This window comes from Monodelphis domestica, chromosome 4, assembly GCF_027887165.1.
Source record: "Monodelphis domestica isolate mMonDom1 chromosome 4, mMonDom1.pri, whole genome shotgun sequence".
Classification (NCBI taxonomy): Eukaryota; Metazoa; Chordata; class Mammalia; order Didelphimorphia; family Didelphidae; genus Monodelphis; species Monodelphis domestica.
Genome location: NC_077230.1, coordinates 272,446,943 through 272,571,156, shown reverse-complemented (window position 1 = coordinate 272,571,156; position 124,214 = coordinate 272,446,943). Strand labels below are relative to the sequence as shown.

At 39.9% G+C, this 124,214-nt stretch overlaps 4 protein-coding genes across 21 annotated transcripts; 3 read left to right on the top strand and 1 right to left on the bottom strand.

Annotated features, from left to right (window-relative positions):
- Positions 1-27,453: 27,453 nt before the first annotated feature.
- On the top strand, positions 27,454-54,501 carry MSANTD2 (Myb/SANT DNA binding domain containing 2). 17 transcript variants are annotated; one of them, XR_008911341.1, is made up of 6 exons: positions 27,485-28,062; positions 46,970-47,014; positions 47,531-47,786; positions 49,302-49,362; positions 50,723-51,038; positions 52,976-53,114. XR_008911341.1 is itself a non-coding variant. In XM_007495062.3 (5 exons), exons 1-5 carry the CDS (start codon positions 27,550-27,552, stop codon positions 53,826-53,828), a joined length of 1,728 nt encoding a protein of 575 aa, XP_007495124.1. In that variant the 5' UTR covers positions 27,508-27,549; the 3' UTR covers positions 53,829-54,501. The 17 variants fall into 17 exon arrangements, 10 of the variants coding, with proteins under 10 accessions (XP_016289431.1, XP_016289430.1, XP_016289435.1 ...); XM_007495062.3 differs by lacking the exon at positions 50,723-51,038 and having other exon boundaries at positions 27,508-28,062; positions 52,976-54,501; XM_056794554.1 differs by lacking the exons at positions 27,485-28,062; positions 50,723-51,038 and adding an exon at positions 40,165-40,215 and having other exon boundaries at positions 43,404-47,014; positions 52,976-54,501.
- Positions 54,502-61,267: 6,766 nt separating this feature from the next.
- On the top strand, positions 61,268-71,258 carry ESAM (endothelial cell adhesion molecule). Its single transcript, XM_007495065.3, has 7 exons — positions 61,268-61,495; positions 67,355-67,536; positions 68,043-68,238; positions 68,497-68,652; positions 69,361-69,483; positions 69,800-69,926; positions 70,197-71,258. Exons 1-7 carry the CDS (start codon positions 61,426-61,428, stop codon positions 70,510-70,512), a joined length of 1,170 nt encoding a protein of 389 aa, XP_007495127.1. The 5' UTR covers positions 61,268-61,425; the 3' UTR covers positions 70,513-71,258.
- A 612-nt stretch (positions 71,259-71,870) lies between these two features.
- On the top strand, positions 71,871-77,789 carry VSIG2 (V-set and immunoglobulin domain containing 2). Its single transcript, XM_056794558.1, has 7 exons — positions 71,871-73,441; positions 74,186-74,349; positions 75,379-75,586; positions 76,415-76,573; positions 76,769-76,888; positions 77,043-77,187; positions 77,587-77,789. The coding sequence occupies exons 1-7, from the start codon at positions 73,381-73,383 to the stop codon at positions 77,717-77,719; spliced, it is 990 nt and encodes a 329-aa protein (XP_056650536.1). The 5' UTR covers positions 71,871-73,380; the 3' UTR covers positions 77,720-77,789.
- A 386-nt stretch (positions 77,790-78,175) lies between these two features.
- NRGN (neurogranin) lies at positions 78,176-86,568 on the bottom strand. 2 transcript variants are annotated; one of them, XM_007495057.3, is made up of 4 exons: positions 86,368-86,561; positions 80,150-80,376; positions 79,797-79,817; positions 78,176-79,201 (listed from the first exon to the last, which is right to left on the bottom strand). In XM_007495057.3, exons 1-2 carry the CDS (start codon positions 86,380-86,382, stop codon positions 80,155-80,157), a joined length of 237 nt encoding a protein of 78 aa, XP_007495119.1. In that variant the 5' UTR covers positions 86,383-86,561; the 3' UTR covers positions 78,176-79,201; positions 79,797-79,817; positions 80,150-80,154. The 2 variants fall into 2 exon arrangements, with proteins under 2 accessions (XP_007495119.1, XP_001364718.1); XM_001364681.3 differs by lacking the exon at positions 79,797-79,817 and having other exon boundaries at positions 86,368-86,568.
- Between the last annotated feature and the right edge of the window lie 37,646 nt (positions 86,569-124,214).

The following is a 124,214-nucleotide window of genomic DNA, read 5'->3' as shown; positions in this document are numbered from 1 at the left end:
AGGGGGATGACGGAGTCAAATTAGAGATATGAGGTGGTCAGAATGAGTCTTTATTAATTATCAATGAGCCACAGCCAAGCTCTGATCAAAGGACCATTCCGAAGGCTTTTACCAGTCCAGAGATCCATATTTAATACCACACAGGTCAGAGAGATGAATAGAGAAAGATTAAAGATGGAGCTTGGCCAGAGGCCAAGCTCCTGCAAGGACAGCCATCAGCTAGCCTGAAAGAAGGAGAGAGAGAGGGACGAGGCGGAGCTTGCTGGGCCATAAATACCCTTTGCTACGTAGTACATAGGGATGACCCTCATTGGTCAATGACAAGGCATAGGTGTGGTTTCTCTTAACCAAGTGAGAACAAAGAAACCTGTTTTCCCGCCTAACCTGGGAGAAGCTGGGGTCAAGGGTCAGAGACCTTCCCAGCCATGAGCAATACCGAGCATGCTCAAGACTAAACATGCTCTCTTCTAAGGCAATCTGACTGCTACAATGAACAAAGTTTTCCTTTTGGCTGTTCATTTTAGTTCATGTAGTTCTTTTTGCTGGTTTCAAAAGTTTTTTCTCTTCAATTTATGATCTTCTCATTGATTTTTTTCTCATCTGTTCTGCATGCATACTTGACTGACGTCTATTCTTGACTGAAGATGCATCTGATTCTCTCCTGCTCTGGCACGTGTGTATGTGTGTGTGTGTGTGTGTGTGTGTGTGTATGTGTATGTGTGTGTGTAAGATTTGTGTTCAATCAAGTGAGTGAGAGTGGGTGTAGCATTTTTTATTCTGTGTGTTAGTTTTCTTGTTAGATAGAGAGTAATGGGTTTTCATTTTTGTCAGTTCTCTTTATTGGTTTCTGAGTTCTCAGCATCACTTTGATCTGTTTCATTATGTTATGGGTCCTGATTAGTTTCTGAGGTTGTTTCTTCCCAGTTGGTCATGGCAATTTGGGGTTTTACATTTGACACATGATACCAAGGGTCTTTCCCTAAGATTTTTATTGCAGATGGGGTTGTACATATTACTTGATGTGGTCCATTCCATTTTGGGTCTGCTATTGCTTTTCTGGTAAAGTTTTTTACATACACCATAACCCATTGGGGTTAATACTATAAAGTGGATAGTCCAATGGTACCCCTTGGAAAACTAAGCCAAGATCATGTAATTCCTTTAGTCTATTTTGTAGGGTTTGTAAATAGGTGTGTAGATGACATTCACCCCCCAGCATTGATACATAAGCTGGTTTGATTGTTCTTCCTTGCCAAAGAGGCTGTTCATAGGGCATTTGATATGTGCAAATCTCCTCAAGGCATTGTTCTTAGATGGAATAATGCAAGTGGGAGAACTGTCCACTTGAGATGCATTTGTGCACATAATTTTCCCACTGCAGTTTTGACCTCTCTATTTAGCTGTTTAACTTGGCCAGCACTTCTGGGGTGATAGATGCTATGTAAACTCCCTTTTATTCCCAAATTTTTGTATATTTCCTGTAAAATTTTAGAGGAAAAATGGCTTCTACAGTCCAAATCTATGTTGTCTGGTATATCAAATCTGGGGATGATTTCTTTTAAAAGGGTCTTTACTACAAAGGCTGTGTTGTTTTTCTTGGCTGGAAAGACTTAAGGCTACCTGATCAGCCTGTCTACTATTACTAGGACATATTTGAATCCTTTGTCACTGGGCATGTTAATAAAATCAATTTGCAAGCATTCAAAGGGTGTGAAAGCTAAAGGTCTACCCCCTAACGTCTTGCTTCTAAAATTCCCTTGGTTTAATTTCTTGCAGAGTGCAATCCTCTGATTGCATATGTTAATATCCCAGGTGTGGTCCAAAATCTTCAAATGGAATTTATCAGAGGGAGAGTGCCATAACTGCCCTTTTGAGTATATGTCATTACACAGACAGTAGTATAATGTTCTGGGCAAAATGGGTTTTCCTGGTTCTGATATCCAAATTCCATGCACAAATCTGGCCCCCAATTGTTGTTTTCATGACTGAACCTCTCTTTCATTGTAAGCTTACTAGAGAGAAATTCAGCACATGTATGGAACCAAACTTTGCAGCAAATTTTGTAGTTACATCTGCCCTGTTGTTCCCCTGGGATATCTTGTCTTTACAGCAGGAGTGACCCTTACAATGGATTACAACTACTTCCTTTGGCAACTGGACTGCCCCTAACAGCTGTGATATGAGGTCCCCATATGCAATCTTCCTCCCAGCTGATGTGACAAAACCTCTGTGGTTCCACATATCTGCTGTACAATTCAGAACTGAAAAAGCATAAAATGAGTCACTGAAAGTTTTGATTCTTGGGGGCAGCTGGGTAGCTCAGTGGATTGAGAGCCAGGCCTAGAGACAGGAGATCCTAGGTTCAAATCTGGCCTGAGACACTTCTCAGCTGTGTGACCCTGGGCAAGTCACTTTATCCCCATTGCCTAGCCCTTACCGCTCTTCTGCCTTGGAACCAATGCACAGTATTGATTCCAAGATGAAAGGTAAGGGTTAAAAAAAAAAGAAAATGTTGATTCTTTTGTCTCTGCCAAAGGTGAGTGCCATAGCAAGAGCTTTCAGCACTGCTACCTGTGCACTGACATGACTGGGCAGAGATACATGCCATAAAGTGCCTATTTGTGTGACCACAGATGTGCCAGTATATTTTGTACTGTACTGCACAAATGAAGACCCATCAGTAAACATTTCCAAATCAGGATTTATCAATGGCATGTCTTTTAAGTCCTGTCTGGATTTCTGCACTAGCTCGATAGTTTGTACGCAGTCATTTAGTGGTTCTCCTGACAGAGCTAATTCTGGAATCAATGTGGCTGGATTTAATGGTGAGCAAGTGGTGTAGGATCAAGTTTTCATTGCTTAACAAGATGACTTCATACTGGGATAATCTGGCAGATGTAAAGGCTTGCAATTTACTCTTTTTTAGTATTTTTTCTATTTGATGGACCGAGTATACATTCAGTTTATATCCCAGGACTAGATCACTTGCTTTTGGTACCATCAGGGCTTCTGCTGCTATACATCTTAAACAGTGTACCATCTCTTGTGCCACGGGATCTAATTTGATGCTATAATATGCTATGGGTCTCATTTGCTGTCCTAGAGTTTGAGTCAAGACTCTTGAAGTTATCCCCTTTGCTTCATACAAGTGGAACTCTTTATTGTCATCAGGAATTCCAAGGACTGGGACTATTAGAACAACTTGCTTTAATTGTGCCAAAAGCATTTAGGTGTTCTTTGTTAAGTTTTAGTGGTTCTTTTACTTCATTTTTTGTTAGATCAGTCAAGCATTTCAAGATATGGCTATATCCAACAATCCAATGTCTGGAAAACCCACAGACACCCAGATAAGCTCTCAGTTGCTTTTTTGTCTTTGGCACCTCCAGTTTCTGAATATCTGCTATCCTTTTGCTTGAGATTTTTTCTTGTGCCATTCTCAAGGATGAAACCCAGGTATTCTACTTTGGGCATAACCCACTGTAATTTTTTCTTTGACACTTTATATGTCCCCTCTTATATAATTCAATCAGCAGTGCTTTAGAGTCCTGTATGCATATTTTTGCAGTTGCTGATGAGATCAAAGTATCATCCACATACTGCACTATTTTGCTATGTTAAAATTTGATTGATTCCAGATCCTTTTTCAGTAATTGGCAAAATATAGATGCACTTTCAGAGAATCATTGAACTTGTCTAGCAGTACTGTGTTTTTTACCACATGTATGCAAAGATGTTTTGACTTTCCTTTTTAAGGGGCACTATAAAATATGCATTTGCTAACACCATGGTAAACCATCTGGCTGAGCTTGGAATCTCAGATATTATAGCGCTAGGAGATGGAGTGACCTCATGGGTTTGTTTTTTTTTTCCACGAAATTGTTGATTGCCCTAAGATCTTGCACAAATCTCCAGGCTACTTTGCCATCAGCAGATGATTTTTCTTTCTTGATTGGCATTATGGGACTATTGTATTCAGAGACTGTAGCCCTTAGTATCCCTTGTTCTAGTAAGCTTTCAATTATTGGGGTAATGCTTTCCACAGTTTCTTTTCTTAGCTTATCCTAGAGGATTCTAGGTGGTGTGCCCTCTTTCACTTCAATCTTTACTGGTGAAGCTGATTTGATTACACCCACATCATCGGGATGCTTTGCTCATACGCAGTCTGGTATATCTTTGGGGATTTCAAAGATAGGTTTATCTATGTCAGGGGTCCCCAAACTATGGCCCACAGGCCACATGTGGCCCCCTGAGGCCATTTATCCAGCCCCCACTACACTTCCAAAAGGGGCACCTCTTTTATTGGTGGTCAGTGAGAGGAGCATTGTATGTGGCAGCACTGCAAAGCATGGCATTGCTTACCTACAGTACTACTTCCAGTGACATAATCCTTTGTGTGGTGCTTTGTTCTGAGAGTAACTGAATGAGAACAAGGAGCTGGGCAAAGGATTATGTGGCTGCACAATGGAAGACATCAGCATGGTGAGCAGCAATCTAGGGGAGGGGATTCTGTACTGTGTTTATCGCTGCCTGCTATAGTGGTGGTGGTGATGGGCCTGTGCAAGGTGTGACGGGCCCATCACAGCCAGTGCTGCAGCCTCCGCTATCCCAGACAATGGTATACAGATTTGTTCATAGTTATTGATTTTTTAATAGTCTGGCCCTCCAAAGGCCTAAGGGACAGTGAACTGGCCCCCTGTGTAAAAATTTGGGGACCCCTGGACTATGTGCAACTGATTAGGTGTTTCATCTAATTGCCCCAGGAATAACAGTGGATAATGTTTCAATGACTGCTTGGGGATATGTAAATAGTCACCCCTACCTTACATAAAAAATCTCTACCCAAAAGATTGTCTGGGCACCCACGTATTAGTAAGAAGGTATGGTCAAGTGTTAAAGGTCCTAGCTTGACCATTTTTGACTTTAGCTTGGGAAACCTTTATATCTTCTGGGTAGCTGCAGTGGTTTTTACAGACCCGTCTATGCTACTGTTCTTGGGGGACAACTTGAGAATGGACCTCATTGTCCCAGTATCAATAAGGGCTTTGTAGTTTCATTCCCCAATCTTGATCCATACATAAGGCTCTGGATTGTCTTTGCTCTGAATGACAGGTATCATGGCATTCAGTGCCTCAGTGATTTCCAAGCCTTGTTCTTATTCTTTCCCAATGATTTCCTGCTCTGGACCCATGATCTCAGGTTGTAAATATGTTTCCCCTTGTGATAGATGTTGATTCTCTAAACTGTTTTGTATGATGCCATGACTTGGTTATCAGTTGTCTTTGTTTGATTATTGTTATAGAGTGATGTTATGTTAGGTGATATGACTGCAGATGTGCAATCTTTTGCAATCATGTTTGTACCCATCATTAAATTATTCATGTGCAACTCGTCCAGTGTTAGTTTTTCTCTTTCTCTTCCTTGAGTGCTTCTGGAAGAGCATCTATTTCTCTATGGATTTCTGATGCAGAGTGTATTTCTGTGTGATTTGCATTCTGTTTTAATCTGCATTTTGTGTTAAAGCCATGATTACAAGGAAAAACTGTTTAATCTTGATTCCTATGTCCCCCAGACATGTCCCTTAAATTTAAAGAAAATACTGGTTCATGAAAAGACATACAGTTGTAGTTTGAAATTGGAATAGTGCCTTCCAAATCCCAGTTCTTTTCCCCTGTTATCTCCTGTTGGAGTTTGGGAATCATTGTCTATTTGTTGCTATTTGAGGGATGTACATTAGATTTTGTTTTGGGATAAGTTTTTTGCATCTGGGTTTAACCATGATTTTTGTTCCCAGTCATTTGTTTTCCCTTGTGCAGGAACCTGCCTCAGCCCTCCAGAATGTATATATTCTGGGGTATACATTCCTGGATGCTAGGATCCATTCCCTGTTTGACTCTGGATTCTACTAGAGCTGTCTCTTGCTTTCTGCTTGTCTCCAGCTTTTTGAGGTTTGCAGAATATATGAAAGATTTGGTTTTCCTAGTTGTTCTGTTGCCATGCTGAATGTGGCTCGAGGACTTGTGAGGAAAAACTATGTTACATGCTCCACACCTTACATTAAAATTTTTTTTCTAAGTATCTCTTGATTTGGTTTTTTATCAATCTCATCACTTTCTTTTATGCTCCTATATGTTTCAAAGATTTTATTTTTTAAGTCAAACATATCTTTTTCCATCTCTCTCTCCTCTTTCTCTTTTATTCACTGCTCTAAGTTTTTCCCTTTGAGTTCTGCATCCCAAATTCCATTTCCTCCACTATGAACTTTGCCAATAATTTTTTTGCGTAACTATGTGTTTTGTACCCCTTTTTAGTTTTTGAACTAGGCAAGGCTTTTTTTTCTGGCTTCATAAGGTGTACTCTTTATTCCCACTTGCTAAAATTATAGAATACTTTGGCTTAGTTCTCTGCTTTATCATTCTTTGCATTATCTCTAAATTGGGAGTATTTTGTGTCCTTAGTTCACAATGGTCACAACATTTTGTTTTATAATTGCTATAGTTGTTTCCCCTGTAGTTATTCCTATTACCCATGAATGATTGTAATTATTATTGTTATAGCTCGATCTCATCCCATTTCCCTATTCATATTGTGCTTTTTGAGGGCAGAATTTGACTATGTGACCCAGCCTTTGACACAAAAAGCACCTTTTGGGAGCTGCCTTACTATTTGGTTTGTATTGAGCCCTTGTCTGTTTGAATGTCCTCAGAGTAGCTAAATTTTTGACCTCCTCTATTTCTTTCTGTTTGATTGTTTCTTTTGTCTCATTCAATTTCTGCTTTAAGTCTTTTATCTGGTCACCTTTCTCTTTCTGTTGTTCTGTGTTTGTTTCATGTAAGTAAGTAGCTAATTCCCTTAATTCTTGCAATGTCATGGAATCATATGTAGGGCATAAATTCTTTTAAAAATCCCTGATTGTGTTGGAACATCCCTTTAGGAATTGTCTCTTAATATGTTGTGATATTTGTTCACTATCCTGAGGGAATCCTAATATGGTTTCCACACTTTCCAGGAGTCTGTCTAGCTAGATGGAGGGATTCTCTTTGGATTCTTGATGAATCCTCTCAAATTTACCCCATGAGTTGGGATGGACACAGAATGATTTTATAGCTTCTAAAAGACCTTCTCTAGCCCTGGGGATTAGAAAATTCCACATTCCCATGGAATTCTGGCCAGCTGATAAGTTTTGAGTCATCCCTCTTTTTTTTTTTTAATAAATTGGGCTTGCTCTGCAGGGGTAAATAATTCCTGCAAAAGAATCTCAATATCTGCAAAACTTGGCTCATACAGACTAAAAGCATGTTTTAGCTCCTTAACACAGCAAAACAGCTCAATATAGAATCTGGGTGTTCTTTTACATAGTGCTTCTAAGACCATTGCTGAGAAGGATTTGTGGATTTTCATATGCACCACCCCTGCGTCTGCATTTAACTTTGCATAATCTTGTAAAGATAGAATATTTTGTACCCCTTCAGCATCCCCAGCATGTGTAGGTTCTGTATTTGTTTCATTGTCTGCAGTTACTGTCAGTGCAGACTCCTATGGTTAGAGTAGGCATAGTGTCCTTGCCCTTGTCACAGTCATCGTCAGTGCCCTTATCTGTATTAGTGTCATTGTTCATTCCCATCTTGTCTAGTTTAGTTATCAGCCCCTGGTACAATTCATTCATGGTGTTCATTTGATTGAGCATCATCATTAATGTGGTGTCTCCATTGCTGTTTTGTTTGCCCATAACTATTTTTGATTCCCTTCTTTAAGGTGCTAAAGGTTTGCCATGCCATCATTGTTGTTCCATATATGGCAGGGAACATTGGCCACAGACTCTTGATTTCAAATGTCATTTGTCTCAGAATTGTGTCGATTGGATCACTGGCCAGATAAAATAAAAAAATGACATTGGAAATCATGCTATACAACCAATAATATAGCTGTGCCAGCATGATGAGAGCTGCACAGATTATGATCTTTTGGTACATGTTTGGTTTGTTGTACCTTGATTCTCTACCCTTTTATATCCCCCCCTTCCCCCCCCCCCAGTAAAAGAGTTGCTTTTAAAACTGTCCTAATCATCTGGAGTGCCAATTGTAAAAGAGGAAAGAAGAGAGAGAAAGTAGAAGGGGATTATTCTCTTCTCTTACTGGTGGAAAGGGGTAACAAGGTTTTTCTCCCTGAATGAAGGTGTCTCTTCAGTATGGAGTTGAAAGGAAATATGGAGGTAAAAGGGGTGTGAGGAATCTGAAGGGTCTGTAGTGAAATGGCTATGTCTTTCCTTCCCCAAAGCTGACTGTCTTTAGGGCTATGGATCTATCAGGGAGCAAGAGAAGGAATCTGTCTTTATCTCTTGCTTTGAATGGGGGTTCAACTGCTGGGAGGATATGATATCCCAGCCAGTCCCTTTCTGGGGTAAGGGTCTTTGTTGTGTGACTCTTCCCTATAATACCAAAGACAAGCTGACTTCTTGCTTTTCTCAGATGAAACAAAGGTTTCATTCTTTGGTCTTGTGCCCACACACTCAACTTCTATTCTTTAAGAAACCTCTGACCAATCTCTGACAGTAACTGACAATTTATTTTAAAAGGGATGGGGAATGAAGGCAGAAGGGATCAGGAAGCAGGATGGAGGGATTGAGGGAGCCCTAACAATTAATACCAATGGATGGTGGAACCCAAGGTCCTTAGCCTGAGGGTTGATGCCTCACAGCCTTTGGCCCCAAACAACCTGATCCTGATCTCCTACCTTTATTATAGCTTAAACTAAATCTTTGCTATCCTATCTGGGAATGATGTAAAGGGAAGAGACCAAAGGGAAAGGGTGGATGGCCCCTGCCTCAGAGTCCCACTGACACTGGGTCAGTCTTGAACACCAGGAGTTTAATGGTGAGGGAGTTGTAGAGGATTTCAAGTTGGAGATGGGTATGTGGCGAGATGAAGTCACCTTCCTTGTGTCCTCCTGGCATCAGGAATCTCTCTCTGACTCTCAGAAAATGCTCCTCTCTCTCTGCTTCCAAAGCTGGAAGTCCATCCAGTCAGTTGGTTTAGAACTCTCTCGGCTCCTCTTCTCCCAGCATCCTCAGCTCCTCTTCCCTGTCCTCCAGGCCATTCTCTCTTTCAGCTTACAAGATTCTCTTTCAGGGTCTCTCCTCAATTCTTTTAGTTGCTTTATAAAACTTGCCTGATCTTGTTTCTACTAAGACATTCTTTTTGAACCTTAAGTGTCCTTAGTGTTTAATAAAAGTGAGCATACCTGAGATACTTCTTTAAGTTATAAGAAATGTGTAAAGAGGAACAGAATTTGGCTTGGGGAATCTCTAAGGCTTTGTTGTAGGGAATTTCAATTAAATCCCGGCTCATGACTGATACAATTTTGGAGTTCTAGCTAAGTATATTGGTGGGGAGTCTTTAAGGTCTCTGTTCTATTATTGTCTGTGTAATGTAGGGCAAGTAATTTAATTCCCATTGACTTTAGGAGGTTGGGTTAGATTATATTTGAAATTGTTGTTTAACTTTAAAATTCTATACATTTTATAAGAATAGCAGAATTAGTGATTGTCTACTATGAGACACAAAAAAATCAATGCTGTTTTATATGTATGTCTAGTTACTGAGTGATGTACAGGAGATAACAAAGAAAGGCAAAAAATAGTCCCTGCTCTGAAGAAGCTCATGCTATAATGGGAGTAACAACATGGAAACCAAGTACAAACAAAATATATTCAGGATAAATTATAAATAATCAAAAGAGTGAAAGCACTGTTATTAAAGGAGTTGGGGAAAGGCTTTCTGTATACATTAGGATTTTAGCTGGGACCTATATCCTTGACTCCTCTGTGAGTTCAGACAAAGGAGTCAACAATGTAGGTTTTGAGCCTGGGTAACTGTGAGTCCTCTAAGCAAAGTCAAGAAGAAGAAAGGGTTTAAGGGAAAAGATAATTAGTTCATTTTTTGATGTGTTGAATTTAAGATGTCTATTGGACATTGAGTTTGTACTGTCTAAAAGATAGTTATCCATGTGAGTTTGGAGGCTAGGATTAGAATAATATATGTAAGAATCATTAGCACAGAAATGATAATTGAATCTATAGGAGCTGATCAAGTGGAGAAGATGATCAAGTGAAATATTAAAAGAGATAACAAGAAACAAAAACCTCTGACAAATGTCTAATAACTCAAATTTATAAGGAGCTAAATCAATTGTACAAAAAATCAAGCCATTCCCCAATTGATAAATGTCTATGGGACATGAATAGGCAATTTTCAGATAAAGAAATCAAAACTATTAATAAGCACATGGAAAAGCATTCTAAATCTCTTATAATCTAGAGAGATGCAAATCAAAACAACTCTGAGGGATCACCTTACACCTAGCAGATTGGTTAACATGACAGAAAAGGAACATAATGAATGTTGGAGGGGATGTGGCAAAAATTGGGACATTAATACATTGCTGGTCGAGTTGTGAATTGATCCAACCATTCTGGAAGGTAATTTGGAACTATGCCCAAAGGGTGCTAAAAAGACTGTCTGTCCTTTGATCCAGCCATAGCACTGCTGGGTTTGTACCCCAGTGAGATAATAAGGAAAAAGACTTGTACAAGAATATTCATAGCTGTCTCTTTGTGGTGGCAAAAAATTGGAAAATGAGGGGATGCCCTTCAATTGGGGAATGGCTGAACAAATTGTGGTATATGTTGATAGTGGAATGCTATTGTGCTCAAAGGAATAATGGACTGGAGGAATTCCATGGGAACTGGAACAAACTCCAGGAATTGATGCAGAGTGAAAGGAGCAGAACCAGGAGAACAATATACACAAAGACTGATACACTGTGGTATAGTCAAATGTAATGAACTTCTCTACTAGGAGCAATACAATGATCCAGAATAGTTCTGAGGGACTTATGAGAAATAACACTATCCACATTCAGAGGAAGAACTGTGTGAATAGAAACACAGAAGAAAAACAACTGCTTGATTACATGGTGGGGATATGATTGGGGATGTAGACTCTAAATAATCAATCTAGTGCAAACATTAATAATATGGAAATAGGTTTTGATCAATGACACATGTAAAACCCAGTGGAATTGGGTCAGCTGTGGGAGGGAGTAAGGGGGGAGGGGAGGGAAAGAACATGAATCTTGTAACCATGGAAAGATATTCTAAATCAACTAATTAAACTTTCCCCCCAAAATTAAATTAAATTTAAAAAATTTTTAAAAAGAGCGATAACAAGAGGGCCCAAGAACAGAGCCAGAGTTAGTAGACCTCAACTAAACAAAGATTCAACAAAGGAGACTGATAATGAGTAATCAGATCTGTAGGACAAAGATAAAATAATGTCATAGAACCTTGAGGGTAGAAGGTATCAAGGAGAAGAAAATGATTGAAAGTATCAAAAGTTGAAAGAGGTCAAAAAAAGGGTAAGGATTGAAAAGGTCATTAGATTTGTCAGTCAAGAGATTATTTTGAGCTATGTGGCTCAAGGGACAGAAAGTCAGACCTAGAGATGAGAGGTCCTGGGTTCAAATCTGGTCTCAGATACTGCCTAGCCATATGATCCTGGCCAAGTCCTTTGCCTAGCCTTTATCATTCTTTTGCCTTGGAATCAATATACAGCATTGATTCTATGATGGAAAATAAAGTTTTTTAAAAAAGAGAAAGATCATTGATGTAAAAAATAAATTTGGAGAGTTATAAAAATAAAATATGTAGATGGAAAAACTGTTCAATATAGGTTCAAAACTGTTCAGATACTTTTGATAGATGTAACCAAAAGTATCCTCAGTGATGAAGTGAAGCTCAAATGTGAACTGCCCTTCAGGGCCAGGAGCAAGGATGCTAAAGAGACTCATTATAAACATAAAATATTTATTGAAATATATAAGGATAAAGGATTTCTAATTCTAAGGGATTCTAAATCCATCCAAATAAACTCCCAGGTTCTGCAAGGAATTGCTTCTCCTGTGTTTCACAGGCTACACTACACCTCCCTGATCTGACTAACTCAAATTTATACTATCTAAATAAAAACTACCACTATTATTCTTATAATTTTTAACTTCACCTTTAAATTATAAAATAGCAAAGGCTAGCTGGTTGAGTCTCAATGAGAATCAAGTTAGGACTTTGAGTCTTAATAGACTCAGAGTCCAAACCAAAGACCAGGTTTTTCTTTGGTCTCCTCAGAGCTAAACAATCTATAAAAACCACAATAGATATTCAATAGTGTTTCCCAAGTTGGGAAAGGAAAACACTGAGCTCCTTCAGATCTTTCCCTCAGACAGAAAGAGAGGCAAAGATGCCTCCTCCAGCCCTGAGAGAGAGTCCCTGAGTACGTGTCTCTGCCACCTGCCAGAGAAAACACAGAAAAACGGTTATAACTGTCACATCTGAAATTAACATGCTCTCTCAGCTCTGCTTCAAACTCCACTTCTTTCTCAAGCCAGTCACTCTACTTTATATACCTAAACTAATAAAACAATACTTATTTTCTAATATCTTCCTTACATTGGTCATTTTGGACACAATTTCAGTAGAATGATAGAATCAAAAGCCAGATTACAAGAGGTTAAGAAACGAGTGAGAGAAAGTGAAAGTATCTATTTTATAAATGGCCTTTTCAAAGAGTTTATTTAGAAAGGAAAAAGAGAAGTGGGATGATAGCTAGTGAGAATGGACAGATCAAATGAGGGTTTTTTGAGGATGGGTGAGACATGGGCATATTTGTAGGCAGTAGAAGAATGCCAATAGACAGAAAGTGGGGGAGGCTATCTTCTAGAGAAGTGGGAATAGCATTTTTGCATGTAGAGGGGTTTACCTTGGAAAGAACAGGGCAACCTCTTTCTTAGAGTAAGGAATGAAGGAAGAGATAGCCAGCAAAGGTAATTAGGTGATATGATGTGAAGGAGAGCTTTTGTTAAATAACCTCAATTTTACCCCCCCCCCCAGTAAAATATGTGGCAAGATTCTCAGCTGAGAGAGCAGTAACTGGGGTAACCATGAGAGATTTTAAAGGACAGGTAAAAAAGTCTGGAAATTCATTATGATGAATGGCATAGTGAGTTTAATAGATAGGCATAAAGTATTGCCTTGACACAGTGAGCACCCAGCTGGATGGTGTACCATAAACTTATAATAGACCCATTTAGCATGAGTTCATGATTTTCTCCAGTTCCATTCAGTAGCATGTGAGAAGGAACAAAGGCAGTGAATGTTAGGAAGACTCCAAGAATGAGGCTTGGCAGGGCCAGATCAATAAGAAGATAAAGTACAAGGTACTCAAGGGATGAAGACAGTGTAGAGTTAAACTGGTTCAGTAAGGGGTCAAGATGGGCAAGGGAAGAGAGTGTAATCACTGTAGGAATGATGACCTGGAAAAGAACTTAGGGGTTCAAGGTCATGGCGAAAATGGAGAATAGCGTATGGGGGTGCAAGGCAGAGGGAGAGATGGAGCAACAGACAACAGATTGTGATCAATTAACAGAATTTCAGTGTTCATAGATATGAAAATGGAATATTTGTAGGTGATGTCAAGATCAAGGATATGACCATTTCTATATAAAGCTGAGATAGAGTGTAGGAGTAGATCATGGAAATTTACAAAGTTATAAACTGGGGTATAAGGAAGTAGCAATATAAATGCTGAAATCCCCTAATATAAGAGCAAGAATTGAGGAGAAAAGAAAGACTGACCCAGGCACTGAATTCAAAGGAAAGAATGGGAGGTGTAAAAGGGGATTCTAAAGCACACTGGGAAAAGGGAGTTAAACACCTTAAACTTAAAGTTAAACACCTAGCTGTTGGCTAGGGTTTTACATAACCTAGCTGGGTTAAGGTGTCCTCCCCAGAGACAGAGTGCTAACTTGAGAGAGGAAGGTTAAATGATGGTGGACTGGGAATTGGCTCAATCCATTTGAAGCAAATCTCTCTCCAGGATAAACCCAAAAAGCTGCTTCTCCCCTTTATGGTTTTGCTTGATGAATGTGAGAGCTTTTCAGTGAATCATAAATTTATTTGTATGCAGTGAACAAGGATAGGGTCAGGAAAGAGGATGTAGGTTTCCCTAAACTAAAGAAGCAAGTAACCATGTCAGGTCTTGTCAGTACTCAGCTAAAGCCAGGGCCAATTTGATTCTCCTCTCTACCTAGAGGTTTTCTATGCTAATACTAGGCTATTCCATGAAAGAAATGTCTCTGGATATTAGGTGAAGCAGGTGATAAATCAGGAACTGGGAGCAATTCTGTCTACCTCAGGGAAGTAACCCCTGAAGGTAAACTAAGCAGTTCAGATCTGCTCCCTTGTTGGTCTTGTTCTTATTCACGTGACAGGAAAGATTTCTAGATTCTGCAGATCTCAGGTTCAAATGGGAAATCCTTGGCAGGAGTGGGTTTCACTTCCAAGGACTGGAATAAGGGTCTCAGAGTTGCCTCTCTCCTCAGAGTTCAAGAGCAACTCCCCTCAAGCTGGTAGTTGAATTTTCAGACTAATCCTCTTCTCCAAGATTCTAATAATCTAAGAAGGTTCTCTCCTGTCAACCTCTGCTCTACTGCATTCCATGGCATTTCCTTGCAAACACATTTCTTCTGCCAAAATACCCTCTCTCAGAGGAGAAAGGGGAGTGGGGAGATGGTCTGGAAACCAGTAGATAACATCTATAGAATCTTGATTGAGTAGTGAATATGGATTGAGTGAAATTCAAAGGAGGGAAGGTTACAGAATGATGGTGGAAGAGGGAGAGCCTAGAAGTGGCAATGGAAAGCAGTAAGTATTCCAAATTCCTCAACTCAGCAGGGGGTGAGGGAAGTATGAGTGAAAATGCAGGCAAGGGTGGAAGGGTAGCCAGGGAGGCTGTGTCATTAAGAGAGAGCCAGGTGTCAGTGAAAACCAGAAAATGGAAAGAATGAAGTATAGTGACCAATATACAGAAAGTACTTAATAATAAATGCTTATTGACATAGGAAAAGGTGTAAGATGAAAGTATTTTGACTCTGGAACTGGAATTCCAGAGAACACAATAGAATTGTTTGGGATAGGAGGAAAATAGTTTTATAATGGAACATCAGGGGAAGGAATATTGGGATGAAGGGGATGGGAATAATGGTTAAGAGAGCAGGGGATAGAGAATGAATTTTGAATAATGACCATCAAGATTCAGAATCACTGGTATGGGGAGGGTATGACAGATTAGAGTATTGTTAATTCCTAAGGAAAGAATTCAGGTACGTTGTCAACATCACCCTACTCCCAAAGCCCTAGAAATCTAATCATCAAACCTCAGTTCCCTGAACTGTTAGTTGTGGGCCAGAGAACTGAGGAACAGAGGAAGCAGGACAAGAAACTCTGTGTATATGTGTGTGTGAGAGAGAGAGACAGACACAGAGACTGACAGACAGACAGAGACTCTGTAGAGTAAACACCCTACTGAGTCTAAGAGAAATAACCCAATATTCATCTGGGATTGATTGTATTCCCCAACAAAAGTCACTCAAAGAAGAGACCTAGACTGCTGAACCATGAATTGCAATAAATGGAGTAGACTTAAAACACTACAGATTTCTTTTCTGGTCTTTGAAGGAAACTACCTCCAGAAGAGAATGAGTCAGAGAAAATAGGAGTCATAGGAGAAACTGGGGGAGTGAGGGGAGGATACCGAAGTTACCAAGGATCTCAAGAAGATAAAAACTCAAAGATCTTGAATATCTAGATAAATCAACAGGAAATATAATAATTATATTAGGAAATACCACCTCCAGATCTAGTAAATGACTTCAGGAATCTATGAATAAATACTGCAAAATCAATGAAAATGAGCCAAGACTGGATGAGACAGAGGACCCTGCAGAATATGAGGGGAACAAAGAACCACAATATAGTGTTCTTGAGTAGTTTAAAAAAGAAATGAGAATTGCAAGAACAGAATTTATGGCCTGCATTGCAAAAAATAAAGAGAATAGAAAAAATTAAAACTGCAAAGGGAAATCTTGCAAAAGAGAGAACAATATTTTGGGAATTCAAATTCAGAGAAGTGAAAGATAATATAAAAGAAGAGAAACAAAAAACAATATTATAAAAAACCATTTATAGCTCACTTTGTTGTGTGTGGCAAAGAATTAGAAATAAAAAAATAGATGAATAATTTAGAGTAAGAGAAACCCTCTCTGGAAAGAGGCACACAAAAAAGAAATTTTAAAAAACTAATGAAAAGGACTAGTTGAAGGGGAGAAGAAAGGGAAATCTATTTGATTATCTGAGAGGGAATAAAAGGGGGAAAGAATTAAATAACTAGATAAAGGCAGGATGGAAGGAACTAATGATAAGTAAAATCCCAAAGGAAAGGGGTAACATATAGTAAGCAGGGACCAGGGATGAGAGGGAAGCCAGTGAGAATAGAGCCACTTCAAAAAAACAAAGCAAATGAAGAAACATACTACTATATTTACAGCAGAAGAAAGGGAGGTAGGGAGCCATAATTTGGAGAAAAAAAAACCTTTACTAGAGACAGAGGAAAATATAAGTCTACTTTTTAAAACTTTAAATATGAATATATAAAACAATACAAAAAAAAACAAAAAGGGTAACAGGTTGGATGAGAAAACAAAACCCCACAATCTATTGTGTTCAAGGAACACATTTAAAAAACAAAGACATGCACAAAATTAAATTGAAGAGATGGAAAAAAATTTACTATGCAGCAAGTGAACAAAAAAAAAAGTTGAAAACATGCTATTTCCTCAGAGGAAAAAATAAGAATTCAATAAATGAGAAAAGATAAACAAGGAAACTACATTATGCAGAAAGGAATCAGCACCAAACCAATATTGATAATAAACTTATATGCTCCAAATGCCTTAACATTCAAATTCTTTTTTTGTTGTTGTTGGAAATTTTATTTAGTCAATTTAGAACATTATTCCTTGATTACAAGAATCATAGTCTTTCCCTCCCTCCTGTCCCCCCACTCCTTCCCACAGCCGAGTGCAATTCCACTGGGTTTTACATGTATCCTTGATCAGAACCTATTTCCATGTTGTTGATGTTTGCACTAGGATGATCATTTAGAGTCTACATCCCCAATCATATCCCCCTTGACTCATATTATCAAGCAGTTGTTTTTCTTCAGTGTTTCTGCTCCCACAGTTCTTCCTCTGGATGTGGATAGTGTTCTTTCTCATAAGTCCCTCAAAACTATTCTGGATCATTGCATTGCTCCTAGTAGAGAAGTCCATTACATTTGATTATACCACAGTGTATCAGTCTCTGTGTATATTGGTCTCCTGGTTCTTCTCCTCTCACTCTGCATCAATTCCTGGAGTTCGTTCCAGTTCCCATGGAATTCTTCCAGTTCATTATTCCTTTGAGTGCAATAGTATCCCATTACCAACATATACCACAATTTGTTCAGCCATTCCTCAATTGAAGGGCATCCCCTCATTTTCCAATTTTTTGCCACCACAAAGAGCACAGCTATGAATATTCTTGTACAGAATATTCTTTTTCCTTATTATCTCATTGGGGTACAAACCCAGCAATGCTATGACTGGATCAAAGGGCAGAGTGTCTTTTTAGCACCCTTTGGGCATAGTTCCAAATTGCCCTCCAGAATGATTGGATCAATTCACAACTCGACCAGCAGTGCATTAATGTCCCAACTTTGCCTCATCCCCTCCAACATTCATTATGTTCCTTTTCTGTCATGTTAACCAATTTGCTAGGTGTAAGGTGATACCTCAGGGTTGTTTTGATTTGCATCTCTCTGATTATAAGAGATTTAGAACACTTTTTCATGTGCTTATTAACATTCAAATTCTTATAGGAAACATTAACAGAACTGAGGGACAACACAGTCAGTAATGCAGTTGTAATAAATGAAAAGTAAAATTATTAAATGTAATATTAATAAAACATTGTGGTCACCATTATAATTACTCTCAAATTAGAAGTCTGTTAGTAGCTCTCAACAATGTAATTTTAATAAAAATGGAGATATATGAAAAAGGGAAATGAAGGGAGGGGACAGAAACTCTCACCTCTCTAGAAAAATACCTAAGCTGAAATCCTAAGCCTGCTAAATCACTTAACCCACAAGCCCTCGAGCACCAACCTCTAGAGAGAGAGCATGCTCTGCTCTGTGCCCCTACGTCCCACAACATGTACAAGCAAAAAATGGGGTGTGGGGTAGGACAAATTTAGGGTCAAACTTCAATATCCCTTTCTCCATTTTGGATAAATCTAAAAGAAAGATAAACAAAAGAGAAAAAGTGGAATTTAATAAATTGCTGATAAAACTAGTTTAAGAAGACTTGTGGCATCTTCTAAATGGAACTACAAAAGAATATGCATATTTTTCAGCACCAAATGGAACTTTTACAAAAATTGATCATATATTAAGGAACAGAGATATTGCCAAAAAGAAAGGGTAAAAAACCAGAAATAGTTAATACATTCTTTACAGATCATGATGCTGTAGGGGGTAAAATTTATGGTTGGACTGGATATTTGAGAGTTGGTCACCAGGGATTTAATTACTAAATCCCAATGGATTACTCAAGTCAGAATAGCTTTTATGGTAGTTTATTTATAAATAGAGGGAAGAAATTAAGGAAATGATAGAGAGAGAAAGAGAGAGAGAGAAAGAGAAAGAGAGAGAAAGAGAGAGAGAGATGATGGCTAAAATTCTAAAGAATAAGTAGGGTGGAATTAATCTAAATTTCACAATGCAATAAAAATAGTAATTGACTCAAGAAACACAATCAAAAGATACTATGAGGAAGAGATTATAAGACCAGTGGGATTGGCAAACAAATGCAAAGAAATGGAATGTTGAATGAACTGTCAATCAAGGAGAGAGAAGAAAAATTCCAAAAAGAATCTGAGGAGAAAGTTGGAAAGCCAGCAGCTGAAGAAAATCACTTCTGCCCTGGGAGACTGGGGAAGAAGGCAGATAGATAGGCTTGCTCTGGATTCCTGACTATTCACTGACTCAATATTGAAAGAGTGGAGTTTAGCTCTGAAGAACAGCTTAGCTCTGAAGAGTCTTTTCAGTTCATCAATGATATCCCCTCTTAGACAATTAATTTCATTTCCTCTGTATTGAACTTCATAGGAGGTTAGAGAGACCTGATATTCCCTCTTTCCTTCTCCCTAAATTCCTTTATTTAAGAATAAACCCTTTTTTCAGAAAAGAGGTATAGTGTGAGACTAGTCTTTTGAAACTGATAATAACTTACCATCTGAGGAGAGCTGTTAGGACCAACTGTGAGAGGAACAGCAAGTGAAGTGGGATGGAAGGAGTCCAGATCCTGGCCTTTCCTCTATCTTATTTCCTGGTGCTATTGTTCCAACTCATATCTACTGCCACAAATATCTTAAAGGGAGTGTTTATTACAATACAGACTCAAATGGAGACTTACCAATGAAATCTTAAATAATGAGTTGTCAAACGGGAAATCAGAAACAATAATTATATGAAAAAAATGACAATGAGAAATAACATCAAAATTTCTGGAATGCCACCAAATTACTCTTGGGGGGGGGGAAATCATACCCTTCAAACATACATTAACAAAAGAGAAAAATCAGAGGATTAATGAACTGAAATGCATTTTAAAATTAGAAAGACAACAAATAAAGTAAATACATTACTTTCGTGTTAGAGACACAGTTGGGTAAATTGATCAGAAAAAACCTCAGATGGGAAGTTGTACTTGAACAGGAGACCAAGCAGAAGTTTATTTGGACATCAAATCTTCTATAAGTCTGGTCTTTTCTTCAGGAAAGCTTAGAAATCTGTTTTATTAAGCTACCATGCTTTTTCTCTGAAAGATATAGTCACTTTTGATGGGTAGATGATTCTTGATTATAAACCTAGATCCCTTGCCTTCCAGAATATTATATTATTCTAAACCCTCAGGTTCTTCAAGGTGGCAGTTGCCAGATCCAGCAGAATCCTGATTGGATTTCTTTTTGTCTTCCTATAGTATTTTTTCCTTGTCCTGGGAGCTCTAGAACTTAACTATAATATTCCTGGGAGTTGTCATGTGAGGATTTATTGTAGGAGTTAATCTGCAGGTTCTTTCAATTTCTATTTTACTCTCTTGTTCAAGAATATCAAAGCAAATTTCTTGGACAATTTCTTGTAATATGATGCCTAGGCTTTTTTTTTTTATCATAGATTTCATGTAGTCCAATAATTCTTAAACTGTCTCTTCTGGATCTATTTCCCAGGTCACTTGTGTTTTTCAGTAGGAGATTTCTTATTTCCTTTTATGTTTTTTTCATTCTTTCGATTTTGTTTCATTGTTTCTTGATGTCTTGTAAAGTCATTAGCTTCTATTTGCCAAGTCTAATTTTTAAAGATGAATTTCTTTCATGACCTTTTGATTCTGTTTCTACTTGAACCACTCTATTTTACATGGAATTCTTTTCTTTGTTGGATATTTTTGCCTTTTTTTCCCAGTGACCAATTTTGCTTTTTGTTATTTTCTTTTTCCATTATTTTCATTTCTTTTTCCCATTTTTCTTTGACCTGTCTTATTTGAATTTTGAATTCCTTAGGTGATCTAGCACCAAAGATCAAATCTAAGTATTCTTTGAAGTTTTGCATTTAGTTATTTGGATCTCACCATCCCCTCTTGACTCTATCCTTTGCTCTTTGTTGCCACAGAAATTTTCTAGGGTTAGGTGGTGGTTTTTTTCCTGTTTGCTCATTTTCCCAATTTTTTTTTTTCCCCTGTGGACTGGGAGTTATGAAATCTGCTCATTCTGTCTCCTGTGCTGATGGCTTTTACTTCTCCCTTATTTTGTGAAAATTGGCTATCTTTGCCTGACTTTCAAGTTGTATTCAGCAGGAGAGCCCCCTAACTCCATCTTACTATTGGTTTTGACTCCTATCATTTTGAGGTGCTTTTTATTTTATTTTATTTTTTGAGGTGCTTTTTAAAAATTAATTTGGAAGGATTGTCAGAGTGGTTTCAGCTTTCACTGCTACTAAGCCACTATCTTGGCTCTGCCTCTCAAGGAAAAGTTTTAAAGTGTATTTTAAAATGTTTTATTATCTACTTCTATACACTCTACTGATTTCTCTGTACTACTTATTTCACAGGGATATTTGATCAAATGATATGAGGTATGCAAAATGCTTAGAGAACCTTAAAATAACAAATCATTGAAATTGAATCAGAAAGGGATCCTAAAGATCATCTAGGCAAGAAATACTTAATCTTTTTTTACTATAATACTTCCCTTTAGTAGTGTGGTGAATCCTATGGATACTTCAGAATTTCATTCTTAAGTGCATAAAATAAATAATTACATAGGGTTGCAAATTGCATAGGAAATTGATTATACTGAAATAGGTATAAAAAAATTTTTTTTTTGCAAAGTTAACTGACTCCAGGTAAAGAATTCTCCTGATCTAGTTTTGAGGAGAAAGCAACTGCAACTCAGAAAAGTGGAGTGACTTTTATAAGGTCTCATAGGTAGTAATTAGCAAAGATATTTCCATTAAATAGTTTAGTTTTTAAAAAACCAAAATGTATTGATTTTTACATGAATTTAGAATCCATCCTTCCCTTCTCCAATTAGACAAAAGAAAATAATATTATTCTATTTCTTCTCAGTTCACTCTGAATCACTTCATAGGTATTGTCTCATTTCCTTTGAAACTGTACATTTCATTATTTCTTCTAGTACATAAATATTTACTTACATTCATGCAATGTATTTAGTCATTCCCCAATAGAGTACCCCCTTAATTACCAATTTTTCCACAAAAAGAGTTGCTATAAATATTTTGGCATGTATAGGCCCTTTCCTCTTTGTTCTCTTTAAGATATCAGTCTTAATAGTGGTATAGGTATTTATAAGGGTATTCACAGTTTAGTAACCTTTTGACCATAGTTCCAAATTACTTTCTAGAATGACTGGGCCAATTCATATGAACAAATGCACTAGTAAGCCTATTTCCCTATAGTCCTTCCAACATTTGACATTTCCTTCTTTTGTCATCTTTATCACTTTTAAATCTCAAAGTTACTTTAATTTGTTCTTTTTTAGTTATTAGTAACAGAACATTTTCTCATATGGTTGTTGACAGCTTGAATTTCTTTGGAAAACCCATTTTCTCATATCCTTTGACTATTTACGGTAGAATTGTTATTTAGTCTTATAAATTGGAATCAGATTCTTAACATATATTGGATTTGAGACCTTTATCAGATAAACTTGCTGTAAAAAATTTTCCTCATTCTTGTTTCTTTTCCAATTTTGACAACCTTATATTTGTTTGTACAAACTCTTTTAAATTATATATAATCAAATTGTCAATTTTATCTGGAATATACTATTTTGTAATGTCAGCAATTATTATCATTATTATATTCTTTTGAATGTTGCTCTATATTGGTCTTGGGTCCTTTCATGTCTATGTTTGTCTCCCCAACTAGATTTTATGTTTTTTGAGTTCAGAGCTTATAGTCATATCTCTATTGTATTTTCAGTAGTACCTAGTACTAAATTCTGTACAGCAAACGATCAGCAACCTCTTGTATATTAAGTTATCTGCAGTGAACTGTTATACTAAGGTAGCATAATAAACATTATACAATTATATCACTGTATCTCATATAATACAGTAACAGCTATTACTTCTTAAGGTTCATTTTTGCATCTGATTTTTGTTTTAGCTTTCTTTTCTGTTTTTCTTATTTAGTAGATTCAGTGTTGTGGAGGTGGTGTTGGAGATGAGGTGGAGGTAACAGCTAGAAACAGAAGTTTGCTAAAGGAAAGGATTTTCAACCAACCCACCTAATCTGGGATGGCTTCCTGCATGAGTCAGGGTAGGTCTGGAGAAGATTTTGAATTAGGCAACAGAAATGGAAGCTATTATTATTTCAGGCATATGGGGCAGTGTGGAAAGGTGTTGAATAGCAATCTCCAAACTTCCTGGAGTCTCCCTATCCTCTTTTTTTTTTTATTTTGATACACTTCCCCCTTCCACACCCACTCAAAAGTGCTTAATTGTATTTGTTTTTGATATTATAATTGTGAATGAAAAGAAATGTTGCTTTGAAACTTGTTCTAGGATCTACAAAATTGTTTTAGATAGTTGGAAAACAGTATGGCCAAAAACTAGTTTTATTGGATAAAATCTGAAATTTGGGAAATGAAAAAAAAAAGAGTACTAAGATCAAATTCAATGACCATAGGAAAATAGTAACAGGAAACAAGATGAATTCTAGAAGTTTCCTTTAGTCCTAGGTATCTAGAAGGAAGATATTTAAAATTAATTTCTTGATAATTATCATAGGATTTTAATATAAAATTTTATATGAGCAAATATATATTATGGTATACTTAAATATACATACTTTATATGAGCAAATATATATTATGGTATACTTAAGTATACACACATACAGAACAAATATTTCAAACCAATTGAATTCAGCAAGCATTTATTTAAAACCTACTGGGCAAAGTACTATATTGGATACTGGGAATAAAGGTAAATATGAAAGTGTTCCAGTTCAAGATCTTTACATTGTTCTTGGAGAAAGGAACATGCACGCAGATAAATAAATACAAGATAGAGAGAAAGTCCTTTCAGAGAGGAGGAGACTAACAACTGGAAGGATTACTCAAGGTCTCCTTATAGGAAGTAACTTGAGCTGAGCCTTGAAGGGAGATAGACTTCAGGAGGCAGAGAGGATTCCTGATAGGTGTTAGGAGAGATTTTGGAAAGGAAATAAGATAACATTGTGGACAGGCAGAGTTGAATGGAATGCTGTGAACCAGGAGAGGCAGGAGACACCTTTAGAACCTGGGGGGGTGAGAATCCTGGGAAAATAAGGAGTTGGGTGAGGACTGAGGAGCTAAAAAGCATCTACAGATCCCAGCTCAGACCTCCTGTGGACTTCCAACTTTTTCTGATGAAAAATCCAGCTACACCTTGAAGATCAATTAAATCTTTGACTCTGCTGCTACTTTGAGGAAGCTAAATTTCAGGAAGGGTTGGCCAGTTTGCCTTTGGGAAGGCTTTGGTTTCATCGCAGTGGACTTGGCCAAATACAACATCTGTCTCCATCACTATTTTGTTCTTATGCTAAAGACTATTACCTTTGTGGGCTTAGCCTAGGATTAGGTCAGTCAGAAGGGGACATTGAGGCAGAGAGGTCAGTCAATGTAGCCCCAGCTCAGCTAGAGACTGAAGAGATCCTGTGAAGGGTCAGATTGAGGGGAAAAAGATAGTTTTATTAACGTTAGGGTGTTTCCTTAGCCCATATTTCTAACCCAATCCTCCTACAACTTTTAATAAACCTTTGTTACCTTGACTAGTGCAGTTAGATTTTGTTAACTACTGGCACGAGTCAGTGAACAGCCATTTTTGCTTTTTGATCCTGAGAGGATCATCTTGCCTGACCATGTTTAGCAAAACCCCAGTCAACCGTTTATATTCACTTCTTTCATAGGTCAGGGGAAAAGAGGAAGGAGGTAAAATGTTCAGTCTAAAGAATAGCATAGTAGGTCAGTTGTCTGGGTGTTAAGGTACGTGAGATGGAGTAATGTGAAATCAGTCCAGTTCAGAGGTTCTTATCCTTTTCTGTGTCACCACACTACTTTGGCAGTTTGATGAAGCTTATGGACCCCTTCTCAGACTGTTTTAAAATGCATTAACTACATAGACTTAAAAAGAAGCCAATTACATTGAAATTTAGTTCTTCTCCTAGGTTAAGAGCTTGTGGTCTAGAAAAATAGGTTCTATTTCTATTTTAGTTTCCATGTCAGGAATATATTGGGATTAAGACTAAATGAAAGGAGGCCCATTAGAAGGCTACTGGAGAAAGAAGAGTGGTAAAGTTATAAAAGCCTTGACTAGAATGGTTACCATGTGAAGGAAGAGAGAGAGAGACAGATTTATGGAGGTAAAATTGACAAGATTTGATAATTTATTGGCTATGGTACAAGGGAACACTAGGAAAATGAAGAGTCAAGGATGATGCCAAGGTTGCTAAACTTGATGACTACAAATATGGTAGGAACTTTGAGAGAAGTATTAGATGTTGTAGAAAGATAATGAATTCTCTTTTGGATATGTTGAATTTGAGGTAGCAATAGGGCATTCAGGTGGAAATCTCTAATTAGTAACATGGGACTGGAGTTCAGGAAGGAGATGCAGTTTGAAAATGTAAATTTGGGAGTCATCTGTAGAGAGGTGATAATTCAAATACATTGGAGCAAATAAGATCACTAAAATTACAGTAATTTTTAAAACTGGAATGATATAGCTGTAAGGATTGATATAGTGGCAAGAAAATATTTGTCTAATTAATGAAAAGTTTAGAGGAGATAAAATATATTAGTTGTATTATAATAGCTTCTGCACAAAAATGTATTAATTATATTATAATAGCTTCTGCACAACAAAAATTCATATAGAATAAAAAGAAACAAATTGAGAAAAAGCAATCATATAAAGATTTCTTTTAAAAATTATAATCCAAGAGCAATTAGAGACAATTTAATGATTATCATCCAATAGAGAAATGGTCAAAGGAAATGAATAGTGGTTTCTTCTCAATTTAGTTTCATCAGTAATGTTTTTTATATCAATCAGTAAATTGGCTGGCTAAAAAAAAAAGTTAAACTTTTGCATGAATCTAGAAAAAGTTAACTTCTGGTGTCTGACCATTATAGGATAAAACAATAATCTTTCTACATTCATCCATCATTTCCCTACTGAACTTATTGCCCACTTCCCTCTTTTCTTTCCCTGATCTTTCTCTCTCATTTACTTTACTTAATCCTTCCCCTACTATATATTTCTTCATCCAACCATGAGCATTGCTCACTTCCAGGGGTGACATTTAGGATTTAATTACTTGTTCACTCTCACCTTTCTCATTTACCTGATTGTTGAATTGATTCTTGTATCTATACCCATTTGGCAACATCATTTTTAACTTCAAGTCAGCTTTCTTGGTTATATCCTAACCTTAAAAAACAAAAAAACTATGTAAAGAATCAGAAGCAACAGGTGAGAGCTGCAGAGGCAAATTTAGGAATGATGTAAGGAAAGACTGCTTGGCAAGAATAGGTGGTAACCTTGGGAGGTAGTGGGGTTCCCCCTCACTAGCCTAATTCTGAAAAAGACAAATGGATGACCATTTGCCACATGTGCTGCTGTTGCCTTTTATTATTCTCCTCTCTGCCTTTCCAAAAAGAAGGAAAATAATAGCTTAGAAAAGTAGTTGTTTTTATGGTTGGTGATATAGTGGAAAGAGCACCAGAATGGAAGTCAGATACCTGGTTTTAAGTCTTGACTCTATAAATTTATTAGGCTTGTGACCAAGAATAAAATCAGTTAATTTATTTGATCTTTTCCTATAAAATGGAGCTTCTACTTATTTTATAGGATTTTTGTAAGAAAAGCAAAAGTATTAATTTGAATTAATAGTTAGAATGTTACTGAAAGTTAGAAATAGATTCTACTTACTTCTCCCTTAGATTAGCTGTGTGACATTAGGCAAGTCACTTCATTTCTCTGGGTCTATTTTCTGTAAAATGTGGCAGCTGAACTGGATAATGGTCTCTAAGGACTCTTCTAGCTATTATTAAAAGTTCATAACATTCCAGCAAACTGAGATGTGTTCAGGGGTTATATGCTAATTTTTTGCCAAAGGTCATAAAATTGGTATTCTCTCTTTTAGTCACCACATATAGATATGAAAAAATATTGTTATACAATTTCTTCCAGAAACGAGGATGGTTTTTGCAAACAATGTACTGGAAAAGGTTTGTCAGCAGTGAAGAACCCTGTTGGACTCAATGCACACAGTCTCCAAGATCAATTAACTAATCAAAAATGTATTAAACTCCTGCCAGGTACTAGGTATTGTACTGTGCTGTGCTGGGAGATGGCGTTTATTAAATATTGGTTGTTGGTTGGACACAAACCAAACTCGAAACTGTTCCGATATCTAAACCCACTTTCTGCGGAGACCCGCCATTCATTCTCTTTCCGCTCTTCAACAGAGATGCTCTTCCCCGGGGCTCAGCCTTTGCACCCTAGGGCCAGCGTGAAGGAGGGGGCTCAGATTGGGAGGACATAAAATGTCTCGGAAAGGGGTGGGGATGGTTGGGGGAGATTCTTGACACCTCCTTCCCCTCGCTTAGGGCTGAGGCCCTTAGTGTTAGGGGAGGGGATGAAGTCGGATTTTGCTCCCTGGTCGCCACCTTAGCCCACAGCCTCTACTCTAGGTTTCAGCCTCTACTCTAGGTTTCTGCCCCTTCACTGCCCCTTCACTGCCCTTTCACTCTCTCCTTCTCCCTCCGCCCACCGTTCAGGGAAACGAGTTCACTAGACAAGTCTAGCTAGATCGGAAGGTGTGTCCGCCCCTTGCCCCCCGCCCCAGTCCCCGCAGTAAGCGTACGTGCAAGAGAGACCAACCCGCTCACCAGCCCGCTAGCTCTAAAGAGAACAGCGAGTAGCTCCTGAAACCGCGGCGGCCGGATGTGGGGGTGCGTCACTTCCGGGCGGTGCAGCAGCGGCCGCTCGGAAGATGGCTGCGCCCTGTGGCTCGGAGCTGCCCACCGACTCGCCGCTGAAGATCCCCAAGATGGAGGTGCTATCCCCGGCCTCTCCGGGCGGTCTGAGCGACGGGAACCCATCCCTGTCCGACCCTTCCACGCCCAGCGGCGCATCCCCGCTCGGGCCCGGCAGCGCGGCTGGTTCGGGGGCAGCGGCGGCGGGGGCTGGGGCCGGGGGACTGGGACTGGGGGCCCGCAGCGCCGCCTCGTCCTCGGTCTCCTTCTCCCCCGGCGGCGGCGGTGGGGCCGCGGCTGCGGCCGCCGCCGCCTGCCGGGGCATGTCGTGGACCCCAGCCGAGACCAACGCGCTGATCGCTGTGTGGGGCAACGAGCGGCTGGTGGAGGCGCGGTACCAGCAGCTGGAGGGAGCCGGCACGGTGTTCGGCAGCAAGGCCCCCGGGCCAGCCATGTACGAGCGCGTGTCCCGGGCCCTGGCCGAGCTGGGCTACGAACGGACCCCCTCCCAGTGCCGGGAGCGCATCAAGGTAACCAGCCGCCCGGCCCAGGGCAGCGAACCAGATACACTGAGAGAAGGCGGGGAAGCCGGCCTCGGGGGGGCGGGGGCTGGGGCTGGGCTGTCCGCGGAGCTTCCCTCCGGGGCCAGGGGGCGGTTCGGATCTCCTCTGCCTTTTCTCTTCTCCCTTGGGGAGGGGATTTTTACAGGGGGCCCTCCAGGCCTCGGGTCTTTGGGTGTCTTATACGTCCCTATCGCCGCCGCCGCCCCCTTTTTCTAGCCAATTTGGATGCTCCTGCTCTCCGAAGTTGGTGGTTTTCATTGTGTGCTGGGCGGCTGTCCTCGAGCTGCAGGCGCCTCTCTCCCCCCTAGCACCGGGGCCCCTCGCTTTGTTCCACACTGAGGGGCTCCCAGGATCGGAGGCGGGGTTAGGGAAAGGGAGAGGAGGGGAGCTATGAGCTTCCATTCTAGGTTTTCCAATGAGTGATGGAGCCACACTCACAAAAAGCTCTGTAGTACTACTGGCCTTTGTGTCAGTTGCAGTACCTCCAACTTGAGCTGCCAGCGGGGCTAGTAAGATTCCAGATGCCTTGGAAAGAGCTGCTGGCAGCCCAACCTTGTATTGTTACCGTAGCAAGTTAGAGAGCACAGAGACACTCAGACTTGGAATTTGGCCGGAATGTGGAATAAGAACATTGTTTCCTTGGCAAAATATTTCTGATCAGGTCCCTTCATGAAACACATCCTTTTTTTCCCTACTGTCGGTAAATATCGAACTATATAATAACAGGCAGAAAGCCCCTTGGGTCTTAAGATTTCTCTTCATGCAGGCATTTTAACTTTTTATATCGGTTAGAAGTTTTTCAAAAAATGGTTCTTTACTAATTTACAGTTTTTAAACGTCCAGCTTTTTTGATAAATACTGAGTTGTATTTTAGTTGAATCAGTTCGTGATTGCAAACCTGTTGTGCTCATCAGAGTTAAGATTCGGACTAGGACTCATCTTTCCAAACTTCACTGATTGAAGGCTTTCTATTAATTTAGGGATGGTACCTACTCCGATTTCAGGTTCATTACAACTCTTAAAATTTGTGATCATACTAATGCTATTTTTCTCTTGTATTATTTATATGGCTTTTAAAGACAGTGGAAGAACTTTGTGAATTAGGGTTTAGGACCCAAATGCATCTAGAAAAAATATGATTTAGAAAATTTTGACTATGACCAAAACCAAAGATACTGCAAATCTGTTAGATGCCGGGACCCTGCCAACTTTTTCTGTTATTCTAAGTTGATTTTATTAGTAGTGTCTTTTACATTTGTTCAATAAAGCATTTACAGTGTTCAAGGCATTGTGCTAGCTGCTAGTAATATAGAGATACAATTTAATTGCTCCTCAGCCCTCAAGGGATTTACATTTTTATTTGCCCCAGGCATGCCTAAATAAGTAGACGGGGTGTGTGAGGTAAGGGGTAGAGGAGGCAAAGGACTGTTATAAGATATAGTACTGTACAAGAAGATTTGAGGAGAGATTATTTCTGTTGTTTTGTGAGAAATTTGAACTAGTTACCAAAAATAATGAACAAATAATAAGCCATATCCGTATTTGATAAAGGCAGTTAATAGTCATTGAAGTTAGAAATTTTGGGAGATCTCTATCTTTAATATATTTAGGGAATTAATTACTGTCAATGATGTGAAATACATCATCATTATCCGTTTAGGCTCCCCATTAGAGATATATCCAGACCTTGAAGTCTGATTACCTGAATTAGTTTGTAGGGAAATTTCAAGACTGATGGAAATTGTTGAGCATGCTGTGTCATCTTTGAATCTATTGAATAGGGACAATTGTGCTCTAAATCTACCTTTCTGAAATAGCAGAACGCTATTCTTTCAGTTTACTCCACTGTCCCAGTTTGAGAGAGATGAGCTAGTAAAGGAAATTCCATAATTGAAAAGAAAGTATCTTTACTTATCTATGCAAATGAAAATCACCAAAGTGTCCTCTCAAGTCTTTCATCTTTAAGGTCATTAAAAAAAAAAAAGACTTTTGTATCCTTTAGTTCTAACATAATATCTCTCCTCTTCTATTAAGTTCTACTCCTGTGTTTCTGGGCTGTGGAAATGACTCTTAAAGTCTAGAAAGTCCAGGCTAGAGGAACACAAGTTCTTGTAGGTTCTACCTCACTTGCTACGCTTTGGAATGTGAGGTGCTTGACAGACTATATGTATTATCCTAGAACTAGTCTAGCTTCAGATTCATTACTCTTTTGGTTACAGAATGATTAATTTTTTCAGTCTCAGCAACTTTTGAAGACCATCTCCTAAATAGAGGGTTTGGAAACTATGGAGAGAATTACACCTAAGGAATTCATAAATCCTTGAAGTATTGAAGTAATGCTACTCCACTTGCAACAATTCCTAAGTCAGGCAAGTGTTGCTAAGCTGCCTTTGTTAATTAATTTGTTTAATAGTAAGGGAGAATAAAAAGCTCTACTTCTTTTGTACTTTAATCAAAGCAATCCATACTTTACTAACAAATGACTAGACAGAAAATTTTGATAGGATGTTGAAAACATATTGAATTGTACTACTGAAAATACATTCAGAAATACATTTATCTTCATAAACATCTTTTAAGGGAAGTAATAGATTCAACAAACTTGAGGTTTTTAATTTTGATACAAGCAAATGACTAACCAAATGTGGAAACTAAGGGACTCTTTCCATAGATTAGAGTGGTTGATTTAACTTGTTATCTATTAAAAATTCACTGAAAAAGAAATTTGTGTAAGGCAGAAATGAAAATATACTTAATATAGTATGTCAAATTAGTGTAAATTGCAAGCCTTGGATAGATATTTTCCCAACCATCCTAAAATCTGTACCCTGATCCGGTAGGGTGAATTGTCTACTTGATAATTTTTAATTCATCATATCAAATAAAGACAGATATTGAGTTGATCCCAGTTGGATGTGGCTAATAATATTTAGTTTTCCAACATTCCATTTCAAGGACAAGACAGAATTTGGATTTGATGTAAATATCTGGCTATTGCTGCAAAGATCTGTTGATCTTTTAAAAACGATTCTAAACTCAAGTATAAATCAATACAAATAAATAAATATGCAAGCATTTTACATCACCTCCTTAGAATTTTATAAAGTAGAACCAAATAAATTAATACAATAAACTAGCAAAAATATGTCTTGCCTTTTTTCCAGTTCTATCTTAAGTTCACTAGCTTGGTTTTTGGCTTCTTTTTATATCATTGTACTCAATAATTGTAGTTCTGGTGACTTTTTTTTTAATCCTTACCTTCCATCTTAGAATCAATGCACAATGTATTGGTTCCAAGGCAGAAGAGCAATAAAGGCTAGGCGATGGGGGTTGTGACTTGTCCAAGGTCACACAGCATAGGAAGTATCTGAGGTCACATTTGAACCCAGGATTTCTGGTCCCTAGACCTAGCTCTCAATCCACTGAGCTACCTACCTTCTAATTCTGGTAATCTTGCTTTGTATTACTTTAAATAGATCTTTTGATATTTCCTTATATTTTTCATATTTGTCATTTGTGTAACACCTTTTTATGATATAATTTTCCACACTAAAGTTAGTGTGGAAATATTTAGTAATTTCATAAGATCTGACTATTACTATTATTTTCTTATGAAAAATATTCATTTGCCAAAAAAGATGAAAATACCTGTTCTTTAGGAGCCTAATTTTTACTTATTTCTTGGTCTTTGCAAGCCCATTTATTCACATCTGTTTATTGAATGAGTACTATGCATATATTTAAAATACTAAGTTCTCTGGGTGATACAAAGAAATATATTTAAGGGACTCCATGGTTTCATTAATATGGATGCTTTCTTAATTACAGAAGGTTTCAACAAAACCATGCCTTCTCATCCTGTACATTTGTTGTCTATGACCTCATAGGAGGACAAATCACCATAGAGGAGTTCCCCACCTTTCTGAACCCAGCCTTCCTCTAGCTTTGTAAATATCCTTTGTGTTATAGTATATACTTAGTATAATTTGTGTATATTGTATGTAACACTAGATCTGTGTACTTGTAATTTAATGAAATAAATACCTCCTCAGATTGAGTATAAAGTAGTATTTAGTTATTTCAAAGGATCTTCATATTATCTAATTTGATCCTTAAGAAGCCCTCTTGAAGTAGTTTTGTTTCCTCTGTGTTTTTCCAGATACACTGAATTCTTTCCTAAAGTAAGTTTTACAATCTATTTTGGAAGATAAAATACACCTGAAAAAGATGAGAAACAATACAAGTCAGTGAATTCACAATGTGTCTTAAAACAATACATAATTAAATTCTAATTGAGCAACTCATAATGAAGGCTATGTTCAGAAAAGAAGAGATAATGCCACAGTTCATACTATGTTAGCAATTCTTAGCTTTGACACTTTACCCAAGCTCTTTGAATTTATAAAAATCATTCACTATTGAGCCAGATGCTGCATTCACACTTCTAGTCAGTTAATCTGATGCACTGCAAAACTCATTCTCAAGTCCCATGTTTTTGGGTATTCTCCAAAAATTTGCCTCTTGAGAGTTGGCTTTATGCCCATGAAGCAGATGTGCACTTCTAGCTTGCTTACAAGATGAATGCAAGGTGAATGTGACATAAAAAACTTGTCTTTATTTTAAAATAGTGGGATGGGGTTTCTACTTACTAATCAAAATGAATAATTATTAAGGGCGATTTTTGGATTAATTAAAAATAATTGTCACAATACCTAGAAAAACTTATGATTCAATAGACAAATCACCACTTTGTCTTTAGTTTTAGCTGTCATTCCTAGCCATCTTTTCTGAGAATCAGTGATTTTTTTTTTAAATCAATGATTTTTAGGGCCAAAAGTTGCCTTTGCCCTTGAACATTTTAATTGGGTATGTATATATCCTTTTCTGGATTCTACAAAGACTATCTGCATTTTGATGTAAATTTTTCCAAGAACTCTCAAGTACTACCGAGGTATATATGATTTAATCAAACTTCTACTTTTTGCCTATTCTATTTAATTTAATCACCTCACAGTATATTCACTCTTAGGCTTGTCTTTTGAGACTGAGAGAGATATAGTGAGTGCCCAGAATGAGTAGACTGGTTAAAATATTGTCTCATACATTAAAAAAAACTTTTAAAATCATATCAATAGGCTTTTTTTTATGATTTGGGAATCATGAATGAGCAAGATTATGGGTTTACTTTTTAAACAAATTTATGAGGACTGATATAGAATTAAATACATTTGTTTTATTTTCAGAAAACCTAATATACAAAAAATAAACTTGTAAAGAATATAGACTAGGGAATTACTATGTAGATTTTAGAAGTATTTTTTCTCTTACAAAAGAATTCATCCTATTTTTTGTCACAAACTCCTTTGATTCCTATGGAACCTTCTCAAATGTTTTAAATACACAAAATACAATACATAGATTATTCAGAAAACTGATTATGTTTTAAAAGTTTTAAATGTTTAAAATGTTTTAAAAGTTCATGTATTTCAGATTAAGAAGGCTTGCTACATTTAAAGTCAATTTTTAAAATTCATGTACTAATAATACATAATTTTATTTAGCTGGTTACAAAGTACTTTCACACAAATTATCTCATTTCGTCTTTATAATAATTTTTTAGGTAGTTGGTATTATTCTCATTTTTACATACAAAGAAACTAAAGCTCGGGTTTAGTGAGTTGTCTGAGATCATATGACTTTTCAAGAAACAAATCTATTATGTAAAATGAGACTCATCTGAGTGTAATGACTTGCTACAGTTTGAATATTTTGACCCATTGTATTTAGTAAAGGGTTTAGGGGGCTTTTGAAAAAAAAATTCACTTTGAATTTGCTTTTTAGATTTTAATAAGAATATACCCAACATATTGTATAGAGGAACCCTGCCATACTCATCCCTTGTTATCAGAGATCACCATTTAGCAAGGAACTAGTATGGGATGAGTTTCAAATTGTAAGCTTGACTGTGAAAGTCCAGGAAGCACCAACAGAACTATTAATTAGAACTATTGGTTCTAATTAGATTGTCTGTAAAATTGATCTGCAGATATCACCTGGAAACCAATCAACTGAATTTTGTAAGAGTAGAGTATGAAGGACTTGTTATTTCTCTTTTGTCAGTTTTGTCCATTTCCATAACAGGTTCACTAGAGGGTATCATATGAAATTTACATCCAGATAGATATTGGCTATTATATCATCACATTGATCTGTACTCATACTTTATAGATTACTTTTAGAGCATAAGAAGTTACTTTTCAAAGTAACCGGTGCAAATGCAAACAAAAACAAGAAAGAAAAAAGTATAATGCTTAAAAGCAAGAAACTTGATGATGATAAGCTTTTAACTGGTTATCCTATTTGCACAGATGTTTAGTGCTATCTGTGTATGCGTCTGCAATATAACTGCTACAGTGATTTTTCTACCCTGTGTTGGAAATTGTTTACCAAAATGTTAATCTCTCCATGTAAACTTAATTAGTGCTGACTTTGGAGTCAGGGATTCTGAGTTCAAATTTTGTTTTTTACTACCTGAGTGACCCAAGGCAAATTACTTTACCTTTTTGGGGCTTCAGTTTCTTCATCTGTAAAATGAGAAGGGGTATTGGACTGGATAATCCCTTCATTGGCACCTTCCATCTCTTAACTCTGTGATCTCACTAAAACTTAATGAATTGGTTCTAATTTGTATATTTTTCATCTTAGCTTAGCTTCATCTCTTTATCTAAGTTTTTCCTATATTACCTGAATAACTGAAAGATGACCATTTCTTTACATTAGTATAGTTTCCCCATTTGTAGAAGAGAGCTGAATGAGATCCCACAGAAATGACATACATACTTCTCTAAGTCTTCCAAAAGCTTAATGTAGTGCTATGCCATATTGTTGCTCCCCGGGATTGGTTGTGACTGATTAGCTAACATTCTGATATTATACTTTTTAGGAGTTTCTTTTATCATTATAAACATATACACATTTCTAGCCCATTGTGTTAAAATAGTTAACTGTTCATTGAAACTGATCCTATAGGCAAAAATTTACCTGAATATAGTTATAGAGTTGTACCCTTTCTTTTGTAAACTTTATAGTTACAATTTATACACTCAGCCTTTATTATGTTATATTTTTAAAACTCTTAGCATTTATATTTAACCCTTCCCATTTCTGTGACTAAACCAAATATCTTTTTAATTCATAACAATTTAAATTTAATAAAAATTAATTCCTGAAGTGGAAAAAGCAGTTTTGATTTAAATTCACTTTAATTTTAATATCTGCAAATTCATTTCCTTACAAGAGAAGATTTGAATTGTAATTAAAGGAGGAGGATGACAGACTGGCACTTTTCTTGCTCATGATTTTGACCTTTCTGCTACTTTCGTACTTGGTGGTGCAATTGAGAGTGCTGGGCCTGGGGTCAGAAAGACCCAAGTTCAAATGTGGCCCCAGATATTACCAAATACCCTGGGCAGGTTATTTAACTTGGCATATAGTAAGTGTTTAATAAATGTTTATTGGTTAATGGTAGACTTAACTCTTTTGCTCCAGTTTCCCTGACTAAAATAGGGATCATAATGGCTCCTGCTCTGCAGAGTGGTTGAGGTTCAAATGAGATAATATTTGTAAAAGTGCTTAGCATACTGTCCAGCAGATGGTAGGAGGTATAGAAATGCTTATTTCCATTGTTTCTCCCTTTTCTCCCCTATTTTAAAATGTCATTAATATATCTACCTACTTTAGAGAAACTTGACACAATTCTGAACTTTTTTAAGGGAAGATTTTATATAAATATTTAGAAAGTTTATGGGACAAATGATCTTTATTATTCATATGACTTAGGAGTTAGTCTTTGATGGTTTTTGAGGACATAATGAGAAATCCCAGTTTTCTCTGCTGAATTAAACTTAATGTACTTATTTTTTCTATTGAGTATTTCTTTCCCCTGTATATCCAACTGCCTCTGGATAACTAGCAGCACAGTTCTAGTTTCTTATGATAAGTAAGCTTTAATCTGAGTTTTATTTCTTACAATGCTGTTAGAGTAAGAAGACATGTAGATAAGTATATTTCACTTTAGAGTATAAGTGACAAGTGTACAAAGAGGACAAAGTAGATCATATGAAGAAGAGGTCATGCGTAATATGGGAGGTATGAGCTGCCTTAGCTTTGTATTACTTATATCATCTTTGACAAGTCATTTAACCTTTTTGAACCTTTCATCTTTAAAAAAAAAAAAAGAGGCAATTAGACTAAGGTCCCTCTATAAATCCTATCATCCTAAGTCTTGGTCTGTGTACTTTCCTTTTTGATCTTCTTGCCCAAGTCTTGAAAAATCTACACATTGAAGAGTTCCAAGTTTTCTAATATAATTTCTCAGGTATCAGGGTTCTTTTTTGAATTATAAGACAGAGCTCTTCACTAAAATTATCTTTAATTTATGGATGGCAATTTATTGAAGCAAGTGGTGTTAGGGCTGGATTGCCCTACTATAAAAACATAGGTAGGCAAAGTAAATTAAAAAATTAAATAGTGATATTCTTTAAATGTAAAAAAAAGAAAAATGTCATTCATGTTTTGGGTTGAAATCCTGTTCTGAACAATCTTTGTTAAAAAACAGTGGCTTTGTAGGTTAAAATAGTTCATCTAGTTTATGATCAAGAAACACTAGACAGTGCTATAATGGTAGATCTCTGGTGTTACATTTTAGGCTGGTGATTGAACAAAATTTAGCAAAAAATAGGATTTTCACATATGGGAAGCACTTGAAATTTAATGCTTTCCTTGTCTATGCTTACAGTGTTTTAGGTAGTAATATTAGGTATATTTGTAATAGATATCAAATTTAGATTAGGAGCATAGAAATTTCTTTGAGTATTACTTATAGGGTACATCAGCAGGACAGAAGATATCTAGTAATGTATTGGCATACTTTTTAGTATATATATATATTTAGCAATAGTGCTGAAAGTGGAATGACATGGCAGATGATGTAAAAAGTTTGAGATGAGGTAGCAGAAGGTTCCTTCAGATTATTGATATAGTTAACTGTTGGTGACAGCTTGTAAAGTAGCTACCTCAGATGGCTGAACTTCTCTGTTCCCAATGTATGTGATCATTCAAGGATTTCATCTCCCAAAATAACTGTTATATTCCAAAGAATCCCTTAAATATTAACTCAGACTTGCACATTAAGCTTGGGCCATGTGTAGCTCACTGCTGGTACTAATTGGCTAAGAGATAACTAGTAACATATATATATTTGAGATATTGATTCAGTTTATAGAATGTATGTTTGCTAGCTCATTACTGTATTGTGCATATTTTGTTGGAGTTAAATCGGAATGATAGTGTTGATATACATATGGATATCAGGAACCATTACAGTGACTTCATAGGTTCTATAGCTTGCCCATAAATCATTGATATCCTCTATCAGTTTGCTTACTTTTCTCCACCTTTTCCTAATAGCATCTCTGTCTTGTTTGAAAATGTCTCATCAAGAAGGGCATACTCTTTAGTTCTACTTTTTTTTCTGTATTCAATAATATTCTTCATTTCTGTTGAAAATATTTGATAATACTTGTTTCCCTATTGTTTTTCTAGCATTTTTTTCTGGGTAGACTCCCCTATTGTCCTTTTATTTTGTGCCTTGAAAGTATTGATGAAGAGTTCAAAGAATACCATCATAGTATTTCTTCCTTAAAAAGCCTCTAATAAGTCCTTACTATAAGATCTTTACTGGGATAATTTAGTAGAAAGGACATAGGATTTGGAATCAGAGATCCTAGATTTGAGTCCCAGGTCTGCTATTTACGATTTATGCATGTGAGAGACCTTGGGCAAATCACTTCACATTTCTGGGCCTCAGTTTCCTTATCTGTAAAATTTAAAGTTTAAATTAGATTAGGGTTTCTTAACATGAGGACCCAGTATGTGTATGCCTATGTACATGTATTTCAATATTAGTTCCATTCCTTTGAAATTCTTTGTATTTAAAAAAGATTCTGAAAAGGAATCCCTAGGCTTCATCAGACTGCCAAAAGTATCTATAACCCCAAAAGAACTATTAGATTAATTTTAGGTCTCTTCCAGTTCTAAATACTGAAGACCTATGCTCATTGTTTTAGTAGGAGACTTTGGAAGTTGAAGTGTATCCCTGATATCTTTTTCCTATCTCTTTAAAAATAATAAATAAAACTTGTGATTAGCTCTTGAGGCAAAAGAGGATATTGGCTCTTATAGTAATCCACAGTCTCCTTTCCTCAAGAATTCTCTCAGAAATCAAAATAGACATACACCTAATAAGTCCAGAAAACACCCCCATTAAACCAGTTAGCTAAAGAGGAGAGTCAGGTATTGACTGGTTATCAAAGCTGACACTGGATACAATGGAACAAGATTCATATCCTACTTGTGTCTACTACCTGTATGATTTGGAGATTAAGTCATTTAACCTCCCTGAATCTCAGATTCCTCCTTTGTAAAATAAGGGAAAACATGAAATGACCTCTGAATATTCTTCAAGCTCTGGATCTATGATCCTGCTAAACTTCTCTTAGGAAGATTTTATTGACAACTAAGAGAACAAATGGATATCTAGGAGTAATTGGTATTATATCTTATGAAGATTGTGGTGACAACTGAAAGAAAAATGTAGAAATAGAGGCTGTATGTAGGTGAACTTGCACAGAGGCAGATTTAAACTTAATGTAAGAAAAACTTCCTTATAATTAATGACATGGGTTGCTCAGGATGTTGTAGGTTTCTCCTCAGTAGAGATTTTAAGCAAAGATTGAATACTCATTTGTGAGGATTTTTGTAGAGAAGATTTTGGAGTCAAGTACAAGTTAGGGTAGATGGACTCTTATATCCTTTCCATCTTTGTGAATAAGGCAATGATCGTGGCATCTATGTTCCCAGAAAAATTTCAGCTCTGGACAGTTCCCCAAAGTTACTAAAGCTTTAAACAAGAAACTTTTTGACAATGGTTGTCATTTTTCAACTTGACCTTATAAAACCATAGGGTAGAAATCAGCTGATTCCTTCATTTTTATAGTAAGAATAGGTTTTTTATTTGTTTGTTTGTTTTTAGTTCTTTAACCCATGTTTCAAATATAAGAAGCTGCAAGGTTTGGATGACTTATTTGAAAACTGTTATACAGTTCTTTCATGCTTCAGGTAGGAATCATGTTACATGATCCCTAAAGTCCCTTCGAACTTTGAAATCCCATCATTCAGCCAACCTTCTTGGAATTAAAATATAGTATTTCATTGCTAAAGAAACAGTTTTCAGAGATTATAGGTACTGTCTAAACAGTCTTCCTAGATATCGTTTGCTTTGAGGAAATGAATTTATTTTCTTGTTACACTTATGCCTAGTTTTTTCTACCTTTTTTGCTCCTACTTTTCTTAATGGGTTTTAAGAAACTCTTACTATTCTCAGATTTTGTTCTGTAGTATACCAACAATTGTGTAGCAGAAGAACAGAGACATATCCAACTTTAATCTAGCCAGATAACTCAGATGAAGTTGACTATGGTCTAAGAAAACTTTCTGCTAATAATTACTTTCATTTCTTACCTAGAAAAATTCCATTTCTTCCCTTTGCTCCTCTTCCCTTAATTTAAAATTAGCTTCTAAGGATTTTTAAAAATTCTTAAATATTTAAGATATTTTTTAAAATTCTAAGGAATTTTTGAAAAATCCAGTCATAATTTAACTATTAAACATTATGTCATCTTTTAATACCAGCCAAAAACCTTTTTGGGGAAGTGTCTACTTGATGTAATTGGAGCCTGTGTTGCAATCCAAAATTCTCTCACCCCTCTTCCTCCCCTGGAAAGGATTTTTTAAAAAAAATTATATTGTGAATTTGCATAGTAAAAGAGAAATTTGGCAACTCTTACAGCCTTTGCAGCTGCAAAATCCACCAGTTCCCAGACATCAACAGTCCACAAGAATTTATCTGGGAGACAACCCTGGCTCTCCCTCAGGGTGTGGAGGCCTGGGCAGCATGGCGATGGAGACCTTTGTGAAAGATATCAAGCCCAGGACTTAAGAACCTGAATCTCATCTTCATTGTGCTAGAGACAGGCCGAGTGACAAGACAAAAGACATGAGGTGAGGATCTGCAAAGTAGCAGACAAAACAGGTAGCATCAATATATCTATTTGGGATGATATTGACAACCTGATCCATCCTGGGGACATAATCCGACTCACCAGGGGGTATGCTTCAGTTTTAAAGGCTTTCTGACCCTCTACACTGACCATGGGGGTGACTTACAGAAGATTGGAGAATTCTGTATGGTTTATTCTGAGGGCCCCAACTTCAGCAAGTCAGACCCTGAGTAGAATGCCCAGCAGCTCCCCAGCAAGATGGTACAGAACGAAAACACCTCTGCCACTTCCCAGCCTCCAGCTGGCCCTCCTGCAGCCTCTCCAGCCTCTGAGAGTCAGAATGGGAATGGCCTAACCATTCCCCTCCCCACCCTGGCCCAGGCAGTGGTTCCCATTCATCCCTTGCCCCACTTCACTCTGCCAGCACCCGAACCACTGGAAGTCAGCCTAGCCACAATCTGCTTTTGCTGGCACTCCAAGCCCCTCCTCTAACCCTGTCAGCAATGGCAAAGAGATCCGGATAAGCAGCAAGAGATAGACACGTTTCTTTCTCCCTCACCGAGGACAACCCTCTTACATGTCTCCCCACTAAGAAAAAAGACTGACTCCTGGGAGCTAGCTGTGTATATGGCAGTATATTTTAGCCTGAACCTTCTGGGATAATATTTGAAAGGGCAGTTTTCTTCCCCTATTTCTTAAACTGAATCCCTTTGCTTAAGTGAGAATAATTTGTCTCCTGCTCCTTCACTCTGAGCACTCAAAATCTCTTTTACCATTTTTAGAAACCAAACTTGGAGTGAATATGAGTGTGTGTGATAAAAGGGAATTGACCTCTGCCTTCCTCTAATATATATTTCTACCCTGAGGGAGGAAATGGAATTTAGCTGGTTTATTAAATTTACTTAGCCCCATATCTGTTTTTCTGACCATATCCAGCCTTTGCCTGTCACTGACTAAACTACTGGTCTTAAGAGTACAAATATCTACCTGCAGCAACTCCCTGAAGCAGTTCCATATCATTAGGATTAATACTGTGTTTGTAATTCTGAAATTGGAAGACAGATTAAGGCTTTACACTGTAACTACTTAGGAAGGTAGACAAAATATATTTTAATTTTGCTTATCACTAGAGATGAAAATGTTTGTGAGATTACCATGCATTGTATTCCTAAATATTTCACTATCCTGAATATCCTCTAGGTAATTTTTCCAAAATTGGAATTGCCCACTCATTTAAGATAACTGATGACATGTTACATTGGATAAATTGTGAAGTCACATAATGAATAAATTTAGCATTACCATTTAATTGTTGCAAAAGAAAAAAAAGTGCCCAGCAGATATTTCTGTACCTGCAAGTTATATGAAAATATTTTAATTAAATCATAGTATGTACTTCTTCTAGTAAAAATTTTGGGATTTGCCTGAGAACAAGAAAATTTTGAACATTTTTCCCCTAGACTGAATGCTGCTCATTCTGAGCCAGCTGCTGATATCAGAGGCTGAATATGTAAGTAGAAGTCAAATTCACTCTCAAGATCTAGATTCTACCCTGAGTATTGTGACACTGGGCCTTTTCATTTGTAATAAGGCAGTTTAGTATGAAGACCTATTGGGCCTCTTGCCCACATGCTATACTATTTTCTAAGCAGTAAATTCTAGGTGATCTGGAGAGGGGGAAAAGAAGAGTCGAGTATCTGTTGTCATATATATGAAACCTTTTTCCATTTTAGCCAGTAACTTGACATGTTGTATTGGCTGTTCACAGGCCCCAGAACTACATTGTTTTCTTCATAATGCAGTTTTGTGCTCATATAAATGACAAAATGACATAGAGGTGATTGACAGCATCACAGGATTAGACATGTAACTATATTGAAAACAATAGGGGAGCAGGGCAAAACTTGAGACCTTGGTATAAACCTTTTGCTAGTATGGATAAACTTTGATGTGTTTGCTGATCATTAGTTAGAACTCCAAAAAATTCAATAAATAAATTGCCAGAAGTTTGTGCCCTGTATTCTTATGATCTTTCTTGTCCATGTTGAAATAAGTTTGTTTTCCCTTAACAGCTGGTAATTGAAACCTTTCCTCTGCTAACTTTGGTGATCACACTAAGAAAATGTGATGAAGAATGAACCTTTTAGTATAACTTAAAAGATTTTTTAAAACATACTTCTTAAAAACAACTAATCATGCAATGGTTTGTTTTTACCTCTTTTTTTGGAAAGTGCCCTCACTCTTATTTTTTGAGTAATGATATGAGAAAGTTAATAGGCTGGCATTGTTAGAAAGCTAGGGAAATATTTTTAAATGATATGGGTGATTTGGTGCCTTGAAGAGTTATAGCTATTTTAGACATAGGTATTTCTTTGGTTCTTAGAAAGTAAATTATTGGATATTTTCCCCAAGGTTGATTTTTCCTGATTCTAATGGAATAGAGAGAATCCATGTGATTTATAAAGATTTGTTTGCAAATAAAAAGTATTATATTTTTAATAATTTGACCAAAAAAAGGAAACCACATGGATAATTTTCAGTTGACAAAAGATTAAGATATAACCTAATCCCCATCTATTGTGGGCATTCTATAACTACCTGTGAAAGCCTGTTTCACTACTTTTTTTTTTAATAAATGTTTCCTACTATTGCAGCTCGGCTATCCTTCCTACAATTTGACTTAGTTTTTCATCTGATATCTGAGACTTAACAAGAATGATCATTCCAATGTCTTCCAAATACCACATTTACCTATGTGTGGCTATTGTGGCCCACTCTTCCTACTTCTTATTGAATGCTCTTTTTCACCTGTAGCCACTTCTCATAGATCAGTGGTTTTGTTATGGTTTAATTCTTTTCTGATTATATGTAAAATGGAGCAAACTTTGAGAAAATGATTGTGTTGATAGCAGAATTGGTGAAATTCCACCCTACTTTATGAATTTGCTCAGTTCCCTTTATGTTCTGCCAGGCTTGGAAAGAACTTATTTCTTTGCACAATTCAAAATCCAGGGAAAGATTATAGGAGATATGAGGGGAAATGAACCCTATTCCCACCCAAAAAGTATCTTATATAATGTCAGGAAGGGCTGTGATGAAACCACTGCCCTACTTGTAGATCTTATTTTTCCAAGCTTTTCATTATTTTATTTGCCCTTTTCTGAACTCTACAATTTCCCTCTCTTGTAGCTGGTGCGATGCCCAGAACTGAATGCTGTGCTCCAGCTGTTGCCTCACCGGTGCTGAATAGAGAGGAAGAGCCACCTTCATAGCTTACATGTGATTCCTCTGCTTATACAACCCAATACTGGATTTACTTATTTTGGCAAGAGAGTTGCATTGTGCACTGTATTTAATGTTTCGTGTACTGTAACCCTGGGTCTTTCTCTGCATTGCTACTGTTAAACCCAAATCCTGCCAATCTCAATTCCTGCTTCTGTTTTACTCAGATAGACTGCTTTGCATTCATCCACAATGAATGTCATCTTCTTGTTCTTTCATTTTCTTTTCCTTTAATCTTAAAATTGGCCAAAAAATTAACTATATCCTATAAGTTGTCAGTCGTCTTTTTCTCCCTACTTTGGTAGTGGGGCATTTAAAAAATCTTTTCTTTGATTCTCTCTTTTTAAAATCCTCACATAATTGGCCTGGTAGACTTCAATAAGAGTTCACTTGGCTTTTCTTCTGAACTCAGTACCAAAGCATTCACACCTGTGATTTGAACATCTGATCAAATGGATATGTTAGTGCTCATATAGTCATAATTTTTTTTAAAGTTGTTCAAGATATAAGATAATATGTGACTGTTAACAGTTTTCCCCATAGGAACAATCATGTGCATATGTAGTTTTTTGTGGAAATATCTGATAGTAAGTAATGATGCTGACTTTATTCCATTTTGGATATTTTCTGTCCCTTGGAAAAGTGAATCCTCTAATAGGTTTAAATAAATTTCCTTTTCCTCAATTTTAGTTCACTTAAAAACTTTCTGAACCTAAGTTACTATGATTTCTGAGATGGGATAAAAGACAGAAGGGAGGAAGGAGGCCAAGGGAGAGACAAACATCTCTTCTTACAGTCAAAATAACTTTCCTAAGAGAGCCTAGAATGAAGTTCTTGCCAGATTTGGCCTGTCAGCAAGTGAAATGGGACTTCTTCCGGAGAATCATTAAGGTTCCCATTCCTAGATTCTGGAGAATTGTCATTTTAGCATCAGGTCTTAGGCTAGGGCATTTCCCCAAATTCTTTTTTTTTTCAGTATGTATTTTTTATATTATATCTCTTAACTAATCTTTTGTAGTTAGGAAGGTCCACTTTTTCCTGGTCAGGGTGTATGTGATAAGAGTAGAAGCTCTCTCCCTCCTATATATCCACCCCAAATCCCTTGGCTTAGTTTTATCATAGAGTTTCTCAGTGTTAGAAAAGCTGATTTCTGAGTTTTAATGTTTTCTTCAAGTATGGAAACATGATCTGTCTTGATGAACATGCCTTACATATTTTATATGAAAAGTATGAAATCTTCTTGGTTCTTTGGTCCATGCTAGAGACCAGCAAGGCACTTCTGCTTTTAAACACTTCCTGAAATAAGTACATTTCTTGAGAGAATTGAAGCCATATTTACCTGGAGGCATCATGGTACAATAGAAAGAAGATTGGGCATAGGATTAGAAGGTTCAAATCCTGTCTCTGATGCTTGCTACTTGTGTAGCACTTAACCTCCCCTGGGCCTCAGTTTCTTCATCTGTAAAATAAGGAGGTTGGAATAAATGATCTCTGAGTTCTAGTTCTAGATCTATTTTCCTGATTAGTTTTGACATTTTCTTATATTATCACATTCCCAATATATTTACTTATTCAGCATCTTTGACCCTGAAATTAAATGTTTCTTTTACACATCAGCTATAACAAGCAGATATATAGCAATTGTTAGGCCCTCTTGATTGAAAGAGATCAAGTCACTGAAAGGTTAGACACTTGGCCAGTTTTTCCATAAGCAGATCTGGAACTCCTCAACTATTGTATAACTGTTAGATTTTACTGCTTTCTTCATATACATTTACATAAACCTTATGAAATGCCAAGTTTAGCTGACTACAATTTAGTGGCTACATAGATGGTAAAAGAGCCTGTTTTGTGGTTTCCCACCATTCTTGGTATCAGATATTGGTGGCTTTTCTTAGGTCTGTATTATATCCTGGTGGTTTTGGTGTGCCTAAGTTACTTTTCTTTATGGAGATGACAGTTTTATTCCTTGGTTTCCCAAATTGTCATCAGCAATAGTTCTGGCTGGGATATTTTATGTAAGTGAATGCTTTTTTTAGGGACAGCTTGGAAGGAGCGAGCAACAACATGGTTTCTGTCTCCATTTATGGTCTTAGAGGGTAAAAGGAACTTGGTTGGGGATCTCCATTTACAGCCCTTGGAGGGACTGAAAAGGGTGGTTTGGGTTTTCTTGGAGGCAGGAACATAACACTGTAAGATTTTTTAAAATGTTGGCTGAGGATATTTGTATTTCAAATTCCAATCTTTGTAAGGAGGGCATAGTGCACTGGGGTGGGGGAATATTTTGAGTTTTGAATGAGAGAATTTTTGCTTGTACTTGTCTTCTTAGATTCAAAGGCTTGCTCACTGATAGCTTTCTGAAGTCCAGTTGTTTTTTATTTTTTTATTTTTTTATTTAAGCCCTGGGCAGTCTTGGGGCCTGAGATGCTAATGAAGACGATCATATCTAATGGAATTGTGGTTGTTGTGCTCCTTGTAAAAAGAAAAGACTTTAGTCCCTTAAAGAGTTCATGTGAGGTACCAAAAGAGATCCTGAAGAAGGTTGAAATAAGTAGAGATGTAGTTATGCAGGGAAGAGAAATGCTAGTTTTTAGGATGGACTGTGCATTTCATCATGTTTATCATGCTTACCATTGTACATATATGTGTCTGACTTCAATTGAACTATTTTGAAGTGAAAAATAAATTCTCCTTTTGTAGGTTGTCAACCATTGTTTGAAGCTTTTGAAGCTCACTGAAGGCCCTGTAAAAGATTATCAAGAGTTTTGGTTGGAGTCATTGACTTATGGGATTTAGCCTTATATCTAAAAGAGAAATTTATAGTCCTACTTAAAGCCTTCAAATTAATTCAGAAATAAACCAGCTATGCATAGTTGGATATAAAAGTACTTAGAAATCACAGGGAATAAGGGTATGTTGGGTGGACTGGGCTGGTGGTATCTCTTCGGGAAACTGCTCCTGAAGTTAAACATTAGAAAATAGAATGGCTATTGAAGGGGATTAAAATTGGGGTAGGAATCTAACCAACTGGGTTTGAAAGTTGATACCAAATCTTTACTTTACTCTTTTAAATAACATATTATAGGCTGTACCAATAGGCTGTAGGATACAGTGCTGTTCATAAAAAATGTGATGAAGATCATCCAAATAACAGCTCCTGTTCTTAAAAATTGAAAGGGATGAACTCTAGAAGACAATAGCCTAAATATATCTGTGTACCTGTATGACATTTTCTTTGCTCTATATAGTAATGTAACAGAAAAGGAAATAAAGCATATTCCCTTCCAACTCCCCTAAAAAATAAAACAATTAGTGACCTTTATTTCTTCATTTTAGTTGACAGTTTGGGTCTCAAGTTAGACTATAGTGCTTTAGGTTCAATATTAGACCATTAGTATACTATTTCTTGATAAATGATATGTTAGATTGGGAATTTGGAGTATTATTGATTTGACCTCTATTTTAAATTTCAGCAGCTTCCCAAGAGACAGAATGAGTTAGTAAGGAATTCAGACTATGTAAGTAATATATTTTACTAGCTAATTAGTTTAGGCAATTGTTTTTTACCTGTATTCCTCCTTAACCTAGAGTAAGGAAGGTTGTATTCTTTGCTTTGGGGAATTCTTTTCTCTGTCCTCTTCCCTCACCTTTTCCAAATTCTGGGCACAAATAGCAGCTGTACTCTCTCTTCTGTGGCAGGTGTGCATCCTATTGGCTGGCTGGTACTTCTTGGTTGTTTTTTAATGGGGGAGGAGGGATAAAATGTATGTATCGGGGACATGCTATGATGTAATGTTTCTTGTTTTATAATGGATAATTAACTGCAAAACTGTTGTTTGAACTGTAATGTGTTTGAGTTATTGCTGAATATAGTGTTTTTCTAATATAATGAATGAAAATGAAATCTAGCATTTCTATAACAATGTGTCTGTGTTTGTCTGTTTGTGTCTGTTTGATAGTAATTAATATCTGTGGTCCATACCTGGAAGAGGAAGTACAGATTTAAAGGAATAACAAAAGACTTTGTGTCTTAGACCCTTCGCAGGTGTTACAGTCGGGTGAAAGAACATGGTGTTGGGAAAAGAAAGAGCAGTTACACATTTGAACAGTTGGAACAGGTGTTTGGTCAGGGAGGATGGGATGCTCAGCCCTGCCAGCCTGTACTTATTAACAGTAGTGGCTTGTACCAGGAGCTGGAGTCAGATGGCAGCACTATGGAGGATTATTCACAGGAGGACTGGGGAAACCACAGTCAGGATCTACATGGCTATCCAACAGATCAGGAATTGGGTAAGAGAGCCATTATCTACCCTTATATACATACTGCTATAGATATCCTGGACTATGTCCTAGTACCATTCAAACTGTTGGCACTAAGCCTGTGACTAGCTTTTTGTGGGCAGATATGTGTATCTCCAATTGGGCCATAAACTGTCATTTGTAGCATGGTTTTTCTATTGATGATTAAGGTATCAGCAAGATTCTTCACACTGTGGAAGTCTTGAATTCAGAGCTATTCAATTTTTACATTTAGCATACTTATAATTCCAGGATAATTACAAAATTTATTGGCTATTAGGTTCCATATTGTTTTAAGTATTTTTTCCTTCATTTGGAAAAAAATAATGAAATTTTGATTATCCTTTTTGGCTTTTGAACTTAAGTATGGATAAAGGTCCTTGCCAGGTTTCTATTTGGCTGAAAAAGGTAAGGTTCTTCAAATGTCTTGGAAAAGTCCTGAAAAGGGTAATTTATTCAAATGACTATTTGAATTAAATTATCATATGCTTATTCCAGTTAGTTAGTGGTATGGCTGCAAGTAGCTCCAACAACTTCAGTGGCTTATCTGTCTGATTATAGAAGTTAGAAATCGAAAACGTTTTCTTTAAATCTAGATCCATTAGGTCTAGTCAAGAGGTCTTTTTAAAAACATTTAACTCTAATCATTATTTTATGAGAGCCCTTTTGCAGCCACTATTTGTCAACTAAGTTATATAATTGGAACTCATACTATGACCAAAACTCTGTTGCCTCATGTTAAGGTACTCAAAGAAATTTCTGTGAAATGTATCTAGAGCCATCCACACTTTTGTGGTAAGCTTAGCACAAACCCTTTTTAAACTGCTTGTGTAAAATCTCGATGTCAGAAAAATACTGAATGAAAAAGTGAGAATTAGATGCTGATTTAATTCTGAATTTTAAAATAGTGTTTAAATATTGATTAAGAGAAAAAAGAAAAATAATGCTAAATGCATGAAAAGGGACTTGATTTAGTAAGAAAGGAAAACAGATAATACACTTAAATTACAGAGAGTATTTAACCACATTTTATTTTTGAAGCACATTACTAAGGCTAAATTATTTTGATAGATTAATTCACTAAAACCTTTGAAAAAATTATGAGGTACACATTTGGGAAGTCTTTTGATATTGGAGAAATAAATTGCTTTGAAAAAATCTACATGGAAAATCCAAGTTGAACAGAATTATTTTCATACTTGTGCTTTTAAAATCATGTTCACGGTGAAATGAAGCTTTAATCTCCTAGCTAGAAATCCATTGGTGACCTTGAAGAATCTTGTACATGTAGAGCTGGTTTCTGATCTTGCATATAAATGTATGCATCTCATTATTTGGGGGATATATTTATAAATCTGGCATTGAACTACAGCAGTATTTGACACTAGAATTAAGGCCCAGCATTTGAAAACATAGTACCAACAGTAAAGATACTGTTACATATCTGCATAAATATATGTCATAGATTAACAAAGTATAATTCATCTTCAAAACTTTGCCTTTCAGATGAAATGCCTGTCACAAAGAGAACATTAAAAATAAAACAAGAGTCTTCTGAAGAAGCACAGTAAGTAGCTGTTTCACCTTGCCACAAAGTGCATCTCCCTAGGGATGATGAATATTGAGAGAAATTCAGAAACTCTTACATGTGTGCAAAATCATAGCTGTACCACTAAGGAAGCATATTTATGCATCTCTTGCCTTTCTCCATATCATTATCCCTAGAGGTCATCTTCAAATGCTGGGAATTTTACATCTACAAAGGAGAAATTCATTATAAAATGAAAATAAAAGGTGTGTGTATGTGTCTGCTAGAGTGTGTGGGTGTTGAATGCTTTGATGTTTAAACATTCAGAAATGAAGCAAAGGGGTCTTGAGTCTAGAAGGAATAGTAGTAGAACAAAAAGGACTCTAAACTCTTCTATTACATCTTAAGTTACATTTTGTAAAAACAAATGACCTATTAACTCATTTGGGAAGCAAAGAAAGCAATTAGTAGAGAGGAGAATGAACAAGGCTTTGAGCCTTTGATGGTGGCCCCAGTGACCTGATACTCCCTCAAGAGCCTGGTATTTTCTGTTATGTTAAATATTTCAACTCTAGGATGTCAGTAACATGTAAGGGATTTATTCTCTTTAATGTTCATGAGTGATGTATTAAGTATAATTATTGATGAGAGAAAAAAATGAAGAAACAGACAATTATGGGAAAGTAAATGTCCCAACATGTAATCTTGACATCATCTGAGAAGATGGTGGGAAGAAGTGGAGAGAAAGTGGCAAGAAGAAATTGCTGTGGTAGTGACCAGTTTAGTGAAGAGAGACTAGATGTTTTCCCTCAGGAATCTCCCCTCCCTGCCTTTGGACAACTGCCTTGCTTTGGCTTCTTAGAACAGTTCCTCTGGGATCAGAACATTAACCACCAGGTCTAACGCCATAGCTGTAGAGGGTGGATAGTGGAATTTTGAACTAATTGATCTTGAACTACCTTATGAAGAAGCAAATATCCTGTTACTAGATGTCTTCAAGTAGATGGTAAATGACCATTTGTCAAGGATGTTGTAGAGGGCAGTTTTCCTTAACAATATTAGACTAGAGGACCTTTGAAATCACTTCCACTTCTTAAGATCTTGTTTTAGTGGCCAATTCTGATTAATATTCTAATGAGCTGTTAAGAAAATTGCAATAGAACAAGAATAAATTATTTTAAACGTAAACTGAGTAAGTTTGGAAGTATCCCTTGACTAGATTTAGGTTTCATCTTTTATAACTGTAGAACTAAAGTGTCCCAAAAGAAAGGAAACACTTTATTTCTACAATTTTTAAAGTGAAATTTAACAAGTCCTTAGTCCATCCCTTCCCATACCCCACCCCACTCCCAAAAAAGCCATTGGCTCTTTCACTAAAATGTCCCACCTCTCCCTTTAGCCACCAGAGATCTACAGGGGAGGCCCTGCAGTTGGTGTAACTGGGGCTGAACTCAAACTGCACAGAATCGGTGCCACCAACCTCAACCTTTTCCTGTTGTTGGAACTCCGGAGTCCAGGAAAAACGACAAACAGATCGCAGGGACTATTTGAATAACTCTGGGTCTAGCTCCCCGTTTGTGCTCCATAGCTCCGAAGAGCTGATGTGAGCCCTAGGAGCTCCAGGCTGAGATCAGATCAGCAGGGCAGGAAACTGACCGGCTCTGCAGAGATCTCCAAGCTGTGCCGCCTCCTCTCTCCAGGTCACACCCCACACGGTGAGAGATTTGAAGAGGTTCCTCTCAGGGTGTTCACTCTACAGTGCAGGGGTCTCTTCAGAACTGCTCCCTGCAGTGTCTGACTGCAACATTATCGATGGTATAGGGCTATGACAATGCTGAACAAATTATCTTCATTTGTGAAGTTGTATTATTTTCCCCTGTAGACACAGAAGGGCTTAACCAAGTTAGCTATCATAAGTTGCAGTAAAATATGCCATTCTTCAACCATAAAGATGATGCTACCCAATCCATCATCAGAAGAATGTATGCTTTAAGTTGTTTTTCAATAAGAGGAATGGCTTTATGTTAAACCATTCACACTTTGTTGCTTGGTCTTCCTTATGATCTAATAAAATGCATTTGAAAGATAGCTGACTGGGATAGGAATTTGCAAGACTAGCCATGGAACAGTTTTTCTCTGTTCAAAGCTAATTTTCTCATCCAGAGATAGAACACAGGACCTTGGCCTTGAGAGCACCAAGAACTATACAAATAATCATTAGATGCCTACTATGTTCCCAAGTAGTAAGGTATTTATATAAATACACACACACACACACACACACACACACACACATATATATTACACACACATCTACACACACACACTCATATATATGTGTGTGTGTGTGTGTGTGGAAGGAATAGATGTTAATCTCTAATAATGCAGCAGGTGAATTTAGGTGGGCCATTTTCATTTATTGGGAATTATGAAAGACTAAGAAAAAAGGTTCTCCACACTGAAGGTCTCTAACCTCCAGGTGAAGATGAAGCAGTTTATGAACTCTTTTATCAAACAAAGGACAACTGATAGGGGAACAGATTTTATGTCTGGTCATGTGTAGTTTGGGGACGATACACATGGATGTTGTTCAAAGAGTGTTCAGCCTGATAGGAATATCTCAAAGGGCCACAATTCTCTCTCCTCTTCCTCCAAAGAACTGCTAGTAATCAGGTGTGCACATCTTTACTCTTCGCCTACGTTTGACTGTGTGTGAGTGTGGTAGTCCAACATATTGCAAATAGAATCTACAATTAGCATATAGCTAAGTAATTCTTACAGAATGGTAAATCATTATAGCTCATGAATTCCAGTAAAACAAGGTCTTAGCTACTGCTGTAAATGAGACCAGTCAAGAAAAGTACTCAACTTACTACATCCCCTTGACCAACCCAGCATGGATCATTTGCTACTTCAAGTTAAGCAACATATGAAATAATAATTTCCCAGGTTTTCTTTTTTGTCTTGTGTGTTCACGCAATTTCTTCACTGCTGTTGTCTCTCAAATTCTTTCCCAGAACAATCTTAGTGTATACTTTCACATCTGTTCCAACACTCTTTAATCTTACCCCTAATGTCTGTTTTTGTTAGGATTAATGGCTTCTTCTAAATGTAGGTTTTTCCCACATATATTCATTCTTTTGACTTAATGTTGTGCTAAATTAGCTGACAGTGCTTATTGGTAAGATATTAAGATGTGTTATATTTTAAATCGTTTTTGAAAAAGCAAGAAACTATTATCTTTATATCTCTTGTTGGTCAGAGGACTTGAATGGGTCACATGGCAGGTACAGTCCAGGTTAGTTTGGTTAATGTATCAGAAATACCAGGTTTGGACTATAAATGATTTTAAGTGGCACTATATATGTTTCCAAGTACAGTATTTCTCACCTTTACCTGGAATGAAAGCTCATAATGCTCACCATTACTTTACATTATTGATAGCTGCTTTTTGATGTCTTTTATTTCTGAAATCTGATTTTATCAAAAGATATTTTATTAAATCACCTATACTAGAGACGGGTGATTGAAATCTTCCCATCTCTGCTTCCTTTAATTCCACAAAAGGTGACTGTTATTCATATCTCTTTTATATGAAAATTGTGGTCCTGTGATCCTCTGTCCACCTGAATTTTTTTTGTTTTTGTTTTAGGAAGCGTGACATTATGCAAAATATTGTGCAGATTTTGGAATCGGTACAGTTAAAATGGGAACTGTTTCAGAGCTGGACAGACTTTTCCAGACTCCATCTTTCTAACAAACTGGCCATTTTTGGCATTGGCTACAATACTCGTTGGAAAGAGGATATCCGTTACCACTATGCTGAAATCAGCTCCCAGGTGCCTCTTGGCAAGCGTCTTCGAGAGTACTTCAATTCGGAGAAACCTGAAGGCCGGATTATTATGACACGAGTACAGAAAATGAACTGGAAAAATGTTTATTATAAATTCTTAGAAATCACAATTAGTGAAGCCAGATGCCTGGAGTTGCATATGGAGATTGACTGGATACCTATTGCTCACTCCAAACCAACTGGTGGGAACGTTGTTCAATATTTATTGCCAGGAGGCATTCCAAAAAGCCCAGGCCTTTATGCTATTGGCTATGAAGAATGTATTGAGAGACCACTTTCACCCCATATGGAACGTCGTACACAGGACCTAGGAAAGGAAGGCCGAGGAGACACAGAAACTCTCGCATCACAGGCTTCCTTACAGGTGGACATGGAGTCTACCCGCATTATCTATTGCTACCTTGGGATTGCTGAGGTTCGGACTCTGCAGCAATGCTTGTTTTTACATTTCCAAGCAAACACTAAAACCTTCAGCAAAGATTGGGTTGGTATCAATGGTTTTTTGTCCCAGAACTGCATTGTGGAACCTGGTGTGTCCCCTAAGTCCATTTATATCAAATTTGTGGAAGTAGAAAGGGACTTTCTTTCCGCTGGCTCTTTAGTGGAGTGCCTGGAAAAAGCCATCGGATATCCTTTAAAATTTAACAACTGATTTCCATCCTTCATAAGGATTTGGGCTTTTGTTGCCCTTCTTCTCCCTACCCATATCTGCCTCTCCCATACACCCACTGCCATTGGACTCTTCATGGAAATTGTCTTTCCACAGTTGGGCCAGTACAACTTTAAAGGAATCAAAGTGGACTTCAAGGAAGAAGCAAAAAACCACTCCTGAAAAATGCTCATTCTGAGCAAGCAAGACACAATGAACTTTCAGGGTGGGTCAGCTGGTTTCTTTTTTTTTTTTAAACAATTTTTAAAATTATATGGATTTTAGAGCCCTGATATAAACAACTGTAGGTACATTCCACATTGGACCGAACTTATACTTTAAGTTTCATATGAAATTGAAAAACTGTATTTTTTTCACAATGTTTCATTTTTACACATCTCTCTATGTCTATATAAGTGTTATTTACAGCCCTGAATAAATAAGCAATAGATAATGGCAAGTTAAATCTTGAGTCACATTAAATGAGATTTTTTTCAGTACTATTCTGTACTGTTACACATAATTTAGAGTTCGTTTTTTAACCTGTTTTACTATTTACAGCCAATGTTGCCTGGAAAAAAAACAACCCCATTTATTTTGTGATGTATTCACTTTTCTAGTTGTGTTACCATATCAACTTGCTTTTTTACATTAAAACAACTCATGGCCTTTTGGAGTAATATTTCGGCTTTTTGTAGCACAGTGCTCTCCTAAGTAGCTGAAACTCTAAGTTCCTAATTTGTTACTTAGAATACATAGGACAAGGGCAAAAACAGGGTATCTTGCCTTTTTGTAAGGCTTTGATTCTCTGTTCCCTGCTGGCTGCTACCATTATGTGGCAGAATACCCTGTAAACCTGGATTTATTTTTGCCACAAGAGGGGGTATTTCTCAATTAAACAACATTTGAAATAGTTATTATATACATAACATCTGTGCTGTGAAAGGTATAAAAGTTTAATAAACACATGGGCCTTCTTTCATGGTGATTATAATCTAAGAAGGGATACAACTCTAAAATATAAGTTCATAAAAAACAAGTAATTGTATTAAATGAAAGAAAAATATTTCCCTTTTAGGCAAACCAGGGAATACTTCATAAGAGGAGGGGAGGTAACATTTGAAATGAGTCTTGAGGGACAGGCAGTATTTCAGTAGGCAGAGATGGTAGAGAGGACATTCGAGGTACAGAAAATAGCATGAATGAGACTTAGAGACAGGAAAAGCACATAGCACATATAAAGGTAATTAACAGTCAGTCACTGGGGATTTATTAAGTACCTAGTATATATCAGCCACTGTGCTTATTAGCACTGGGTGTGTAAAGAAAGGCAAAAGATAGTCCCTGCTCTCAAGGAGTGTCACAGGAATGAGGGAGACAACATACAAACAAGTTCTACAGGATAAATTAGGAATAATCATCAGAAAGAAGGCTCTAGCTTTAAGGGGAACTGAGAAAGGCTTCTTGCAATAGGTGAAGTTTTAGCTGGGATTTAAAGGAAATCAGAAGGCAGAAATGAGGCAGAGAATTTTTCCTGGAATCAGCTGGTGGAATGTCCAGTGTGGAGAAAAAGACCAGTTTTACTCAGTACAGAGTTTATGGGGAAAATGTAAGAAGACTGGAAAGGTAGAATGAGGCCAAGTTAAAAAGAGCTTTGAATATCAAAATGAGATTTTTTAATATTTCATCTTTGAGGTGAAAAGGAGCCACTGGAGCTTGTTGAATAGTAGGGAGCGACACACTCAGACTCAAACTTTAGAAAGATCTGTTTGACAGGTGAATGGAAAATATATTGAAGTGGAGAGAGTTGAGGCAGGAATACCAATCTAAAGACTATACAAATAGCCCAGACATGAGATGATATGGGCTTGGAATAGGGTAGTGATAGTGTCAGAGGAGAGAAGGGGGTGTATAAGAAAAATACTACAAAGGTAAAAGCAACTGATTGGATATAGGGGGATGAGAGAATGAGGAGTCAAGGAAGACATCTAGATTGTGAACCTTTGTAATTAAGAAAGTGGTAATGCACTCAATGCAAACATAAAAATGAGGAAGAATGAGATCTTAGTTTAGATTTGCTGACATGTAGTATTTATGGAAAGAAGTAATGAAAGACTGGAAGGGTAGGGTGGTACCAGATTGTGGAGAGCCTTGAGTGCCAGAGTTTGTCCTTTGTTCAGTAGGGAATAGGGATCCATTGCAGAGATCTGAGCAGTGGAATAACAGGATGATCAGATTTTTGTATAAGATTAATACATGATACTATGAAATTTGGATTAGAGAAAGCAAGATGATAGAAGATCACTTGGGAGGTTGTCCCTGGTGGGTGGCAGAGTTCCTTTAATGAGATAGTAGAAATTAAAAGGTCATATTGCAGGGGGCAGCTGGGTGGCCCAGTGGATTGAGAGTCAGGCCTAGAGATGGGAGGTCCTAGGTTCAAATCTGGCCTCAGACACTTCCTAGCTGTGTGACCCAGGGCAAGTCACTTAACCCCCATTGCCTAGCCCTTACCATTCTTCTGCCTTGGAGACTCCAAGATGGAAGGTAAGGGTTTAAAAAAAAAAGGTAATATTGCAGTGAATTTCCAGAGTTTGGCAATTTATTAGATATAAGATGTACAAGGAGGAGTCAAAGATAATACTAAAGTTTTCAGTCCTGAGTAACTGAATGAACAGTGTTACCATTGGCAGAAACAAGAAAATCAGAAGGGAGAATGGGCTTTGCAAAAAAAACCTGAGGGTGGCACATTGGAAAAGACATTGAATTTGGAGAGAGAGGACCAGGGTTCAAATCCTGTCTCTGTCACTAACTACCAATGTGACTTTGAATGTCATTTAACTCCCTTGAGCATCAGTTTCCTCATCTGTAAAATCAAGGAGTTGGACTGGATGGCTTCTGAGTGCCCTTTCCAGCTCTAATTTATGGTCTTATGCTCACTACTAAGGTAGAAGGCAGAACCTTCAGTAATATCAATAATCAGGGGTTTAGGAAAAGGAACAGGAGACAGAAAAGTGCTGATTAGAGCAATATAATAAGAATTCAAAAGAGAATATTGAGATAAAGGAGGTGGTTGAAAGTGTCATACTATGGAGACATATGAGGATGTGGAATGGGAGAACCTTAGGATGTGGAAACAATGAAATTATAGGTGAACTTTGAGCAGTGTCTGTAGAATGTAAAGGTGGAAGAAGTCACTTTGCAAGGGGATTGAAAAGAGTAGGGCAGTGAGAGGCACAGGGACTGAAAGTAATACTCAAGAAGGGAATCTGGTAGGTTAGAATTTCAGAGGCAATGTTTCAAGTAATGATGGGGAAGGAGAGGCATCAAGTATATATTATACTCTTGGTGGTGATAGTAAAGATGAGTTAGTAGCTTGGGATAGGTCAATAGAGAGACAGTGCAGTGAGGCAGGAAGGAATGAGTAAGCTGAGGGGACTTGAGAAATGATTAGGATTGATGGACATCAGTGAGGATCCTGTTGCATAATTTTATAATAGAATTAGAATTTTACAGTGTTTTCCTGTAAGCATTGAACAGGAGCAGAGAATTCTGATAATAGTTGTTACCCAAAATTGAGGATTAGCATATAGTACTTAAGATAGTACTTAGCCTTTGAAGTTAGCTTAATTTAGTCATATCAGCAAGGAGCAAAAGACTTCTAGAATTTTGGTTAATGTGATGAAAACTTCTTGGGTCACTTCCTTTCAATGACTTGCCAGCATCTTCTAGGGAGAAATCACCCAGCTCTAATATTCTCAACAGGAAGTGCAATTGAGGTAAGAGTTGTAATTCTTCTCATCATTTTATACAATTGAAATCCAAGGGACAGTTTTACTTAGTGATTCTGTTCTCCAGGCTGGTGAATTTTGACTATTGCCTTGACCTTTACATTTTAAAAAAAATTAAATAACAGACTTCTCAATAGCAAAGGATAAGTTTTAAATAGTCTAACTTCCATTTGTGATGAAAGTCTATGGAAGGAGAGGGTTGTGTGTGTGTTTAGAATTAATTGTATTCTGATATGTCCTGAAAGGGCATTTTTGGCACACATGGACATGGACACAAGCACCCTTGAGCAAGTGCAATTATAGCATTTCTTCTTAAGCAAGGTTTCTTTGTTATACCAATAATCATAATGCCACAGGAAAATTAACATTACTTGGAATCCCTACCTCTAATAACAGTGCCTCTTCGTTTTCCCTTAAGTTTGATAGTTGTTTATTAGGAAAGGGGGAATATGTAGAGGTGGGGGGGTGGGGGGTATAAGGTGCAAAATAGATTCACAACAGTTAACAATAATAAAGGTCATCATATCAGTTGTGATCAACCATAGAATGAATGGGACTAAGAACTTGGAGGAAGGAAGGATCTGGAAAAGGCCTTCGCTATCAAATCCATTCTATTCATATTTACACACACACACACACACACACACACACACACACACACACACACACACATATTTAGAACACTGTAGAAAGGATGGCATATTGTTATAAGCTTATAAACATTGTTAAAAACAAAGAATTAAATGAAAATATTTGGGCCTTATTGAACTCAAAGGTACTAAGCACAAGAACTAGTGTTTGGAAATATTTTAGAGGTGTGGGACTACTTATGGTGTGTCAAAAAAACCCCTAATAAGCCAATGTATTTGACATTAGCTTTTATCAGTGATCTCATTTTAATTCAACAATGCACAACCCAGTTTTTGCATATTATTTAAAATAATTTTATGAACTTCAAGGTAGCTTCCTTTTGTGGTATTCAAGGCATATAGCATTTTCAAAACAATTTTAAATTGTTTTAATTAATTTTAATTTGAAAAATAAATGCTCCATGTGCCATAGTACACTACAGGGTTGGTGGCAAGGAAAAATCTCACAAAAAACCCTGATAGTCAACTCCACAAAATGTGGAAACATTTGGTCAAAGGAAGAGAATTTTAGGGTTTGGAGAGCTCTTAGAAGTCTTATTCTAACCCCCTCAGTTTAGAGGGGAAAAAACCTAATTTGTCAAGAGTAATAGATCAAATTAATGGCAAACTTGGTGTTAGAACCTGTCTGTCTTACTCCTTACCCATTGCTCTTTCCACTAAAAACCTGCCTTAGAGTCACAGAAAAATAATGAGAGGACTAATGACAGTCACCATTGTGATTTTAGTAGTATGAGGGCACTGTAGTACAAGATTGTGCACTTGACAGCCTGGAAACACCATGTTTAAATGCTGAGAATCTGTAATGACCATCACAGGAAAGTGAGGTAATGGAAAAGAACTCCCTTTTCTTTATGTAGATTTTGCCTTATGTAGCACTTGTGGGTTAGCAAAAGGGTTATTTGAGGTACCTTGAGAGGATATGCTCCAAATATGTGGTATCAGATGTATGTGGTAGGAGTGTCACCTCTTCATGGATTGAAATCAAGAAAGCACAGGCTGTGGGACTGATTAACTCAAATCTGGGAACCAGATGAGCATGCTTATAGGTCTTCAACTATGTAGAAAACAGCTTGGCAAATACAAATTTTAAAAGGATACTGCTTTCATGCTGATAATTTGTATGGATAATTCACACACACACCCCCAGTTGGACTTGTGTTTCCTGGACTTCCTATATTGGACTTATGCATTTCTAGGCTTCTTTATTGCTTTTGCCTCTAAAAGTTCTTCACCTGCACACACTCTACAGCCACATCACTAACTTCCTGGGGCTTCATGGCTTGTCTGGTGTTTTGCATGGTTGTTCTTGGCACTTTGACAGCTCACTAGCCATTTGCCTTGGCACCCTATCAAGCCCAGGAAAACATGCCAGAGAGGGAATTAGGCATGGTAGGTAAAGAATGAGTGTGGTCACCACAAACAGTGGTGAGAATAAAACCCAGGAGTCATGGTTCCTCTCCCATAAACTTTGTTGAGATGCTGGGTAGTTAGTAAGCCCTTAATAAAATATTTGTGCTTTATTTAGTCAACATCTGTAGTGCCCCAACTCTCTGACACCCAGAAACGACTTACTGGTTTATGTAAGCTCTATCTAATGTGTCTTCTATCTTCAGCCCAGTTTTGCACTGTATAAGCACTCCCCCTCTCATAGACCAGAGAAGAAATAGATGTCAGTATATTTCATTTGCACGGTGGAGGTTGAGGTCCTGCGTGCTGCTGTCAAGAGCGCCTATTTCCAAAGAGGCTCTTTGGTCTGGTAGACTTGGGGTGTTCTGTTCCTTGGGAATTTTAATTAAATTCTCAGCAACCGAGTACTCAAATCCTGAGCATTAAAGGATCAGATCAGTTCTAAGACATGCACCGCCCGGAGGATAATTGAGGGCCAGCATCCCACACTGGACGCCAATGGCTACAAGCCACTCCCCTCTAGAGGGAGGGTCCAAGAGGACAGGAACACCTGGTTTTCGTTCTCAGCTGGTTGAGCCACCTTAGACCAACCTAGAATCAGAGAAGCATTCCGGAGGCTTTTCATGTGTTGAGATGCATGGGCACTGGGTTCTGTGGCTAACTAACCTAATTCTCGATTTCTCTCCTCTCCATACAGCCTCGTTAAGAACAAAGCAACTAGAGGAGCGTGCGCTAACCTTTCCCTCCTACCGGGGTGGGGAGTGCTGCTCTGGGGAGAACGGAGCTTTGAATCAGTTTTCCTGATTGTAAGAGATTTCTTGATTTTCCATGTTCCCTGATCAGGGAGTGCTAGAAAAGAAGGCTGGGTTCAGCAATGTCACAGACCGACTCCCCCTGGGCTGACCCCGCCCCTTTCCCCCAGAAAAAAAAAAAACGGTAGGAGGCGGGGGAAGAGGGCGGTGCTAAATAACCTGTGCCCAATGCTAGCGGCCGTTTTGGATTTTTGCGCCCCCTCCAACCTCGTTCCGAAGGAGGCCGGGGCTGTTAGTGACGTCCACTATCCCTTCTGGAGGAGGACCTCAGTCCTGCCTAAGAAGGCGGGAGGGGCACATCTTTTAGTTCTGGGTCCTGTTCCACTACTTATTGTGTTTGCATAAAAAGCCGTTCGAATAGCAACTACCACCACCTTTATGGCTTGGCAGGGGAGTCCAAAGGATCAAGTTGCTCCCAGGGTGGGTTCTGCAGTTTTATTGAGCTGTTCTCAATCCTTTCCCCTTCTCTAGTCTTTCTTTGCTGGGAGGTCTGCCGCTCCCTCCCCAAAGCCCCGTTCTCAACACTCAGACAAACTCCTGAAGGACTAACGAAGTAGGACCAGGAGTAGACATTTCAGCAACCCAGTACCAAGAATGTCATCATCCACCTGTGCTCTCTCCTCCCTACCCCCCCCCCCCCAATTTGTTTTTATCCCCGAGAGGCCATGGACTTCACATTGTTGAAGAATGAAGGAGCTCCACTCCGTGGCTGATCTAGCCACTCGAACCCGCGAACCGTGACCTCTCCGCCCCTTCGAAGGCCCCGCCCCTGAGCACCCTCCCTCCTCTCTACCCTAAGTCCGAGGCACCGGGTCTGAGCCGACGCCCACAGTATCATTTAGTGTCTGTAGCTTTGACTGATATCCTGGCTCCCGCTCTAACGCAAACGCAACACCTGTCTTAGGATCCCGAGCCCCTGAATGCTTTGGAGATAGGGAGTGCCATGGTCCCCCCGCCTGGCCCTCCATGGTCCTGCCAGCTTCAGCTTTTTCTCCTAGGGATGACCACCCTCGGTGAGTTCGACCTTGGGGGAGCCCCCTGGCTTAGAGGGGAAAGGGTGGTTGCAGTAGACACTGGTGGGGAGAGGAAGGCTTCATTTACTTTGGATGCTGATGTGGGAGATGAAACTTTTTGATTCTATTCTCATCTGAGAAAGGGAGAGTGGAGGCACCTTTTCCCCTTCCCTGGCATGACAATTGGGTCTGCTGACCATTCAGGACACAAGATTGAAAGAGCCAGGGGATTCCGAGGATGGTGGAGGGGAAAGGTAGTAAATCTGGGTACTCTCAAGGGTTAGTAACCCCATTCCTCCACCCCACTCCATCTTCAGTCATGAGTCTGATGAGCTGAGCTGAGCTGAGCTCATCTGAGCTCCCAGATGAGAAACCAACTATAAAGAGCTTAAGGGCTTAACCGCACCCTCACCCACCCCGTCGGAGAAGGCAAGAACAGAGGAAAAAACACCCACACCCCCCCAAAAAAACCCGAGAATTCTTTCTTTTAGGGTTTCGTGCAAAGGTACCTTCAGCATCCTAGTGTCCCCTTCTTTGGGCCTCCTCCTCCTCTCCTTCCCCCACCCAGGCTGCTTCCTGCCCGGGAACCAGGGGACGCACCCTCGGGATCGTGACCGTGAGGTTATTTGGAACACAGGAAGTGTGTGGGGACGCATAGTGAATAGTGGGGGCAGTGCGGGCTTGTGACCCTAAGATGTTCCTCCTTTGATCTCTGAAGGGATAAAGCCCTCTGGTTTGAGGGGAGGAAGGAGGCAGTGGAAAAGGAGAGATTCTCCTTAAGAGTAAATAAATGCCTGAAGCTCCTTGCTGCTCGATCTTCTATTTGGTTGGCATAACAGAACCTGTTCTCGAAGCTAGGTCTGAAGGAGGATGGAAAGCTTCCAGAACCGTTATTCAACGTACCTTATCTCCTGACGCTCTTTCCTTTTCCCTGCTGCTTATTTTTGGAGGGGTGGAGCAGATCGAAATCTCTTATGTTGCACTGAAATGGGAGCTAGCCAGGACAAGTTTTAGGGGCTGGGTTAGTTTCTCCATCATTCTTTATTATCCTTCATCACACTGGCCTCTAAGATCCTCTAAGAGAATCAAGGAATAGAGAGACTGAGATTCAAAGTCCAGAAGCTCTCCAAATCTTTTGAGAGCAAGAGGTATTGAGATGGGGAACTTCCCTCCTCCCTTATTTTCTAGTTTGGTCTAGTTCCCGAGTGTAAGAGCATTAGATTTTCAGGTTCTCTTGGAAGAATTTTAAAGAGTCTGTACTCCTTTCCTCCTCAGATCCTCAGAAGACTGCTCCCAGTCTCCAAGTACCAGTCTTTAGGAAAGAACACAAAATAGACTGTATTGATCTGAATCCTAAGGTTCCCTCAATTTCTCTTTGTTGCTCCCCTGATTTCCCTTTGGGCTATCCAAACAGAAAGAAAAAGCTCCTTAGGCCCAGATAGAGAGAAGAGGGGAGAGAGTAGTTGGATAGCAGAACCAATTTCATACCCATTCTGCAGCCTCAGGGCTTTCCCTTCTTAGTCCTCAATTTTATATCCTGCAGCTAAATGATACCTTCTTCATGTCCTAGGAGTTTGCCCATCCTGTACTGGCAAGGGGCTGGTTAATAAACCCCTTGGCAAATGGTGATCAACTTCTCAGGTCCAGGCTCAGCTCCACTCATTTCATTTTGTTCTCCATGACTCTGTGTTGCTGCCCTTGGGGCGTGAGAAGCTAGCGGGGGGAGGTTCCCAGAGAAAGAGGGAGACTAAAAATAGCCAGGGGACGGTGGAGGGTAGGGCCCAGGCTGCCTGCTCCCCCATCCCTTTCCTCCTTCCAGAAAAAGAGCTCCCCTGTCCCTGTAAGGTCCTTACTTTGGCCTGATCCCCATATTCCCTCTAACCTGATAACAGTTGCTCCACTCCAGTTAAGATCTGGTCATTGGAATGAAGGAGTTTGGGGTGGGGGGAGAAAACAGGATGTCTGGGTAATTTTATTTTATTTTATCTGAATAGATTCTTGGGGGCCAAAGGTGTAATGGAAAGGATGAAAAAGTGTTGACTATATCTTCTTATACACTCTCATCTTCTCCAGACCCCTTAAGACCCCATCAGTTTTGAAAACTTTGAAGTTATGAATCCAAGCTCTGGAAAAGGACAGTACACTGGGATTGCTCTTCTGATTGACTTGTTCTCTTGGGACTGGGGGTGGGGGTAGGGAGGGTAGATAGGGGAAGGAGGGCCCTGCTCCCTTCACCACATATGCCCCAAAATACATACATCCTGATACCACAAAGAAATAGAGGTTGGTGGTGGTTCTGGTGTCTGGGTTCCAGAGTTAAGAGCTTCCTTTGGGAAGGGTGAAGATTAAGACTCTCCCAAATTACTGAAGTTTGAGATTCCAGCTTTCTCTCTACCCGTGAACAAAGAAATTCCTGGCTTGGGGGTACAGAGAAAGCTTTTACCCAGTCACAGCTATTGTTTCTACCCCCTACCCCTACCTCTCCTAGCTAGGGATAATCCTAGAAAAATATGGACTCTTTCCTCTACCTTTCACCTCCTTATAGCAAAGAAGATAGTAAGGCAAAGGCCCACAAATGTAAGGAACCAGCTCATCGGGAGAAGAGGAGATTTAGCTACTTGGATGGATAATTTTGGGGTGGAGTATATCCGGTTTTGCTCGCCCGCCCTTTGTCTTCCTACTTATCTCCAAGGCCTATATTTCCTGTCCAGCCTGTGAGACATTGCCAGGAAATGGGGGGGGGGATGTGAGGGAGGGGTGGTTAGTGATAGGAACACTGAAAATCCAAAGAAAAGAGGTGGGTAAGGAAGGGGCTTTACAAACAAACAGGGCCAATGGAACAGGTGGGGGAAGGGTGCATCCTGCACTCTAGTCACTTCCTCCCAATCTCAGGGGAGTATTCATGGTATTTTAGAGGGTGGTTATGGTTAATCCCAGCTTCCAAAGCCTGTTGCTTGTAGCTATGTTCTAAATCCTTGTTGTCTTCCAAGTTTTGTTGACACTGATCTTCTTATTGTCCCTCCATCATGATGCTTCATCTCTAAATTTTGGTCCTTTTCACTAACTACTCCCATGCCCTCTCCTTCTTCACATCCTACTCCTAACTTCCTGGGCTTCAAGACTCAAATTCCATGTATTCTGCAAGAGGCCCTTCCCTGTCCTGACATTGCTAGGGCTTTACTTCTGAGATTACCTGCCATTTACACTTTATCCATGTACACAGTTGGCATATACCCAGTAGTTTGCATTTTGTTTCATCCATTGGATTTTGGATTCCATGAGGGCAAGGAATGTAAATGCTTGTTGATTGACTAACCCCAAAATAGGCTAGAGACTGAGAAATTTATATCACAGAGCAAGGACAAAAAGTAGCTGTAGGACTGCAGAAAAAAGTACAAGACTGACCTATCTTCCCAGATTTGACATTAACTTGTTCTCTGGACCTATTTCTATATTTTGAAAGAATATATATAACCTGTAGTCAAGAGAGGAGAGCCTTGGATGGGATAACCATGGGCAAGTCATTTGACTTTTCTCTAAGCCTCAATTTCCTTATCTGAAAAATAGGATGAAAAATAGCACCTACTTCACAGAGTTGTGAAGATAAAATGATATATTATATGTAAAGTTCTTTTAAAACCATAAAGCCCTCAATGAATGTCAGCTACTATCATTATATCAGAGATGTGATTTCTTCTGTGCAAAAATGATTATTTATAGAGGCAGATAAGTAGCACTGGATAATATTGGACTTGGAGTTAGGAAAATTTGAATTCAAATCCTGTCTTAGTCATTTGCTAGTTGTGTGTCTCTGGGAAAGCAATGTAACCTCTCTCTGCCTCGGTTTCTTCATCTTTAAGAAGGGATAATAATAGCATCTACCTTCCAGGGTAATTGTGAAGATAAAAAGCAATAGCTATGTAAAGTACTTTGAAAACTTTAAAACGTTATATAAATACTAACTCTTGTAGTTTATATTCTCAGAATTGCTTGAGCCTCAGAAGTTTTAAGTGGCTTCTAATTCTTTACTGCCCAGTGTCAGAGGAGAGCCTTGCCATCTGAAGACTTGAGTTCAAGTCCAGTACTCTAAACATTCTGCCATAATGTCTATTAGCTATAGAATGAGAGAGGGAAATTGGTGATCCCTAAGAAAACTTCTGTCCTTAAAGTTCCATGATTCCATAATTAGGACCTAAACAAAGAGCCAGAGCAGATCCCAAGGATAACAGGCTATATACTATGCAGAGTTTTCAGAGAGCTCAAGCAATTTCTTTCCCAACCTGAGAATTCGCTTCATGGAGAATGTTGTCAACCCAGCCCGGTTTGGGAGAGGAGTTTGGGTAGAGTTCTGCACTTGATTATCAAGAGCCTGGGTTTTCACATTTCTGGGTTCAGACACTGGAAAAGACACTTAATCTCTCCAAGCCTCAGTTTCCTCATCCGTTAAGTGCAGCTAATAATAGCAACTGCTCTATTGCAGGGAGGATCAAAAAACATAAATTAAGTGCAGCTCTTGGCAAACTTTAACTTCTATATAAATGTGTGAACTATTATGATTGTCTTCTCCAGCTCTTCCATTCCTCAGTCTCAGGTTCTCAAAACAGGTACTCTTGAGATAGCTTGTTTAGAAGGACAGAGAATTGCTAAGGCCTTTCAGGGTAGTTCCAGCCCGAAAGGGATTTGATCTAGATTCCCTTCTCAAGTGTTCACTTTTAGGCGGAAGGAGATCCAATCTCCATGCCTGGGAAGGAGAGGGCTCAGACCCAACAGGTGCCAGGCCCAGGCATTGGAGTCACCCTTTCCTTTCCCACTCTAACAGCTTCTGATAGAACCTCCAAGTTAATGGGTAACTGGAGCGCCCCAACTAACCCCACGTGGCCCTTCTCTAAGTATAGAGCCGGGAGAGAAAAGAGCAGCCGCAAACGAAGTGATGGTGACTGATCAAAACCGCTGCACGGCATTCGGGAATCTGCGGGTTACTTCGCCTGGCCTCAGGGTTGAAGAGCGAGCTGCGGGCCAGCTCTGAGAGGCAGCATGGGAAAAAACTGCTGATTTTTTTGTTTGTTTTAATTACCAAGGGCAAATGCCCCATTCCTCCAAAGGACTTGAGAAGGGGAAGTAGAGGGCAGGGAGGAGGAGAGAGCTACTATAGAAGGAATCAGGAGATGGGGGCACAGGGAGTGAATGCTCCGCAAATTTTTGCTCTGAAAAAGAAAGAGGGAACCAAAGCTTGGTAAGTGCTCTCTCTTTCTCTTCCTCCTTCTTCCCTCCTCTAAAAGGCTTTGAAATACCTCTTCTTACAGTGTGTCTAGCCCCAGCTAATGCAGGACGGGTAGAAAGAGGTCCTCAGGTTTTAACCCATTCACTTAATTTTTTCCCCCAACTGCAATTTTTAACATACATTTCCCAAAATTATTAGATCTAAATTGCCTCTCTTTCTCCTTTCCCCCTCCCGGAGATCTGGGTTATACATGTATTGATCAAACCCATTCATTTTTTCCTTCTCTTTATTTTTTTTAAAGTCTTTTCCCATGGTTACCTGATTGTGTTCTCTCCCTCCCCTTTTATCTCCCCCCCCCCCAGCTGACAAGTAATTCCACTGGGTTATATTTGAATTATCACTCAAAACTTGTTTTCATAGTATTCATTTTTGTAATGATCTTTTAAAACCAGAACCCCAAATCATATACCCTTATGAACAAGTGGCTGATCTATAGAGTTCTATCATATCGAGGCAGGGGATGGGGAGGGTGAGGGAAGGGGATGTTCATGGGCAGAAGGGCAAATGATACCCCCCCCCATTCCTTCCCCTTCCTTCTGCCCAGCTTCTCTGTGACATGCCTTTCTTCCCTCCCACAGTGACTGTTTCCCGAGCCCAGCTGGTGGTGCATGAGGGGTCTCTTAGGGTGGAAGCAGTGGAAGGGGAGGAGGTGGTCCTCCCTGCATGGTACTCGCAGAACGGGATGAAGCCCTCTCTGAAACCTGACCCCCCCCCTTATGTGCTATGGTTCCTGGAACAAAGTGGGAAGGAAATGGAGCAGGTGAAAGAGAGGGGCATCTCAGGAGAGGGAGCAAGGATTCATTTAGGAGGAATTTTGTGGAGTAGCTGAAATAGTAAAGAGAACACATGGTTGGGTGGGTACTTAACCAGGAGAGCCAGCTAATAACCCCACACATTGTTGGACCTAAAAAGAACCTTAGAGACCATTTAGTTCAATGCTTTATTTTACAGAGAAGTCATTTGTCATATGGGGAAGATCTAATTAGTAGGATTTGGAGAGGGTGTGCAGGTACTGGTTAGTTGGGATAGAGCAGAAAGTCATAATTGGGACAGAGCACTTAAAACACTTATCCCAGGGCACTAAAATGTAAAATGTATACGAGCAGCACATAAACCGATATAAAAATTAATTCTCCCCTCAATTGAATTTGTTTTATTTGTTTCTTGCACTGACAGAATGAATTAAAAGTTTGGTTTGAAGGCTGCTTGCCTATTGGGCCTCTTGAGTGCCCAGTAATGGAGACTTGTGATCCTTTACCTTTTTAGGTGCTGTCCTATCTTAATGGAGTGTTATTGAGCAAACCTCGAATATCCTTAGTAAATTCTATGCCTTCGGGAAATGTATCCCTGAGAATAGTCCAGCTCCAGGAGCAGGACTCTGGACTATACAGATGTTCTGTGAATGTGCAGGACCAAGGAAAAAGCATGTCAGATGTTGGCAGTTTGGAACTTGATGTACTGGGTAAGTGAACAACACTGTTAACCTTTACCTCTCTCTGCCCCTAAATGCATAAGGAGATATCCCCTCATTCTATTCTATATTTCAACTATTATTACTATTGGAATACAATCTAATTTCATCCCACCCCTACTTCTCTTCTATCCTGTTACCCTTACAATTTGGTCTCTTTCCAAAAAATGCATGAGAGACAGAGCCACTAGTCATTTCCACTGGGAGTAATTGGTCCTGGTCTCTCACCTGATTCCTTTATCCCCTCAGTGTCCCCAGCTACCCCATCATGTCATCTCCATGGTGTTCCAAGAATGGGGACCAATGTGACCCTCAGTTGCCTGACCTCAAGAAGCAAACCAGCTGCCCAGTATAGTTGGGAGCGGCTTCCGCCACGGGCCCAGTTCTTCTTCTCACCTGCTGTAGGTGAGAAAATTTGGGAGAACTGGGGTGCTAAGAATATTGATAGATTGAGGATGAGAAGGGGAAAAGGGCTAGGATTTGTTAGAGCAAGAAAGATTCAAATTGAGCCTTATTGATTCCTCCTTTTAAAAATTTCTTATGCCATTTTGTTTGACCATATTCTAATTTACATTTAATGTATTTATACACATGTCACATCCCTGAAGGTACCTTCAGGGTCAGGATGTGTTCTCTTTTTGTCCTTAGATCTCCAACACCTAGGCTTGTACTTGGACAATAATTGCTGGTTGTTTGATGAGAAGGAGCAAAGACAATTGAAAGAAAGGGGAGGGAAAGAGAAGCTGAAGAGATAAGGGGGATGGTGACAGGGATATTCTGTAAGTTAATTGATAAAGGTGTAAGGTAAATTGAGAGGACAGGATGTCTTCTTTAGTCTCCCTCTCCAGAACTAACATTGTTGGTATACTTGTCCATGGAGGTGAGAGGATAGATGAGGAGTTAGGAATGAGTCTGAGAAAACTGAGACAGGTAGAACCCTGAAAGTATAAAAAATTGGAAGCAGAACCTAGGGGGTTGTGGGTGTTATATTTCCTAGTGCTTTGGTGGGAAATGGATAGACTTAAGAGAAAATAATAGAATTGAAACCAAAAGAAATGAACAATTAATTGAGAAGATATACTTATGGGCTGACCACTTGGATTATGCCTCCAGATAGTATCCGTGGGTCTCTGTTCCTCACCAATCTCTCAGCCTCCATGTCTGGTGTCTATGTCTGCAAAGCCAGCAACAAGGTGGGCAGTGCCCAATGCAATGTGACCTTGGAGGTAACTTCAGGTTAGTAGGGATGATGTGGTGGCTACAAAAAGGGTGATCAATGTTGGATAGCTGGAAGGAAAGGGAGAAGTTTAGGAGAGATGGTCAAAGCACATGGTGCTGGAATGAGTAATTGAAGTCTTTATTCTTGTCCAAAAATACTTAAATTCTATTCACTGACTGCACATATCCTAACTGATCCCTCTTTCCACTCTTCCTTTAAGGATAGTAAATGTTGGGGTGGTGGTGGTAGAGGAAGATGCTTCAGGGAAAGGTCAATTTTGTTTGGAGGGATGTTAATTGGATTTCCAGCTCTGACTCCTAGGTTTTTTCCTAGGGCCAAAGGCAGCAGTGGTAGCTGGAGCTGTGGTGGTCACTCTGGTGGTGCTGGTGCTGTTAGTTGTATTGGTCCTCCTGTATTGTCACCGGGAAAAAATGCAAGAGGAACCAGCCAATGACATCAAGTAAGTGTCTTTGGCTCTCATACAAATCTTTGATTCCTTTGCATTCCCAGTGGAGTTTAGGAATCCACCCAACTCTGGAAAAAGAGGACTAGAGTCAATGACTATGATTCAATTTTCCTCTTTCAGCCAAAGGTGGGAATTCCTTTTGGGGAAGGTTTAAAGAGGTTGAAGTAGAAGGATCAAGTAATGGGGGAGGTGGTATGAAGTAAGAGCCAGTCCCCAAAGTCCCTGACCTTTCTGACCTGTCATTATGCCTCCTTTCAAACTCAGGGAGGATGCTGTTGCCCCTCGGACACTGCCCTGGCCTAAGGGCTCAGACACCATCTCCAAGAATGGGACCCTTTCTTCTGTGACTTCAGCCCGTGCCCTCCGACCACCCCATGGACCTCCCCGATCTGGTGCATTGACCCCTACACCTAGTCTCTCTAGTCAGGCCCTGTCCTCTCCAGGGCTACCCAGGACAAACAGGACTCAACCTCCCACTGCATCACCTGCTCTTGGAGGAGTATCTTCTTCTGCCCTTAGTCGGATGGGTGCTGTGCCAGTCATGGTGCCTGCCCAGAGCCAGGCAGGCTCCCTAGTATAATTGCCCCTCCTTATCTTGACTGAGTTATTCATTGGTATGCCCTTTCTACTAGCACCTCAAGAGTGATTGCCTGTACTGGGGGTTAGAATGTTTTAAAGACATCCATACTCCAGACAGGTAGCCCTGCCCCAGACATATGCTTTCACTGGTACAGGGAACTACCACTGTGGAAACTCCCTCCTCTGATAAATTGGAAACTCATCTAAAATTTATCATTTTAGAGAGTTGATGGGGACCACTAAGAGGTTAATTAAGCAACTTCTCCATAGTCACACAGCTGATATGTATTAGTAATAGGACTTTAACCTTGGTCATCTTGGTTCCAAGGCTTGCCCTAACATACCTCTGTAATGCCTTGTTATTATGGAGAAAGCCCTATTTCAGTAGATCTCACCAATATTCACTTAAAGAACTGGCCTCTAGGTGGAAGAAGGCATTAAGAAGTGAACCTGAGCTCAGAAAGAGTTTAGACCTCAGAGTCAACCCTCTGCCTAGTGACTGGAGCTGAAATGCTTCCAAGATGGGCTTATGAGGGGCACAATATGGAAGGGCTTGTTTGTGATCACTCCACCTTCCTAAGATCCTTCCACTTTTATCCTCCCTGGGATCTTACCTCAGACCCAACCATATTAATGACCTTTCTTGGCTGGATTTTCATTGGGGAAGGGCAGGATATAATTTTTAGAAACTTCTTTGAATTGTCTTTTTTTTTAATGTCAATAAAATAGCTCTTATTTGTATGGAAAGTGAGAGTCACATGCAATTTTCAAAGCTCCTGTTTTTAGCTGGAACTTAAGGAAAGACTTGGTAGGAAACATTCATTCTCTTCTATACAAGTCTCATTCTTATTTGTTGCTGTTCAGTTTAGTCATGCTGGACTCTGTTAGCCCATTAACCACAGCTATTCATAGGGTTTTCTTGGCAAGGATTTTGGAGTGGTTTACCATTTCCTTTCCAGTGGATCCTTTTGTTTAGGCAAAGGGAGGTCAAGTTCACATAGCTAAGAGTTGTCTCATGCTAGATTTGATCTCAAGTCTTCCTGACTCCAAGCTTGTCATATCTTTTCTTTCTTCTCTTCTCTTCTTTTCTTTCTTTCTTCCTTCCTTTCTTTCCCTCCCTCCTTCCTTTTTCCTTCTTTTCTTCCTTCCCTCCTTCCTTCCTCAACTTCCACCTTTTAATCAATGCTGTGTATTGTTTCCAAGGTAGAAGAGTGGTAATGGTTAGGCAGTGGGGGTTAAGTGACTTGCCCAGGGTCACATAGCTAGGAAGTATTGACCAGATTGATTCCTAGGGACACCCCCACCACCACCCCTGTGTCTAGGCCTGGATCTCAATCAACTGAGCCACTCAGCTTCCCCAAGCCTGTCTTTTCTTAATCACTGAACCACAGCTACCCCTAGAATCAATAGCATGTTAGAGCTCAAAGAGCTAGTAGAAATTTAACCCAACTCTTAATTTTACAGATGAGGAAATAGGCCCAGAGAAGGGCCTAAGAACACATTGCTAGTTTGTGGCAGAGACCAGAATAGAACCAGTCTTCTATAATCCAGTCAAGTATCTTTCCATGGTAGTGACACTGTGGCTGTCTCTCTTAACTCTCTGCTAATCTTTTCCCTTCTAGCCCTCCTACTATTCAGGATTGCATTAGCCACCCAGAAAGAAAACTAGTGGCATAAGCAAGGCACAAAGGTAATCTTGATCACTTATTAATGTTCAGCAAGAAGCACAAATGGATTTCCCTCCTGCTGGAGATGATCAGAGAGAGTACTGTTGGGAATATCATTCCAAACTCCTCTTTCAGATGGAACAGGAATGGGTCTCCCTTGGTCTGTGACCCCCTACTCCACCAACATTCAATAACAATTTAAACAGTTGAGGAATAGGTTAGACCAAATGCAGGATCAGCCAGCTTCACACAGGAGTGGAAAGTAAACCATGTTACTGCAGGAGACATTCAGTAACCTGTCCCCCTTCTCCTCCCCCTCTTATCCTTCCTGTACTTATTGGGAATGTCTCCATCAGCCCTAGAGATTCTATTGGCTTTTTTTCTCAACATCCTGGGTCGAGTGACCTCTGGGTCTCAGTTTCTTGATTTAGAGCTGGTAAGGAAGTCTTTAGAGCCTCATTTTATAGATGAGGAATCTTAGGCCCAAGGAGGTTGAAGTGACTTATCCAGATCATAAGCTTCAGAGGCAGGATTTGAATCTAGATCACCTCATTCCAAAGACAACTTTCCATGGTGATATTTACCCTAAAATGAGTCAGGAATAGAAAGTGCCCTTTATAGTAGCAGGGGTCACTAGGAGGGCAGAGGGGGACTCAGGGGCTTTCTATTAAGCTCACTGCCAAAGTATTCATGTTTTTTCACATTATGCCCACTGTTAGTGGTTCAAGAATAGAAATAATTCATTTGTGTATTAATTTGCATGTAACAGTGCTATTATTTCTCAATGTCAGAATGAATAGGAACCTTCTGGATCTTTCCCCTAGTTTCAGCCCCTGCCCTTCTATAATGAATTCCCCCTACTCATAGCCCTTAATTGTTTTCTCATTGTCCCTAGTCTCCAATCCTTTCTTCTTCTTATTGATATTGTTCTGGGGCATTCCAACTGGAGAAGCTTGAGATTGGGCTTCTTTTTTTATGGATACAGGCTGGCCTGGTGTTGATTTCAAGCTTGGACTTCCCAAGGCTTTTCTACTCTCCCCAAGGCCTTTCTTTCCAGGTACAGCACCATTTCCTGAAGGTGCCAGAGCCTCTCCTCCTTGTTTGCTCTTTGTGTTAGTCAGTCCCACTTACCCCTGGGCACAGTTCTCCTGGTATTCTCCTCCCACAAAGGCTACACAGAGGACAGACAGCTCAAGGCAGCCATGGCTTGGCTTCCTGGATCCCTAGTGTTCTGGACAATGCTGACCCTCATCTACCTGATCGGTGAGGAGCTGGGGGCTGTTGGTTGGTAATATATATTAGAGGCAATGATTAGAATTGAAGGGGAGAGAGCAGATTCTATTAGCTTAACTTCTATAGTTCAGGACCACCCCCATGCCACCTCCCTCCCCTCATCTGCCTCAGAAGGGCACAGATAGAGTGCCCCAGAACTGGGAAATGATGGAGTCTAAACCAACACAATTTTAAAAAGGAGAGTTCAGTGATGTAAGATGGGAGAGATCTGAAAACTAAGGAATGGGTCAAAATAAGTGGATTATAGAGGCCCTAAAAGCGGAAGAGATACCTGAATTGCTGAATAAATTTTTTAAGGTCTGAGGGATTACTGTGGTCTTTCATATACCAAGGTAGCCTCACCGAAACTAACAAACACACCCTCATATCTGGCCCAGGCTTGATCTCTTTTACCCACAAACCCAGCCTAGCCAGTAGAAGCTCCTCCCTTCCTCCCTGAAAATTTTAGCTTAAGTTTCAAGGAGGGATCCCTTAAGAGGTGTGTGTGTGTATATGAGGATGGGATGGGGAGAACCCAAGTTGTCAGTGCTGGAATAGAATAAGGAGTTCAGAGGGGTTCAGTCTAGACACCAGCCTTATATTGTTTTTGGAAGAGGGCAGGGAGAGTGGGTAAGTTTGGGGGGGTCATCTGTTTGCCCTGGTCTTCTCTTCCTGCTTCCATTCTCTTTGGCTAAGACTGAAAATCTCCCTCTGTTCCCTTTGGGGTTCCCCTAGCCCCAGGATGCCTGGTGGAAGTGAAAGTGCCAATTGAACCCTTGAGCAAACCTGCTGGTGAGGCTGTAGAGCTGACCTGTAGCTATTACACGTCTGTGGGAGAAAACTTTGCACTGAAATGGAGCTTTGTCCAGCCTGGTAATCCCATCTCCTCAGATGAGACTGTGAGTGTAAACTGGGGGATCTCAAGTCTCCTAGAATGGGATGAGGATAGAGGGAAGAAGGTAGAAAAAGGCAACTCTCCAGCATAGAGGCAGCCTCAGAATCATTGGGGGAGGGATGTGGGGACATACCTCCTTTAAGGAACCCTTACTTAGGGAAAGGGAGGAAATAATTTCTAGATTATGTGGTCTTCTCACTCTGATCAGACAATTTCCTATCCACATAGGAGTTATAAGGAAGAGACTAGAGGAGACCAAATCATAAACTCTGTTTTTCTACCACCCTTTTCCTCTCCCCTCCCCCCCAAAGTTTTGAGAATCCCCTTTCCCTCTCACCAATCCTTCTCTGTGACCTATCTTAGAGCATATTTGTTGCCCTTTCCATTCTTTGAGAGACATAATCCAAGTACCTAGCCCCATGCCCCTCCACTCACTCTAGCATATCTACAACCTACAGACCTCTCCTAACATCCAAAGATAGAAAGCTGGGAATTTTGTATAAAAAAGCAGCTTCTGGAAGGGGACATGATGGCTACAATGAATGTCTCTCATATGCTGTTTGTTCCCATTACAGCTCCCATGAAAGGGGCAGGGCTCCTCTATACCAAACTGATAAGTGGTAGAAGTTTATCTCTATTAACTATTCACCTTTCTTTTCATAGCCTTTCTCCTGATTAACTCCATTGCCTCTTACCACTGGCCCCTCCTCCCTTAACATAGGTTCATTTTGCCCCAACCTCCTCCTGTCTGAAGAGGAAAGTGATTCAACATAGTAATTTAATCCAAGCTGTTGATGACTAGATTTATGTGTTAACTCTATCAGGAGTAGGTCCATTTTAAGGCTTCACCTATAAAGGGAAATCTTTAACATATTTAATAGTAAAATTTTAGGCATTATGGGAGGGAGAAAGTCTTGGTCTCTGACTTATGGAAAAGGAATCACTGAGTGATTTTTCACTTGGAAAGAAGTCACGGAGGTGATAGCCACAAAAAAAGCCACATGTAACCTCCCTTTTTCTGCCACTTTCTAAGATCCTATATTTCACCAATAAGGAGCTATATCTGACGGGGCCCCAGGCAAAGAGGGTCACTCTGCTGCAGAATCCCCCTACAGAAGGGATAGCCACACTTCGATTGACAGATATTCAACCTTCAGACACTGGAACCTATCTCTGCCAAGTCAACAACCCACCAGACTTCCATAGTAATGGCCTGGGGCTGGTCAATCTCACAGTGCTGGGTAAGGACAGTCCATGATCTGGTAGGCCCACATATATACAGAAGGACAGCTCTCTTTCATTTCCTGTTTCCTCTAGGTTGTAGCTTTGCTCTGAACCTCAAGGTCAACCACTTGAGAGAAATCAAGGAAACATTTCTTCTTTTCCCCAGACAACCTCTCTTGAAGACTCTTTGGGATAATGTATTCTCTGAGAAACGTATAACTGCCTTTGATTTAGGATTAACAATCACTAGAGAAACTCAGTGGGCACACAGAGACCCTCTTATTAAAGAATAAAGGGTCTAGGAATAAGCCCTTAAAAGCTGGAACCTCTTCCTCTAGAAGTCCAAACCAAGAAATTCTCATTTGTAGGCTCAGACAGTTTTTCCTAAGCACAAAGGCAAAGAAGGGAGTGAGGTTGTAAGAATGGGATCCTTAGTTATTTACTAGCTGCCTCTTCTTCACTGAGCACAAACATTGTATTTAGTGGTAGCAAGATGTCTATAGAGGACATTTTAAAATTCTCATTGAGGATAAGGCCTGGATCTGTGATTTCATTGGTATAGCAAACTCCTGGAAGAGAATGCACCTTCTCTTTAGTTTATATAGTCTTGGGGAGTTGCCTGAGAAGTTGACATGCCCTCATCACATTATCAGTGGATTTCAGAGGTGCAACTTGAATCTGGGGTTCTGATTCTCACCTTGGCTCATTGTCCATTACTTCATAAGGCACCCCGAACTCTGTTCAGGGTTACTTCATTTTGGTCCTTGTGTCCTTAGAGCTTGGCTTATAGCTGCTGTTTAATAAATGCTCAATTGATTAACTCCCCTAAAATACTCCCTCTGCAGTACCCCCAACAAAGCCCACATGTGGACAAAGTGGGCAGATCTCAGTAGGAGGGGGTGCTGCATTGAGCTGCAGTTCTTCAGGGGGTGCCCCCCGTCCCGTGTACACCTGGGTTCGATTGGGTTCTGCTCCTACACCAGCTCCTGGAAGCATGGTACAAGGTAAGTGCTTGTATTTGGGGGTAGTGGCAGCATGTGGGACTGTTTCAGGGCTCAGTAAATAAGGGCTGACAGCAGACAGCCCCTGTAACCTAAATCAGTGAACCCCAACCTGCCCTTCAATGCCCCGTACCACTTAGTGTTTCTGTGCCCTATGGGTATGTCTATTCCATCACATCTACCCTCTCCTTTTCCTAGATGAGATCTCTGGTCGGCTCATCCTCACCAACCTCTCTCTCTCTTCCTCTGGAGTTTATCGATGTGTGGCTGCCAATCAGTTAGGCAGTGCCTTCTGTGAACTGACCCTTGCAGTGGCTGGTATTGGGGACGGGACCCTGACTTTTATACATTGAAAGACACAGACCTAGTGTGGGGAGGTTTGGACTCGGGACTGTATTAGAGGTGGGGTTATATAGATGGGTTAATTGTAAGGCCTCTTTCTTTGAGTGTCCTGTGGGTTTCGTCTTTTCAGACCCTTCCAAGGGCAGAGTTGCAGGGGCTGTGATAGGTGTCCTCTTGGGCTTGCTGTTTTTGGTGGTAGGTGTATTCTGCCTACTGAAGTTCCAGAAGGAGAGGAGTAAGAAGTCAAAGGAGATGTATGGGGGCAATGATCTTAGGTAAGGAGGCTGGAAAGGGGAAAATGCAGGGAAAGGGTGTTGTCAGCTTAGGCCACCTCAGAAGCCATTCCCTTCCATGTACTGCCCTCCCACAGGGGATTTAAGGACTGGTGAGAACTGGGAAGGCATCTGAGCTGGAGATTTATCCCATGAAAATTGAAGGGAGGCTTGAATCTGGATCAGGAAGCTGGGGCATCTTCTGAGAGGGGAATTGGTCCTGGGGAGATATATCCATATATTGAAAGGAGGGAGCTAAAAGGGAGGAGTTAGATGAAGTTGAGGTGAGAATTCTCTCCTTTAGCAGCAGGTGTTAATTCCAAGGGTTCTAGGGGAGGGCTGGAAAACAGAAAGGATGAAGGATCTCCGGGTTTATTTGAGGATCTGTTGCTCTTCCATCAGAGAGGATGCCAAGGCCCCAGGGGTTTATGACTCACCCCTCCAGAGAGGCCATTCAGATGTTGGGCTACTGGAGAGGTCCCCTTCTGCCAGCACAGTGACTACCACCAAGTCCAAGCTCCCAATGGTTGTTTGACAGCTTTCTGTATTCTACTGCCTCAATCTTCAGGAACTTGGATTTATAATTAAAGTCCTAGTTTTCAGTACCTGTCTCTGGCTTTTTTCTATAAGGAGTAGATGAATGTATGATTCCCCCAGGGGATGGAATGGGCTAGGAGTGTGTGAGTGAAGGATAGCAGGCCAAATCTGTCTGGATCTCTAGGGTCCTAGGTGGTTCACACCCTCACATTTTTCCATAGAGGTTTCCAGACACATTGTGGTATTCAGGCCATGTGACTTATAAAAACTGTTAAGCTGTTATCACTTACACCATTCTGACTTTCAGTCGCCTCATCTGTAAAATGGGGATGCCAATACTACCTGTCTTACCAGTCTGTGAGCAAAGTTCTTTGTATTTCTTAAATTTCTAAGTCAGATCCAAGGCCTTTCTTTGTAAGCCCATCCCAACCCCTTCTCGAGGGCAGGCCCTGAACACTTGGACATTCCTCTTTATTGTTCACATTCCAACCCAGAGTGGTCACATGCACACACGAAAATTTAAAAACCCTTTTGCCACAACCCCAGGAGCCCGGCTGGGGGCTGGGCTGCCAGGGCGGGGCAGGGGGTGGGGCAGCTTCTGACTCCCCCCACACCGTCTCTCAGACACCTCGGCCTAGGAGTTTGCATAACAAGAAGAGAGTTGGAGAGGTGGTCCCAGGATGCGCAGCAGTCGAGGCAGGGGACATAGGAGTGTGGAATGGGCTCAGAAAAGGGAGATTACAGGCAGATGTGGGACTGGGCGTGCAATCACCAGAGCTTCAGGGGACCTCTGGAACGAGAACTCGCTCCTCCCCCAACCAACCAAAAGAGGATCATGCCCAGGAGAAAAGGGTCCCGACACCCCCAAAAGCCTCCCCTCACCCCGAGTGTGTAAACTGGGGACTGCCTATGGAGGAGCAGAAGACCCAAAGTCTTGGAGCTGGGGTGGGCTGGGGATGGTTACAGCAGCACGGTGAGAGGCGGGGTGGGCAGGCATACCCCTCGATTTCTCCCAGAAACAAACTGGGTTTCCTTAGTAGGAGCGCACGCACACACACACACACACACACACACACACACACACACACACACACACACACACACACACACACACACGGACTACTTGGGGGCGCCCTTAGCAATCCGCAGAGAGAAAGCGAAGAGGAGCTAAGCAAAGTTGGTGGTGAGTTCATGCAGGGCGGGTGCGCTGCGGAGGTGGAGCGAGTTAGGCAAAAAGAGGTGGAGGAAAGGAGGACAGACAGAGAGGTGAGGGGTAAAGAAGAGAGGGAAATCAGGTTCCTTTTTCAGACTGTCGAACAGATAGAGTGACTCCGGAATGGAGCTGGCCCAAGGGGGAGGGGTCTCCCGGTGGCGTGTGGGCTCCTGAGGCTGGCAGGAGAGGTGGGGGGAGGGAGTCACAAAAATTGCAGGGAAGTCTTGTCACTGCGAAGGGGACGTGGCATCCATCTCACCTAGGGAACTGCAGAAGGAGAAGTTCTGAACAATCCCATTATATCCTCCTCCTCCCTCCATTCGTCCCCACCCCTACCCTGAGCTGGGGTCAGAAACTAGTGCTTTCTTTTCCCTCCTCCTGCGCCCCCACTAAGATGCCAAAGAGATTGGCCTCGGAGGAGGGTGTCTGGGACTTCCTCTTACGTAGAAACTAGAACCTGCTTCCCTCCCAGTGACTGAACTGAAATGAACTCCCTAAGGGTGCCTATGTGCGAAAGAGATTGCGTATGTTCGAGGCGCTGTGTATGCCTGTCTCTAAGTGTGTAACTCCGTTTCTACATGTTTGTCCAGGTGTGCATGCCGTCCCTGTCTCCGGGTCACCGACTCAGTTTTTACAGGATTCCCTTCCTCCAAACATTGCTGCCCCTTTCCTCCCCCCTTCTCTTCCCCCTCCCCCAGCCCGGGCAGCAGCAGGTGGTGTCTCCCAGCCCAGAGATGGAGAAAAGGGAGAGGACGGATTTGACACCTCCCACGGACGGACACGCCTCCTCCCAACAAAGATACAAATACACCCAGGCAGATACCCGCGCAACTACTGCCCCTCCTTGTGGCACAATAATTACCTTAGAAAACAGTCAGTCCACCTTTGGTCAGGGGCCGAGAAAGGGTTGAGAGGAGGAGGAAAAACAGGTGAGCTTACTGGATCCACAGGTCCTTCTCTGCCGGCCCCCCTCCGCGCGCTGCCCTCCCGCCCTCCTCGGCAGTCTGTCTCTTGGGGCTAGGGACCTCTCCTCCCCAATTTCTCTCCCACCCCGCAGCACAGTTAGCCCCTTTGTTTTTAGGACATCTGAAGTGAAAGAATCTCTGGAAGGGTACTTGTTCGTGAGAGGAGGATCGGGGTGGGGGTGGAGGCAATAGGAATTCCGGGAAAATTGGGGAAGGGATCTGGGGATAGAGGGGACACTTTAGTCCTTACCTGGTTTAGTCGCCGCTGGGGCCACCTCCGGCACCTCCCCGGGCGCCCCCAGAGCCGCCCGCCCCCCCGGGGCCTGGACCTTTTCGTCCTCGCTCCCCACTTTTGATCTTCTTCCGAGCCATGTGGCCCCGGAAACTCGCCTGGATTTTGGCAGCTGCTGCATTGGCGCCAGGATCGTCCAAAGGGATGTCCAAAATGTCATCGTCCGGCTTGGAACAAGCGCTCTCCTGGGGGATTGGGGAGGGGAAGAGGATTGTATTTGGACTGGGGTCAGAGATGAGAAAAGACTCCATCTGGGTGTTAAAAAAGCTGGGGTGGGAAACACCAGGAAGCAGTGGGTAGTGGGTGACAGGACTTCGTAGAGGTTTAGGGAGGGACATTCTTGGGGGGAATTGAGCCAAAGAATTTGGGAAGGTTGGACTACAGAGAAGAACAGATAGGGAAGAAAGGGAAGCTAGGACAGGAAAGAGGAGTAACTGTTTACCAAGGTTAGGAACCTGGGAACAGGAATGCTGGGTGAAGAATAGTTCTTAAGGAATAGAAGAGAGCCCTAAACCCCACGGACCATAGCCACACCCTAGCAGGAAAAGAAAACCGAGGCTGGGGCTGGAAAAACTGCCAGTAGAAATGAGAAGATGGGGGAGGAGCTGGATAGCCACCTAAAATATGGAGAATCTAGAAACAACAGGAAAATGAAGGCAGGGAACCTAGCTCCCCCTCCCGGTTCTGGTACACCCCCCCCCCCCCCCCATCCCTCTCTCAGAGGGACTAGATCTAGATCAGAGCAACCCACACACATTCCCAACTCCCAACACTTCTCTGGGGATATAGTTTTGTTAGCTGCAAGATAAAGAGGTTGGACTATATGCTATCTGAGATATTTTGCAGCTATAATGTTAGAGATCTAGGACTGCCAAGAAGAAAAGAGTTGCATTTCCTTATTTGGAGACTAGGTGTGAATGGGGGGTCTTTTCAGAGGAGCCATTTTAAAGAAGCATTTGTTCTACCAAGTCAAATGTTTCTAGAGCCATAACAAAAAATGGGAGCTAGATTCTGTACACCTTTCAATTATGTCACTAAAAATGGAATGGCATACGTTTGGAAAATTTGTCAATTATTGCTTCTTACTTTTATCAACAATGCTTTCCATGCCCATGCTGAGGTAGATTATTTTAATAAAAATTTTGTAGAGTTGTGAAAATAGTCATATGGGTCAATTTTTATTCGTGTGAGTAGGCTGTTACTAATTTTATTTTAAGGAGAAATTGCTTAGGGAATGTCCACAGAGAGGCATATACCCAGAAAAAAGGTGTGGGCTATTTCACTAGCAAGATCAAGGGGTAAGTGAAGAATAGCCCATACACTCCAATGGAATGTCAAGAGATCTAAAGAAAGCCTTCAACAGTGATCCAACCTTTCCCTCCTCCTCATGGAGGTTTAATAGGACATGGACAAGAGCAATATAGAAGGGGAAGAGCAGATAGGCTGCAGTCTGCTCTAATGGAAGAATACACAACTGAAGAGGTTACAGATCAATTGAAGTAGTGAATTAAGGGTATTTTATGCTCTCACACAGATTTAGATTTAGGACCAAAGACAATAGGATCCCAGAACCTCAAAGAGCTTGAGTATATCAGCTCCTCCTCTTAGGTATACAAGTTTCCTTCTGCTCTCTTCCTTTCCTACCTAGACTGCTCTTCCCCCTGGAAAGAGCTCATAGAGAAAAAAGAGAGGAAATGGTTGATAGGTCCAGATGGGAAATAAGCAGAGGAAAAGACTAATTTCAACCTACAAAGGGAAAGGAGGAGACATAAACTGGAGCAGAAAGGCCTTTCTATAGTGTATCTATAGGATAATGAATCAGGGACAAAATACAATGTGAATAAATGGAACTAGATTGTGTAAAATTTAAGATTCTTAATTGGAGTTTGAGGATAGATTTCAGGAGGTTCATGACCTTGGATAGGGGAAAAAACTCTACATCTTTATTTTTACTCATTTCTGGTTTCCTTGGTAATCCTATGTGTTTGAATTTGTCTATATAAAAATTATTCTGAATCCAGAGGCTTCACCAGACTGCCAAAGACATCCATGACACAAAAAAAGGATTAATTACCCCCAGTTAAAGGCTACCATGACCTCCAAAGGCCTGTGGATACCACAGACTCAGGGCCTTCCTAAAAGCCCCATTTAGACATGCCTGGGGATGAGGGTGATGAGAGAATAGTGCCAATCACAAAGTAGGCTGAGGTTCATCACCTTCATGGGGCCTGTGTAGTTTCTGCTTCTTTTCCTTCACTCTGAGTTATTTTTATTTTGAAGTATAAGGGTTTGATCCTCTCATTTCTAGCAACCTTCCTAGTTTTTTTAAAGACTTCCAGTGGTCAGTGGGGCTCATGACCCTCTTCTGTCCCTTAAGAACTATTCTCCACCCATGTTTCCTGTTTCCAGGGTCCTATCCTAGTTAGATAGTTATGTTCTTTCCTATTTTAACCTCTGTTTCCTACACATCTATTTTTCTCTGCAGTTCAAGCTCCCCAAAATTCATTGTGTGAAGTGGAATCACTGTTACTCCATTTCCAGTTCTGAGGGCACTAGTTATCAAATCTCCCTCTATGTTATGCTATATTTGTCCCAAGTCTTCTGGGAGAAGCTGAAAAGAAATCCCAGGTAAAATTTAGTCATTTGAATCTGAAGACTGCCTTCTCATGCTTTCTCTTCTTGGAAGGGGGGCAGGGTGAGACTGGTGAGATTGAAAAGTAGAGAACAATCTCCCTGGGGCAGAAAAGAAACAAAATAAGACATAGCATTGGGGGAAAGGAGGATGAATCTATTCCTTCACTGGATTTTCAACCAACCACTCCCTTAGTTAGTACCTGGTTGCCAAGGATTTGTACAACACCTCAGTTTAAATTCTGTACACTTGAGTCAAATATTGTGAAAAAGCTCAATACTGATTCTCACTTCTGAAATATACTTATCATGTTTTTAGCCCCTTTTCTAGGTATACAATTACCTTGGAGTCTTTTTGATTGGTACATTTTTTCCCTCTCATTCATTATGTCAAGGAAGTGTCCCTGGCTTTACTGAAAAGCTATAGTGGCTGTAATATTCTGCCCTCCCACCTTCATTGGTGTCAGATATTCTCTGATTTCTAAGCTGAACTTTCTCCTTTCTCTTCCTTAGGATCTAGGATTGATTTGTTTTTGCTTTTTGCCCTTGGACTCTCAAGTGTGATTTTTCTGCCCCAGAGCTGGACACACACTGATCATGACTAGCCCCACCTTCCAGAATGCCAGGAGCTAAGGGAATAAGGTTGATTAGGGAAGTGTCCTTTCCCACAAAAACTGATTCCAAACCTGAATCTACCACGTTTAAAGTGAGATTCAAAACCTGGAACAATAAACAAAAGCTCTCTCTCTACCCCACCTACTACTAGCACCTCCTTTTTATCCTCAGGGACCAGATAGCCCAGCAGAAGAGAAAGGAAGGAAGGAAATGATTGAATCTCAATTCTGAGGGTTTGCTTAGAGGCTATGATTCGGTGTGGCTTTGTTTGGGCCACCTCAGTTTTACTTAGCATGCATGAGCTGGGGAAAGAGAGAAGTAGTTGGAAGGTGAAAAGAAGGGTAGGAACAGGGAGGTATTCTGCATGTTTTTACATGGAATGAATAATATTCAAAACGTAAAGACCTTTGGAAATTGATATCTATAATCCTTGAATCAACAGGACAGGCACTTCCTTCTCAACTATCTCTCCCTTAGGAGATCTGCCCTTTCTTTCCTCTTGTCTTTTTATTCCCATCTTTTCAGTATCAAAGGAAAGTAAGGAATAAAGTAGAGCTGATCCTTATCTCAAACTTTATAGTCAGGGCCAGTAGGAAATCAAGGAATTAATGTGGGACTGGAGAGAAAAAGGACAAAGTGGGGAAAGTCTCAGGGCTGGGACTGAATAGAATTTAGGGATTTTTTCGATCTCTTGGGGCAATTTTCTCATGAGACACCTGGAATCAGATTAGTACTGATTTGCCCATGGTCAGGGGCTCAGTCAGTGGCAGACTTAGGGCTAGAACCCAACATATTCCAATTTCAATTCCATTCACACATTGCTTAGTCTCAAATACCCAAGATGTATATTATATGGCTTTTCCTGCCTGTCCCAGTTCCTAAATAGGGTTCAACAGTGATACCTAACACCCAAATCTCCTATAAATCCTACTAAAGGGTTTTCGGTCCCATCTCAGAATATGACAGAAACTGACCACCTCTATTCCAACTATATAGTTGCTCTACAATTCAAGCATGCTCAAGCATCCTCAGCCCCCATCTTCTTCCCTGCCCCACCCTGTAAACCTATGTCCACACTTCCCTTTTCCAAAGCAGTAAGTAGCATGGCTAACTCACTACTCATAATCTTGTAACCTCATTTACTCATTCTGTTTGCCTGACAGCCCTCTGTAAAGGTATATATGTGGGGGATGGGAGGAGTGGAGAAATGGGAGGTGATCTTTAGTGCCTTCTTAAATTTTCAAGGCATTGGGCCATCAAAGTAGCTGTATTATTGAGGAGAGTCCCTAATTTCTTTCATCGAACTCCTTTTGTCTTCATCAAAATCCTTTTCAGGCATAGCACTATTCTTGGTTGGATTCCTCTGTCTATGGGAGACAATTTAGATAATAGACCTAGATTCCACTTGCTGGGAAGACAGAGTCAAAACTCTAGGTATCCAGAGGAGTAAGGTTATATAGAAAAGAGGTTGATTTAGGTAATGGATGAGTGTTGCTCCTGAAGTCATGAAGACTTGATTTAAACTCCTCCCTTAGATTCTTCTTAGTTGTATCATCCTGGTCAAGTCACTAATTTCTCTCAGTCCCAGTTGCCTCATCTGTAAAGGGGGAAAATAGTACCTACTTCCCAAGGTTGTTGTGAGGATCAACAAGAGATTATAAACCTTAAAGACACTGTATACATTCTAAATATTATTATATGCCTCTCCCAGGTCTAAAATAATTCTTAAATTCTGGCATTTGTACTCGTTGTTCTCACCCTTCTGTTTATTTCACTGTTCAGGAAGTTATAATCTTTTCCTCAGACATTTCCCTTTCTCTTCTCAGCTCAAAGCACTACTCCTGACTTATGGGCAGTGGGGCTTGCCACTTGTTAGTGGCAAAGCCCCTTTATACAATAGTTGGAAGGTTAAAAAGCTATCTTCTTGGCAACAAATACCCCGCCACCCACCCACCCACACACAGCATTTGCTTTCTTCCTTCTCCAATTCCTATCTCACCTAAAAACTCTTCTCTTCTTTCCTTAATTTCCTTCTCCCCTTTGCCTGGTGACCTCATCGAACTGGACCATTCCTCCCACATTGAACATTTCTCTCCTCATTGCCAGATCTCTGCCTTGAGTAACTGAGGTCCTAAGCCCACAATCTTCTCACGGGGGGCCATTCTACGAATTTAGAATGATGAAAAGGTCTGAATAAAATAAGATTACCGAAACCATTCCTTGGGCAGCTAGGCAAATTTTTATATGCAACATTCTGATTTCTTATGTGGGTGGATGATAAATTACAGATATTTCCCTCACTTGCCGGCAGGGACTTCGGGAGGTCATCTCAATCCAATCCTCCCTACCTTTCAGAAGAAAAAGGGCGAGGCAGAGGGGACAGAATTCTTCCATCAAGATTGCTTTGCGTCCACAATTATTATTACCCTATTAACTGATTAATTTCACCTTGGGCATTGTAGTTAAATTAGCAATTGGGGAGACTGGATTTGAGCTTACAAATTCCCAAGGAGGGATCCCCCACAGACAACCTTCTGGTTCGTGTGGTCTCCTACCATTCTTTATCCGACAGTGCCTCCTGACCTCAGTCCCGCTGCCGCTTCACCCAGCAGAGTACTCTCTGCTTTGACCAAGTCAATTCCAACAACGAAAGGACCAAAAAGGTTTGTGCTTTAACCATAATGGCAGTCTCCGGAGAATCGTTCTTGGGACTCAGAAGTCTAGCGGGACAGTCTCCCCCCGCCCACACCTCCTTATTTCCCCCACTCTAAACAGCTACCCTTTCCCCTTAGCTGATGTCCGGATTCCCTCCCTAGGGTCGTCCACCCCTTATCTCCCACATTCCCTGGCTTAGGACGCCTTGGAGGTCCTCTGGCCGCATAGACCAAAAAGCGCCTTTTGACCCCTCCTCTGATGGTCCTTGTATTTACCGTGCAGCAGTCCATCCCGCGACGGGGCTGGGCGGGGCTGGGGGCGGAGGTAGGGGTGGTGAGCAGATCGACGCGCTTCTAGGACCTGGGGCTCCCGGCTCAGTGTGCAAATCCGATCCTGTCTCTATTCCTCTCTCTCCCGCGCTCCTGACTGCTCTGGGATGTAACCTGAACCCCACGGTAGGGTAGCCAATCACGAAGAATCTTATCTTGAGTGAGGGGGTGAGAGGCGAGGCTAAGCCTTGAGGCTCCGCCTCCTTTGTACCCTCTCCCAACCACCCCCACCAGTGGCAGCCCCAGTCCCTCCACCTACATACCTTCCTATGTTCCTCCTACACACCTACAGCCTCCCACGGAACAATTCCCACAGTCCCTGATCCTCAATACGGCACAGAGTGACAGACAAGGAATACGGGAAACAACACCCCCAGCCTCTCAGGGACATACACTCTTCCATCTGGATACAAAATGTCTTAGACAGTACAGTTACCTGAGGCGCCTGCTCTTCGAGAGAGATAACCCTCTTGTGTCTTCCCCAACTTAGAAATGTGTCTCCCTTAACCCTTTCTTCCCGTAGCTTCCCCACTCTCCCTCAGATCGTCAAAGAAAATATACACAGAGACCTCACACCAAAATACTGGAAGATTCTCTCCCCTCTTCACATATAAAACAGTGCAGATATGTCCATCCTGCAAGTTATGAAGTTCAGTGATAGGCACATCATAACAACAAATACACAAAAATTCAGATATCCTACAGGGAGCTGTACACCCACATACTGCTAGCAATACTCCACATAGATTAGCTCAAATACACATGGGCACCCTTCCTCCAACACACATCAGGCACACACACACAAAACAAATCACATATGCAACTGCAGTCTGCAAACATTCAACAAGCAGAATGCTGGGCAGTGCAAAAGACCCTTTACATATACACATGATATATACCTCTTTGTAAGAAGGAATCTTCAAGAACTGTCTCCCCATTATCTCTCCCACCTTCCTCTCAAGGTAAGATAGATGCCCAGCAAGCTTTCCTCCTAGAGCCTATTCAGTGTCCTTCTACCCCTTGCTGTTGGGGAAGTTCCTTCAAGATCCAAGGAATCTCCAGCTCTTAGATACCCACTTGTCCCTGCCTTCTATTCTTCTGGAGAAGAAAACCATCTTCTCAGGCACAGTGAATTATCAAGATTCTAGTTATCTTTCTGGGGTCATGGAAGTGTTAGGGGGAGGATGCAGGTATCCTGAAAGGCTGGGGGAAGGGAGTTGCAGCAGAATCCACATACAAAGAAAAATCTCATGTTTGAGACTGTAGGCTATTCCTTTCAGAGATGTAGGGTTGGTACAGGATATTGTATAGGTAAAGGTAAGTGTTTTTGAGAAAAACAGAAGATTATAATTCAAGAATCTAGGGGAGAAAGAGAATTGCTGATAGGGGAGTTCAGGGAGGAAGGAAGATAGATGATAGAGTTTTGTAGATGTCCTGTAATTAAGTCCACACATGTGGCTCCAGTAGGTGGCTTATGAAGAGCATAGATTGGTTCCCTTATCTAAAAGGATAGAACAAAAGTTTTGGGACCAAAGGGGAAGAAAGGGAGATTTAGTTCTTGGCAAGGGTGGATATAGAGGTTAACTAGCTTGGTTCTCCGGAGCTGGACTGATGCATTGGCTGGCAAATTTCAAATCTGGGGGCAATGGAAGTTTCTCCCAAAGATTATTGAAGTCCCACCTATGTTAGTAAAAATTCAATCAATTCCTGGAACAAAATACCATTTTCTGATTCTAATAAACCATAACTTGATTTATGGGCTCAAGCTTCTTACCTAGTTGATTGGAAGAATATATGGCCTTAGGCTGGGTTGCCTCCCCTGATAGACTCTATCTCTAGGGTCCCCACGGGGATGGATGGGGAGGTGGGAAGGTGGATATCAGGCCCAGTCTCTGTGCTTCTCTCTTCCTAATTTAGAACTGAGGAGTTTGGGGATTTAGTGAGTTTGCAGTAGTCTCCCAAGTTGCTAGGCAACCTCTCTCTGCAGGCTGTGCTGCCTCCTGGTCCTTCCTCCTGCTGGTCAGAGCTAGCGAAGGGGTGTCTTTGCAATGAGGGTTCCCCCCACCCCAGTTCTATACCTGTAGCACTGTCCCTTCTCCTCTCTACATAAACATTGTGGTGTCTAATTTGGGGTGAGGGGGAGCAGTCCCGTTGGAAGGTCCCAGGCTTATAGGAGAGAGGATACTGTGGCAACTGCCAGTCCCAGTGACACAATCAACACCACAGCAACAGCCCACTTCAAGCACCCACGCTATACTGGCCCTGGTTCCTGCCCTGGGGGATGGGATGTCTCTGAAATGAGTCTAGACAGGGCAAAAGATGTACATATGCAGAGACCGAAACAGATATTTCTCCCCAATACCCATAAAGTCTTGTTGGTTTGTGCATATATACATAAGCACAAATGCAGTCACAGATAGATACAGACCATTGTATACATGTACATAAAGATAATCATGGACACTGCAATTATATGAATATATTTACAGAGACAAAGTCACAAAGCTGTACTCATGTAAACCCTGTGTATCATATATACCCCTGCTGCAGTTGAATACTTAAGGGGGGGGCCCTCATCTTGACTGGACTGGCAGAATCTATAATTAAATAAAATAAGCGTTTATTATTTGCTACTATGTGGGCCAAACATTATCCTAGGCACTGGGGATACAGAGACAAAAATAAAACATTTTCTGTCCTGAAGGTCTTCATAGTCTAATGGGAATGAGTGTTGGGTATGGAGGGGACACATATACACAGAAAAATAAACAAATGTTTTTAAAGTGATTTGAGGGTTCTGGGAAAACCTCCTGTAGGAAGTAACACTTGATTTGAAGGCTGAAGAGAGAAAGGATTTTAAGAGATAGAAGCTAAGAGGAATAATATTCCAGAAAGGGAAAGACATGAAAGTGAGAGTTGGAATGTTATGTATAGAGGAAAGCAAGTAGGCCAGGTTGTCTGGAATATAGAGTTCATGAGGGAGAATGAAGTGAAATAATTCTATAAAGGTATGTTGGAGCTAGATGGGGAAGGGCTTTAAAAAGTAAGACAAGGGGGGGGGGGGGAAGGAAGGGCAAGCACAATGCCTGCTACTTGCCGGGCTCTATGCTAAGCACTTTACAAATATCTCATTTTATCTTCATAACAGATGAAGAAACTGAGGTAGATAGAGGTTAAGTGACTCATCTAGGGTCAAACAGCTAGTAAATGTATGAGGCTGAATTTTATCTCGGGTCTTCCTGACTCCAGGCATTTTTTCTTTCTTTTTTTTCTTTCTTTTCTTTATCCACAGAAGGGTGGATATTTTCCATTAGAGATAATAGGGTGTCATTGAAACTTTTTGAGGAGGTAAGTGGAATGGTCACCTTTGTATGTTAGGAATATCAGTTTGGCAACCTTATGGATCAGATGGATCAGAGAGGGAAAGTAGGGGCACAAATTAGAAGACTGTTATAATACCTCGAGTGAGAGGTAATGAGGCCTGTAACCAAGCTAATTGAGATATAGTTGGAGAGAAAGGGATAGATGCTAGAGTAGAATTGATAATATTTGGCAACTGGTCAGATATGGTGAGGTAACTAAGAATGAAGGGTCAAGGATGACTCAGGTTGAACCCTGGAGTAATTGGCAGAATAATGGTTTCCCTCAACAGAAATAGGGAATTATGAAAGAGTGGATTTTGAGGGGAAAATAACAAGTTCTATTCATGACCTGTTGAGTTTGAGATGATGTCCAGCAAGTAGTTGGTGATGTGGACCAGGAGCTTAGGGGAGAGGTGAGGTTTAGATGTGGGGATGCAAGTGATAATTGGACTCCAGGGAATCAATGAAATCAGCAAGGGAAGAATGTATAGAAAAAATAAAGAGACCCTTAGAAGGAACACTGGGGTGAATAGAGGACAGTTCTTCCTATGTGATTCCACAAATGAGTCTGAGAAGTCAGTTAGATAGAAAGAGAACCATGAGAGAGCAGCCATCAAAACCCAAGGAAAAGAGAATAATCAGGAGAAGGGGATGATCACCAGTGTCAATTGATGCAGAGAGAAGAATGAAGACTGAGAAAAGGGTGCTGGATTTAGCAATTGAGAAATTGTTAGTGATGTGATTGTGATAGTTAAGTGATGGTCAGTCTTGTCAATTTCTTCTCTAATATTCCCACTGTTGCTTGTTCCAACACAGTGGCAGAAAGTCCAGAACTTGTTTTAGTTTCCTTTCCAGAGTGGGGTTGAAAGCCACATTACACATCACATAAGTGACATGTGATGAAAGAGGCAATTAGTATAGACAGCATTTTCCAGGAGTTTGGTGAAAAGGAGGCAAGATATAGAACTATAACTCCTGGGATCATGAGGGTTTTTTCTCTTGCTTAAATCTGTGATTTCATTGCATAAGAAACTCCCTGGTAAAGAAATCCCCTTTTACAATTCTGCAATTTATAGTTTTAGAGTCCACTAAGGAACTAAGAGGTCAGGGTCACATAACTAGTATGTGTCAGACTTGAAGAGGCTCTAACTTTGAGATGTGTTCTCTTTCTACTGTTTCATGCTGCTTCTTAATTAAAGGTGATGGTGGTGTTTTTAAAGGAGTGGAATGATTTAGTAATTTTTATGAGCAACAGGGAAGAAACAAGTAGATACAGAAAGACTAAAGAAAATAAGAGGTGATCAAAGGACCAAGTTCCTGGAGGAATCTGGAGGGGACTGCAAGGACACAATTTATAGGTAGCAATCAGCTTTGGTAAGAAGGACATACTCTGATACTGGAGCAAAGGAGAGGGAAATGGGAGAATGGTGTTGAGGGCAATTGAGATACAGAATTAAGAGAGTAAAGGGGACTGATTATGGATAACCTGAATTTTCTCAGGAAAAAATGAGACAAAATTTGCTGAGAGAGAAGAGAGGAAAGGGGGTCATATACTATCCTTGAGAAAGAAGAGATTTGGAACAGACTCTGGGGAATTGTGATTAGGAATAATTAAAGAAGAACAAAAAGATTGTTCTGTAGTAGTGAGGTAGTACTGAAATTAGGTAAGTGGACTTATTTAGTATGGTGAAGTAGCTTCCTTCATTTATGTTCAGGAACACTTGAGTAGGAACAAAGAGTAATAGTGGGGGTAAAATGGATCTGGAAAGCAATGTGTGACAATAGTACAAGGAGGCAAGGGTAGGGAACAGTATAAACTTGAACTGACTAATAGTCAAGATTTTTTAAAAATACAGTATTCAGTTTAATCACTATTATTAAACAAAAAAAGGTTCAAAATGTCTCATTTCCTTGCTAAATGTTCATCCTGCAATTGCTTACAATGATAGCTCATATTTCTACCCCACTTTTGCTTTAAGTACATTATCTTATTTGATCTTCACAACAACCCTGAAAGGTAGATGAATCCAGTGAAGTGACAAATAGGATCTCACCCAGTCAGTAAGTGTCTGAGATGAGATTAATCAGTTAACATTTATTAATGGCCTACTATGTGCCAGATACTATGCTAAGTGCTGGATTCAACCCCCCATCTTCCTATTTGGAAAATCCAGTGTTTAATCCACAATTCCATAGTACTTCTGCAATAGCTAGGATAGCCAATAGAAGACCAAGTGTATACATAAGACACAGTGCTGGTCAGTAAGTCAGAAAAAGGGTGGATTTGTGGTTTAGCTGTTCCCACAAAAGAAAAATAAAGGTCTTTGTTTTTGGTCACAAGTTCATAAGAATTAAATCAATGCATCTTCAGGATATACATAATATTCCCTAATGTCAGCTTCGTGAAACATGACCATTGCCATGGGGCCCACCTTTCTCCAATCTTATGTAGACTTTGCTCTCATACTGAAATCCAAAGGGACATCTGTCATGGGACTCACCACCAGTCCCTGAAACCAATTAGTATTTTCTGTGATTTTGACCCAGGCTAAATTTTAATACATGTTATTGTTCAGTTATGTCTAACTGCTTATGACCCCATTTGGGATTTTCTTGCAAATATCCTGGAGGGGTTTGCCATTTTCTTCTTCAATTCATTTTACAGATGAGGAAACAAAGGCAAAAAGGGTTAGGTGGCTTGTTCAGGATCACACAGTTACTAAGTATCTGAGGCCAAATATGAACTCAGGAAGAGGAGTCTTTTTGATTCTAGGCCTGGCACTGTATCACTGTAGTATCTCATTGCCCTTTAACATGTAGTTCCTATATAAAAATGACTTCTGTTCCAGGTTTCACTCATACTTTATGTTTTGTAGAAGGTGCCAGGTGATCCAGGGCAATGATGTGCAATCTGAACTTCTGAGGCCTAGTGAATTTCCCAAAGTAGGTCCCCAGAGGCAACAGCTTCTCTGGGGAGATATTTACCACCAGTTTAAGGTCTTCTCACTTACATAGTAGACTCTTTACAGAACTGGAAATAGTAGGTGCCATCAGGTCAGTCCACAGGCAACTGAATATTTTCTTCAATATACTTCGAGAGATTCTAGAACAGAGTGCAGGTCACATATTACCAACAGACAACATTGATACAAAGGACTATATAGTAATGGGAGAACAGGGGTTATAGATTATAAAGGAAGGGCAAGGTAGAGTGACTGGAGGTTAGGAGTAAGACAGATAATATATTTAGGATGAGTGAGGATGAAAGGATAGGTGATAGTAAAAAACAAGGAATTTTAGAATTCTAGATTATGGAGATAGAACAAATGGGTAGCAATGAGATTAAGGGTAGATGAGGTGGAGTATGTGTTACAGGTTATGGGAGTTGAGGAGACTGAAGAACTATTTCAGGATATAAGCATAAAGAGAAGAGGTTGGGACAATCCAGGACTCATAAGTACTGAATTTGAGAAAGGAGGGAGAATGATTTTAGAGCCAGTAGATAACTTCTACCAAGATTTGGAAGTCATGATAAATCTAGGTGGAGTGAAGCTATGAAAAGAGGAGGTTGCTGAGTGGTGATGAAAAGGGGAGTATTTGGCTGTGGCAGGTAAAGAGCAGAGTAACCCTATTCTTTTTCTGGCCCAGTGTCTTGGCAGGCACAAGAGAAGTTATATCCAAGAATGAAGATGGTGACAAGAGATTCAGTGGCTTTGGGGAAACGCCAAGTGTTTATGAATTAGAGGAAATGGATGGATTGTGAGAAGAGAAGTATAATAAGAAGAGCAGTTTGCTATCAATGGAAATAAGGCACAATGAAGGGGGAGGAAAGAACTGAAGTGGGAGTCAGGAATAAAGTTAAAGAGAGCTGGGATGAGGGAGCAGGAAGTGACAGCAGGAGACAGTTTTCACCTGGGCAAGTTATATTCAGAAACCCAGACATTTGGAGGAGATAAGGAGAAAATTTACTAGCATGGAATCACAGATGGTTATGACCTTTCCAGTAGCAAAGGGACCTGTGCCCAAAGCTCCAGCTAAATTGTTTTGGTTTTCTTGGGTTGTAGAGGGGTGCTGAGGCTCTGTGCCTGAAATGATCTAGGTATCCCTGAGGCCTGGCTGTGTGGGTCTTGGTCAGAATAGTCAGAATTTGAGAGGCCTTGGTTTCTAGGACTTTACTAGTTACGTGGTGACTAATTTACTCATCCTCTTTCATCAGCAGAGCCAACTCTGTCCTTGCTTGACTTTTTCTGACTCCTAGTTCTCCTATCATCCTTTCTCTATCTTCTTTCTTAGCCCATCATCTATATCAAGCTTCCTAACTGTGTGTGGCCTCCAAGGCTCTTTCCTGGGCCCTCTTCTTTTTTTACACACTTTTCCAAAGACCTTACTCATTATAATCTCTATATAGATATCTTGGAGAGTTATATAGCTAACATCAATCTCTCCTTTGAATACCAGTTCTGCATGACAATTACTTATTAGACATTTTAGACTGGATGTACCAGAAACATCTTAAATTCCTATGTCCAAAACAGAACTCATTATTTTTCCTCCTAAATACAACTCCCTTCCCCAATTCCTTATTTGTTTTGAAGGTATCCTTGTTCATCTAGTATCCCAAGTTCTTTTTTTTTTTAAACATTATTTTGTTTGGTCATTTCCAAGCATTATTCATTGGAAACAAAGATCATTTTATTTTCCTCCCCTCCCCCCCACCTCTCCCATAGCCTATGCATGATTCCACTGGGTATCACATGTGTTCTTGATTCGAACCCATTTCTATGTTGTTGGTACTTGCATTAGAGTGTTCATTTAGTAGTCAAGCAGTTGCTTTTCCTCGGTGTTTTTACTCCCACAGTTTATCCTCTGCTTGTGGATAGTGTTTTTTAGATCCCTGCAGATTGTTCAGGGACACTGCATTGACCTAGTGGAGAAGTCCATTACCTTCTATTGTACCACAGTGTATCAGTCTCTGTGTATAATGATTTCCTGGTTCTGCTCCTTTCGCTCTGCATCACTTCTTGGAGGTTGTTCCAGTCTCCATGGAATTCCTCCACTTTATAATTCCTTTTAGCACAATAGTATTCCATCACCAACATATACCACAATTTGTTCAGCCATTCCCCAATTGAAGGGCTTCCCCTCATTTTCCAATTTTTGGCCACCACAAAGAGTGCAGCTATAAATATTATTGTACAAGTCTTTTTCCTTATCTCTTTGGGGGGTACAAACCCAGTAGTGCTATGGCTGGATCAAAGGGCAGACAGTCTTTTATCGCCCTTTGGGCATAGTTCCAAATTGCCCTCCAGAATGGCTGGATCAATTCATAACTCCACCAGCAATGAATTAGTGTCCCTACTTTGCCACATCCCCTCCAGCATTCATTACTTTCCATAGCTGTCAAGTTAGCCAATCTGGTAGGTGTGAGGTGATACCTCAGAGTTGTTTTGATTTGCATCTCTCTGTTTATAAGAGATGTAGAGCACTTTTTCATGTAGTATCCCAAGTTCTTAACCAAGGTCCTCCTCTATTCCTCTTTCCCTTGCCCTACATGTTCAATCAGTTGCTAAGTCTAGACCTTTCTACCTATACCACCCCCATCTCTATACTTATAAGTCCACCTTAATTCAAGACCTTGTCCCTTCTCACTTAGATTATTGCAACAGGGTTTTGCTTCAAGTCTCTCCCAGCTTCAAACTATTCTTTACATTGGTGCAGTAATGATTTTATTTAATTGTAGCACCGACCTGTGAACTGATCCTACTGTTCTGGAGGGCAATTTGGAACTATGCCCGCCTACCTACGTACCCATTGATCTGGTAATACCACCATTGGGGTCTTATCCCAAAGAGATAATAAAAAAAGGAAAGGACCTTCTTATACAAAAATATTTATGGCTGCTCTTTCTGTGGTGGCAAAGAATTGGAAACCGAGGGGATGTCCATCAATTGTTGAATGGCTGAACAAATTGTGGTACATGTTGGTGCTCTAAGAAATGAACTGAATGATTTCAGAAAAAAGCTGGAAAGATCTGCAGGAACTGATGCAGAGCTAAATAAGCAGAACTGTGAGAACATTGTACACAGTAACAGCAATATTGGATGATGATTATCTGTGAAAACTTGGCTACTCTCAGCAATGCAATGATCTGGGACAATCCTGAAAGATTTATGATGGGGAGTGCTATACACCTCCAGAGAAAGAACTGTTGGAGTCATCTTTCACATCAGTGTATTTACAGGTTTATTTGGGGGGTTTGGTTATGTATAAGTGTACTCTTATAACAATGACCAATAAAGTGTGTTTTACATAACAATAAAAATAACATTTAAAAAATTGTAGAACTGACCCTGTCATTTTCACCCCCACTACCCCAAAGTGTACAAACTGCAACCCTCACATCATAAGTCCCACCCTCTTCACCCTTACCCCAGACAGGAGAGGGAGGAAGTGCTCCCATTGGGCTGCTGGGTAGCAGTGGGTCATGTGACAAATGTCCTCAGGCTCTTGTAGAGAGGGGGAAGGGAGCAGCCCCCTCCAGAGCACATACCATAGGTTCTCCAACCTGGCCCTAGAGGCTTCTACAAGTAATCTTTGACTCCAAGAAGTAATTTGTCTAAGACTGATTACTCTGTACTCCTTACCTGTGAGAAAGGCTGAGTTGGTGAAAAATGAAGAGAAATTATTGTCTTCTGGCTTCTAGCTTTCAAAGAGGAGTTGGAGTTCTAGACTTTCTTCAGGTCCCTAAAGGGAGAGAAAGACTGGGTTAAAGTTGATGGGGTAGAGGAGCCATCAGCTTCTGTCACTCTGGCCTCAGATAAACCCTGGGCCTCAAGGAACTAGTCTCCACCAGGTGGGAGTCTTATGCCAATGGTCCTTTGAGCCAAGGGTTACAAGGGTAAGAAACATTACCCCACCTTCCTGAATTTTAAGCGCCAGACAAACTGACCTTCTCTTTGTTCCTTATATTATATTTCATCTTCCATCTCAAGGCATTTGCAGTGGCCATTCTCATGTCTGGAATGCATTTCTCCTAATCTCTATCTCACGAAGGACTCTCTTCCTTCTAACTCAGCTTAATGAACACTAATGTCTTCACAGAGCCTTTTGGGAACAACATAGGGCCCCTCTTCCCCCAGCAACTGCTAGTACCTTTCTCCCAAATTCCCTTGTTGTTATTTAATGTTTATTGTCAATACTATTCTTTATTCAGCCTAGCCCCCTTCTTCCATTGTTGGACTCATTCCAGCATCTCAATTTTGGGAAGGAGTCCTGACTAGCCAACTTTCATTCCCCTTCTTACAGTGCTGCTGACTTTCACTCCATGCTGGCTGTCTTCACATTCTCCTTTCCCCCTTCCATCTCTCTTTTGTATGCTATCTTCCTCATTAGAACAAAAATCCTTGAAAGCAGGGTCTGCTTTTATTTTCACTTTAATTTGTGCCCTAGCATGTAGTACAGTGTAGGATGCATAGTATGTATTTAATAAATTGTTACTTTTGTTTTGTTACTTTAAGTATATTGCTTTATTCTTTATATTTATTTTGTATCCACTTATATGTACTTATCGCCCCATTAGAATGCAAGTTCCTTGCAAGTAGGGTTATTTAATTATTTGTATTTGTATCCCCAGTACCAGGCACCATACCTGCCACATTGCAGGTTATTATTATTAATAATAATAATAACAACAAGCATTTGTTTACTTATTTACTGATATTACATTTATCAATACATATTAGCTTTCCTTTTCTTATTTGTATGCTTTTGCACTATAGTGTTTGGCACATAGTAAGTACTTAAAAATGTTTATTGATTGGTTGATATTGATTGATTGATTTCTTGGCCCTCAGTTTTTTCACCTGTTAAATATGGCAGTTGAACTTGATCTCTAAGGACTATTCCAACTCTAAATTGGTGATTCCAGGCCAAGACAAGAAAATGGGACCATATTGACTTAGAATATGTGAAATGAGTAATAAGAGACTGGGAAGTCTAAGAGTCCTTAGACTTGCCATAGCTTATGCCATGGCAAGATTGGAATGGGTCATTCTGACCCTATAAATAATATATAATGTTTTATGGTACATAAATGGCTTTACTAGAAATAACTCCATATGGTAGGTGGCCCAAAGATTATCACCACCAAACTACCTCCTCAAAGTCTACTATCATGACTCACTGTGGTAGAGAGCTAATTCTGGGTTCTCAAAAGCTATTCCAGAGGAATACAAACTCTGGCAATTTTTATGATATCAGAAAGGATCATAGGAACATAGATTTAGAATTGAGAGGTAGGTAGCTTAGAAGTCATTGAGTCCAACCCCTCATAATTTTACAGATGAGGAAAATGAGGTCCTGAATGCTCAAATGACTTGCCTAGAGTCAGGCAGCTAGTGTCTGATGTAGGATTTGAACTAATGTGTTCCTGATTTCAATTCTAGTGCTCTACTTACTATATCAGATGCTACAACAGTGGGCCAGCCTAGTTTCCTATGGGCCTGTCTAGCTAGAAAGACTCATGGCTATTAGGCTGGCCACTTGGAGATGAATTATTTGGCCATGGTAATTTAGAAAACAAAGTAAAATACAAAATAATCTTCAGTCTTATGCAGTGCCTTTTTGCATTGGCAACAACATTGGCAGGTACAGAAAAGGAAGCAGAGAATGAAAAGGATCAGATGTTCTATGAACATTAATTTAGCTTTTGGTATTCTAAATATAAGACCTTATGTTCAGTGACTGACAAGTGGGTACATTACTAGAGGAAACAGATCATATAAATCAATTAAGAAAGATTTTTAAGCACCTACTCTATGTGCCAGGCATTGTGCTAAATGCTGGGAACACAAAAAGAGACAAAACTTAGTTTTGTTTTGTTTTTTGCCTTCACAGGGCTTACAGTCCAATTAATTTTTATATGCTTGCAGTAGATGAAACAAGAATACAAAAGGAAGTTGTGGCCAAATGAAAGAATGTTTCACAGGTTCCTCTTGGGGTGGCTGATAAAAGAGTTGTCAATAGTCCAGTAAATTGTGTGTCTAGAGGCTATAAGAAATGTCATTTCATAGGATGTTTTGTCATCTCATATTGTCCTTGGTCCATAAGAAAGATTTTCTTTTATTGGTACTTTTATTTTTGCCATTACCTTAATTCCTAAATATAGATTTTTCTCCTCTCTCTACCCATTGATCTAACCCTTGATGCCGAATAATAATGAGAAGGAAAAAAAATTAGGTCAGTAATAGGCCATCAACCATATCTCACAGCATATCCATAGTCCCCTACTCCTTCAAGGAAGGAAGGGAGGTTCATTTTGTAATCTTTCATCTACTGATTGCCGCCTACAGGGGCTTTGGCAGAGAAGCAAGGTGTTCTGAGGGAGAGGTAGGAGGGAAGGATGTGTCTCACCTAAGACTTGCATGAATATAGTCCAGGTTTTGTGCCCAAGAATACCAGTGGCTCCCAGACCCCTGATGTGGAAAAGTCATCACTGGTGGTGGTGGATGGAAAACCCTTTGTGGAGAACAGGCTAGGAATTCCTGACCCTGCACTTACCAAAACCAACTGTTGAGTAGCTGCAATGATGGGAAGATAAGCCTGAGAGCTGTGGAAATAGCTGTGTTACCCACACCACTGGACTTCCTTTTCATCAGCTCCAGGAGAGATGATGATATGACAACTGTCTTTGAAGGTGCTGCACTCTGCCGCCACAGCTCCTGGAGACCCAGAAAAGGAAATTCTTACCATTAATGTCCTTGGGAGGAAAAGGAAAGGTACAGGCATTTGTAGAGTGCTTACTGTGTGCCAGGTACTGCCCAAGTGATTTTAAAATATTTAATTTATCCCCCCAACAACCCTGGAAAGAAGGTACCATTGCAATCCCCATTTTGAAGTTAAGAAAAGTGAGACAGAGATTAAATGACTTGTTTAGAGTCACACAACTAGTAAATGTCTGAGGCTGGATTTGAACTCAAATCTTCTTGACTCCATACCTAGCATTCTTTCCTCACTGACACACCTTGGCCAATGGCTCAGTGTCAGAAACAGATGTGGTTTTATTCATGGAATTGAATTGAAAGCAGATTCATTCCCATTAACTTTGCAACTGTACCCTAAGAACTTGGTCCTTCCATCAGACTTGGAACTGAAATCTCCTGTAAGTATGATCTCCCTCTACTAGAATGTGATCTTTTTGAGAACAGAGACTCATCTTGCTTTGCAAATGGTAAGTACTTAATAAATACTTTTTTATTTGTTCATTCTTCATAGTCTAGCTTGGTCACTGTAATTACATAGCATTCAGTTTCATGTTTTTATTTTTTGACTGTTAATCTTTAGTTATTGCATACATTATTTTTCTGGTTCTGTTTATTGCGTGATTCACACATTTATGTATCTTCTGATGTCTGCTTTCTTCATTGTGAGCTCCTTGAGAGCAGGGATTATTATTTTTTTTTTTGCCTTTCCTTATATTCCTAGTGCTTATCATGGTGCTTGGCATATAGAAGGTGCTTGAAGCATGTGTGATACATGCTTGTTGATTTGATCTACAGCATAGTAATACTCTATCATATTTATATACCAATTTGTTTAGTCATTCCCTAAATGATTTTATTTTACTTTGTTTCAAATTTCTTGCTTTCACAAAAGTATTCTTATTAATATTTTGGCATATATGAGATCTTTTTTTTTTACCTCTTTGGGGTATATGGCTAGTAGCAGGATTTATAGGTCAAAGAATATGGACATTTTAGTAACTCTCTTTTAGTATGATTTCAAATTGTATTCTAGAATGGCACTGAGTAGTTCCAAGATCTTCCAACAGCATGCTTATTTTTCTATAGCTCCTCCAATATTGATTATTTCAATCTTTTTTTCCTTTTTTGCTAGGCTGCTGGTTGTGAAGTGAAACCTTAGATGTGTTTTGATTTATGTTGCACTTATACATGATACATATTTGCACAATGGTCATCCAGAAGATTCCACTGTTGACACCCCAAATGGGAAATGGATAAAAGAACAAACACTAACAAGACTACCACCATTTTATTATGAATTTTAACTGATTCAAATCAATTGGGAAAATAAGGGGAACAAAAAAAGAATAGATTAGAAAAAATAGAAACTATATCAGTGAGCAGATAATTGATCTCCTTGCAAAATAGAGAGGTATGGGAACTAAGGGCAATAGCTATTTAGAATAAAAATGGTTTGTAAAATCTTATAAATGTAGATGAGGGAAGATGATGGGTAGCATCACCTCATAAAAAACAATGGGGAAAAGTCTACAACTGCACCATGATGAAAGATTCAATTAAACCAGATCCTCTCAAGAATATTTAACATTGAAGCTGGAAGGAGAACAACAAACAAGTAAAAAAAAATGAAAAGAATTTGTCCTGGTTTTGAATTTTATACCAAATGATTTTTTCTTCAGATGACAATAGTCATAATATTTGGGTTTTTAAATTACACCCTCACTGCACTTCATGAAGAAATAGAAATGACACTAAAGGAAACAAAAATATTAAGTATAGCTTTCAAATGCACAGAAGAGAGGTCTATGCTAGTTTTTGTTGTTCACTTGTTTCAGGCATATCTGACTCTTTGTAACCCCATTTTGGGTTTTCTTGGCAAAGATACTGGAGTGGTTTGCCATTTCTTTTCCAGCTCATTTTATAGATGAGGAATTAAAGCATACAGAGTTGAGTGACTTTCCCAGGGTCACATAGCTAGTTAATTGTATGGGGCCAGATTTGAACTCAGATGATGAGTCTTTCTAATTCTCATCCCGGTATACTATCTACTTTCCCACTGAGTTGCCCTATCTATTCTAGAGCTAATAAAAATTTGAGAGTATTGAGGGATTAATTTTCAAGGTATTGGAGATTGGGGTACATACTTCTTTCAAAGGAAAAAGAATCACAGATTTTATTGAGAAAAATTGATAAAGATACAACAAATATAGTCTGTGTGCTTCATGGGTAATCTGTGTGACATGGCTATAGTAGTCGTAGCAACTCCAAATGTCAATTTGTTAATCGCCACATGAGGGCATGTAATATTTAATTATTCCACAATGTGGTGTTATACTTAAATCATAGGCCAAATATATGCCTTGGAGTTTCTGGTGTGCATGAGACAGCTCAGGTCTGGGGGAAGGGAAGGAAGAGGGAGACAGAGAATTAAAAATCTACACTGACAAAATTTGAAGCTATATGATATATATATATATATATATATATATATATATATATATATATATATATATATATATAGTAGTCTCTCGGTGACCGAGAATGACTATTGTCTTTGTGCAGTTTCATCTACAGTGTACCCTCATGTGGCTTTGGAGTCCAAAGGCTGAGGCGCACAGTTTGTGGCACATGGGGCCTGGGACGCCAGTTGTTACGGGAGGTGCGGTTGTGGCCTGGTGTCGGCGTTCACGCGAAGCGGCAAGACGTCGACGTCGCTCATCTTCAAAGGTGGTGGCGGCATGGTGAATGTGGGTTCGCCAGCTGCTTCTGTCAGAGGCAGCGAGTTCTAGTTGCTTTGGTGTGATGCCAGCCCACTTCAAGTTGGACTTTAGCTGAGCCTTGAATCTTTTCTTTGGTCGGCCTTGTTTCCTGAGTCCAGCTGACAGTTCACCATAGAATACCTGTCTTGGTATTCGCTGTGGGTCCATGCGGATGACGTGTCCAGACCATCGTAGCTGGGTTTTGAGGACCAGGACTTCGATGCTGGTGGAGTTGGCTCTGTCAAGGACTTCCTGGTTGGTGATTCAGTCCTGCCATTGGATCCTCATGATTGACCGGAGGGAGCGTTGGTGGAATTGCTCCAGCTGTTTCATGTGCTTCTGGTACAGTGTCCATGTCTCACAACCGTACAGGAGCGAGCTGAGGACCACTGAGTTGTACACTTTGAGCTTCATTGCAGTGCTTACACCTCTGTGTTGGAGGACTTTGCAGCGCAGCCGCCTGAGTGCCTGGCTGGCCTTTTGGATCCTGGCATTGATCTCGTGGTCTAGGGACCCGTCGTTGGCGATGGTGCTGCCCAGGTACTTGAAAGTGTTGACGTTAGAAAACTGTGTGCCATCGATTGTAATGCATGGCTGGTTCGTTGGCCTCCCTGGTGCAGGTTGGAACAGCACCTCTGTTTTGCTGAGGCTGATAGTCAGGCCAATTTCAGTCAGAATTATTGGAAAATTTTAAAAAAGGATTATTGGAAAATTATAAGAAAATTTGGGACTTCCTCCTCCATTTCTACCTCTGGACTTTCCCTTTTGTCAGTCATTGACCCTCACACATATGATATAGTCACTATGGCTATATATTTTATTAGACATAGCAAAACAAAAACAAAAAAAGCAAACCAACAAACAAGTTTGTGACCTGGCCTTCTGAGAGTTGGAGAACCAGTAAGATTAGGATACCTATGACAGATAGTAAATGAGAGGGGTGAGATTTGAATCCATGCCCTCTGACTCTAAATCCAGTGTTTTTTCATTCTCTTACACAACTTTTATAATAATATCTAATATCTAATCTGGGAAAATCAGGCCAGAGTACACTCTATGAAGCATGTATGGGGATTTCCTTATAGGGACTATCTCATAGAGGTGTTCTGAGCTCCCCAGGCAACTTCCAGAAACATGTTAGTGATGAAAGACCAACCTTTGGGATGATGCAATAAATGCTAAGTGGTCCTTTGGTTTCCCACTTCAACCTATGATGGCTATCAGGGTATAGAGGAAGCCTACTTCAAAACTGTCTCAGAAATAATAATAATAATAATAAATTTTAGGTTTGTAAACTTTCTTATTTTAAACCCTTACCTTCCATCTTAGTATCAATACTAATTAGTGGTTCCAAGGCAGAAGAATGGTAAGGGCTAGGCAATTGGGTTAGTGATTTGTGCAGGGTCACACAATTAGAAAATGTCTGAGCCCAGATTTAAATGTAGGACCTTCTCTCTCTAGGCCTGGTTCTGTATACATGGAATCTCTTAGATGCCCTATAAACTGCTTTTTATATAGAGAATTGGACACGAAGCCAGAGTGTCTTACTTAATAGACCTTGAAGTGAGTGAAAACATTTTCTTTCTCTCTCTCTCTCTCTCCCTCTCTCCCTCCCTCCCTCTCTCTCTCACATCCCCCTCCCCGCTATAATATCTCCCACCCCTCTGAGTCTGCTGAACAAGTCAGAACTCTTCAAATCTTACCTTGAACTTCCAATAATAGCTCATTTCTCCTACTTGGCAGTAAGCACATATACTAGCTTAGCTCTCAAAGTCTTGGCTGCATTTCTGATTTAGGTTTCTTTCCTAAGCATAAGTAATTGATCAGTAATCCTCAAATGTACATTTCTAATCTTGGAAGCAACTGTGTGACTTTAGAGAGGTTGGCCATTCTTGGGTCACTCAGTTGGTGTGGGTGCACTAAACTTGAGCATAAGATGGTGCCCCTTATATCTATAGCATTTCCTAGAGCCTGACTTGCCAGAAGACCCATGAAGTTTCATAGTTGAATATCCTTTCAGTATAACATATTAAAACTTTCCTTTGTTAAGTGTTGATTACCCTCCAGTACCTCATTTTATACCAACATCTAACTTGCGCTAATGGGTACCCATCTGAGTTAGGTCTACCCCTAGCATCCCCTTCTCTTTAAGACCTTGAGAGAGACAGTGCAGTCAAGATGGATGAGAAATGGTAGTTTGGCAATCCTACAAAATGGTTTATGCCTTTATGTTTTATCAACCTTCAGAGAGAGTATAATGATAGTTCTAAGTTATTACTGTTTGTTTCCATTTGTGTATGTCATGGATCCAAATTCTGAATCATCTGTTTTTAGTATTTATTTTTATGTAGAGGAAATAAATAGCTCTTTTATATCTGATTTACACTTTGACATTGAATATCTTTCTATTGTTCCTACCATAGGTAGACATGAGTGTTATGTGATTTTCCCTTGGGCTCTTTGATGGGTATGTAAAAAGTCAAGGAATTTGAGAAACAGAGTTCAAACCTTCTTTAGAGGACAACTTTCCCATGACTGAACCTGGTCCATACAAATGGGTTCAGCCCTGAGAAGAGCCTCTTTATGGGGAATGAAAGAGGGAGAAGTCAAGTTCCCCAGCTCTTCTAGACCCAGTTGTGATTTTTTGTTTTGTGCTATTCATTATATGTGGATATAAAAGGGATCAGAATTGAACTGGAGGAGGAGGACAAGGAGGTGCTAGGGACAACTGGGTACCCTCATCAGTTCAGGTGTAATGCTGAGATAAAATGAAATAATTTAGAGGTTATTCAATAGTTAACTAAAGGAGGTTTACTTACATAACTATAGTATATGGAAAGAGTATTCACAAGGATATTCTAGAACTGAGTTTGGATAGATGGTTGCTCTCATCTCCATATGGAAATGTGTCTGTTCAGCATGGCGGAGTGTGGTGACTCATTCAATCTTGAGACATCCCCCTAATCTGAAGGAACTGGTCTTCACATGAGTGAGCCTTTTTATTTCTTTAGGTGACTAGGAAGCTACTTAAATATGACTAGAGGCTACCAGGAAGCTGCCTCAGGGTGATTCTTGAGTCTTGGCCCAATTCCAGACATGTTAGTTGGACCAGTTTAGAGCATTATTAGTGTTTGTCTTCTTAAAGATATATCAACATTTACTATATTTTGCCATCTTTGCCAATATGATGAAAAGGAAGGGGAAATTCAGTTTTTTTCCTTTTTATTTAAAAAAAATTTTAAACCCATGCCTTCCACCTTAGAAGTAATACTCAGTATTGGTTCCAAGGCAAAAGAGAGGTAAGGGGTAGGCATTGGAGTCAAGTGACTTGCCTAAGGTCACACAGCTAGGAAGTATTTGAGGTCTGATTTGAACCCAGGACCTTCCATCTCTGGGCCTGGCTCTCAATCCCTTGAGCTACCTAGCTGCCCCTCAACACTGTTTTAATGTGCATTTCTCTTATGATTAGTGATTTTAAGCATTCTTTCATATCATTAATAGTTTGTATTCATTTTGAAAACATTTACTTTATATCATATTTTTTATCTACCTATATGTTGGAGAATCTCTTTGTTCTTATATAGTTTATCAATTTCCTATGTATCTTAGATATTAGACCCTTATCAGGAAAAAAAACCTTTCCAAGTTAAACCACTTTTTCTCTAATTCAGGTCATTATTTTTATTTTCAAGTGATAAATGTTTTTAAAATGAATCTGTCCCTTCCCCTCATTGGACAATTAAAAAAAAACCACCCTGAAAACAAAATCCCTCAATACATATGTTCTTAGTAAGGCAAAAAAAAATGCTACATTAACTATTTCCAAACACATGCATCTTCTACTGCTTTGCATATTCATCACCTATCTGTCAGGCAGTGTTTCACCTTCATTCTTTCAGATTCTTATTTTTGATGATCAATGTTCTAGAGTCTTTCAAAGTTGTTTTTCTCCATGATGTTATCATTGTGTACATTGTTTTCCTAGTTCAGCTCACTTCACTCTGCATTAGTTCATAACAGTCTTCATAGTTGCCTCTGAAACTTCAATTTCACCATTTCTTATTAGTATGGAAAAATAGAGGGTTGAGTCTGTGAGTGGAGAATGGGTGGGGAGTTGGGCAGAAACTAGGATAAGGAGGTCCCTGAACAAAAGAGGATTATTGACTCATAGACTCAAAATTAGAAGGGACCTTATAAGTCATCTAATTCTGCAACTAGCCTATCACTTGGTCTGCTGAGTATCAAAAGCTCCAATCTCATAAAACTTGTTCTTTAGCTGAGTAGTATCAGAGAAAGGACATCATATAGATGAGGAGGAGGCTAGTTTAGTTGGTGGTAGCAAAAGAGGGATGGATTGATGGGAAGGGAAGGTTCTGGATTCTAGGCCAGATTCTGATAGAGACAGATGGAGTGGAGATGGTCCTGGAAGGCTGTGGGAATAATGTGGCATGTGACACTTTTACTGCCAATGCTTTTACTCCTATCAGGGAGAATGGACACTCTTTGGATATAATACCTTAACTCAGACTTATTCAATTCAGAGACTAGCCAATGAGAAAAGAAGGTAAGGTGGTATTAGGAGGCCATGTGTGTCCTGAAGGGATAATGTGTAGGGGCTTCTTGAGCCAGGCTTTTGCCATAAGGAGGGAGCAGTAGAGACAGTTCTCTCTGAAAATATTTCAGCTTCTCACTGTGGTGATATTTTTAGCAACCTGCTGGCAGAGGTGGAGCCTTGGTACATATTTAAACGGGCTTCTGCCAAGCTCAAGTCTACCCACCTCTTCCTCACTCCATGTCCCACAGAGGAAAGAGGGAGAAATTTCATGGTCTAATCAATAGTAATCTGGAGAGATTCCATCTCCTTAGGTTAATGAGTGACCCTGGGCAGAACAGGTCCTCTCTACGATTTAGATTCCCAACCTGCAGCACTATTATAACCATTGTCAGTTGTTTCTAAAAACAATTTTATTGTTCTTTACTATGTAGGGAGAGAATGACAAAACCTGGAGTTAGGAAGACCTGATTGACTTGGTCTTTGACATTAGCTATGTGACTCTGGATAAGTTACTTAACCTCAGTTTACTCATCTGTAAAATGAGCTGGAGATGGAAATGGCAAACCACTCCAGTATCTTTACCAAGAAAACTCCCAACTGGGCCATGAAGAGTCAGACATTTGAACTGACTGATTGAATATGACTGAACAACAACAAACATATGTAGGGGGCACTGTGCAAAGTGCTATGGATACAAAGTCAAATTGTTCCCAACTTTAAAGAACTTATATTCTAACAGGGGTATATTAAAAAAATCAGCCCTTTCACTTAAGAACCTTCAATTTCATTTGTTTATTAAAATATATAGTTCCTACCCTTGAGGACCTTAGAATTTCCCAGAAGGAGACATGAAATAGGCTCACATATACATAAAATTGACTAAGCAGTCATTTAATAAGTATTTATTAAATGTCAGGCACTGTGCTAAATAGTGAGGGATACAAATGCCAGAATTAAACACTCTCTGCTCTTCAGGAGCTTATATTCAAAAGAGGAGACATATGCAGATATAAAAATTGTATATCTCAAAAGTCTTAGGGCCGTTTTAAGCCTTAACAATTTAAAACCAACTTTTGGGGCCTCCCCATATAAGTGATTAAAAAATATGAAGAGGATAAATACAAATCAGTCAATCAATAAACATTTATTAAGTGTCAGGTCCTATGCAAAGTATTGGGTAAACAAATGGAAGCAAAAGACAGGTTTTGCCCTCAAGGAGCTTTTAATTCTAATACAAATGAAGCAAAGTGGTTAAATAAAATGTATTTTAGGTAGGAGAGCACTCATAGATAGGAATGATAGTGGAGATGAGGAAGAACTCCCAAAAGGTAAAAGGTGATACTTGGGCTGTGTCTTGAAGGAAGACTTCCTTCAGAGGGACACAAAGGCACAGATAGTGAAGGAATATTGTGTGTAAAGAACAGAGAAATGCCTAGTTTGGTTGGTTTGGATTATAAGAGAAGGGGAGTAAGGTATATTATAAAAGATAGATAGGCACCAGGTTGTAAATGACTTACAAGTTAAACAAAAGAAGTTTGCATTTTATCTAGAGGCAAATAGGGAGCCACTGGTTTTTACTGAGTAGGGGAGTAGCAGGGCCAGATCTGTATTAAAAAAATCATTTTAGCATCTGAGTGGAGGATGGACTAAAGGGAAGAGAGACTTTCCATATAGGGAGACCAATTAAGAGCCAGTGATATAATCCAGATGAGAAATGATGGGGGTCTGAACTAAGCTAATAGCTATGAGAAGAGAGAAGGGGGTGGATGTGAGAGATGTGGAGGTAGAAGGGGTAAGATTTGGCAACTGATCATATATGTAGGATGTAGGATGAAGAAGAGTGAAAAGTCAAGGATAATGCCAAGGTTAGGATCCTGGCAGATTGGAAGAATGATGGTGGATCTGACAGAAATAGGGAAGATTTTGGGATAAAGGGACCTTTTTGGATTTGTGGAGTTTAAGATGGCACTGGGGCATCCAGTTTGAAATGTCCAATAGGCAAATGCAAGATATGCATAAGGGAGCTACTGAGGCTGGATATATAGATCTCTGAGTCATCTTCATAGAGATGATAATTAAACATATTGGAACTGATGGGGTTACAGAGACAGAGAAAGAAAGAGAAGGGAAGAGACAGGGACAGACACACACAGAGAGAGACAAAGACAGAGACAGAGACACAGAGATACAGAGTCAGAACCAGAGTCAGAGAGAAGAAAAGAGCCCAGGATACAACCTTGAGGAATACCTATAGTCAGGGGCCATGATAAGGATGATGAGCCAGCAAAGGTATAGATAGAGTGAGTGGAGATCGGGGTGGGAATGAAATAAACACTTATATGGTCACAACTATATGCCAGTGCCAGGTACTGTGCTAAGTGCTTTTTACAGATATTATCTCACTTGCTCCTCACAACAACATTGCAAGTTAAATGCTATTATTACTCCCATTTTACAGGAAATTATTATAGGATATTATCTCCATTGTGCAGATGAAACTGAGGCACATAGAGGTTAAATGACTTAACCAGGATCACACAACTAGTAAGTGTCTGAGGTTGAATTTGACCTCAGATCTTCTTGACTCTAGGCCCAGTGCTCTATCCACTGTGTTATCTAGCTATCTCAAAGTATGCTTTGATATAAGTAGGAGAACTTGGAGAGAATATCCATGAGGCTAAGGTGTTCAACAATGTCAAATATAGCAATATATATAGGTCGAATATAGCAAAAAATAGGTCAAATATAGCAAATAGCAAGAAGGATCAGAACTGAGGAAAGTCCATCAGGTTGGACTGGTTAGACATTTTTGATAATTTTGAGAGAGCAATTTCAGTTGAGTGGTAAGGTTAGAAACCAAATTCTAAAGGGTTACAAAGAGACTAACTGTTTTTTTTTGTTTTTTTTTTTAGGGATTCAAATGAAAACGTGAGGAGAGATATATAAGAAGAAAACTTGAGGCGCTGGTAGGGTTTAGTGAAGGTTTTCTTTTTAAGAATAGATCATGTTTGAAGGTAATAAGAAAAGAAATAGTAGATAGGAAGTAGAAGATGGAGGTGATGATTGAGGTTACAGTATATTGAAGAACACAAGAAGCATGGGAACAAGGGTAATGTAGAGTGATTGACCTTGGCCAAGGGAAGGGACATCTTATTGTCGGAGAATGAAGGAAAGGAAGAGAAAGTAGGGTGTGAATTCAAGGGGATTTAAGGATGAAGAGAAAGAAAGATTATTGGGTTTATGTCAAATAACTTTAATTTTCTTTTTAAAAATATTTAATAGATCTTATTTTTACCAATTACATGTAATCACAATTTTCCACATAGATTTTCTGAAATTTTATGATCCAAGTTGTCTCCTTCCCTCCCTTTTTTCCCCCTTCCAAGAGCTGGCTAGCAAATTGATCTGGCTTATACATGTATTACCATTCAAAACCTATTTCCATACTGTCCATTTTTGTAAGAGAATAATCATATAAAACTAAAACCAACAAAATAAAAACCCAAATAAACTAAAGTAAAAAATAGTATACCTAGATCTGTATTCAGACTCCAACGGTGTTTTTCCTGTAGTTGTATAGCATTCTTTGTCATAAATCAAGGGCAGAATTGCCCTAGATCATTGCATTGCTGAGAGTATATGTGACTTTAATTTTCTAAGTAAGAGGCAAAGCTGAGAGAGGAGAAGGTGGAGATTTGGGAAGCCTGAGAGAAAGTGTGGAATAATTTCTGTGCGGAGTGAGAGAATCAATTAAGGAGGAATAAAAGGATTGCTTTGATTCAGGGATTGCCTACTTGATGGTAGAAAATTCAAGACTTAAATTGTGCCCAAACAGCACAGATATGTGATTTTCTCCAGCTGTGTTCAACCTTTTCTCCAACTCTGCTTATTAACAGAATGATGGAGTCAGATGGTGGGTGAAATCTAGGATTGAGAAATGAGAAGCAATAGTCATCTGGTTGGTCAGGAAGTCAAACATTTATTAAGCACATAATATGTGTCAAGCACTCTGCTAAACATGGGGGATGCAAAGACAGTCAAATAACGGTTCCCACTCTCTAAGAGTTCATAGTTTAATGGGAAGAACTAAGAACAACTATATGCAATATGTTATATATATACAGGATAAAATGGAGATAATCAACCTAAAGAAGGTTTTAGTATTAAGGAGGATCAGGAAAGGCTTCTGATAGAAGGTGAGATGTTAGTTGAGACTTTAAGGAAGCCAGGAAAACTAGGAACTAGGATATGAAGGAAGTGGCAGGAAAGAGTAATAGAGCCCCACCTCTAGACAAGTGTGCCAAGGGGTGAGTGAAGGTACTGCCAGTGATGGACTTGATCACTAGAGGGGAAGTCATCTGGGGGAAGCCAGATTTCAGGGAGAGCTAATAGATAAAATGAGTAGGAGAGAAAGAAGTCCTGAATGAAGGAAAATTTTGTTCCCTCAGCAGCAGGATTTCCAAAACGTAGAGTTGAGGAGGATGGGGATAATAGAATAAGAGGTGGAGTATAGATTTTTAAAAAGATAAATAATACATAATAACAAATAACAATGACCGATTAAGTGGTATAGACAGTGTCATAGGAATGGGGGGAGGTCTAGGATGGTTTAGACATAGAGGGGAAGAACTTCAAAAATGAGGAAGATATTCTATGTTGTTGAATGTGAGTTTATGTAGGGGACTAGGGGATAATAAGGTTGGATTAATAAATGTTCATAGGAACATAGAGCTAGAAGAGAACTTAGAAGAAATGTAGTTCAAAGCTTTCATTTTATAGGTGAGGAAACTAGGGCTCAGAGAGATAAAGTGATTTGCCCAAGGTTACACTGGTGATAAATAGCAGAGCTGGTATTAGAACCCAGATTTTATGACTACAAGTTCAGGATTTTTTTCACTGAACCACACATTGAATTGAATTAAAAAGTGAGATCGTAGCCAGATTATTGAGAGTCTAAGTATTCTCACAAAGTACTTAATACAGTGTCTAATAAACGATAGCTACTAGACAAATCTTTTTTGAATTAAATTATCCTTAGACAGTTGTTTCATTATCCTCCAACATCTTGGTTATTAACTATCACTAAGACTAACAGACATGCATTCATTGCCTGTTAAATGAATGGCTTTGATTGAGGTTTTATGAAATTTATGGGGATAGTGTTCATACTTTTGGGGAGCTTATGCTTTTTAAGAAAGGCAAAGTGAATCAAAGGTGATTTATAGAATTATAAATATGCAAAGCAATATATATACACATGCTCAATATGTTGTGACTTTTATAAAATGACTTAGTCTAAATAATAGTATAGTGGTAGTCTCTCGGTGACCGAGAATGACTATTGTCTTTGTGCAGTTTCATCTATGGTGTACCCTCATGTGGCTTTGGAGTCCAAAGGCTGAGGCACAAAGTTTGTGGCACATGGGGCATGGGACGCCAGATGTTATGGGAGGTGTGGTTGTGGCCTGGTGTCGGTGTTCATGCGCAGCGGCAAGACGTTGATGTCGCTCATCTTCAAAGGTGGTGGCGGCATGGTGAATGTGTGTTCGCCAGCTGCTTCTGTCAGAGGCAGCGGGTTCTAGTTGCTTTGGTGTCATGCCAGCCCACTTCAAGTTGGACTTTAGCTGATCCTTGAATCTTTTCTTTGGTCGGCCTTGTTTCCTGAGTCCAGCTGACAGTTCACCATAGAATACCTGTCTTGGTATTCGCTGTGGGTCCATGTGGATGACGTGTCCAGACCATCATAGCTGGGTTTGGAGGACCATTACTTCGATGCTGGTGGAGTTGGCTCTGTCGAGGACTTCCTGGTTGGTGATTCGGTCCTGCCATCGGATCCTCATGATTGACGGGAGGGAGCATTGGTGGAATTGCTCCAGCTGTTTCATGTGCTTCTGGTACAGTGTCCATGTCTCACAACCGTACAGGAGCGAGCTGAGGACCACTGCGTTGTACACTTTGAGCTTCGTCGCAGTGCTTACACCTCTGTGTTGGAGGACTTTGGAGTGCAGCTGCCCGAGTACCTGGCTGGCCTTTTGGATCCTGGCATTAATCTCGTGGTCTAGGGACCCGTCGTTGGCGATGGTGCTGCCCAGGTACTTGAAAGTGTTGATGTTAGAAAGCTGCGTGCCATCGATTGTAATGCCCGGCTGGTTAGTTGGTCTCCCTGGGGCAGGTTGGAACAGCACCTCTGTTTTGCTGAGGCTGATAGTCAGGCCAAACAGTTTTGTTGTGGTAGAGAATCTGTCCACAATGGTTTGAAGATGATTTTCTTGGTGGGCCATGAGAGCACAGTCTTCTGCAAAGAGAGCTTCCAAGATGAGTCTCTCTGTTGTCTTTTTTTTGCAGTTTTTGCAGTTAGGCGGTGAAGGTCGAATAGTGAGCCATCCAGTCGGTATTTGATGTAGACGCCCAGGTCTAGATCCATCACAGCATGTCGTAATACTTGGGTGAAAAATAGGTTGAATAGTACCAGAGTGAGGACACAGCCTTGTTTCACACCATTGGAGATGTTGAAGCGATCAGAAGTTTCTCCACCAGATAGGACTTCCCCTGTCATGTCGACATCAAAGAGCTGGATCAGTTTGACGAATTTTGCTGGGCAACCGAGCTTGCTGAGGATCACCCACAATGCATCCCTGTTCACTAAATAAAATAAAAAATAAATAAATAAAATAAAAAATAAAAAAGTCTAAATAAAAAGATCACTAAAAGGACGTTGAATTCTGAGTAATGGAAAAATCAATAAAAGTCATAGAGAAGGGGCAATAAAAATATATACTCCTTCATAGCAGAAATGGGGAAAGCTATTAAAACAGAATATTATGTATATACACACATTATTAAGTCATGATTCCATATACAATTTTTAAAACATTTCATTTCTCACAAGGGAGGGTTCAGACTGGAGGTTGGGTGTGTGGACAGTGATCATGATATAAAAATAAGGCATCAATAAACCTTTTAAAAATTAAATTTAAGCATTTTAAATAATATGCCCTGTGGTACTGTTCTGTTCTCTCCCTTAACCCCTGGCCCCTTGCCCTCTGAACTTATGTGACTTCAGGTCCATTTTGGTGGCTTTAATCTTAAAGAATATTTACGTTCTCCTTTTTGGTTCTGTCCCTATCCCAGAGTAATTTTGGGAAAATCTCTAAAAGTTTAGATATGATTTATGTCTCTTGATTTCTTTGAATACAAATAATAGAGTCCAATTTCATAAAGGTCCTACAGTGTACAATATGGTCACGGGGTATGGGAAAGCTGTTTGTTTCACTACTGAAAAGGCATGATATGCTTACTCTTCAAAGGTGCAAATGAGACACTTAAAAAGTCCACATAATAAATTTAATGTATTCTTCAATTCAATAAACATTTATTAATAAGCAGCTTTGTGAGACTCCTAAATATTTATTTCCCATTTACTTTCGTTCTACACTGTCTAAGAAATCAAACCACTATTTTGGAAGATGGGAAGGTCCAGATCTTCTGACCAATTAGGAACATGGCTTCTTTTAGTTCTGTCTTTGGATGATTCTGGCAGTTGTCATCTTCCTTTCTAAGAAGGATAGAATTATAATTATCATCTTCTTTTGGTCATTTGATACCCTAAACCCAAACTCAGGAACTCTCGATCCCTCAAGGCTAGAAATCTTTTTCTCCAGGATTGTTAGTTGCTAAACTATTATTAGAGAAGAAAACCAAGAGATACAAGGCAGTCAGAGACTCAAGGTCTAGTCTTGTATTTTCCCAGGCAAATATTTTTTCATTTGCCACATGTTTCTGCTACAAATTACCAATGCTGATGGGAGAGGGAATAGAAACCCTCTTTCTATCCCTTGCTTTAAGTTTGCAGGAGAGAAAGCACTAAAAAAGAATGCCAAGACAGAAGGACCTGCAGCCTAAGATAGACTCATTTTGATAGACTCTAAAAGCAGGAAATTTTCTCTAAGAGTTCATTCTCCCTGATGTTCAATTGCTAACTGTTTTTCATGAAACCTCAAGTTACTGGGAACAAATCAAGAGTCCAATATGTCATCCCAGCAAGGTGCTAGGGTTGCATATCTCTCAGAATTTCTTAGGAGGTTTTTATTTTTGTTTGACAAAGGTCCACATCCTGTAATCTCAAGTGGACTGAGAAAGGCTCAGATTGATCAGAGGAGTCTTGCTCAACTCCTCCTTACAAAAAATAATGGCTAGTAGAAAATTCCATTTGTATAGAGGTAGCAAGCTATTGATGCACAAATTGTGATCTTTGATGTTACCTAAACTAGAGCTCTGTAATCATATATACACTAGCTGTTGTGATACTAGAGTTCAGTAAAGGTTCGTTATTGATAGTCATGAATTGAGAACCACTTACCTTAATGGAAGCTCCAGCTATTCCAACTTTTGGTAAATTCTTAACATATCATTCCAAGTCCCTTGGCTCAGTTTTACAGTGGGTCCTACTTACCCAGAATTCTAGAAAGGACTCATATCCAGTTCATTGGCTCAGTATTAGAGTGAATTACAGATACTATTTACTGAGGGAATCCTGTTTCCTACTTTGAGAGGTGTTGACTGAAATATTCCTAATGTCTGTGAGCTCTGATGACCCAGAGAGAAGAAAAGGGAGGGAGACAAGGAGGAAGAAAAGCAATGAATCTCTGTTCTTTCACTTGGCTCATTATTTCTGTATATGACTGCATTCAAGATAGGTGATCATTGGGGTAGTTTGAGGCAAAGAGGAGAAGCAGGAGGGGCACAACATCTTAGTTATATGGATTATAAAGGATATGTACTATATGTCCTTTATAATGCCAAGAAGGAATATGTGCCCTCTAATGGATCATTCCTGGGATGTAGGACATTTTCATCAGATGCCTTAAATATGGAATGGAGTATGCTGAAACTATTATTAAGGGTTGGGAGGTAGGCTCGAGAAGTTGACAGGTCTCTTGGAAAAGAGGATAATAAATTAAACAGACTGGAACAAATTAAAGAAGTGATTAGGAACAACTAGAACACGCTTCATTAGAAACAAGAGAGTTCTAATATAATGGGAAGTACATTGGCCTTAGATATATTAAGGCCTGGCATCAGTCCTAACTCTACCACTTTTTAACTCTGTGACCTAGGGCAAGATACTGCTTCTCTGGGATGCAGTTTCCTCATCTGTAACAGGAGAGGTTTGGAATAGATGATTTCCATGGTTCTTAACCAGCTTTCATCTTGTATGATTTTGGGGGTAAATTTGAAGATAACACCATTGAAGAGAACAAACAAGTATATAACAATGAGACATGGAAGCCTAGGTTATGTATATGTACACAAGGCTCAAGAAGACCTTCCATCATTTATTATCATGGATAATAAAATGAATAAAAGAAAAGGATAATGCCAAGGTTAAGAAAACTAGTGTTCTCTGGAATGTGGTATGAATTTTATTAAATGAACATTCTCTTGAGCACCCTCTGTGTGTGTCCAGTACAAAGTGTAGTACTTATCAGGTGTGAGGAAGACATACAGAAAAAGGTTTAAAAAAAAAAGTTCCTGATTTTAAGATCTTTTATTCTTGTTATAAGGGGACATGACACCTTAGTTAGAGAACAATAGAAAATAGTAAATAATTTGATCTTTCCATTATACCCAGCATTTAGACAGCCCTTAAGCACCATTCTCTACCTAAAGAGAGACAAAGAAGAAACTTGGAGAGCTAGAGGAGAGAAAAAGAGATGAGATGAAGGAAAAATGGAATTAGAATGGAAGCGTTAAAAGAACTAAATTAGAGAAAAGGCAGAATTTGGCAAAAGCGTGAAAGCAATGTAATCTTTTCTAGAGATGTTAAAGGGGGGAGGTCTCTACCTGCCAGTCTGGGTGGACTGGGTAGACAATTGATTTTGGCTAACCTGCCGAGGCTGTCGGCGAGAGTGGGGTTCCCACGCTCCTGCCACAAAGGGTTAATTCCCCATAGCCCCGCTGAAGTCAAATCTCCAAATCTCAAAACTGGTGCAGCAGCACCTCCCCCATCCACTAGGCTGCTGGCGCTATTGGGCTGGGTAACAATGCCTGTCATTTCACTCCCGGGGGAGTGGGGCTGCAACCGCCCCTGACAGCCCCGAGGGATTGAAGGGAACTAAATATAGTGCATTAAATATAATCCTGAGAGGGGTACATTTGCATTGCTTTTTCTCTCCTGCCTCCTCACAGACTCCTTGACAGGGCAGGAGCTGGGTTCTGGTTCTAGGCTCTGGGTTCTGAGTGGTGGGCAATTACTATGAGTTCATTGTTGCTCAGACATTCTAGAACTTCAAGTCTCTGATGTTGCAATTACACCCTTTTAGTTTGGGGGTTTTAGAGAAGGTTTTTTTCCCCCTAAAGCACCCCAGTCCTGGAATCCTTCAGGACTGTACAATGGTGGGTAAGGGGTCTTGGGAATGTAGGGGAGCTGTAGGGAGAAGCTGGGGAGATGGGGAAATCAGGATGGAGGCGGGGTGCCAGCCTGGGCTTTGTTCTCCTGTCAACTACTTCCGTCTGCTACAGTCTCTCCGAGGTTAAATATTAATTAAGAGCAGAATGACAGTGAGAGCTGAGCAGTGTCACTTTCTGTCCCAACACACATGCTAATTTCCTTCCCGGTAAAGTGACTTTGGAGCCGGATTGGCAGTTGCTGGAGGAGGGTAGCAGGTTGAGGAGAGGGGAGATATAGAGGAGAAAGTGTGAGATGGGGGTGGGCCCTCCTCGGAGACCTCTGAAGGAAATGTTAGCTCTGAAAGAGTTGGTGATAAAGAAAGGAAGAAAGGAGGAATCTGACATAAATAGCTTTTCTGGAGGGAGCTCTCATAGCTATGCCCTATTTAGTGCAGTAGGTGGGGAGGAAATAAGCATTTAAATAGTACCTACTATGTGCCAGGCAACTTTTACAAACATTATCTCATTTGAGCCTCACAACAACTCAGTGATTCATGTTATTATTATTCCCTATTTTACAGTTGAGGAAACTGAGGCAAATCGAAGTGACTTGTCTAGGGTCACACAACTGACTCCTAGTTCAGAACTCTATCCACTGTGCTACATCCCCATAATGGGAATATAAGTATGAAGGGAGCAGCAGAGGCATGCAGAAGTGACTTGTCTAGGGTCATACAGCTAGTAGATGTCTGAGACCAGATTTAAACTCAGGTCTTCTTGACTTCTGGCTCAGAATTCTATCTACTGTGCCACCAACTGCCTCCAAATAACACCCTTCTCCTTCAGTAACAGGAATACAAGCATTAGCTTCTCCATAATATCACATAGGTGATTTTCCAATCACTATTATTTTGCCCAGAAGCCCTGTGATTAGGTAGACTTACTTTAAAGCAAAGATTTAGCATTAGGGGGCTTCTAGCTACATGGACTTCTTATCATGATTCCTTTGTTGTGGACCCTACAGAAGATGAAAGGAGTTGATAAGATGGAGAGCATCTAGAGAAGGACAACCTGCATGATGAAGGTCCTTGAATCTATGCCATATGAGGACAAGTTGAAGAAACTGGGGATATTTAGTCAAGCCAGGGGACTAGCAGCAGGAAGAGGCATGATAGTTGTTTACAAGTATTTGAAGGGCTTCATGTGGAAGAAGGATTAAACTTATTTTATTTGGTCACATAGGGAATGACCAGAAGCATTAGGTAGAAGATGCAATACATACATACATATATATGTACATGCATACATATATATATATATTAGTTTTGATGTAAGGAAAATTTTCATAACAATTAAAGCCATCCCCAAAATGGGATGTTGTTTTGGGAGGCAGTGGGTATATTGGTATGAGTTAGAGTAGGTGGCCTCTGAGATCCATTTCACCTCTAAAACTGTGATTCCATGTCTGTCAGGTATACAGTGGGATAGACCCAACAACCATCCTGATTTGGGGGAAATCTTTCTCCAGAGATTGGTCTTTTGGGGGGGCAGCCATGTGTAGGATGTGACAAACCTGAAGTTCAAGATGGACTGGGTATCCTGGAAGGTTTAGGTCTTGCTGACTTACATGGAGTTAAGTGGTGCTGAATTTATATAGCTAAAGACTCAGCCTCCTGCCCCAGGCTCAAGAATATCCTGACCCAGTCCTGATTTGTGGTATATGGTGATCCTTCTACCCTTTGAAGAGATTACCTCCCAGGAGCATGGATCAAATAGCTGAAGAGATGGGAAAAAACCTACACTTCTGAGGAAAGATGAGATGGAAAAGGGATAGAGAGTAGGGATATATGGGGGGAAGACATAGGGGCAGCTCAGGGATTACACTTGATACAATTGTGGTCACATAAAACCATATAAAGCATACATATAACATCTGTTCTTAGGGTAGTGCAGAAATGAAGGGAAAGAGAAAGAAAATGAATCACTATTTAAGGCCATCTTTGCCATTAGCTGGTTGGCATCCAAGGAATGAATGTGGTCATGGGGGAGCTCGTGCCCTGACTGGGGTTGGGATGAGACTTCTGTGTTCTTATTAGAGAGAAAAATGTTCAGTTGAACCTCCTGCAAAGGCTTGAAGATACGTGTGACATAGTGTCAGGGTGGGTAGAGGGAAGGTAGAAGTCTAAAACTGGATGGGGGTTGGGATCAGATGCCACCTTGGTCTGAGTCCTTCTTGGATCTGTGGGAAGGAAGCCTTAACAATTCCCCCTTTTTTTCCCTTTCTTAAAATACCCTGTGTTCCTGCAGCAGTGTGGCTGCTAATCTAAAATAAAAACAGCAGGAGATGCAAATGGTCAGGGTCTCCTAGCAACAGGAACCAGCCCACGGAGGGCGCCTAGAGCACAGCAGCACAGTCCTAAGGTTGTGATGTGAGGCCTAGATAGGGAAAATATTTGAAATCCTTTGGGGGGCCCCTTTTCCTTTACTAAGGGAGTCTGTCCCCAAAATAGGATTGTTGTATCCTACCTTAGTGTTCCTATTTGTCCATTTCCCTGTTTGGGTGATGGTGGTAAACATTCACTCTGATACTCCGTGGGAGTGACTAGGTCTAACTGACTTTAAAACTGCTCCTTGATCCATAGTCTTTCTGACCTGGGCTCCCAGAAAGACTATTCTTCAGTTTTTATGCAAAAAAAGATTATATGCAAATGAATCTATGATCTCATAAGTTCTTCTAATGATGTGGATGGAACCTTAGTCACGTCTGCTGGCCCTGGACGACTCTTATTTATGTTCTCCCATAAATAGTCCACAGGAATCCACATCCAACATGCTGGAGTTTCCACTCATGTTCTCTTAACATCTTGAATATACCATTCCATTGTTTATCTCTTGCCTTCACTTCATGGCCAAATGATGTGTTTCCTACAAATACCACTTGCAGTCATTCCACCATTTAACAAAGAAGGTCACTTTATATCTGATGGCTGTTCCCTGGTCTACAAGGCTAGACTGCTTGTTGCTCATTAGCCTTCCAGTTTTGTTGCAGGGCATGACTGTGTGCTTGCATACTTTTGCTAAACCTGCCTGTGATCACCCTTTTTTTGCCTTACCACACCACTGCTGCTTGGAGTTTGGGATACCTGTCATCTGCCCTCTACAGAGGTTCAGTTTGTTAGAGGATACATAATTTTAGAGCCTCCAGAACTTTACATAAATGCTTAGTCATCTGAGACGCTTAAAAAGAACCAACAGACAATTAAGGGCAATAGTTTGATTTTTCTGATCATGAGCTACCTATGAAAGAATCATAGAATAGCATCATTGGACTTGAGAGCTGAAAGGGCTCTAGGAGATCATTTAGCCCAATCTTATTGTCTAGACTCTAGATGAAAATGATAGTGACCCAGAGGAATTAGGTTGATTCACTCAGAGTCCCACAATTAATTAGGCTTAATTAACATTAGAACTTAGATCTCCTAACTTCTAGACCAGAGCTATTTTCATTAAACTGTATTTAAGTTTTTTGCACCTGTTCCTTGAAGGAGAAAGTGACACTAATGGAATTTGGTCTCTGGGAAAAGGGTGGGAGGCATTAGGCAAGGAGTAAGGATAGGGAGGGGAAATGGAAGATAAAATGGAGATAGGATGTCATGGAGCCATTAGTATTTCTCATATTATTGAATTCCTTCTCTCTTAGAGAGAGTGGGGGAGGGAAGGAACAGATATATGCTCCTTAGGCTAGAGAGGAGATGAAGGGAGGCAAATAGCTCTAAGATTCAGAACTAGGCAGTGGCAGAATCAGAAATAGAAGTCTGGAGTCCTGAATCCCTGAGTGGCATTGTGTGCCCTAGAGAGTGCTGTTTCCTGTTACATAAGAAACTCATTTACTCCTTCATTACTCATAGTCTGGCTACTGAAAGACTGGCAATATCTCCCACAGAACATACAGCTGAAGGTAAAGGTCCCAAGTTGTGACAGAGTCTTTGTTATTTGAGAACTTGGCTAAGCTTAAGGTAATTTGGGGGCAGCAGGTGGGGGTGGTCAATGACAACCATGGCCAGATGGAGAAAATCCTCAAATGTTCAGTCTTCAAATTATGAAAACCCAAGTTACAAATGCCTGGAATGTGCAAACAACTGATCAGCATTCCCCGATTTCTCCTCAGCTCAATTGGTGTCCTTGTTCTTTTTCCTTTAAAGCCCTCCTCCCCAACCAACACCATAACCCCAGTGAGATCCTCAAAAGCTCTTTCCTAGCAAGAGAAAGGCCCACCATAGCTTTTTTCCTGCCCTCTTACAGCCACAATTCTATCACAAAGGCCACTACCATTGGAACAGGAGACAAGAAACAATAAACTTGCTATTATAACATAGGAAGATAAGTAGGACCTTATCAGAATCACAGAGACTTGCTGGTATTAAATTGTAGCCAAATACAGCCATGGCAGGTTTAAGTTTTGTTCAAAAAAGAATCATCCTATCTCCCATCTCCATTTTATCTTCCATTCTCCACTCCTTTGTTTACTCCTTGCCCAGTGTCTCTCACCCTCTTTTCAAAGACTAAATTCCATTAGTGTCCATTCCTTCATGGAATAGTCTCAGATAAGCAGGATCTATTAAGGTCTGCTAAGACAACATAGGCTTATGTGGAAAATCAATGAATCTATTAATTCATGATTGCAAGCATTTGGGAAACAAAAGGTTAGAGAAATAGGTGATATTGTGGGAGTCTATTGCAGATTGCCTGGGAGGATTGCAATTGGGAGGAATTGATGAGTTCCTGACATACATCACCCAAACTAGCATTGAGGCAGGGTATTGCTGTAGTGGAGGAACTTTTAATTATCCACACCAGTGCTGAAGTATCTCTCTTTGCTGAAAAGAGAGACACCTGACAAAGTTTTAACTTGCTTTGCTGATAAGTCCATCATTCATAAGGCAGAGGAAATAATATAGGGAACTACTATTCTAGACCTGGCTTCATGCTCAACATGAAAAAAAAAAGTCGTTGATGAAATGATAACAGAAATCTTGGAAGAGAATAGCCTCATCATTTCTTAGCTCATGGTGGATAAGGAGGGGAACACTGGATCTATGCCCAGGATTTAGGCTTAAGGGAAGAGTTTTTCATAAGTTCAGAGGAAGGATGAGTGGGATTCTGTGAAGGATCCAGGCATAGACTGGAGGCCTTCCTAGCCACCAGTTAGTTACCTGCAGCACCAACTCTTTCTTGGCTCTGATATAAGGGATTTTTTTCATTAACCTGTTGGGTTTTTTTTTTTGCTATTTTTAAAATCTTGTTTAATCTTCAAATCTCAACTGAGCTCTCTAAGTTTCTTAATCTCTATGGCTACTTGGGCTTAAGTATTCATTTAGATGCTGCTGCTGAAGGTTCTACTTGTCAGGGATGCTGAATAGGGTTTTTAGGCCTCAGATGAGGATTTGACTATGATCATCTCAGTAACATCCCTTCCAGCTTTGGATTTCAATGATTCTAAAGGTCTCTCTTCCTGCTACACTGGTCAAAGATAGGATGACAGAAGAATGGGAGCCATTATGTTTCTGACATTCCATGATGGAAATCAGAAAGAAATTTTACTTTGAAATAATTGTGGGTAGGTTTTATGGGGCTATTTGTAAGGTTCTTTTGGTCAATGCCTCTCAGACACCTTTGACTTCTGACATAGGCATGCCTAGGGGAAAAAGAAATAATTTGGAAAGATGTTGTTAAGAGCACAGCTATCACTTACTTTCTGACATAGAATCATCATGGGCCAACCTTTCTTCTGACTCCTCTGTGTTTAGGATTTAAGTAAATTTACAGGCTAATCTAATGTGACTTATCTAAGGGATCATGAAATACAGGGAAAACTTCCAGGGTCATATTGTTTTACTGTGAAGAATTGGGTACCCTAAACAGCACAGGGCAGCAAGTGACTCAGTGAATACAGGAGTCAGGAAGAATCATCTTCCTGAGTTAAAAACTGGCCTTAGATATTTGACCTTAGACAAGTGACTTAACTCTCTTTGCCTCATTTTCCTTATCTGTAAAGTAAGCTGGAGAAGGAAATGGCAAATCATTTCAGTATTTTTGCTAAGAAGACCCTAAATGGGGTCATGAAGAGTCAGAAACAAGTGAAAAATGATTGAACAACAAAACATCAGCTCAGAGGTATCAAGTGCTCAGTGCGTTTAGTTTCTTAAATGTTTTAATGACATTTTTAAAAAGCATTTGTTGCAACTTTCCAATTATTTACCCTCTGACAACCCTCTTCACTCCACTCCACCCCAGTTCTTTCTTGTAACAAAAACAGTAGTTAAGTAAATCAACACATTTGCTATATCTGAAAATGTATGCCTCATTCTGTACCTGAAGTCTACCATTTATCTCTCTACCACTAGACAGGAGACATGATTCACAGGTAATCCTCTGAAACCACAGTTGGTCATCTATTCTGAAATCTTTTGAACTTATTTCCTTTAATCTTATTGTAATTATCATGCCCACTTTTCTCTTGGTTCTTTGAACCTTACCCCAGTAAAGTTTATAAAGGTCTTCCCCAGTTTTTCTGAATTTTCTATATTCATTATTCCTTAGGGCACAATAATATTCCATTTCACTTATATACCACAATTTATTCAGCCCTTCCATAGTCTATAGTGCCCTCTTTGCTTATGGTTTACTACCTTAAAAATGCTAAATAAATATTTTGGAATAATTATATCACATTGTTTTTACGTATTGTCTACAGGTAGTCCCAGGAAGAAAGAGAGACTGATGCCCTTCTCAGTGGTTGCTTCCTTTATGCCCCCCTATCAACTTCCCAGTCTCCCTAATTTTTCTAATGTCATTTGGTCAATGAAAATATGGTTTATTCAAGATTTTGTGGGCTCAGCTAGAAACATAACTATCACAAATAGAATTATTCCTGTGGAAAAGTGCATTCTGAGTTCCAAAAATAACT

Excerpts from the sequence above, each read along its gene's own strand:
- MSANTD2 (XM_007495062.3), top strand. The coding sequence starts at position 27,550 with ATGGCTGCGCCCTGTGGCTCGGAGCTGCCCACCGACTCGCCGCTGAAG. Across the intron at positions 47,015-47,530 it reads TAGTAAGGAATTCAGACTAT|ACCCTTCGCAGGTGTTACAG; the intron begins GTAAGTAATATA and ends TTTGTGTCTTAG. Across the intron at positions 49,363-52,975 it reads GAGTCTTCTGAAGAAGCACA|GAAGCGTGACATTATGCAAA; the intron begins GTAAGTAGCTGT and ends TTTTTGTTTTAG.
- ESAM (XM_007495065.3), top strand. The coding sequence starts at position 61,426 with ATGGTCCCCCCGCCTGGCCCTCCATGGTCCTGCCAGCTTCAGCTTTTT. Across the intron at positions 61,496-67,354 it reads CCTAGGGATGACCACCCTCG|TGACTGTTTCCCGAGCCCAG; the intron begins GTGAGTTCGACC and ends TCCCTCCCACAG. Across the intron at positions 68,239-68,496 it reads TTTGGAACTTGATGTACTGG|TGTCCCCAGCTACCCCATCA; the intron begins GTAAGTGAACAA and ends TTATCCCCTCAG.
- VSIG2 (XM_056794558.1), top strand. The coding sequence starts at position 73,381 with ATGGCTTGGCTTCCTGGATCCCTAGTGTTCTGGACAATGCTGACCCTC. Across the intron at positions 74,350-75,378 it reads CCATCTCCTCAGATGAGACT|ATCCTATATTTCACCAATAA; the intron begins GTGAGTGTAAAC and ends CCACTTTCTAAG. Across the intron at positions 76,889-77,042 it reads ACTGACCCTTGCAGTGGCTG|ACCCTTCCAAGGGCAGAGTT; the intron begins GTATTGGGGACG and ends TCGTCTTTTCAG.